This window comes from Thermobia domestica, chromosome 5, assembly GCF_964235325.1.
Source record: "Thermobia domestica chromosome 5, izTheDome1.hap1.1, whole genome shotgun sequence".
Lineage (NCBI taxonomy): Eukaryota > Metazoa > Arthropoda > Insecta > Zygentoma > Lepismatidae > Thermobia > Thermobia domestica.
Genome location: NC_137458.1, coordinates 256,363,126 through 256,507,304, shown reverse-complemented (window position 1 = coordinate 256,507,304; position 144,179 = coordinate 256,363,126). Strand labels below are relative to the sequence as shown.

At 35.5% G+C, this 144,179-nt stretch overlaps 1 protein-coding gene and 1 pseudogene across 3 annotated transcripts; both read left to right on the top strand.

Moving 5' to 3' along the window:
* Positions 1-4,720: 4,720 nt before the first annotated feature.
* Positions 4,721-5,398, top strand: LOC145685483 (histone-lysine N-methyltransferase SETMAR-like; annotated as a pseudogene).
* Positions 5,399-37,629: 32,231 nt separating this feature from the next.
* On the top strand, positions 37,630-119,385 carry LOC145686561 (uncharacterized). Of its 3 annotated transcripts, none has more exons than XM_081760001.1 (3): positions 37,630-38,060; positions 57,579-57,697; positions 90,535-92,149. In XM_081760001.1, exons 1-3 carry the CDS (start codon positions 38,049-38,051, stop codon positions 91,505-91,507), a joined length of 1,104 nt encoding a protein of 367 aa, XP_081616127.1. In that variant the 5' UTR covers positions 37,630-38,048; the 3' UTR covers positions 91,508-92,149. The 3 variants fall into 3 exon arrangements, with proteins under 3 accessions (XP_081616127.1, XP_081616126.1, XP_081616128.1); XM_081760000.1 differs by lacking the exon at positions 90,535-92,149 and adding an exon at positions 80,646-82,259 and having other exon boundaries at positions 37,741-38,060; XM_081760002.1 differs by lacking the exon at positions 90,535-92,149 and adding an exon at positions 116,977-119,385 and having other exon boundaries at positions 37,746-38,060.
* The last annotated feature ends 24,794 nt before the right edge of the window (positions 119,386-144,179 follow it).

The following is a 144,179-nucleotide window of genomic DNA, read 5'->3' as shown; positions in this document are numbered from 1 at the left end:
AATTCCATCGAGCTTTCTTTTAGAAAATTTCTCCAGCAGTGACAAAATCAAAATGTAAGTGGGCTTCACTAAGACCCTATTTTGGTGTATTCACAATAGCAATGAAGTTTATTCGTAGATCAGAGATAAGGGGCAATTTGCCAACTCCAAGGTAAGGGGAAAAACCCTGAAAAGTATATAGAAGATTCATCTAACGGATAAATCAAGTGTACTGTCCCAGCACATTTCTCTCTATCGTTGTGCAACGTGTACAATATTTCGTGTTTCGTCCATTTTTAAGGCATCTGTATTCCACGGAATTACATATTACGAGGAGGAAACCCTTTATTCCAGCTTACTTTTGCCCACTATGTATTCACGCAATATTTGGGAATCCCTGTTGCCATGCTGAGAATCCCTTTTACACAGGGGCGTCATTTCAGACTTCGCTTAGGGGGCAAGAGCACCCCCGACATAAGACTTTCACATTTTGTACTATTATATTAGTAGGCAATCTATTAAAGTATATGTAATCCTCAAACTCTTTGCCCCCTCCGGCCCCCCTAAATGACGCCTCTGCTTGTACACTCGTTCATCAAATATGAACTTTGCATTTTTGGATATTACTGTCCTATGGATAGTCGTTTTAAACCTAATCTGGATCAGTTATTTTTTCCATTTTCACACACTCGTAACTTTTACAGGAAAACGTTTATTTATCAACCGTCACCATTAGCCTAGAAGATATAACTGTGATACGTTAAATACTTGGTTTTATTTAAATTCTTCTTTCGAGAGTTTATTCTATACTGTGGCAAAATAGATTATAATGAGCCTGAGGGCCATAACCGTCTTTACTAGTAAGGTGGAGGGCAACAAGAACAACAACAACAACAACAACAACTAATAATAATAATAATAATAATAATTATTATTATTATTATTATTATTATTATTATTATTATTATTATTATTATTATTATTATTATTATTACACTACAAAAGAAAAATAAAAAAATGAATTTGAAATATTATATACCTATTCAGTGTGAGAAATGAGGATGACTAGCAGCTTTTACAAGTGCTGGGATATCTACATCCATTGCTGTTGTTGTGAGCCGCAGAAGATATAAAAGAGAAGGATCTCCAAGGTAGCTTCTCAAGCGATTCTTTACAATTTTCATGGTGGAAAATGCACTTTCGCTCAAGTATGTACTATCAAACATTGACACTCTTTTCCGACCAAACTCTACGATTTAGGGAAAGACTTTTGCTAAGGGTGCGCACGAGACGAGTCGAGACAGAATTTTTGTCACAAAATTCGAATCGAAACAAAGCTCTTCCAATAGGGAAATACACATTTTTCGAGTCGAGACATCGCTTTTACAGCACATTTTCGAGGCAAGACAGCCTCAAACCCTGTCTCATCCGCATCACAAGTTTTTTTTTCCGTGGATTCCCGAGCCTTTTTGTTGTACAAAATAGCTAAATAGATGCCTTATTTCGAAAGAAGAGTGGAAACATTAAACGAATGAATAAATATAAATGAAAATAGGATCAGTAATAACAATTGCAAATCGTGAGAGATTTGTGGGCCGCAGAAAATGGTTTGGCGGGCGCATGCGGCCCGCGGGCAGCCATTTGGGCAGCACTGTTCTGTACTTACCGTTTTATCTCGCTGTCTGGAATCACCTTCCGACGTTTATTATATTAATTAAGTTACACCCTGTATATATATGGGCGCCATTTTATGTATTAAAACCAACAAATTTATTTAGTAACATAAGTAGGAAAACGTCTTTACTAGAAAAACACTTTTTAATTTTTGTATTTTTTTCTTTTTGTCAAATAAAATGAAGCTAAATATATATACCAATAAATCAATATAGCTATATTTTAGAAATGCAATAGACAGTGTATTCCAACACTGCTCTAAAACACACAGGAACAATCAAGTTTCTAAATAATGAGTTTAAAGAAAAACTTGAATTGTTTAAACTGCGCTATATGGATTGGGCGTTGCTTCTAAAAGTTTTTTTTTTTTTCAACAAATGAGTAGTAGCACGAAAAGCTTTTATATTATCTTTCCAAACAGACCTGCTTGTTAATTGCTTTACTGGTTTATTACATATTTTTAAAAAGTGATTGTACTCCTTACCCGTTTTCTGTCAATAGCAATTGTATAGCGCGCCATAGACGCACGCACTTGCATTACCAACATGTATGAAAGGTTTCTTTCATCATGCATCTTGAAAGAATTTTTTGACCACACACGTACCAACGTGCTGTCCAACATACTGAAAGTAGTTTGAGAAATGTGGAGGACGAGGAAACGCGTGCTTTTTCTTTCTGCAACTGCACGACCTTGGCATGCGACGGAGGAGAGACTCACGTGATTTCTTCCGCTGTCGTGATTGGCGGACCTAAATATAAAACAACCACCTTGCATGAACGAGCCCATACACGGTAAACATGCACGCAGAACGGCAAAAACATCAAACATGTTTTCAGAAGATTTTGAAAACTTTTAACATGAATGAACGAGGCCATACACGATCAACTTGCCTGTGGTTTTATCATTTTTCATACAAGTCGGGCTGTTTCTTCAGGCATGTGTTTACGTGTATGGGCTGCTTTAGAATGTATAATACAAATCTGGTATACAGAAGATTTTTTTTTAAAAAATATGTGATGTTTCGCAGGGCACTTTATGTGCAGGGAGCACCGTACCCTTCACTGATTCTTTATCAATAATAACAGTATGTATTTATTGTACAGAATAATAAATAAATAAAACTATTTATCTTTGATGTGCTTTCGCAAGAGCGCCTTACGCAAAGGGCGCACTGCATCCTTCACGTGTACTCTACAAACACTAACGGTATGTATTCATTGTACAAACCTGTGCAAGGCAGAAGAATAAATAAAATAGTTTATTTTTAATGTGGTTTCGCAAGGGCGTCTTATGTAAAGAGCTGTTTTGTCTCTCTTTATTTATTTTTTTTTTTTTACTTGTCCTTCTGTTTTTCTTCAATTTAATTTGGTAACTTTTTCTTGAGTTGAAAAAATAAAGTTAATGTAAGGAGGAGACAAATTTTAAGGTAGCATAGCATAGTGTCCCAGATTGTCAAAACTGTATTTTATATCGCCTACTTTTACTTCTTTTTTCTTACGAATTCAGAGGAGCCGTTTATGAAAAGTATGATTTTCATAAACATTTTAAATACAGGATCACAACTGGTAAATATGTCCTACAAATGAAAATTGTACCTAATTAAAAAAAAATTCAATAAACTACACAATATCATTACAGAGCGCACTGTGCTTATCACGGGTTATTTACCAATAACAACTGCAAGAATTTATTATAAAAGAAACATGTATCTTTATTTATAATGTGATGTTTCGGAGGGCGCACCGGGACATGTCCCGGTGTCCCTGTGGGCCAGCAAGTACCTGGGTTAAATAAAGCCTAGAGTATATATGAAACAATGTGACCACCCAGCAAAAATATTTCGTACTAACCTATAAAGAAAAAAAAGTACTAGATCTGGGGAAAAAGTACTAAAATTTTATCTGCTCCCGTTTCACCCTATTCATGACATTTTACGACATTAATATCTTATTATAAAGTTTCCCACAGCTCCCCCTCTCCTGTGGGTGGGGGAGTAACCCCCACATTCCTGAAAGAACCTCCAACTTTAAATTTTTTTACAGTCAAAATTCGACACAAACTGTGCAAACCACTTACACCGTTCCAATTTTGATTTTACATCCCCACCAAAAACAATCCTGGCGGAATCCCTGCTTAATTGTCGTATTAGAATTCACTGTAAAATCAATAGAGTAACATATAACAAGTATGACAAATATAAAGGATGTCAGGAGAAAATAAGAACTATCATAAAATGGGCTTATTGAGAAAATCGAGTTTTAATTCCTTAATACCCTGCTGTTTAAACGGATCACCAAATATGTAATATTGTTTACTGTGGTCATTTATTAGTTGGAGGAGGCGACCGGAAGGCACCTATATCCCACTTGCGCTCTTGCAGATATCACTATTGAAAAAAAGCAGAAACAAGATTACCAGGAACAGTGAAATTTTCGTACAGTGCCAAATTTTCATAGGATTCTTTTTCTCTCTCCCAAATATATTTATGAGGAAAGAAGAGGACAAGAAAAGTACTAGATTTGTTGCTGAACGTACTAGAATACTAAAATATTATAAAAGATACTAGATCTAGTACGAAAGTACTAGCGGTGGTCACACTGATATAAAAGCTATAGGCACAAACGCTCTAACCATTGTAGTATGTTCAATGTGGAGATCTAATCGGAACCTAGTGCACGCGCGCTAAGGTACACAGTAGACTAGTGAAGATGTACATTTATTTCTCCCCTTCTCTCTTTCTTTCTTCATCTCTGTCACACTCTCTCTCTCTATCTGTCTCTCTCTCTCTCTCTCTCTCTCTCTCTCTCTCTCTCTATATATATATATATATATATATATATATATATATATATATATATATATATATATATATATATATATATATATATATACGAGGGCGGTTTGATAAATCCGTGCAAAGTCCGAGATAGGACAACACTGATGCGTACCGAGGTGATTGTCAGTTAGTAACATCTCTTGGTAAAACATACACCAAGTGGCAGCTCTGTTTAGTGCTCTGTGTTTGGCTTGCGGTTGAATTGAGTAAGTCGAGTGAGTTTCACAAATATGGATGAAAGAGAATTTCGTGTGGTGATAAAACATTATTTTATGAAAGGTATTTCGCCTCAAAAGACGAAGGAGAAGCTAGATAAACATTATGGTGAATCTGCACCTTTGATTAGAACAGTGTATAAGTGGTTTCAAAAGTTTCGAAGTGGCTATATGAGCACAAGTGACGGTGAACGTTCTGGACGCCCTATCGAGATCACTCCACCAAAAATCATTGAGAAAATCCATGATATGGTCATGGATGATAGACGAGTGAAGGTGCGTGAGATTTCTAGTGCTGTGGGCATCTCTAGTGAAAGGGTAAATAATATTTTGCACCAACACTTGGGCATGAAAAAGCTATCCGCACGATGGGTGCCGCGATTGCTCACAGTGGATCAAAAACGAAATCGTATGAGGTGTTCCCAGGACTGTTTGCGGCTGTTTCAACGGAATCCATAGGACTTTAAGTGGCGTTTCGTCACTTTGGACGAAACGTGGATACACCCCTACACACCTGAAACCAAGGCAGAGTCCAAACAATGGGTTGCTAGCGGGGAATCTGCACCAAAGAAGGCGAAGACCGTTCCTTCAGCCAGGAAAGTGATGGCGACTGTCTTTTGGGATTCTCAAAGCATAATCCTCATCGACTATTTAGCAAAGGGGAAAATTATTACAGGTGAATATTATGCATAGTTATTGGAGCGTTGAAAAACTGAGCTGGAAGAAAAACGTCCACAATTGGCCCACAAAAAGTTCTTTTTCAACACGACAATTCCCCAGTGCACTCATCTGTCATTGTAGCCGTAAAATTGATGGAATTAAAATTCCAACTCCTTTCGCATCCCCCTTGTTCGCCAGGTTTGCCCCCTCGGACTACTACTTGTTTCCCGATCTGAAGAAATGGTTGGCGGGACGCAGATTTTCGTCAAACGAGGGGATGGTTGCAGCAACTAGTGTCTATTTTGCAGAGTTGGACCAATCATATTATTTAGAGGGGTTTAACAAACTGGAGCAGCGTTGGACGAAGTGTATCAGCCTCAAAGGAGACTACGCTGAAAAATAAAATAATGTTATCCATGAAAATGCAGTAGTTTTCAATTTTGCACGGACTTATCAAACCGACCTCGTATATATATATATGAAGGATCTTACTCCTACCAAGCAAAACTTGAAATGATGCCCCTGATGCAGACATTCGTAGAGTATAAGACTTTTCATTTTTCAAAATACCACAAACGTAATTAGATTGGGAATTTAGTGATAAAGAAATTGCTTTCACCCACTGATTTGAATTTTTAAAAAAATCTTTGCCTGATGAATGAAAATCTTGAATTAGCACCCTTTTGTTCTAACTGAGTTAACAAATATGGACGCTGTAGTGGAGCTCGGAACTTCAACATTTCTTTCAATAAATACATAAATAGTAATTCTTCTTTTACGAAGATTCTTGCAAAAATTACAAAATTTCAATTAATACATTTAAAAATAGTCCTGTACGTACACCGCCATCTGTTCCTAGTTAGACGTAGTACTATTCTCATCTCGAGTTGTAGTCACTTTTTCAGCAAGGCACCTGAAGCTACACTAGGAGAAAAAAAAAAAGGAGGAAAGAAGCTTAACAAAGAGAATGGGCTAATAATTCAAGTGGAGTCGTAAAAGAAAGAAGAAAAAAGCAAAAGAGAAATGAGATCAACAACGACAAGAAAAGGAGGATGTAAACGACGGTAATAATAACAAGAAAAAAATCACGAAACATATTTTTCGGAAGAAAAAAAAATAGGGTGGTGAGAATTCAATGACCGAGTCAAGGACAGTTTGCCAATCAGTTTTGTTTTTATTTTTTTCACCTACAAGGTTACGACAAACACTCAGACAGAGAATAAACAGTAAAAAAGAGAGAGAGATACTAATACAAGTTGAATGTCAGTGATACAAAATTTATGGTATACATTTTACAGTAACATGTTATGCGTGAAATACATACATACATACACTGTGATAACTGTCCTCAGTTTCAATAGAGTGATGTAGCTTTTAAGAATAACAGCAAATAGACAACCAATCCTCTTTCAAGGCAGAATAAATGAATGTTGGTTTATCGTATTCAACGGAACATACGGTGTTTTTTATAGTATCTTCAAAATGTCCGTATGTGATGATCTCGCTAAATGGTTCTTCCACCTTTTCTTTCTCAAGCATTTATTTTTGGATTCAGCCAATAGGGTACCTAGAACGTATGATTGTTGGCGGGGATAAATGGTGGATGGGATCAAAAGAGAAGTCATTTTACAGCATCATTATAATCATCAATATTAATTACAAAGTTAGTAAATTCTTGTAGCAAACTGACGCCTTTCACGCCTTTACTGTCCTAAGCTAGTGCCGTATTTATTAAATACCCGTGCACAGTGGCGTATTTATGATTAAGTTTCGGGGAAGCAGGGGTCAATTGCCTACCTGAGTTTGAGAATTAAATATATTTTGATCGATCGTCTACCAATATACTAGGAAAAAATGTGAAACTCGTATGTCGGTGGAGGTACCACTAAAGGTAAATCTGAAATGACGCTTCCGCACACATTGAATTTTTGTAATCTCATTTCAAGTTAAGTCATTTCATTTTAGAAGAAAAATGAAAATATTCAGTTTTATTTGTGAATGATTTTACCTGAAAGAAAATGTTGAGACAAGTTGAAGCTGAAATACACTAATTGTAGTGTTAGTTGGTGTCGAACGTCAACCAATCAAGTTGGTGTGGAACACCAGTTTCGCTTATCGGGTCCTCTTAGTTTTGGTGATATTGACGATGGCCGACTTGAATCACAACAAACAACGGTTGAAAGTATGATAGGAGAAATGAAAGAAAGTAACAACTAAAAAAAGGAAAGAAAGAAACAAAAGAGCAGCTTGGATGAAAGAAAAAAGAACGCAGTTTTTACGTGGAATTAAATTTGAAAAATAGAGTATTATTTCTGAACAAAGAGCGTAATAGTCGGGAGGCAGAATCTGGAAAAGTCACCAAAATAGAAGTTGGATCAACCCGAGAGAATAAAAGCAACCGAAGGTCCTAAATCATCAAGTCACTATCCCTATCATTTCTAGACCACCGGTCGCTTGATGCGAGAGGAAGCTTCCCCCGTACACCCCTCCACTACTGAAGCTAAAAAATTGAGCATTTCAAATAAAAGGATATATCTCCGAAACTAATCAAGTTATTAATGAATTTCTTTTTCCGGTTTTATCTGTAAGGTATGCTTTACGATTTTGTCTATCCATGCTTAAGATAGGCAGAACGGATTTTCGGAAAATTTAACTTAAACATTAAAAATTGGCATATTTTGTCCTTAATATTTTCTTTTTTGCTCTGTATCTTCGCAATGAGTTAAGATATGGAAAGAATATCCCTAATTAAATTTGTAGAGTATTAAATTATCTCTCCAACGGTACCAATATTGTTAGGTTTACTTCCAAAAGTAGCTGTACGGCGAGGTAAGTTTGAAGGAAAGTGCAATTTCAGTCGAATGCTGATGCTAAGAATGGCACTACTGAATTTCAGCTCACGTCACTCAATAAAGGTTTTGTTTCCCAGATAAAAGCTTATTTTATTTCTATATTTGAAGAACGGTTTTCACCCTTCACCCTTGAGCTCTCCCGCTCTGTGATGATCATTCCTAGATCTCTAGTCTAGATACGACCATGCATTAAGGATCACAAAATTTTGAGACAAGCAGAGATGTCTTTCATAGCATTAAAATCCATTTACAGTTAATATTCAAGATGATTTCGAATTTTCAGCTCTATTTGTATGCAATAGATATCTTCATCGGGCGTTGAAAATAATTCCGTATTTCTTTAACTAAAATGTTTATCTTACCATAATGAAAAAGTAGAAAATATAAAGAATGTAAGAATATAAGTAAAGATGTCTTAAGTGAGAGAAAACATCATTTACAAGTGATATATAGGGTGATTGATAACATCGTTGTACACCCGAAGGGTATTTCTGAAATCAAGAATGGGCCCGTATTTTCTCAATGGTCACTTTAAAAAATATTTTTGCAGAAACCTCAACAACTCTATTTGTATGTAATTTATGAGAATATTACATCAAACAACATTAAATACTTACTTATTACTGGAAACAAGCAAAACTATAATATTCTAGATTATCATATCGAATCTGCACAAAGTATTTGCAAAATTACATATTTATTTAGTATTTTGAATCCTCATCAGATGAATCATTTTCTGGTACATAACTGTTTATAAGTAAGTTATAACACTTGTTACAGTGTTTTCACGCACTCCACTGAATCTCGCACACACTTGCAATTGTTTGTGTCGCACATATGTTTATATGTACTAGACTTTATTCTTGGGCAACTTTTACCCATAGACTCGTGAGTGGTCCATTTGGGTACCAATTTTCCATTTGTAGTTTGCCAACTAAAATGTTCGAGTTGAAGGAAGTCTATATTCGAGTCACTAGCATGCCGCCAAATGTGTGCTTAAAGGTGTGCTCGCTTGGTGTGGAGCATTAGAGCACATTTTATTGGTGGAAGTTGGTCTGAGCTTTTGTGACCGACCAAATGAGCGTAGACCGCACTGATCGAAGATTTTTGTGAGTCAGTGTGAAGATTCACCACAAAGTCTTCAGCACGTGCTATCGTCTCATCATTCATATTACCAGATCCTAAATTACTTACCAAGTATGATTTTTTAAAATATACATTCCATGCTTTCCGTTTTCCAATGTCTGCGAACTGACTATTGGTGATTTGGCGGAATTAATGATTTATTCCACAATTTTCTGTCCATGTTCTATTAAAGGAGATACAGGATTTAGGCGAACAGCAAGTATTTACTGACAGATTCGGAGAAATATTGAAGGTCGAGATTGTCCGCTTCCCCAGTTTTATTGATTTGCCTGAAAATAAATCTGACCTCTCAGCATTTCTTTCTTTAGAGCTGAATAGGTTCTGTAGGCAAACATTGAAGAACGAACAGTTAGTTATCACATCGGGTGGACTTACAGACTTACTTCAAGTGGAATCATCACAGGGAGAAGACCTGCCATTTCTGAAGTCTAATCATGAATAGGCTGATACAAGGATAATACTTCACGCATACCATGCTTTCAGGTACGGTTATAAGTAGCTGCTCATTGACTCCACAGACACAGGTGTTCTTGTTCATTTTATACATTTTTTTTAACAATTAAAGTAGAAGAATATGGATGTCTACTAGAACAGCAACAAAATTACAATTTATTCCAATCCATACAATTGTGAATGACCTCAACGATGAAATATGCCATTCCATGTACTTGCTGAAAACGATACTACCAGTCAGTTCGCAGAAATTGGAGAAAAGAATGAATAGAATGCATATTGTAATCATACTTGCTAAGTAATTTAGCATCTGGTAATGTGGATGATGAGACGTTAGCACGTGCAGAAGAATTTGTGATGAATCTCCACACTGACTCACAAAAATTCAGATCAACGCTGTCTGTGCTGATTTGGTCAGTCACAAAAGCTCAGACCAACTTCCACCAATGAAGTGTGCTCTAATGCTCCACATCAAGTGAGCACACCTTCAAACATACATTTGACGGCACGCCAGTGACTCAAAAATTGACTTCCTTCAAGTCGAACATTTTCGTTAGCAAACTACAAATAGAAAATTGGTGCCCAAATGGACCACTCAGGAGTCTATGGCTCAAAGTTGCCCAAGGATAAAGTCTAGTACATATAAACATATGTGCGACACAAACAATTGCAAGTGTGTACGGGCTTCAGTGGAATGCATGAAAACACTAACAAGAAATGCATGAAACAGAAACCTTGCTTATAAACACTTATGTACCAGAAATGATTCATCTGATGAGGACTCAAAAGACTAAAGAAATATGTAATTTTGCAAATACTTTGTGCAGATTCGATATGACAGTTTTGCTTGTTTCCAGTAATAAGTAAGTATTTAATGACGCTTGATGTAATATTCTCATAAATTACATACAACTAGAGTTATTGAGGTTTCTGCAAAAAATATTTTTTAAAGCCACCATTGAGAAAATACGGGTGCATTCTTGATTTCAGAAATACCCTTCGGGTGTACAACGATGTTATCAATCATCGTATAAATCACTTGTAAATGATATTTGCCCTCACTTAAGACATCTTTACATATATTCTTACATTATTTATGTTTTCTACTTTTTCATTATGGTGAGATAAATAGTTTTGTTAAAGAAATAAGGAATTATTTTCAACGACCAGTGAAAATACCTATTGCATACAAATAGAGCTGAAAATTCGGAATCATCCTGAATATCAACTGAAAATTGACTTAAACGCTATGAAAGACATCTCTGCTTGTCTCAAAATTTTGTGATCCTTAACGCACGGTCGTATCTAGACTAGAGATCTAGAAATGATCATCACAGTGCAGGAGAGCTCAAGGGAGAAGGGTGAGACCTGTTCTTTAAATATTGGGGGGGGGGGGGAATCAGCTTTTATCTCGGAAACAAAACCTTTATTGAGTGACGGAGCTGAAATTCAGTAGTGCCATTCGGAGCCTCAGCATTCGAATCGAAGTTCACTTTTCTTCAAACTTACCTCGTTGAACGGCTACGTTTGGACGTAAACCTAACAACATTGGTACCTTTGGAAAGACAATTTAATGCTCTACAAATTTAATTAGGGATGTTCTTTTCATAACTTAGCTCAGATGCAGAGCAAAACAGAAAATATTAAGAACAAAATGACAGTTTTTAATGTTTAAGTTAAATTTTTCGAAAATCCGTTGGGTCTATCTAAAGCATGGATAGACAAGATCGTAAAGCATACCTTACAGATAAAACCGAAAAAAGAAATTCATTAAATTCTTGATTATGTCCTTTTATTTGAAACGCTCAATTTTTAGCTTCAGTAGAGGGGGAAAGGGGTGTACTTGGAGAGCTTACGCTCCCATCAAGCGACCGGAGGTCTAGAAATGATCAGGATAGTAGACTTCTGATTTAGGACGACTGGTTGCTTTCACTCTCTCGGGTTGAACGAAACCTAATAATAATTTATTCTGCCTCCCGACTATAAGAAAATGGAAAGTCAATGACAATCTTAGAAATGGTGAGAAGAGTTATTGTTCTATGTGGAATGCGAAAAACTAACAAATTTGTTTCGGGAGGGGGTCTTTGATCCCGATAGCCCCCTAAATATACCACTGCCCATGCACAATGAGCGTTCTGTTTTCGATAGGGAAATTGAAAAAAGAGGGAGCACCCAAAATCCCCTGTAATATTTTTTTCCAATAGGGAACTGGACAAAAAAATGACACACATAAACGAAGTTGCAAACATACATACCTTGATGCACATAATGCTTCATAGGATGCAATTATTATTGATACTCATTGCATATTTTTTTAAACTACATTAAATATATTAAATGCTGTAGTGGGTGAGTACGCAAGTATTCCGAGGAACTGAATCTTTTTTAAAAGTCCAGAGGGGGCAATTTGCTTCCTCTTGCCTTCCACTGCGAACTCCCATGGACGTAGCATATTAATCCAACGGAAGAAAATCAGAGATAAAATATTTTAAAAAATCTGTAGAAATTCAAACTTACAGAAAAATTTAATCTAAATTGTCATTTTACTCACTATCGTATATACCGTCTTTACTCTAGACAATTTAGATTTAGAGGAACTCCCATTGTTGAAATACGATTAAATTAAGGTTTCTGAAATATTGTATACTTTCCTCATACTGAAAGCTTGGTATATACATAGTCATATAGGCCTATGTCAATGCTAATATAATGTTTCTAATATCGATGTCAATGGAGGAAAGGGAAACTTCTTCATCATTTAATATAGTATTTTGTCCTTCAACAATCTACATTAATATTAATTAATATTTCCTGGTCGATTGCATTGATCCTGAAGAAGTTTTATTGTGTAATCTAATTATCTCTTAACAGATTCTCATTTTTTTTCGAATTTCTATGACATCAATAGTGTGTCATACATGCGAGTAAATACGTTATAAACCTATAACTTAAATATCTATTGTTTCGTTGATCTGCCAAAAATATTGCTTGATGCACCGGCGTCGTTAGCGGGGTGTCCGAGATGATGTATCCCCCCCAGATTTTAGTCAAATATAATATAGAAACTATATTACTTTGTGTATATATAACTTTTGTCGGAAAGAGATTTTGATTTTGATTCATCCGACCCCCCAGATTTAAAAAGCTAACAACGGCAGTGCTTGGTGTATACTGTGCACTTACTTCTTAGGTTTATTTTTTGAGAGGTAGGAAAGTGCGCTTTATATACGTGTAAATACACTATATATTTTTCTTCTGATGTTAACAGTTTCAATACTGTCCACAATTATTTAAAAAAAAAAGAAAAGAAAAAAAGAAAAGTCTTCGTTTCCAACTTATCCGTTTCAATATCCCTCATTCTATTGTTGATATTAAAACTTTAGTTTTTATATTAGATGAAAAAATAAAAAGTAAACAATAGATCGATCATCTGGTTTTAATTTCAGGAAAACAGATTATTTTAAGCTGTGTCTAGAACTTTCAAAAGTAAAATAGAATTGCCTTTCATGTTTACGTCGTTTAAATATGTAAAAAAGCTGTAACAAAGTTTTATGAATTAATTGATGGCACATTTAAACAATGCATTCCAACTTAAAAGGATCACAGTAATAAAATTTTTCCTGTGTGGTTTAACTCAGAAATAATTCAAAAAATTAAGAGAAGTCTGGAACTGGAAGAATACAGTAGACAATAATTCATATTATCGCAATAAATTCTGTAATTTAAGGAGGGATGTAAAGCCGAAATTGCGACAGCATATAAGAATATTTACTTAACTCCAAGAATTGCATAGCAGATGATCCAACAAATTTGGAATTTTATCATAAATAAAACAAGGCATTTGACGAGCCCTCCTTCCCTCCAAATGTATAATGCGAAAGCTTAAAGTTTAACAAGGATATTGCAGAGGCTTTTACATATTATTTTAAGTCTGTTTACAATTATGATCCTTTGAGTTATAACACTGAAACTCTAATGTCATACGAATCTGCAAGTATATCACTCGACACTCCAAATTACCGAAATAACAATGCCTGAAATCGAAAATGTCATTTAAAGCTTGAAATCTGTGACAGGCAATGTGCTGATTTCTCTGTAACTTTGGGAGGGGGAACATTCAGGTGGGTGTTTTGTTGCAGACAAGAGTTTAAGAAGGCATATATAAGAATTTTAAGACAAATTGAATTCAAATTCTGCAGAATGTTGTATATGCGTAAAAAATACATATAACAATAAAAAATGCATATAAAAAGCATATATTTATAAAAATACATGAGGACTCACATGAGCATTGGGGGCCAACCAAACGGAGGATCGGCGCCCTTGAGAAAAATATGTGGCCCTGATGGTATCCCACCCTACATGATAAATGGAGTGCACCTTCTTACCTAAAGTATTGATATCATAAAATATCCAATACATATTCTTTCCGCAATTGGTAGATTTTGCTAGTATCATATAAAGTACTCTGTTAATGTTACAACGTAAATTTTGAGATACTCATATTGGTTATTTTTAACGATGATAAACCAATCGATAGATGTAAACAAGTTGAAGGAAATGATTTAGGACTAATTCTGACTAAATTCTAATGCGTAGCTTTCCAGAAAATTAGAGAAAGTTGAATTTTTGTGGTTTTAAAAAAGTGTGTCCCGTTGTCAATAATATTGGATAATTTTTATTCTCCCTGAAGAGAATATTTATTTCTTTATGAATTCTTTAGAAAATTATATCCTTTTAAAAACCAAATCGTATCCACTGTCAGTTACACACAGGCCCAAATCCAGGGGGCGTCTACGGGGAGGCCGATCCCCCTAAATTTTTGCTGGCCCCCCCAAAGCGTTCATGGTAGGCTTGCAAATGAACTGTAATAAAGTGATGAACTATAATATGGTTGGATCGCCCCCCCTAACTTCAGCCGCCCCCCTACATTTTTGGGCTGGCTACCGGCCTGGTTACACACATGCTTCTTCTACACATCAATGATTACTTATAAAAACACATCTTTTATTGAATACACTAAAAAGAAAATAATTTATTGTAAGGGTAAAATAAAAATAAGTGTGTTGTGTGAAACTATGATAGAATTTCAAACTATGGGAATTTAATACTCATACTTGTAGTAGTACATTTAACTACTGGCTGCAATAGATTAGTAATATCAAAGATAGAATCTGTTCCTCGGACGCTTAATCCATACCAAAAAGCCATTAGTCGCTATGGTTTAATGTTTTGGTTCTATAACGCTAAAGATTGAAACCGGAAATCCTTAATTTAAACCAATTCAGGATTCAGTAGATTGTTAAGGGAAAAGATAGAATCTACTTTCGAAAAGCTGAACCGATTACAGAGGACTGCATCTCGATACCACTTACGGCTTTTGCTCTATGGAAATCAGTATTAAAACCGGAAGTGGTAGTAAATTTCAAGTACTTCCGTTTTTGATACAATGTTGCGGATTGTGACGATCCGCAATCTTGAAACCCTGAATCGATACCAGAAAGTCATTTTCTTCTATGGAAATAAAGATTGAAATCAGAAATGGCTAATTTGAACCACTCCTGGCTTGAATAGAAGGTTAGAAAAGAAGGTGGAACCTCATTCTGACACAGTTAATCAAATGCAGAAAATCACATCTCGATATATCTGACCATTTTAGCTATATGAAAATCAGTATTGAAACCGAAGGTAATATTAAATTTGAACCACTTCCTGTTTTGGTAGAGTATTCATAATAGTAATGACAGGTTGCCTTGACACACTACATCGTTTGAAAAAGGAAAAAAACTCTTCTCGCTATCTGTTACCGTTTTCGTTCTTCCGCGATAAACGTTGAAAGTGAAAATGATTAATTTGAACCACTTACGGTTTGAATAAAGATTTAACGGAGGAGATTGAACCTGTTCTCAGGAAGCTGAATTTGCTGGGGGGAAAAAGCATCTCGATATCTCCTACCGTTTTTGCTCTGATACCTGTCGACAGACGATCGGGCGAGAAAAACGTTCTATAAGACTTCCGACACTTATGCATATCATAGTTTGTATGAAGTCTATAAGCAGGTCATCAGTACTCCTGATGGACAGTGGTGATATGCAAAACCGACCACCCCGACTGGTAGTATTGCACAGTCGAGGCTACATGTTTGCAGACAGCATACTGTTATAATAAGAGGTGGGCAGGTTTTATTTACATTTTCATGGGGCATGATTGTGTGTACCCGTACAACAGGTGCGTCAATAACCGAGACAGCAATATTGTCGGATGCGCCCATTCCTGTGTAGTGAAAGTGTACGAGGCTTAGGAAGAAAATGAGGTAACAGTCCTCAAAAGACGGAAATACAGGGGCGTACTAAAGTTCAAAACGTGAGACGAGCTTCGCGTCAAACAGCTCGTGACAGCCAAACGAACTATCAGTGTCTGGGAATTACGTGACCAACACAATGGTGGATGTACAACATCGATATCTCACGCAACTGTACGGCGTACACTGGCACGCATGCAGTTCCACAGTACTGCACCTACTCCTTACAACTCGTCACCGCCGACTTTGTCGCACTCGGGTACAGGAACGAGATAATTGGACCATAGATGATCAGAAAAGATTGTGTTGGTCCGAAAAGTCACGTTTTATGCTACTCCTCTCGGGCGGGCTTGTGTATGTATGGCACCAACAGCACGAAGCTATGAATCTCTCGTGCATGGTGCGTACTGTACAGGCAGATGGAGCAGCTGTAGGCCTATGTTTTGGAGATGCTTCAGTTTGCATGGACTGGGACAGTTGGTGTTCATGAACAACAGAGACATCAGTTGTGTGCATGTAGGTGTTAAAGAATCCCGTATATCCTACAATGCAACACTTCTACCCAAAGGTATTTTCCAGGACGACAACGCACAGTGCCACCAAGTCAGGACTCTACTTGCTTGGTTTAAGGAGCATTCTTCGGAGTTGCAGCGTGTGAATTGGTTCCCTAAGTTACCAGATCTTAATCCTATAGAGCATTTATGGGATGTTGCTGAACGAGCTCTTCGCAATATGACTATTGCACCGACATATGTGGACTCATTGTGTGATGCCATCAGGAATATGGTGTCGGATCCCCGTAGATACTTATCAGCAACTACCAAAATTTATGCCATGCCGTGTCCAGGCCGTCCTCTAAGCCAAAGGTGGACCAACAAAGTGTTAGGTAGGTGGTCGCAATTCAGTGAGCACTATATATATATATATATATAGGAAGTCCCGGAAGGAACAGCAATATTTTGGGAAATGGTAGTATGAGTGATTCTAAGCAAAAAAAAGTTCGTATGAATATAGGACGTAATCTCAATGGTTTGAGAGTTATAGATTGTGAGCCATTTTTGACTTTGCTCAGTATTGTTCACACTGTAACTATTTTACAGAGGTAAGATATGGCGAATTTGAAAGGTGATGGAATTGCCCTTAAAACGGTATGCAGCATGTGGCAGTGTTGTCTTTGGAAGGGAAACTATTCACGAAAATTTGAGAAAGTTAAGGATATTTAAAGATATTGGATGGCAACACTGGTAAAAAATATCCCTCAATTACTTCTCTTCCAAAGATACCACTGCAAAATATTGCATATCTTTGGAACGCTCATTCCATCACTTTTCAAATCAGCTATGTTGCACATCTGTAGAAGGTGAGCAATACGCAATATAAAGTAAAAAATTGTTCACAACCTATAGCTCTCAAACAGTTGAGATTAGGACCTATCTTCATATATACAGAGTAGTTCAGTAATGTTGGACAGCCCTGAATAAATCGGAAACCAGAAGAGATATTAGCAAGAGTGTGGTGGATCCAGATACTTGTGGAAGGGGGACGTCTTTTGAGGTACCACACAATGTTACCAGGTCAACTGTGTTGCCAGCTCAGTACAAAGTTGTATTTTTTTAAATGAAACATATAGAAGTTTATGCCATCAAAAGAATTAGTACAGAATGTGAATACCAACATGCGAAACCGTACCTGTCAGTGTTGCCAAATAAGGAAGTTATAAAGCTTCAAAGATCAAGAAATTAAAGTGTCCGTAGAGCAAAACTAGCAAAAAGGCAAGAAAAATAATACTACGGAATGAAAAGGAGTAACAGAAAGAGTAAACCAAAGAACGCACAGCATCCAGTGAGTAACAGGGTTGCCAAAGCAAAGGGGGAAAAAATTGAAAATTTTGCAGTTGCTATAGGAGGAAAAGTGCCCATATGACATAATGCTGGAAACACCATAGAAAGTCTATGTAAGAGTCAGGAATCCTAATCGCGTTTGTTCGAAAGCGATATCTCTAACCGTTTTCGAGATACACCAAAGGTGTGCGGGGTTTGCAACACTGCATAATTGATTTGACGATTAGACCCATGTAGTTCTTACATTTTGTTGGGCGTATCATTTTCATTACTCGTTCCTGTAGTTTGCAGGGCGAGTTAATTATTATGCAGTGTTGCAAACTCCGCACAGCTTTGGTGTATCTCGGAAACGGTTAGAGATATTGCTTTCCAACAAACGCTATTAGGATTCCTGAATCTTACATAGACTTTCTATGGTGTTTCCAGCATTATGTCATATGGGCACTTTTCCTCCTATAGCAACTGCAAAATTTTCAATTTTTTTCCCCTTTGCTGTGGCAACCCTGTTACTCACTGGATGCTGTGCGTTCTTTGGTTTACTCTTTCTGTTACTCCTTTTCATTCCGTAGTATTATTTTTCTTGCCTTTTTGCTAGTTTTGCTCTACGGACACTTTAATTTCTTGATCTTTGAAGCTTTATAACTTCCTTATTTGACAACACTGACAGGTGCGGTTTCGCTTGTTGGTATTCACATTCTGTACTAATTCTTTTGATGGCATAAACTTCTATATGTTCCATTTAAAAAAATACAACTTTGTACTGAGCTGGCAACACAGTTGACCTGGTAACATTGTGTGGTACCTCAAAGGACGTCCCCCTTCCACAAGTATCTGGATCCACCACACTCTTGCTAATATCTCTTCTGGTTTCCGATTTATTCAGGGCTGTCCAACATTACTGAACCACCCTGTATATACAGGGTTGCCCATTTTAATCTTTCCACGGAAATATTTCGAAAACGGTTGAACATAAATGAACCGAATAAAAACTCAAATAGGAAATACCATGGGGCAAATAAAATGGTAATACCACGGTGCTACCCAAGGCCGCTCTTCAAGGGGGCTCGGGGCCCAAATTTAAAATTTTAAATGGAAACATGGGGCGAGTGACAGTTCGCTTCATAAATCTTTAAGAACTAAAAAGCGATGTAGCAAAAGGTTTTTCATATCGGTCACCGTATTCAAAATGGCCGCCAAGATATGCTACCTGTATCAGATAAACTTCCAGTACCACTAATATGAAAACGGTTGAACATAGATGAACCAAACAAAAACTCAAATAAGAAAGCCATGAAGCAAATCGAATGATATTGTTGTGATACTCCAGGGCCGCGTTTCATGGGGGCTCAACTTAGAAATTTTAAACGAAAATGTGGGTCAAGCGATACCTCGTTCGATAGATCGTAATACACTAAACAGCGTTGTGGCAAAAGATTGTTCATGTGGGTTTCCGTTTTCAAAATGGCCGCCAAGACACAATGCCTGTGTTAGATAAAACGTCCAGTACCAATAATATGAAAACGGTTTAAGATAATAACGGATGAATAGAATAAAATTCCTATAGGAAATCACAGAGGATATTTATCATTATTTTCATTATCTTCAACCGTTTTCATGTAATTGGTTTTCATATTACTGGACGTTTAATTTTTAAGAAGTCTGCATATAACAGGTTTTGTGACTTTGTGCTCGGTCACCTAATATACCCCTTTTGAAAGGGAAACGAGTTCTTAATAATAATAATAATAATAATAATAATAATAATAATAATAATAATAATAATAATAATAATAATAATAATAATAATAATAATAAAACATTTGGGTTTACAACTAGGGTAACATCACTTTTTTGTATGGGAGGCTCATAAGTCTGCTACGCAACTGGTGTTCCTTGTTCTGTGTTTATCTCGCTTTCGGTTTCGTGTAGATGTTTGTTTATCTTTCTGCTGTTAGGCTTTTATATTAAAGCTTTACATTATATAACTTTTTTCTTTTTGTACGATTCTTTTAAAGGAGAAAAACTGCTTTCCTCAGTTATCTATTTCTTTCCATTCGTCTTGTTTGAACTGCATAAGTAAGATCATTTTGTAACTTTTTATGTCATCCAATGCCCTCACGGTAATAAAATCATGATTCTGCACAATTTATTTTATTCTCTTATTTGCAGTTTGCTACACTGATATATTTGTAACAAAAATTGAGGTTTGATCCAACGCCTTTTTAATTCTCAACCACTCCAACAACTCTATTTTGGGGGGGGGGGTTCTACTATTGCAGGAAAGGGAGAATTTGAGGTTATTGCATTTTTGGAGTTGTGTGTACATTTCGATCATACAGGGTTTGTCCCGAAAGTAATAGGACTGAGTAGATTTTAGAAAAAAATATTGAGCCAATCGTTACAATTCTTTAAAAACTTTCAAAATAGGCTCCTTCTGCGTCGATGCAGCGCTGCCAGCGCGATTTCCAAGCATTGAAGGCGTCATGGAAGTCATTCTCCGGAATATCCTTGAGAGCCGCGGTGCAAGCTGCTTGGATCCCCTCTGTCGTCTCAAAATGCTTGCTTTTCATCGGGCGTTTCAGGCGAGGAAACAAAAAGAAGTCCGGGGGGGCACATCTGGGCGGCTGCGGAAGCGTTGGGATGCCGGCCTTGGTCAGGTAGCTGTTCACAAGAAAGGTGGTGTGAGCCGGGGCGTTGTCGTGGGGCAGCTTCCAGTCGGCTCCGATGTCTGGTCGGACCCGATTGACCCTTCGTTTGAGTCTCTTGAGCACTTCCACGTAAAACTTGGCGTTGACGGTTTGTCCAGGAGGCCTTCATGGTGGGCGATGCCTTTGACTTCAAAAAAGACAATGAGCATCGTTTTCACTTTGGATTTGCTTATTCTTCCCTTTTTTGGGAGAGGAGACGCCGGTGTGTGCCACTCGGAAGATTGCCTCTTTGTCTCGGGACATACTCAAAGATCCATGATTCGTCACCTGTGATTACGTTATTCAAAAATTGGGGGTCACTTTCACACATGTTCAAATTTTCTTCGCACAATTCCACTCGCACTGGTTTCCTTTCTTCTCCTTCCAAACTGGAGAGATCAGCTACAACGTACTTGCGACTTCATCGCAACTACATGGGCAAAGCTATGGTTTCCGGTTTCAATTTGAACTTTGTGAAGGATATAATATCTACCGGAAGGAGAACAAGTGGCCTCCTTCCTCATTGGACTTCCAATAAAACATATTTTCAATGATGTGTACACCATGTTACCATTTTTGTATGAGGGAATTTCTAGAGGGATTTTGTTGGAAATTCCCTCCAAAAAGTAGTTTATAAGACTTTTTTGGTCTCAACTTGCTATTTGTATATAGTGATACAGAAACAGGAACTGCACTAAAACATAGTTTAATGTCTACTTAATAAATAATGTTAATTTCATGTGAATCTCATTATTCTGTCTAGTGATATGAACTATTGTGTCTATTTATAGGTAATAAAGAATATACTATGCAAGACTTTTACCAAACACAAAACCGTAACGTTGACGTATTATTGTCGGCACATAGATGGATACTCAAATAGAAACACAAATACAGGCATGCTTTCTGTGGAAAATAAGTCACTTTTAAATATTTTAATCTGGCAACAATGCATAAAAAAATTGATGACTCACGTAGCCTGATGACTGTTAGTAGCGTTGAGTGACGGTCCAAGCTGGATGTGTTTTAGATGTGGCCGCGTGTAAGTTGAAGTGTTTGTGCATTGTGGAGTTAGAATAGATTGTGTTGTGTGGTGATGCACTGAGTTAGATTACGTTTGTGCTGCTTCATGATTGATGGAGTGTAGATTCGTGTGTATGATACCTTAAGGATAAAAGATGCCGAGGAAGTGTGTAAATCACCCGGACAATTTCTGTCATGTATGTGGGGAGCTGACATTTACATCGTAACGTCGCTATTTTACTCCACTTGTAAGGAAGTGTTATCAGTTATATTTTGGTTGCTGTGTAGGAGACCAAGATAAGAATTGGGTTCCTTACTACATTTGTTGTATTTGCGTGAAACGTCTGACTGGGTGGGCAAATGGTGAACGAAACATGAACTTCGCAGTACCGATGATCTGGAGGGAACCAAAAGATCATTCTTCAGACTGCTACTTTTGTATTACACAGATTTTAGGAATAACCAGTAAATCTAAGCACAGAGTACAGTGCCCTAATTTTCTATCAGCAATTAGGCCAGTTCCACATAGTGCAGAATTACCTGTACCAGTACCTCCTGCTCATCTTACGGTAAATGGGGATTACGTACTTGAGGCAACTACTGAAGTTCCAAATGAAGAAGATGATCCTACTTATGTAGGAAGCACATCTACATTGGATCCCCATCTGATAACTCAGAGTGAACTAAGTGACCTCGTACGGGATTTAAAACTTTCCAAGATATAGGCAGAACTTTTTGCTTCTAGACTTAAAAGCTGGAATCTGCTCCATCGTGACACTAAAGTGTGTATTTTTCGAAACCGTCATAAAGAATTTCAAAACTACTATTCTCAAGAAAATAATTTAGTGTATTATAATAATGTCTGTACTGTGATGGATACACTCGGACATGCACATATAAGTACAGAGTGGAGATTGTTTATTGACTCTTCCAAAACTAGTTTGAAGGCTGTCCTTTTGCACAATGGCAACAAATTTCCTTCAGTGCCTTTGGCTTATGCAACTAATATGAAGGAAACCTATGAAAACATCAAAATAGTGTTAGAAAGAATTCAGTATGACAAATACAAGTGGACCGTTTGTTGTGATTTAAATTTTTTTTTTTTTTTTTTTTTGTTAATGGGTTTGCAGCTTAGTTATACGAAATATTGTTGTTTCCTCTGCGAATGGGACAGCAGGAACAAAGCGGAACATTACATCAAGAAGGAATGGCCAAAGCGTGCATTTACTAATGGACAGACGAATGTTGTTTATTCCTTACTGGTGAGCCCTGACAAGATAATTCTACTTCCTCTTCACATAAAGTTGGGTCTCCTCAAAAACTTTGTTAAGGCAATGCACAAAAGTAATGCAGGATTTTGTTACCTGAAGGGAAAATTTCCTCGGGTTAATGACGCTAAAATCAAGAAAGGGATTTTTATAGGCCCCCAAATAAGATGTTTGATTCGTGACCAAAAATTTGAGGATCTCTTAACTTCGGTTGAGAAAGCTACTTGGTGTTGATTTAAATGTTTAACAGAGATTTTTTTAGAAAACCAGAAAGCCCCAAATTACCGTGAAATTGTGAGTGATTTCCTGCAATCATTCAAAGAAATGGGTTGCAACATGTCCCTTAAAGTTGACTTTCTAGACTCCCACTTGGATTTCTTTCCTAAAAACCTTGGTGCTGTTAGTGATGAGCATGGGGAACGTTTTCATTAGGACATTTCCTCCATGGAGAAGAGATACCAGGGACAGTGGAGCCCACAAATGCAAGCTGATTACTGTTGGACACTCAAAAGAGATGTTCCAGAAGCCAAACACAGAAGAATGTCGACAACTAAAACATTTTAGTTAAGGTAAGTAAGTGTTCATTTGTTAAGAAGATACCACTCACTTCTTTTGTATTACTTATTAAGTAGACATAAAATGGTGACACGGTGTATACATAATTGAAAATATGTTTTATTTCAAATCCAATGAGATATAAACCGTGCTTATATTGTAATTTTCGTGGAAGTTATATGTGATTTTATCTGCACTAATGAATATGGTAAAATGAACAGTACATATAGCATATTTGTGTATAAATATGTTTATTTCTCTAGAAAGAATAATGCGATTCTTATGAAACTTAGAGGGCTTACTAAGTAAAAATCAAACTAACATACAAGATAATTTGTGTGTTTATATACCTAAGGGTACCCGAGCTACAGCTATGAAAATGGTAAACAAAAATGAGGGGAAATTTCCCGAAAATCCCTCTGTCACGGGAAAACTTAGGGTGATGCAGAAAAACTAATTGCAGATTCGAATTCTATGTGAAAAGTTCTATTAGAATCAGGTATTTTCTTCCGTGTGCCAGAGATTTTTTATTTTTATTTTTTTATTTTATTTTATTTTATTATTTTTTTTATTTTTTATTTATTTTTTTATTTTTTTATTTATTTTTTTTTTTTTGGTCTACTAGTGTATCAGGAATGGTGTCCAAACGTTTTGCTTTAAGCAAGGTTTTAATTTTGAGGAAGAACCAGAAGTCGCGTTATGTTATATCTGGAGATTACGGTGGATATCAACAGGTAGTAAGTAGTATTTTAAGGCCAAAGCGCTTGTTCGTCAATCAAAAGTCGGGGACTAATTTCTCACTCACTTTTCTTATTTTCAAATGGGTGGTTAAAATGATTTGTACGGACCTTTATGAGACACACAGTTTTTTTGGAAAGCTTTCGAATGATTATTCGATCGTTTCAGCGAACATTTCTTTCCACTTTTTGCACATTTTCTTCTGTTTCTAAGGTTAATGGACATCCCGAACGTTGCTCGTCTTCTACCGACTCATTTCCGCTTCTAAATCGTTCATACCATTTGTAAACAGTCTCAAAAGTTACATTATCGCCGTACACCAATTTCAATATTTCATGAGTTTTTTGGGCTCTTTTTTTGCAACTTGAAACAGAATTTAATGTTCACGCTGTGTTGATGCACGACAGACACGGTCAACACATCCTTACTCTAGGAACTCTGGACGCGGACTGACAAGTCAGAACGTGTTCCAACTTGCCGTTGCCTGTCTTAACGGATGAGGTTATCTGACAAATTACAACAAATGGTTGTAATGTCAGCAGTTGTTGCTAAAAAAAAAAAAAAATCATTCACCGTATTGTTTGATCAGACCTTGTATATGCAGTTTTCTGATTCGTCAAGCTCCCTTATTTTTTCAGATCTTTGCTTCTGAGTGTTGTTTTTTCTTAGGCTTATGAAAGAAAACTGATTTGATTTACAAGATTACGAGGAATTTTACTACTAAAATCTTGTACAGTTTGACAGAGGCCTTCAACATACATTTTCAATAGTGGTGGGACTTCTACAAGAACTGACTAATTTGTGTTTACGTCTTTTGTCATGGCCGAGACTATATTGCTCAAGATTTATAATTTAAAGCAAACTCCGAGCCATAGTAGTTGCTTCTATACTATCCCACTGAAAATCAAAGCTCAGACCTAGTTCAATAAAGGCACGAGCGCTAGATATTATACCAGCAAGGAATGTTATATGTGAGAACTGTGTGTAGTCTCAAGATACACTTTGGTTATTTTTATGATATTTGGACCTGGAAGCTATGAATTAATTTTTGCCCTATGGAAGCTCAGATACTTCTTCGATTTTGATGTAATAGAATGTGACTAACGCTTGATGCTTCCTTCTGTATTTGGAAATACGTTCGTGAAGTTAACGATTTTTTTACGGAAAAAGGCAAGCCACGACTTCTCCGCAGGGTTATCCAAATATAATTTGAGAAATCAATATAAAAGAGAATAGGTCTCTCATACCTATATTTCTTCCAATGTGTTTGGACAATCCTGCAGACAATCACGTAGGTAGAAATTTATTTTGGGAGGGGTCAAAGGTTTTCGGGAGGGTTTCAAGTTCACTATGAGGATACATTACATTAAAATGCATGGAAATTACCCCTAAAATTAGACTAAATTTACAAATAAGTTGAGATTTTGGGGAGGTCTGAAGCCCCAGGACCCACTCCTTGCCTACGTCCCTGCCTGTAGTGTAGTCGTGGCTGGCCTTCTTCGATTAACTTCTCGAACGTGTTTCTAAATACAAGAGTTAGCATCATGCGTTAGTCAGGAGCGACTCTGCATAGGCCCCAGTGTGCTTAAGGTTGGTGTAAAGGGACAAGTTTTGACAATAGATGTCACTACAGTCTTCGTATCTCTCTCATGTATTTTTTACCTTTCACGAAAATTTACAATTTCTCTTACAAATTTCAACCTACAGACTTGAAATTTTTAGAGAAGAAACTTCATAGCCTATCAAAGGCAACAATCCGTGCCGATTTCTTATTTAGAATTTTCTTCATTGTTGAAAGAGTTATATTGTTCAAGGTTTGGATATCTCTTTCAATAAACAAGCCATTTCAACAATGAAGAAAATTCTAAATTAAAAAATCTGCACGGATTGTTGCCTTCGATAGGTTATGAAGTTCCTTCTCGAAAAATTTTAAATCTCTAGTTTGAAATTTGTAAGAGAAATCGTGGATTTTCGTGAAAGGTAAAAAATACATGAGAGAGATAGTGACATCTATCGGCAAAACTTGTCCCTTTAAACTCACCTTAAAAAATGGCAGTAAAATAGTTTAGTTTTGTTAAATTAATTTGATTAAATTGTAACTAATAGTTATGAAGATATAAAGATTGAAGCTTATCTACTTAAATAAGTAAGGATATTCAGTAATATCATCCCCATTTTCTTGAATTTTGATGAATAAGTTGAAGACAATGAAGAGTGTAAAAAATATAGAAAGTAAGCCTGATGTTATATAAGTTGAATCGTCTGTTTTAAGAAGCGAATAAGTTCAACAACCAAAATGTTGGAAAATCGAAGAAAAGAAAACAGTATAAGAGAAAGAGGTTTTTATTTAATAATCGTCAAGTTTATACTGGAAACTTCAGTGCTATCCACTCTGTCACTCTCGTGTTAAGCGGTGCTTGGAAATAATGTACAGTACGAAGAGTCATTATGGCTTTTTTTTTTTTTTTTTTTTGTCTTCATTCCCTTCTTAAATCTCACGATTGGATTGAATTCCATACATAATTTCTTCCTTTCTCTTTCTTCTTGTAAGAATGGCTGTGATAGGTTGCAGTGAGAAATGAGGGAACGGCGATTGCAATTGCGCACATAAATTTCATCCCCGATGGCAGCAGCTGTTGACTTGGTTTCCACGCTTTCCTGCAATTATTCCGGAAGGAACGTGCAATTGTCGGTTAGCCCTATGTTAAATCCCAGATTGTAGCATTCCGACAAACTAACTACCAGGACTCTGGAAGCAAAAGATGAAGAAATGGCAATTAATAACGTTAATATGTTGGAAAGATGTAGATGGCTAATACCTAGCACACTGGAAAAACGATTCGAACGTCTGATAAAACTATGGATCCCAGCTGATGGAAGAAATCTGATGGTATTGCAAGTTGATCTCAGGGGCGGATCCAGGACTGACTTCAGGGGGGGGGGGACGGTGGATGGTCATACTGTTACTTTTAAGGGCTCCAAACTTTGGAATGGGTTTTATTTATATATATATATATATATATATATATATATAATAAGAAAGTTTTATCTTCTGGGGTAGCGATCGCCCCGATAGCCCCCTGCATCCGCCCCTGGTTGATCTAAGTTGATTTAATTATAGGGCAGGAATAGGGATATGATTCCAGAGCACTGGGAGCGTAATAGAGCCAGAGGCACGTAGTCTGAATTGTTTTTCTAATGGCCAGGATCAGATTAAGTGTTAGTAAAATCTACATCATGCGCGTGCAAGTTAATAAATTATTCGGGCGATCTTTGTCGATGAAGCAGCAGCCTGTACGTACATTTGCATGATATTTTATACCTGAACAGTGCCGCACTGGCTTCAAATGTTGAGGGAAAACCCACGTCCTACAATGAATGTGGGCACTTATGTGAACTAATATTCTCCTCACCCAACCATAAATGTCACAAATATTTAGAGCCTCAGCAGCTATCCATCATCACATTCTTACATCAGTTCAGCAGCACGAAATACCCTACATTTTAATATTTTTGAATGTTAGGTCACAGTTGTGATTTCAGAAGACTTTTCTCCGGGAATAATTTTAAATATGGGGGTGAAAGTAGTATTAAAAAATACTCGGAATCTACGTTGAGCACGATAAGATATATGGTTCCGGTTGCAAAATTCCTCTTTTCCCGGGCCACCCACTATAATAAATCGCTGTAGGTAACAATTACATACGTGGAAACGTGTATTCATTGTACTGTAATTATTGAAGACAGGCTCAATGATGCTTTTGCTATAGGCCCACAACAGATGGCGCGTCATGCAGACGGAAGTTTTGGTTTCGTCCTCTCTTTACATATATAAGAATTGAATATTAGGTCAAATATTTTATTTCCGTAACATATTGGTAATTGACATAAAATATATTGATAATTAATTGTAATTTCAGATTATCTACTCTTTTATAAAAATTCAACCTATCACAAACTGATGTTGAATGTTATATTCTATATATTTCTTTGTAAAATATAATAACTGTAAGTTGTAATCAGAGTTGCCAGATCTACTAGTTTTGCAGGAGATCTCCTGCTTTTTCTACATTCTACTGATCTACTGCGAAAAAATGAAAAATGAACAATCTTCTGCTTTTTCCTTGCAGCGTAAAATTCAGCTGCAAATACTCCTTTTTGCTGCGGAAAATTCATTCAGTATATGGCATTAGGGAGCATGGTCGGCAATTAGGTATTCTATAGCCATTAGGCGCAATTAGGGGAATGGGGGTCTTTCTACTTTCAAAAGATTCCTAATAATCGGAAAACATTTTCCTTATGAAACTTACTTTGAAGTAATTAATTAAAATTCAAATTTATGTTTTGTATGTATTGCTTTATTTTGAAATGAAAGTAGTAATGAATTGTGGACTGCTTGTTTTGACCAATACCCCTTAATAATGGCAATATTTTGCCCTCCCCTGGATTTACACTCAAATGCCGCCACTGTATGTGTCTGCTGCTTTCTCCTGTTTCTTATCTTCGAGTTTCCTGCTTTTCCAAGTGATTGGTCTGGCAACACTGCTTGTAATTCTGTTTTCAAAATTCAGTAACTTTAGCTGCAGATAATAATCTATTTTCCACTCATTGTACCATTTTTTATTTGACTCCTTGTATCCGGATATCAGTCTGAAGGCATTTGATTTATTTTATTGACAACACAATTGTAAACTTGACGAATAACTTTTGCTTAAGGTGCTCTATTCCATAATGTAATGTGAAATTGCTAATTTTATGCTTGCTAAAACGACATACACACACACACACACACACATATATATATATATATATATATATATATATATATATATATATATATAGGAAACTATACAGTCGTGGGCACCTTAAGGCATTTTTTTTAAATAATTAATTTATAACTTTTATACATTTGGCCATATGTATCTAATATTTGTTAAATAATATTGTTACAGTATGGGCTTTAAAATAAATATGATATCGGACTGAAATGTAATGTTAGGTACGTGTAATATATTTTTTTTAAAAAAAAGTACTATAACTTTATAGTGATGGGCCCTACAGAGACTGAGTTGGGCACTTTTGATTACAGTTATGGGCACCTGTGCAGAAATTTTTAAAACTATTTAATAATGTCAAGATACATTACTTTGTTACATAAATGCATAATACAGCATCTCGTTTTGATTTTTTGTAATTTTATAGTAACACTTTTAATAAAAAAATAAGAACTTATGAAATTAGGCACTCTGCCTAATCGCTGTCACTCTCACTTTCGTCTAAGATCTGCAAACATTGGATACAATAACATACATTATAATCGTAGGCTTCTCCACAGCAAGAAGGCAAGCTTTATGAAAAGTCTGTCCACAGCGTTTGCAGTTCATTCCTGGTAAACGAGATCCTACGCTCTCACCACACTGGTTACACAATCCAGAAAGTGAAAAAGGACGGTTTTCTAATTGTTTCGTACTGTTTTCCAACACTCTCACTTTCAATATGTTTGAATCTTCTTTGGATGCTGAAGAAGAATGAACTCCCTCATTTTTGTTCTCTTGCAGTTCGCCAAAAGGCATTCGTTTAGCCGGAGGGCCAGAAGGTAATTTCTCCACATCAGCTCCAGTTATACCTGTACGTTCAGAAGAAAATAGATTAACACTAGGAGTATTCACGTGTCTTTTTTCTACTTTCCCAACTGGACCTGACTGTTTAACTTCTCTTTTCCTCCTCTCCTCTTTCTCCCTGTCTTGTTTTTCTTCTGTAATTCTTTCCTCTTTGTGCAGTTCTTTCCATTTATCTGATGTTATTACAAATGAGAATCTTTGAATATTGCGACCTTTCCGCTTTGGCGTTTCTGGCCATACCAAACAGTCCTTAAAAAGCGGCATATCTGATTTCTTCATTGGATACATTTTAGCCGGTCAGTATTTCTGTTTTGCTCTTCTGGTGTCACCTCAACTTGTAGAGAAGTGTTTTACTTCCTCAAGTTGTTCTGCTAAAACACTTTCAGTCTGTTGTAATCTTGGTGAGTTTGAGGCTTTATCTGACGGCAACTCATCATTTATGTAGATTTTTATGAGCGTTTCATCTTTAGAAAATTCTTCAAATATCTTACAAAGGCAAAAATCTTCACATTTTCCTTCATGACCATTTGGAGCTTTATCTGTAAACTGTTTTATTTGGTTACAGTTCTCGGGCCCAAGTAATTCACAAAAGTTCTCATGAGTCAAATCACGAAAACTTGATTGCATTTAAATTGTATTTAAATAATCTTGGAAATAATTCAGTCCTCACTCAGCGCCGCAAACTAACTTGGGTAGCTACCTGAGTGAATAGTTTCTTAAAAGCCGGTATTAACAGCAGTGGCACATCAGCCACTATGACACACAGCAGCGGATATGATGTGCTGAGTAATCATATCCGAGGCATCAAAGCAAAAAACACAGATAGACACTGGCCATTACATCACAGAATTCAGCTTAAAAAGCAACTAGGCTTATTTCATACTCCATAACTTCAGGTGTAAGTACTGTACATGGCCACAACGTAAGTCACTGGCGTTTGTCCTAGCGCGAGGACTGTAGGCCTTGTTATTAATTTTCAAGGAAAAAACTGTACACTTAGCAATATGAAAAAAGAGGCTTCGGACTTCCAACGCGCACTGACGTTTGTGCAGTGCTTTCCCTTCTTGTTCTATTTTGGGATCATGATCTAGGTCTAGCTGAGTCGAAGCGTCGAAACCTTCCTTTCATATTGGTAATAGTGCAGATTTCCTCCTTTTCCCTAAAATTAAATGTAATCAGATACATGAGAAACTTAAATCTACTTAAGTAACCTGATTATAATGGGCCCTATACCGAGATCGTAGTTATACACTCCCTTGTACATGTTTTCCAGAAACGGTTCTCTATAAAATAAGCCTAGTTCTTTTGTTATGCTTAATCATGGCCGCCTTTATTGTTATACAGGCCAGTCTTGAAATGGCAACTGCGCCTTTTTGCCTTCCATAGACTATCCACCCAGCACAGCCGGCTGCCCAAATTCTCTGCATTAATGTCGAGAGAAAGGGAGGATCCTCGCTAAAATGGTAGAGAAATAGTCTGTGGACTGCCAACTGTTGAAGGTGGATAGTCTGTGGCAGGTCGATTTGCGCAGTTGCGACACTCAAGGTTCTGGCTTGTATAACAAAGGAGGCCTTGGCTAATCCAATATAAACATACAGTGATGGGCATAGTGAGTTTACAGTAATGGGCACTGGGCCCATCACTGTTAAATAACCTTTAAATTTCATGAAAGTTTCGAGCAAGAAACACAACAGTCTGAAATGCACTTTAAGCTTAAAATAACGACAACAAAGTTCGTATAGTAAAATATAGTTACGGGCACTAGGTGCCCATCACTGTCAAGATCCATTAAATTAAAATACAGTGGTGAGCACCTCATGATTTGAGAACAAAACTCATTTAGGCTGACATCTCATTAGCATGAAGTGCTCTTATCATTTAATAATCACTCCAAACACAAAATTTTAATTTCCAATTGATTTATAATGAAACGAAACCTTAATCAGTACACCTATCTGATTAAAAGAATTCTTTAGAAATGAACAACAACCATCACAACGTTTCACATCGCGCACCTTTCTACATCCTGCCGCACACACGAAAGAAGGAAGACAATTGAGAAACTGTGAGCGTAAAGAAGAAAAGCGTACCAACATTTGAAAGTCGTCAATAGCTCGTTACAGGCGCTCAGACTCTTATTATTTGAAAATAATTGGCATAGGTGCCCATCACTATCAGAGTGCCCACGACTGTATAGTTTCCCCTATATATATATATATATATATATATATATATATATATATATACTCGCAAGAGAAATTTACTTTGTTTACTTACCTGAAAACTGTTCAAACGTAGTTACTATCAACCTTCTTTCGCTGTCGATCACGCATCTATCAAAGAAGACAACGTTCGTTTTTCCCGCTAGTATTTCTAGTTAAACGCTGCAATCTACAAATTATAGATATCCAAAAACATATATCTATAATTATATTATCCAAAAACATAGTGGGCGATATTGTTGTAGTAACAGAATGACTAACACGTGAACCTAACTTCAGTATTTAGAAACAAGTTAATGAACTTAGCAACGGTTTATATAGAAAAAGACCAGCCACGACTTATTCACAGGGTTGTCCAAACACATTGGGAGAATTCAAGATAAGAGACAATTATTATCTTTTATCTTGTGTGTTTGGACATCACTCCGGAGAATTCGCGGCTAGCCGCTTTCGATATAAATTGTTGCTAAGTCCATTAATGTGTTCCTAAATACTGAAATTGGCATTACGCGTTAGTCATACTCTTAATGCAAAGCCGAAAATAACTCTGCATAGGCTCCTGTATGTTTCACTGTATCCTCTAAGCCCAAACATTGTCCGACACGAATGAAATCTTTACTAAAGAAAGCATGTCTGTAAAAGGCAAGCTACCCCATGCCGTAAACGTCGCCAACACCTAGTGGCCCACTTGCGGGTAAATGTCGATCGTCGATATAGCGACACGTCGAAGGATTGCCGCTAGTGTCCCACTAGCGGCAGGGTTTCGTCGAGTCGAAACAGATATTTCGGGTTGGGGTGTTGAAGTTACCACTGCGTAGCAGCGAGGACTTCTTTTTGATCGTCGCTCCTTCGATTAGTCTCGGAGAATCGCGAAGGGACCAACACGAACTATCGCCAGTCATGTGCATGCGGTTATTATTAGACCCTATATATATATTATTTTTTCCTGACGAATTGTTCCTAAAGTGAGCTCCGGGAATCAAGAATAACCTCTGCCTCAATATTATGAAGTGAAAAATCTTGAGATAAATGCGATAATTTTATGAATTTAGATGGCAACTGTCGTCGATCATTAGAAAGTGAGTATGGGAGAACTATGAGATAAAGTAAATAAACACGCTTCATTTTGTTATAAAATTACATGGCGAAAGCATTTTATCTTATCGCAAACGGTCATCGTCTAATATACACGGTTAAAGGAGCACTCTGATTGACCAAATTAAAAACATCTGAACGATTTATCTTTTTACAAGCGACTTTTCGTTCATCGCCTCCATAGCGAAGTCGGAAGAACACTCAACTAGTAATCATAAGGTTGGGGGTTTGAGCCCCCTCCGGGATACTTTTTAAAGTGCTTTTAGACTCACCTTAATGTAAAAAAATCACACATATAGATGATTTAACATATTTTGGGGGAGTAATTTTGTGCTTCATTGGCGTTTTGTCGCATCTCTGCCTCTGGTGGGCCACTGGTGGTATAATTTTCAAAACGGAAGAGGGGCCACCGTGGATCGTCGCTGCGGGGCCGCTAATTTTTGGCGAGATGTCGCTAGTTGCCCATCGGTGGTACACCGACGTTTACGGCATGTTGAACTTATGCAACATGCAACTCTCCCCTATAATCTGTCATATTGTGTCAAAATTAAATACTGTTTACTAAAGTTATAATAGAACATATATATTTGTTTACCCTATGGGGGAAGCATACTAGATTCTCGATTGATTTTAAATTCAAGTAGTGGAAATGATTGTGAACGGAAGGAGAAATCCGTGCAACATTAGGGGATAAATCCACAATCGTTTTTCACTGATTTTAAAGCCAAACACAGGGGTTTACGAAAAGGAGTCAAAGAATGAATTGCAACCCCAAACGATAGGGTTACTTTTGGAAATGGTAGGAAGGCACATAGCAAGTTTCATCAAAATGCGTTTTACAAGCATTATTGGACATATGGACAGACACACAAATGAAAATTAAGTCAAACAGTGGAAGTTTCGATAACGTTCGCTTCAATAAGATCTGCTAATACTTGAATAAACCAAGTAGAAAAGTAATGTAACATTAGGGGTAAAACTAGTAATACCAAAATAAGCAAAAAAGAAAAGAAACGAGAAGAAAAGAATAAAAAGATAATAATTCCCTTGTAAGTTGAGACTCCATTAATCTCTAGTTCTTTCCCTTCTAACATCAGTAGTTCCATTAGTTCATATAATGAACTGTCCGGTTATATCCATTATCCTTTGACCTTCTATAAAAACTTCTTTATTACAACTGTAACTAGAAAGTTCCTCTTACAAGAAGTTAATAATTTTCATCTTTGGGTATATAACGCACATTATCACCGTAACATAGGAATGAGTGTTTAACTAGGAAGGTATTTAGATGTTTATATGTACTTTTTTTTCGCAAAGTCTTCTCTGTTATTATCATGCAAAGAAAAACTAAATCAAAGAACTGTAATTTAATACTGACCTCTCTCATTCTCAAGGGTACATTGAAACAATAAAGGAAAATAATCATGTTGTATGGTAAATGTAGGTTAACTCGTAATTTTGCGCTTAGAGGAGCATGTCAAATTGTAACTCACTTCAATCTTCATTGCAGCATCTTACATTCATGTTTAGAAACATACAATGGTATATGGTATAAGAGAGCAAGGAACCTTGAATTTGTATATAGTTGCTGCAATAGAAATCTTTACATTATAGAAAAGATGCAAGACAACCCCACCCCCCCAAAAAAAAATCACGTTTCTATTTCTTGAAAATTTTATAACGAGTACTTTGTCATATCTTCGTATGTATTTCTATTTAGTTTCGGCATTACTGTTGGATCGCCGGACCAATTTGAAAATCGAGAAAAGTACCAAAATGCACTGCATTCGGTTATATTTGGTTGGATTACATTACGTTATGTTAGATTACGGATCCATAATATAAGTAGTAGTAGTAGTAGTAGTAGTAGTAGTAGTAGTAGTAGTAGTAAGAACGGGTTAGAAGCCCCGCAGGGGTTGGTTGGGTTCTGTTCTCGACATGAAATGGGCAAATTAAAGACTTGCCCCTTTTACAATCTATGCATCCGTATAGTAAAACAAGTGTAGGCCTACGGTACCTCTCCACGAAATAGACTATCCGCCTCCACATCAAAACCTACCAAAAAATAGAACCATTTTCTTACTTTTACTATTCCCACTACCTGACTTTCACTCATTCTCCCTCACAAACTTAAATATATGCTCCAATTGACCCGGTAAATTTCCTAAAATTTGTCCGGCGATACAGCAGTTAACCCTTATTTTATCTCATGTAATGGGCCTCAAAGTGGAAGTTATTGGTGATTGTCTTATAGAACACCTCTGTCCTTCGACCTGTCTATCTCAAGAATAGATTGAAAGTTTGTTTTTATCTCTACCACTTGTGGGTACGCATAGTTATGAGGTCTCGTCTATCGTCGGTGGATCACCACCCGGAAGTCAGTACATATTTTAGCTCATTGCCTTAACTACTGCGCAATGGAACGTTACATATTATAGATATTATACTATAAGATAGAGTAATGTTTCAGCTACAGCATAAGACACTGATTCATTTGGTTGTGTCTCTTCATATCGATAAATGTAAAAAATAAAAGAAAATATTTGATTCGTTTTACAATGAGCACACAAGATGGCACTTGCTGTAAGATCTTACTAGAAGTGCTCAGTTTTACGCAATGTTTATTTGTATATGTAAAGTATTTTAAAGTAACGATCTTATTATGAAATAGATATATTGTTTGACCTTTTTCGTGTTATGTTTCACATTTTATTTAAATATTAATTTACATTTAAGGAAACCGATTTTGAGACGAAAATTGCGCAGAAGGCCAATGTTGCCAAATTTGTACGTTTACTGTAGTAGTCACAATAAGAAAATTCCTGGATTCTAGCAGTTCGAGAAGCGGAATTACGGTAAGAGTCGAAAACTAATTTCTCCAGTCAGTATCCAAGCAGAATTCCATGATTACTTCCTTTATTATCTGGCATAAGTAAACACTCGACACTATCTGTCAACGCCACACTATTTAAGCAGCATTTAGCATAGCACTGGGAACACCTAGTGATCCACCTTAACTTTTCACTTCGTCCACGACTTTAGTATATTATCGACTGCTTTCTTGTAACTTCGGTCTAAATTGATCTGTTAGTTCCTTGGAACGACTTACTGTTATTTCGAGCATCATGTCGAGACATTACCTTAGATATAAAACTATTTCTCGGTTGTAGCTTTCTGTTTTGATCAACTTAAGATGTTTGAGTATCCTATGCACTATTTTATTGTTAAATTTTGTTGTCCACTCCTAAGAAATGAATTAATGTTATTTCTAGAATCATAGTGACATAACCTAGGAAACTGAGACTTTTGTTGATTTTAACTTTATACTTTATACAATCTTAACCAAAAGTAGACAGACGGCTTAAGTATTTTCTATTAGATCTTTTCATCTTGATTTAGTTCTAAATCGATCTCTCGGCTTCTGAAAAATTACCTGTGTTGTTTCTGGAGTCATATCAAGATATTACCTTAGTGAGAAAAGATATTTTTATTGGCCATCTACTATTTCCATTTTAAAGTCAGCTTGTGATGCTTTTTTAAATAACTTTTTTCAAACTGATTTTTGGACTCACCTTAATGTAAACAAATCACGCATATAGGCGATTTAATATTTCGGGGAAGTAATTTTGTGGTTCATTGGCGTTCCGTCGTGTCTCTGCCGCTGGTGGTATAATTTTCAAAACGGAATGGGGGCCACCGCTGCGGGGATGCCAATTTTTGATAAGATGTCGCTAGTTGCCCATCGGTGGTCTACCGACGCTTACAGCATGGAGAGGGTTTACTGTATTAAGTTTAAAGGGGTTTAGTATATTAAGTTTATTAAAATAAATAATTTTTTTGCATTTTTAAACTTGTTTCGTATTGTAAATTATTGTGAAGTCAAAATTCAATTTAAATCTATTTTAAATAGACCTCGAAAAACGCGCTTTTTCATTATGTGGACTTTCCTTCCAACGCGTTATGCAAAATATTCTTAAATATGTATGTATATTACCCCGACAAAATAGACTATGATGTAATTATTGTCAGTGAATAGCACTCATCTGTTCTTTGATAGATCAAGACCATAATAGACCAGAGCTCCTTCTTGGCTAAGCGGTTAGCGTAGCGCCTTTGGCGTGGGAGACCCGAGATCGATTCCAAGCTCACGTGGTTTGGATTCCACGTTAATCAGTAAATCCAGGTCCCATATAGGCTCGCTGCTGAAAGGGACGTTAAACTCAAAATGAACTCAACCATGATAGACTAGAATTTTGGTCTAGTCGTTGAGGGAGGCTACTAGAAAACACCATTAGCAACCAGGATTCGGTAGCGGAAGTTGCTTAAGCTTCTTGCTGTTCGTACATTTCACTGTAATAACAGCAATAACAACAACTTGCAATAAGAAGGAGTACAGAAACCAAACAAAAACAAAATAAAAAGGATAAACAACTCTATAACTTGGCAAGTATCGTGGGTCTGCTTGTGGAGACCAATGGAACGAAGATGAGTCTAAAAGGGAACGGGGCGAAGAGGTAGAAGTAAGCAAACCTGCATGCCATAGAAGGTCAATGACCTAATGTGAAGAATATGTACGGATGTTAGCACTGATGAAGTGTCTTCTCCGAAGTATTCCTCCCCCTTCACCAACCCGTAGGAGGTGCTCCTGCAATACTTAAGAAGAACAAGAGAGCCAAACACAGCTATACATACACACACTACAAGGAAATAAGTCTTACGAAAAGAAAAAAAAATCTTCAAGATCATATACAAAAAAAGTTTTAAAAAATAAAAGGGAGAGAAGAATTTCTATTTGGACATTTTTCAGAGGCAGAAGAACTGGTTTTAAGATGTGCCACAACCTTTACTAGATCATTCGTTCGTGCAGTGCAGAAAACGAACATGCTACGTAAGGTGAGTGCATATTGTTGTTTCTTGTCCATATTGTTTAATTTTTGGTACTTTACTTTGCTTTGCTTTTGTACTCTGTATTGGTTTTAAAAAAATGGTTGATTGTCTTCTATTGGCATGTCCTTACTTTCTTTCCTACTCCCTTCTTCCTTCCGTCTATTCTGTGTGGGACTTCCCCTCTCCTTTTTTGATCGGCCTTCGTTTTTGAATACTTGACATTGAAGTAGTGGGAGGGAATAGTAGCGATACATCTAATACTTCCTCAGTATTATTTTCTTTCTTTTAACGTAGGTGTTCTTTTATGCGGTAACCCTTCAATAATAGTGGTATACTATTGTTCTAATTTAACGCAACTAGATTTTAACAAAATTACAAAATTTCCTGTAGAATAAAGCCACTAGATTTTGTCCTGTGAATTATTTGGGAGCCTAGAGAACATATCATGTTTTTCTGAAACAGAAAATTACATTCCAGTTGGTTCACGTATATTGCTGTTAATATTATTATTACTATTATTCAAATATAGTGACTCTGTACTACGGTACTCACCTATGATACAAGGAGTCCTTGCTTCGATAATTGGCCATGTCAATTTGTGATGGACATTCTCCCCTTTAGCTTTCTTGAGGTTCTTCCGTTTCCTTCCTTATCATCCATCTTCTTTACCCTCAAGGATATAATTGTAGTACGTGAAATTAAATATTAATTTATCTAATATGGTTTCCACATCGTTACCTATTTGGTTGATATTTGAGATTAACCCCTTTTTTAGTATCAAGATAATATGAAGTGTAATGAAATCTTTAAGTTTTACGTTCCACGTTTATGCCGGCTAGGCTAAAGGAGATGGTGATAATGAGAAATGAATGCAAGTGAAATGAAGAAAGTTGGAGGAAACGGGAGAACCCTGATAAAGCCCCCCACACACGGTGTTTGTCCACCACAAAGCTCTATTGGCGTGAGCTGGGATCGAACACCAGATTATATGAGGTGAGAACTTACAGTGTAGAAGCCACAAGAGCTCCTACCAGAAAAGTGTTTCTGCTAACCATATAATAGGTTACTCATATACACAAAGAAACTTCCATGGTTTCAATCAGGGTGTGAAATCCTGCCAGAAAGGGAATAAATACCCATAGTAATTTGGAGTAACTTCCCTCCACTAATTAGTGGGCATTTAATAAGCGACACTATTGTCAAACGTGTGCAAATTAATCACATTAATTTTATGTAATTTGCATGTATTTTGTAGTAATTAATAGGTGAACTTAAGGTTAGAAAGTATCCTTAATCTCACGAAGTTTATTAATTATGGATTTTTTTTTTATGTGAACTCTTTATGTTGAAGCATTCAACTGCGAAGAGATTCTTTTTTCACAGTCCTCACCCACTCCATTTTGTCACTACTGATTTTGAGGCTTCATTCCAATACATTCAATAAACACCGATACTTTTTTTTTATTTCCTAAGAGCTACAAAATACAGAGGGTAGTTAGAAGCTAGTTAAAATGGAGCAGTATACTAAAAATAATAATAAAGAAAGATCGAACTAATATGAGATCATTGGGACTTCGTTTAACAATCACGGCTTCCAAAGAATCGATTTCCAGATTTTTAAGGAAAATTGTCTCTAAAAAAGTGCTAGCATATTTCTCAAATACCCAATATTGTGTATCAATTTAACGGTAAGAAGTAAGAAATTTATAAGTGTAGAATTCATTGTTAGCTGTGCCTTATAGCTATAAGAGGGTTGCATCATGATAGTGTTTTGTTCAAGAATGTTTCATTCAAGAATGACATAGGAATGAATTTTGATCATCGGTTAGGGTTTTCCAGGTGGGACATTTTGATTCGACTTAAAATGGCGAGTTAATTTGAAAGATGCTCTAAAAAAAAAATCTAGAAAAACCAACACATTGCACGCCTCATAACTTAAGAATTTCTTGCTGTTCAATATTTTTTCTTTGTACCAATATGTTTATCATGTGGTGTAATCAACGTGCGCCGTTTTGTATCAGCTCGGTATACCTAGAGGCACATTGCCCAGCTGATTAATATTTGAGTAACATTCTGACAACGATAAATTTTGTTTGTAGGGCTTTAAATTAAAAATATCAAACTTACTCCAGCAGTGGACGTCATCCAACAATTTAACTAGCAGTATAGATTATATAATATATCGTTAGAGTTTATCGACCCTTTTAGCAGCGAGGTTATATGAGACGTGGACCTACAGTTTAACATGGTATTCGCACCACATGAACTCCTACAGGGAATCGATATATCGTTTGGAGAAAGGGTTTCTAAATTTTACTAGCAATCGATTCCTCAAAATGTTCCCATCAAGTACCATTCATGTTATTTTATCTAGTGTAAATTCAAACATGAAGGGAGGGTTGGAGCCCTTTCAATCTGCGTCTGTATAGAGGGTATGTATAGTGTGTTCACTCAATAGGAGTGCAGTTCGGCAAATGTCCTTGAAGTTCCCATGCTGAATTTTACAACAGTATCTCTTCCTCCCTCCATCCCTCTTTTGACCTCATTTCCGAGCTTGCAATATCTTAACATCCACTATGTCTGTTTTCTCTTCCCAGTACTATAGTTAATATGAAGTAAATGTCAGGCAATGTACAGTGCTGGAAATTGGTATAAAGGCAGAGAGACATTTGAAAATAGAAGAAGACAAAAATGCCGAGGATGGATAAAGGTGATCTATTTACAAAGTAACATTGTATACTGTACAAAATCAAAGGCATATCGTTTGCTAATACGTCACTGGCACGTGTAATATACACAAAATGATAAATTAGACGATTTTCGGGTAGAAATTAGTATAAAGGCACCCAGTGTCTTTGACAAAAATGAAAGTATAATTTAACGTGTAGAATGGAAAATAAGTGTTCAGAACTTGATTGTCCCTCCCTTCTTCTGAATGAGCTGGAATATGCGCTTCGGCATTGTTTTTATGAGTTGTTGCTGTGGAATCGCTGACCACTCTTCTCGTATCGCGTTTTTCAACTCAGCAATGGACCAAATTGCCGTCCATTGCGATAAACATTGCGCGCAAGGATGCCCCATAGGTTTTCTGTCGGGTTAAGATCAGGGTTTCTCGCTGGTCACTCCATTACCTTAATGCCTTCGTCTTGAAACCACTGTAGAGTTGCTGCTTCCCTGTGGATAGCAGCGTTGTCCTGCTGGAAAATCAGGTTTTGATCGTCCAACTCCTCATACATCCGCAGCAATTCTATTTCTAACATCTCTGTGTACGTCGATGAATTCATCTTGGTGTTTAGCCGTGCAATGTTGGTTGTACCTTTAACACAAAACGCTGCCCAAATCATAACACTTCCTCCACTAAAATTTCTGCTCATTTGCACTTGCTCTTTTTCCCTAAGGTCATGCCAATAGTATTGAAAACCATCCGGACCATCTAAATTGAACTTCTTCTCATCACTAAACACAACGTGATTCCATTCGGATGTCCACGACATATGTGTTTGCGCAAACTGGAGTCGCGCCTGCTTGTGCATCACACTTAAGGGTGGTTTACACTTACGTTTCTTGAGTGTAAGATGTGGATCCTGATTCAAAATTTGACGCACTCTTCTGGATGTGACAGGTAACTTGGAAGCAGCAACAATTTGGGAAGATGACATATTTCCGGCCCTTGCCTTTCGCACAATTAATCGTTTCGTGGACTCCGAGAGTTTTTTCGTTCTACCATACTTCCCATTTTTTCCATATTGTGCACCCAACCGAACGTAATTATCAACTACACAACTTGAACGATTTAACCTTTTTGCAATTTGCCGATTTGACAGGCCCATGTCCTTGTACGCACAGACACATGCTTGTTCCTCATTCGACAACAATCTCTTCGCATCTCTTATCGCACTGTGTCAGCTGATTTTCAAAGGCGTATCAGGGGTAGTGCTGAACGTGTAGAGGGTGCCAATCGACAAGTAACCATGGGTGCCTTTATACCAATTTCCACCCGACGATCGTCTCATTTCTCTTTTTGTGTCAATTACGTGTGCCAGTGACGTATTAGCAAACGATATGCCTTTGATTTTGTACAGTATACAATATTACTTTGTAAATATATCACCTACATCCATCCTCGGCATTCTTGCCTCCTCCTATTTTAAAATTTCCCTCTGCCTTTATACCAATTTCCAGCACTGTAAGAATAAGGAAACTGATAATGGGAACCATGGTACGGAAACGGCCGTTTGGAACTGTGGCAGCTAAGACTCCATGTGCAGTTGACAAGCGGCTGTCAATTGTCTCAAATGAGGTTTCTGGTTGGCCAGTTAGTTATCAAGGTGTTTGCCGTAAGATTCCTTGTACGATGACTCATTTATGGCACATGTCACCATACGGCATCCTTTATATACGAACTGCACTTCGGTTGAAGAATCAAACTATATACTGATGTGGATCTGATATACAGGGTGTTAATGAATTTAGAAGAAAATTTCTTTATACCAAATGAAAGAAAAGAGTACGATAAACCAGGGTTTGGAATCGCCTGCTTTCAGAGTCATAAACCACTGGAAATGTGAAACGTCAGTATTAAAATACCTTGGTTTGAAAATCATGGGATCCATCACAAGTTATTCAAAGAATTACACACAAACTAATATGCGCTCTACATGTTTTAGAATCCTCTGATATCCATGCAACGAGAAATCCATTAGTACTTAAAAGCATATGTCTGTACCCATCTTACTCTATACAATTCATTATCACATTACCGAAAGATTGTGAAAATGGATATTTAAATAAAGCACATAGTAGTTCCTGTGTAATTCCTTGAACCAATTACGATAGTGTTGTAGGGAAATGATTAGTTGGAAGGGCGGAAAGTGCTATTTAAATTTATACAATACCAAAAGAAGAAGAAAATTCTGATTGTGTATATGAAAAATTAAGGTATGATTAGTTTGTTTAACTTCTTAATGCAGAAGTATCTACATATTAAAATGCTACTAGCTTTATATGTTGGTCCCCAATCCTTTCGACAATGAGATCTCGAAAACCACAAGTGTTAGAATCGTGCCGTTTCCGCTGGTCCATTCCAAATTTTGTGTACATTGTCCAGTTTTCATTCAAATATTCAAAAACCGTGTCGTTATTGATCTATTCAACGTTTTGAGCTCGTTAGATTAACATTCTTGCATGCCGAAACTATGGCGTTAGGCAACCAGTAGAGAAGTTACGTATGGTGAGTTAAAGGACATTGCAGGCGCTTTGCTTTAATCTAAATGGCAAAATATATTGCATGGTGGCAACTTCAAAGGCCTCAAGAGACGCAATGAGGCGTACTCGGACGGAATATGGATTTATTAGAAAAATATATTTCCACTTGATACCGTGTTACTTCTACAAATTTGCTACAAAGTCACTCCAACATCCATACTGTACATTGCGATTCACTTCCTTTGTGAATATCCTATCCTTTACTTGTGTGAGTAAGGAGACATGTACAGTGGGAAGGAGATTGATGGTCATGACAGAATGATACGCTGAATAAACAGCGCAGGTTCAGCTAGTCTTCTATGAATTAATTAGGAGGAAAGGGGATCTTACAAATCACATATGAATTATAAGTAATACAATGTAGACTACTGAACATTGTTTGGAACGTAGGTTATTATTTGTTCTAATACCGCTGAATTGATCCCAGTTACATTAGCAATTGTGTAATGCGAGGAACATTGTCTTGATTGTTTACATTCAATACAAATAAGCTGTTTGCTGAGCAAAACAATACATTCACGTTAAAACACTACATACGTGTGACAGTTTCGCCAACTAACACTTTGACTTCATCAGACACTCAGTAGCATCATTTCAGACTTTGATTGAGGGGAGCAAGAGCACCACCGACAAAAGACTTTCACGTTTTGTATTAGTATACAATCGATTGAAATATATGTATTTCCCAAACTCTTGAGGGGGACAATTGTCCCCTCCTGCCCTCCCTAAATGACGCCCCTGCAGACACTATCTCTATCTGATGAAGCCAAAGTGTTAGTTGGTGAAACTGTCATATGTATGTGAATATATTGTTTTAATGTGAATATATTGTTTTAATGTGAATATATTGTTTTGCTCAGTAAATAGTTTGTTCCTATTTAATTTTATACAAATCAAAGCTTCTACTTATGGAAAATACTTACATTCATATTGCCTGGATTAGTGTTGTGTAATGGAACTGAACGTTCAAACCCTGCTCCCGCCAAGTGAACTTTGTGGTGGACAAACACCGTGTGCGTGGGTTTCCTCGGGGTTCTCCCATTTCTTCCCACTTTCTTCATTCCACCATTTCATTCATTCCTCATCATCACCGTCTCCTTTAGCCTAGCCGGCAAAAACGTGGGACGTAAAACTCAAATATTTTATTTTTTTTTTTTTCATTTTGGAATTGAACCTCGTCGATTAAACCTATAATTCCTCATTGTGTTCTTATAATTCAATATTAATAATTTTCTGGTATTACGTTTCCAATATCTATTACTTGTAATGTATCATCAGATAGGTCCAATAATTTTCAAGCCGGAAAGTTCTAAAAACATGATGTTTCGCATTTTCGGCGGCATACAACTTTGAAAAAGGAAAAGTTTTCTTCTTTTTTTTTTTCCTAATCAACGTTTATTAGAGCTTCCCAGGCCTGTAGTCAGCCCAAAAATGTAGGTGGGGCGGCTGAAGTTATAGGGGGCCCGATCCAACCATTATTATAGATCATCACCATATTATAGTTCATTTGCAAGCCTACCGTGAAAATTTTAGGGGGCCAGCAAATCTTTAGGGGGTCCGCCCCCCTAGATCCCCTGGATACGAGGCCGGAGCTTTTCCACCCCTTTCATTTCATATAAAAATCCCTTCCTGAATTTATGCCGCAGTGTTCATTAAGACTCTGTATACAGACAAATTGTTCTGATATAAATATGGTTCTCCTTGAAACAATGAAGTCCTATAGGCCTACCTGTTTTTGAATGTTCTGTCTTATGTGGTAAACATGTGGTTGTTTGCTGATTCCATTGGTGCTGCATATCTTTGAGGATACCTAAAAAAGAAACTTTAGCAGTGCTTAGTGTGCACTGCTTCTTTATTTTTTCGGTAAATTGGTTTTTTTTTTTTTTTTTAACGAACCGGGATTTTAATGAGATGTGATTTTACGTATTCAAGTCAAGTCAAATGTCTCTTTCTTAATTGCTTTACTTTTCAAAATGAATTTGGTTTAAATAAGGTGTTTTATATTGCTTAAATTGAATTGGAGTTTTTCGTATTAAAATTTTGCATAACAAAATTTATTTTTACGAAGAAAATTTAAATGAATTTGAGGAACACACTAATAAAATCAAACACTTGAGAATATAAACAGGAAAACGCTTCGCCATTCGAATCGTTGGTCTATGAAGACATTACGGTTCCGCAAAATTTCCAACAGTAACATAAATTGAACTCTAATTTGAACAGTGATATTTCATAAAAACTCCTCTTGATGCCACCAGTGTAAAAACATTGTACTTCTCAAATACAATTATACAAGAGAACTTACAATTTTCGATCTTGTAAATATATGTTTCCAGACATATTTTAACAATTTAAGTTTTCCTAGAGAAAGAAGTTTTTCAGTTTGTACCCACAAGTAGTAATTATTGGTAATCTACGCACAACATTATGGTATGTCATCTGTTCGCAACATTTATGAAACAAATGAACATACCCAAGTGTAAAAACAGACGATTTTCTATCTGGATGGTTAACCTAATATTGTATAATTGTTTTCGGTCGTATCTTTTGTTTTTCCGTGAGAGAGACAAAAGCCATATCAATATAAAAAGGATTCTGATTGGAATCCAGTCAATCTTGAATATTTGCTGAACAACAACATATCAGTGATTTGTCTTAAAGTTTTCCCATTCCTTTCTCTTCTATTTATTGCACAAATGTTTCCTTGACTACGAGCTTGTGAAGCAATGAATCGAATGGTGGATGTAGGACGGGCCGGGCCTAGCACTCCCCCCCCCCCTAGTTTTTTGAGTGACAAAGATTATTTAAGCTATTATATATATATATATATATATATATATATATATAGTATATTCACGATATATCTTTGTCTATGTTCTGGCTCCCCGGCTCCCCCCATTTTTTACCTTCTGGATCCGCCACTGAATGAATCTAATAGGCAATGATGATTTCAAAAGATTTTTTTTCCCTCGGGACGGATTTTGAATAAACTAGCTTGAACATAGTATTGCGGAAATGCTGGTAACAAAGGTTGAGTTTCATCGGACAAATAACCCGGGGGATTACTTAGTTACGGGGAAATTTTACGTCCCTTGGGCAACCTCTGAAATCATCACTGATACCAGAGGCGGCTATTACCTTAAACTCTTCCATGATTGTGCAACCGTCTACTTTTTTAACTTAAAAGAATGAATTTAGAGTAGTGTTTAAGCAAATGCGAAACATTGCTTTTCAGCAAAAGAGAATATTGATACATTTCTAAAAAAATCGCATTAAAAAAAGTGAAAGAAAGAGATCAAATTACTTTCATGGTTGCATGAATGCTGCAACTACCTCCGGTAACATAGAACATACGGCGAGGAACTTGTATTATTTAACGTAGGAAAATACATTTGTACCTGCTTTGCTTCTACCCTGTTTGTATTTTCGACAGTTGATGGACAACCACCCATAATCTACTTCGGCAATAATTACAAATTTCTACACTTAGCAGCGCTAAATTTAACGTTTTGTTTTTAATCCGTCGGAAACGCGCTTCACAAAAATAACCAAAGGTAGATGTAGAAGTGGTATGCCCAGTTGAAATCAAGCTACTTTCACCAGTCAAAGAAATTATTTTAAAAAATCGAATCACAGGAAATAACTGAACAGTTTCAAATGAACTTTTCAATATAATTATCACCCACCTTGAACTTTCTTTTCTTTTTTTATCATTTCACTTTGATTAGTATGCGTATCTTAAAGGAGGCGAGAACAAAAATTAAAGGCCTTATGCAGAGTCATTTTGACGTATGATTAGCGTCATACTAAAGGCATGAGTACTGCAGGAAACTTATGTTAGTCGAACTCTTTAGTATGGCACTAATCACGCGTCAGAACGACTCTGAATAAGGCCCTAAGAGTTTAGTTAATAACAGTTCACAATTTTGGGCTACAGGTCGTTAATCATGATGTTAGTGCCATAATAAAAGGTTAGTGTATACTTTAGGATCAGTTTAAGCTTGCTTTACTTTACAAGGATTATATCGTACCTAATATTCGTACTTGTTATCACCTTTCTTCACTACCCTTTACCTTACTGGTATGTTGCTTGTATAAATTACACACTTAGGCACTAGTCTTTCTTTCACAGATTAAGAATATGGGATCGGAAGATGAAAAGTTGATACAATAATTTAAATTTCATTTCGTGTTTTTTTTTTTTTTTTTTTTTTTTTTTTTTTTTTTTTGCATGTCCATATTCTCCATTTCAAAAACGTAAATTTAAGGAGCGTTACCAGAAACAATTGTTCAAAATTTAAAGTTCTTTTACTGTTCGTGACGTCTACTCACCAACTGAGTACAGATTTATTATAAATACTTATTTGTGATAAATAATATTCAGTGCCCTCATAACTATAGGATTAGCGTACGAATCTTTGGCGCGGAGGCCGTGGTTTGATTCCTGGCGGGAGCTCATATGGTTTGGATCCTACGCTAAGTTGTAGGTTCATGACTCATATAGCCTCGCTACTGAAAGGGATGATAAAATCAAACCCAACCAACCAACCCAGAAATAATATGCCTGCAAAATTATTCTTATGCCATAAAAACGAAAGTGAGGAAAACATGCACAAACTTTCGTTAGGGCCATTACAAGCTAATCTTACATTACAATTGAATAGTATTCTAATAAATTCAGATAAGTAAGTAAGGCCAAATGAGGGATTAGTCTTCCCACAAACGACTTTTTGGCCCCCTCAAACGAGACTTATCTATTATATGGAATTTTTTAATACTTAGGGCAAATTAAGAATATTTATAATAGAATGTGAATGAGAAATTTAGGGGAAATAAATAAACCATGTGAACGCGTTGAAATAATTAGAACAAGTCAGCTTCGTTCCACAGTGTGAAACTACAATAACCTTCAAAACTATGTAAATTAAAATACTTAAACTTGAAGCAGTAAATCTATAACCCTGGTTGAGATAGAGTAGTGAGACCCAAAATAGATTTTATTCCTCGGACGGTGAATCCATATCAAAACTCCATTAATTGGTATATCTTACTGTTTTTACTCTATGGGACTTACACTAAAATTGAAAGCTGTAATTGGTATCTATATTTATGTTTGTAATAAAAAGAATAAAATCAGAGACGAAATATAGGGTATATTCTTGGTACTGAATCCATATAAAAAAATCTGGTTGTCGCTAACTATTTCCGTTTTACCATTATGCAATCAGTGTTGTAATCAGATAAATGTAGATTTCCACCGCTTCCGGTATCCACCGATAGATTAAAAGTCAAAACAAACCTTCGAACGGTGAATTTCTGTTAAAAAACATTTATATATATATATCCCTCATCATTTTTGCTCTATGGACTCGTGATAGTATGTTCTCTTGAGACGCATAACTGATTGCAAACAAACGCTTTTCCTTATCTATTACAGTTTCTGCTCTATGGCAAGAGACATTGAAACCGGAAATTGTTGATTTCTGCCACTTCCGGTTTGAATATAAGGTAGTCCAGGATATTAAATGTATTCCTGAGATTCTAAATCTATCACAAGAAACCTCTTTTCGACATCTTTTCTTCCCTATGTAAATCTTAATTGAAATCAGAAGAACAGTAAATTTCAATCACTTCCGGTTTCGGCAGTGTGTTGCAGATGGAACGATATTTCTCCTTGAGTTGTTTACTCGATTCCAAAATACCACTTGTAGCTGTTTATTACTGCTTTTGTTTTACAGCGAAAAGCATTGAAACCAAAATGGCTATTTTCAATCACTTCCGGTTTTGAATATCAGGATGACGCGTGAAATGAAACCTATTCTTGTGACGCTGAATCGAATGCCAAATAAACAAAAATCGCTTAATATCTCCAACCGGTTTTGCTTTCATATCTGAGTACAGATAGACAGACAAGCCGTCATGAAGGACTTCCGATACTTATGCATAGCATAGTTTGGAATTCTAATATCAATTGGAATTTTATATCTAATAATAATAATATGCATGTATGTGTATTTGTGAAGAATGTACGGGTGTATGGTGAGTTTCCTAGTCTAAAAGAAGACTTTAGTTTGTTTTTAATATGTAAAAACTTCAACCTCTTTAAAAAAAAAAAAAACATAGAATGACTTCCTGTCTACTCTCCTAAATGTATCCACACTTGTTAATGCTGTTGGTATGTTCACTTGTAATACACTTGTTTTTCACCTCACATAATCGAGTTCCATAAACATTATGGGCCTTATGCAGAGTCGTTTTTGACGTATGATTAACGTTATACTAAAGGACTACTGCAGGAAACATGTTAGTCGAACTCTTTAGTATGGCTCTAATCATGCGCCAGAACTACTCTCCATAGAGCCGTGTATGTTTTGAACAGAAGGCTTTGTATTCTCAATCTGCATTTCTATTCATCATTTCAAAAGTGCGAGAAAACGAGATTCAATATATCAATAACATCCGCTAAGATTATAAATATTATATTCTGTCTAAATTACCTGGGCTCACGGAGTTTGTAGCTATCCCTGACTAGTACTAGAATTGTATCAAGTTAAGTATAAAAAAACTTACTAAACAGAGATTATTACCTAAATATATATTTAATAATTATTAACCCTTGAATTGAACACTAAATGACGGAAGAGTAATTTTCTCGCAGGCACACCAACATGGCCTCTAATGGGAGCCAAAAGAATTCCACTTTTGTTCCATGACCATAATTCGTTCGAACACAGGACTTTCCTGTAATTAACCAATTGTGTTGAAATACTTGTTCTTTTTCGACGGTTTATCATAAATATCAAATTTACAAATTTCGAGCAACCTTGCATACCTATAATTGTGTCGTAATATTTCAGCTTCAGGATTCCTTGCGAATAGATCTCACGTAACATCTCAAACCAAATTGAATATGTAATCCTATGGCTTTCTTTAACTAAATTTTTTACTGAAACTATTATAGGGAACAAGTGTAGCACAATAAACATAATATATTTTAACGGTATGTATTATAGATTCGTATATACCAGATTCACTAATAAAGTATTGAGCCTTTTAGGCCAAAATTGAGAATACATTTATTGTGAATTGTAAACAGTGGCGTATTTACGATTTTGTTTCGGGGGTTGCTAACTTTATTCCTGGAAATGTGAAAATTCTACAAGGTATTTGATTTACTTTAATATAGTAAATAAAATTTCGAAGGGGCTTAAGCGCGGAAGTCTCCCCTTAAATACGCCACTGATTGTAAATATTATGAAACATTTTGTTTGATTACTTTCTGAATGTTTTCGGCAATGCCACAATCCTGTGACTATAAATTTCCTGTGGTTTCTGATCAACATGTTGTGACACTTGGTTTTAATAGGCTTCTTTCGAAACTAACGTAACATCATTCAAAGGACTTTGCAGAGACCGAAACAAATGACAGTCTGACTGCCAGATCTGAGCTATACGGTGGATGCATTAAAACCTCCCAGACAAGTTATCTCAATATTTATGGAGTCGTTAAACGTGTATGCGGTATGGCGTTATCAATGTATTATACGACACGCTTTCTGCTGACCAGTTGCGGACGCTTCTATTGAATTGTTATGTACACGCTCTAGTTGTCAACAGTATAGGTTCCGAATCTATCGCTCTACCCGACAGCAGCAGTTTGCTATACATGATCCCTTTCTAATGTCATCAAATGCACAACATAACCTTACTGGGTATCAGTTAGTGTTGACTTCGCCATAGACCGTAGAGCTTTTCCTCGCTTGGACCACAATCTTTTCACACATTGTTGCCGTAGGTTATCCACTTTTCATCACTCGTCATCAATCGCTTTAGAAGTGGCTCGAGGATCGGCGGATAAAAAATTGATCGGGTAAATGTTTTTGAGGTAGATCACATGTAGCACTCAAACGTCGAGCTTCATTTTGTAACTGTTTTTCTCCAAATGGTATATCACGTTTGATGATGGATGTTTAGGCCATTAGGATGTCACGACTGCTTACATGACAGTCTTGCTCGACTTTTGCCAAAATACATCCATTTTTGCTGTGATTGGTAACCCGCTGCGAGGACCGACTTGGACATCTAAATTTCCAAAACGAAAGCAACTGAACCATCTTTTAGCTGATCTTTTTGATAACATATCTTGACCACAAACAACATAAATTTCTTCACGGTCCTGCGCAACATTTACGCATTTATCGAAATAAAGTTTTAAAATGTAGCGCAGTTTCTTGGAATGTTCACACTCATCTTCACGGTGCAATGCCTTCCGTTTGATAACGAGAGATCCAACACTTTTTGCATGTTCACTACCTTCAACTGTCAGCTGTCAAATGACGTCAAATGAGACCCCCGCTGTGACTCATATACCCTGAGATTCGAGACACTAACGCCATTTCGTGTCCAAAAGGCTCAATATGTTTTAGACTACCTGATATGCGTCCCAAACAATAGTTTACATTCATTATTAAGGTTACGCAAGAGACGCGACCAGATAAAATTTTCCGAGACACTTTTTCCAATAGAAACATACATTTTCCGAGACGAGACAGTCTTAACTCTTTTCTCGTAGGCAACCCAATGTATATTTATCACAGAGAGTGATAGCTATATCACAGGAAGATTTCTTCCATTAATCCGCCGAGTAATACGTGCACTGGAAGTTAGGAACACAGCATATTCAAGAACTGAATAACTAACACTTCATTATTCACTTGCACACGTCAATATTAATGTTACTTCGCTATTTAGTTCGTGTATTTTATTAATCAAATCTGTAACGCACTTCACCCTAATTACCCTAATTTATGAAATTAATAATACTTTCAAATTTTGAAATAAAAACCTCATTGAACCTCCATATACTCAAATAATCATGTATAGTGATAATGGCATTTTTCAGGTGGATTATACAAATATCGACACAGTTTACCATGGCAAATGCAAAAAGTATCTGGTAAATATAAGGATTCCATAATTTATCATTCTCCCTACAGATTTACCATTCTTCAACCCAAAATTTACCATTCTACCTACAGATTTACCATCCTATAACCCATAATTTACCATTCTCCTTACACATTTACTATTCTTCAACCCACAATTTATCATTCTCCCTACAGATTTACCATTCTTCAACCCAAAATTTACCATTCTACCTACAGATTTACCATCCTATAACTCATAATTTACCATTCTCCTTACACATTTACTATTCTTCAACCCACAATTTATCATTCTCCCTACAGATTTATCCTTCCTTAATCCTAAATCTACCATTTCCCTTAAATCTAACATTGTGCTCGTCAAATCTACAATTTCAATAAACCCTTCTCCTTCCCCCAAAATTTAACATTCTCCAATTTAATTGTAGCATTTTCAATGAAAAATTGTGTTCCTTCAAAATATTCTCATGAGCCTGTGTCCTAAAACTCGCTTATAGACACCTCTGATAAGGACTATATCCATTCAAAGAAAGAAGACAAGCAGTAAACGAAAGTTTTAAGGAAAGTTCAATATAAAATCTTTAATTAATTAGTCTCACGTCTTGTACAGTACTCAATGACTTATTACTAAAAGTGAATCATTAGGGGAATGAGAATGTAAGGGGATACGATGAACCTCGAGAAAAAACACGAACACGATGGTAATCACCACAAATACTCATGGTCTGGCATCGAACCAAGGACCCCTCGCAGAAAAGGTCTATATGCTACCGCTGATCCACCATGTTTGCAAAAGTGTGATAGAATAACAATAATGACCAAATGGTGGACAAAGTTTTTCCGATTTAGTGCAATTTTAGAGAGGATACAAAAAAAAGCTATTATCATCATAAGTACGGTATTTTGCCATTATTGGAAGGTCACTTGTCGCAACTGAGAAGCTTCTATGCTCCACGGTCTTTCGCTAACCTCTTCGTCTTTAAGTACGATTTCTCTGTTTTGATATTGTCCTTTTATAATGTATTCTCCTTCGTCCTCTTCCTCTCTTTCCTGCCGCCACACCCTCTAGTACGTCGCTCATGAAACAGTTCCTTTTTAGATAATGTCCCAGCCACTTTCTCTTCCTCTTCTTAATAATAGACCCTATCTAAAATTGTTCTTTTTTCTCCCCCACCATTTCTAACATCGTTTCATTCGTTTTTCACTCAACCTAGCTAATTTTCTCCATTTTTCTCCACATCCACATTTCGAAAGCGCCCAGTCGTTTTTTTTTATCATGTTTGCGTAATGTCCAGGTTTCTGACCCACAGAGCACAAGACTCCACACGAAGCATTGTATGAGTCTTTTTCTCAACTCTTTGTTAAAGGTCCCACAAAATAGTACCGTAAAACGGGGCTACTTCGACATTTAGGGTTACTTTGACATAGAGTGGGGCTACCTTGACAGGGAGCAATTCGTGCTTCCTGTGAGAATTGTTGCATATACTTTCATAGATAAAGGCTGATATGGTGTCCACGGTGCGAATTGCCGGAGGGGATGAGGGATTTCTCCCATTGTATTTCTACCCTCTCTCAATATCCTTCCTGTCCCCCAATATATAATATAAGGACTTCTAGATCCACCACTGTTTATTCTCCCAAAAAATGAATAATCTAATTCGCACTCTGACGATATAGAGAGTGGATTCAATGTGTCCTGTGCAAAAAATGGGTGTACGGGTGTTGTAATGGTGGATCAAAAAATCCTCAACATGCTTGTTACGACTGTGGTGTTGACGACTAAGGTTTTTCTTTCCATTGTTACATGTAAAGATAACATACCGATACATATGTAATTATGTTAAAATAAAGTAAAAAAAATAAAGTAGAGTAAAAAATAAAGTAACAATGTAAGGTAAAGCACCGTGTGTGTTCAAAGTAAAAGATGTTAAAAGTAAAGCTTTAGAAAAACTTGTATAGTGGTGTATAATGATGTACCACAACAAAATAAAGATTTCGTGCTTATCAAGTATACAGCATACCGTACTTTACACATGAGCAAAACAGTGTTTTATACACTTTACATAAATTCCATGTCAAAATAACTCCATACGTTGAGTAACTTTGACCTTATCCAGCAAATACATAAGATGTCAAAGTAGCCCCAACCCCGGGGCTACTTTGACCGGTATTTCTTAATTTCTTCCCGCCAAAACTTACTTGTAGAAACTTAGGTTTAGTAGTGGATGTGATTGTCTAGATACCTATTGTTATGATGAGAATAGTATCATTCATTGGTTGCAGAAAGTGTCCCGTGTACACATCTAAACTAGTCCAAAACCTGAAAGGCTTCTTTCGCCATTCCTATCCTTGCTTTTATTTCACGTTCACATTTCATATCGTCACTAATAATACTATCTAAGTATCGAAAACTAGTCACCTGTTCTATTTTCTCCCCTTCTAGTTCTATATTTGACACCGATCCCTTCGTTCCAATTACCATGACTTTTGTCTTTCTAACATTTATTTTCATTCCATATTCTTCGCGCAAAAAAGCTAAATCATTCTAAATTTTCCTTTCTCTCTTTTTCTACAGACTTCGTAAGAGTACTCAAGCTTATAACCACGAGAAAGCTATTCTAAGTAGACGTACGTATGATAATTAGAATATTATGCACGATGACTGCTACATTATTCAAATTAGCTGTTCTGCACTATGCGGAAACTACGAACAAACAGTTGAAGATGCGCTTTTTGTTTGAAAGATGTCCGCTATGTAAACTTGATGTGAGTGGAATTTTTCATTAAAAAGTCAGCGACCTTGAATGACCGTCTAACAGAATATAAAAGGTGTGTTTTTCAATCCTCCGAACCAACAACTATTCTGGGTGGTTGACATGGAAATTATACGATACTGCAAACATTCGCTTTCTTCTCTCTCTTCCTTGGAAAAATGTAAAAGATTAGGAAAATACTTCCCCTTGTGCTTAACAGATGGCAGTACTCTTCACACACACAAAGTCTGAAGAGAGACACATTTTTTTCTTTCTGTTTTTCCCTTCCTTTTGAATATAAATTTAGAAGCTTCCAGTCCAACGTGAAAGTTTTCATACTGTATAATTTGAATAAATTAAGACTTTATAAAATAGCTCTGAATACCACAGTAACATTTTGAAATATATACTTTTATACATATAAGAATTTGCTTTTGTTTTGTTAAAACGATAAAATGTTTATTCTCGTTTTAGCCCTAATTCATAAATATGCAGTAACTCTAGATCAGAGATCAATAAGCTAAGATATTAAACGTACTAACTAACAATTACTGACCATAATTACTCCTTTTTGTCCCTTTTATTGTAAGTATCGTGCCTAGATACACTTGTTTATTCTTCTGTCCATACATACATTATATATCAACAACCATTTCTTCCATGACAACCTATTATTTACTTCTTTTCTCTTTTAGATGTATATCTGTTCAATTATTGCGCCTCTGATCATGTCGATAAAAACAGGTACAGATTGATAATACCATTATAACAATAATAATATATCGTTGTATTGTAAGATACACTTAAATAGTTCTGTTGTTCCGACTTTTTCTCATACACCAGTTAAATGAAATTTTACCGGCAAACGTTGGTTATACATGAAACGGCAAAAATGTGTAATACTGCCCTGCTTACACTGATTAGCATTATGATGATGCCTATCTCTGAAACAAAATCCAAGTGAGCTTTTCCATTTGTACATTTATAGTGATTGGACTGAACACCGTGAGTTTGAACTTAATGGCTACCCAACAGAATTTTCCGTTTCCGTAAGGATAGATTAATTTTTACAAGAATATTACTTCTTCATGTCTTGCGCTTTAGGCCTATTACTATTTAGGGAGATGGTAAGTATTTCACCCGGCTCTTTTACCTAATAAAATTGTGTTTCAAGTTGTGTGACTACTATTATGTATAAATTGCAGCTTTGTGACTATCGTTTTAGTTTGGAAAATGAACTGAAATGAAGTCTTTAAGATTCGCTTCCTACGATTATGCTGGCTATGCTAAAGGAGACAATGATTATGAAAAATGAAGTAAATGATGGAATGAAGAAAGTGGGAGGAAACGGGAGAACCCCGAGAAAACCCACGCACACGATGTTTGACCACCACAAAGTTCACTTGGCATGAGCTGGGATCGAACCAAGGACTCCATGCACCAGATGTGAACGCTCTACCACTGAGTCACAGCGGCTCTGTTTTAGTTTGGAGTCACGATACACATCCTTGATATTATCAAAGGAGATTTCTGAATGTATCATATGTTTAGGGGTTGCAGACGTCCTAGTTTAGCTGGAACAGTTCCGAATTTACATAATCTGTCCTTGAAAAATCTTTCAAAACGCCAATTGTCTCGGTTTCCTTTCAAAACAAACTAAATTATTCCATATTCGTGCCATACATAACACTGTTTTTATTAGTATTCGATATTTTAATCAAAATATCTGACGCTTTAATTAGTCATTGAAACTCAACTAACAAGAATAGTCTGACGCTTTTAACAGTCATTGATACTCAACTAATAAGAATAATCTGACGCTTTTATTAGTCATTGATACTCAACTAATAAGAACAATCTGACGGTTTTATTAGTCATTGAAACTCAACTAACAAGAATAGTCTGACGCTTTTATTAATCATTGATACTCAACTAATAACCTTAAGCTGACGCTTTTATTAGTAATTGAAACTCAACTAACAAGAATAGTCTGACGCTTTTAACAGTCATTGATACTCAACTAATAAGAATTACCTAATGGTGTTATCAGTCATTGATACTCAACTAATAAGAATAATTTGAAGCTTTTATCAGTCATTGATACTCAACTAATAAGAATAATCTGATGCTTTTATCAGTTATTGATACTAAACCAATAAGAATAATGTGATGCTTTTATTAGTCGTTGATACTTATCTAATAAGAAAAATATTCTAAAGTCTGCCCAAGATTGACATTGATCTATCAAGTAGTTAATCATTTTATTCTTCTGGGCAGACATCGTTGACAACTAGGTATTTAAAGGACCTTTGATGAACCAAATTCTTTAACTGTAGGTCTTAAAATTTTACGGTTTCTCACAAAGAGCTTTTCAAAAATAATTATATGGCCTGGGCGATCGAATGATCAATGAATAATTCTTGGTTATTATACAAACGTCTTAATTTTAAGAAATAATTTTAATAAATATTCTTACTAAATTATTATTATTATTCACATTGAATTTTCACCTATTATCCTAAATTTCCCTAATTATATTGTTTTCTTTTCTTGTTTCACAGATTGTGTTAATATCTTTCCTCATAGCACTAGCGACAGCAGTGCCATCTGGAGGAGGTCCATTAAGTACATTAATGGATGAACCGAAGGCCAAAGAAGCAGATGATGTAGCAAGCTACAAGTACGTTTACAAAATTATTAATTACATTATTTATTTTATTTTCCACTTTTTTCTTTTATTGAGCTGGTGAAGTTACAGCAAGGGTTCGAAAAAGAAGTTCATGACGCTAAATAGGTCACTGTAACTTCAGGGAGTAGATGGTAGAGAAAACTGAAATAATTAAACTAAATAGCAATTAGAAAACATCAGTATAAAAGCTGTGAAATTCAAACAAGTAAAACATGTAATAAATGTATACCTTCGAAGGTAAAATAGAAGGTAACAACTGTTAAGTAAATTTAGTGGGGGACATATTAATAGAATAAGTTTGAGGAGACGAGTCATGGTCCCTAAGAAATGGGCGCTCCTAATTACAGTTCTCGTATAACGAATCTACACAGTCCACTATTTTTATATTTCCAAACCAAAAGTGCATTTTTTAAATCTTTGGGACAGGGGGCTGAGAACTTGAGAAATCTAGATCTCAGAAACTCTTCATGACAATTGGCATTGTAAAATAAATAAATAAATAAATAAAGTTGAACTTAGATGCTATACAACTCGATCACAAGGGGGTATAGCATGCTACGGAGAAAGTTAGAATCAATGTTGAAAACTGCTAGAGTCACAACTGATATAATCTCTCGTTGATATTTCGAATGGTCATAATCTGGACCGTATTGAGGAAAATATTTCCAACAGGTACAATTTTTATTTATTTTTTAGACTTACAAAAGGGAATAAATAAGGACATTCTTCCGAAAACTGAGATGCACTCTGAACGACTTATAGTTGAAATTTTAAGAATTCAGACCTTACATTCCTTCCCTGCTTGTACAGTATTCCTAACAACAGACAAGAGGAGGGGGGGCTTTGGGTAGCAATTACGTACTTAGATCACGTTATTTTCTTTCTGTGGTGTTGAACATTTAGATTTTTCAGATCATATTGTAAGCTAGTTTATTTGAAAATAATATGTATATTTGCGTATAAGTCAGTGAGAATTATGATAATCATCCTTATAAGAACAAAAGATTTTCTTCAGTAAATTACATCGTACAAAAAAATATCTGTTTCTATGAATACAGTTCCTATAGCCCAGAAATAGGACGCAGGTTATCGACGTAGAGAAGAAAAGACAAATTTTGAATATCGCTTAGAATACCTCACAAGTTAATCTATCTTAGAAATACCTCACATGTTTGATCTATCTTAGAAATATCAAAAGGATTGAACAGGATTAATATTTTCTTGGATAACTATAAAGCATATTTGAAAAGAGCGTAATATGCAAATGGCCGTGTAATTTATTATTTATTTCAGAGCTGCTAGTAGCTAGCTAAATTAACTTTTTTATTTTTTTATTTCATTTTTGGAGACATGGATTTTGGTTTGACCTCCAGTGATAGTACGTGCGTAATCTTACGATTGTTCATGCCTATATTTTACATACTTAAAATACTCAATGCTGAAAGTCAAATTAGTTAACTAACTCTATGACCTATGGAACCCGGAGGTTCGATTGCCGCGTTCACAAAAGCTCTGCACTAACTTTTTCCCTTAGCCTGAGAAATCCAGTTTCTACTTTGTATCCCTAGTTCTTTTAGATCTATCTTAACATTGTCTTTCCATTTGTGTTTAAGTCTTTCTAATATTTGAAGGGGTGGATTCCAAAAGAGCCTAAGTCAAGTTTTGTCAATTTTGAGATATTGATCCTATTAAGTTTCATTTCAGTATCTTCGTATATTGAACAGGCTTTCATGCCAAAACTACTTAAATCAAATTAATTGTAGGCAAAAGAAAACTGCGTTGTTGTCCAAAATGTCTTGAGTAAACAGCATTCTCTGAAGTTATTTTCTGACTCATGGCTACAAGCACTTATAAAAGTCTTGCTATAGATGATAATTTCACCGTTATCTTACGAAACGTAGGCAATTACAATTTTTTTTGCGTAGATTACTTTTCTTTTACGGAAATAGAAAGATGGAAACGCACACAAAATGTCATCTCCTGAAAAGCTTACGTTTTGACTTAGGCTCTTTTGGAATTGAACTCTTCATTTGTTTTCCGATTGGATTTCCAGTTAAAAGTTTGAAAGCGTTCCTACTTTGTTTCATTCTGGCTATATGACCTGCCCACCTGAGCCTCCTAGACTTGACCACCATGAAGTCAAATTAATCTCAAATTAACCTAACTAGCTAATTATGGTTTACTTACGTATTAGTTTTACATAAAAGTATTGTATGAGAAAGGAATGTTTCATATTTTATCAGATATTCTTATTAAACATGCCGAAAACTACTGCTTTTATGCCGTAAAGCTATATAATTTATATATATACAGTGGCGTATTTACGATTTTGTTTCGGGAGGGGCTTTGCTAACTTTCGGGGGGGGCTTTGCCTGAAAATGTGAAAATTATGCAAGATACTTCATATACCGGTACTTTACTATAGTAAGTAAGATTTCGGGGGGCTTAAGCCCCCCCTAAATACGCCACTGCATATATATATATATATATATATATATATATATATATATATATATATATTTGAGTTATTTTTATTTACTTGTACGAAATAGTGAAAAGAAGAAAGTTAAAGGGAACTGGAGAACCTCAAGAAAACCCACGAACACGAGGTTTGCCCAATACAAAGCCCATTTGACGCATTTGCGTCATTTCAGATTTTGTCAAGAAAGGCGTAGGAACAAGACTGTCCACTTACTTAAGTTTCACCTCATGAGAGGGTAGCGGTGAGTTTAAGGTTTTAAATATTACAAAATTACATGCCTTAAAATCTAAAGTGTAAAATCAAGCACTTAGAACAAAATAACTAAATGAATAAGTTCCTACATTTCCCATCCGCTATCAAGTTAGAATATACAAAAGAGCCGCAGCCTATATAGTAGAACGTTACTAGCAATTAACTTTTTCGTCATGTTTGATTCGGATGTTCTAGGTGGTACGGTAAACTTAAATTATTCTGGGCTAGATTTTTTATGCCCTTTCAATTCATATATTAATTGTAGGACACTAGAATACTAACTTGAGTGTGATATTTGTAGAGAAATGAATACAAGAAAATTTTGGAAAATCACAATTTAAATTTTATTGATTTGATCTTAATTGTTATTCTCTCACACGATAGGTTAGCTTGGATGACTGCGGTAAATGAATGTATTCTACACAAAGCTACCAGAAATAGCAAAAGTCTAACATATCAAATCCCTTGTTCCCTTATATTCCCTTATTCGTCAAAGTAGATTCTTAATATAATACTTCGTAATCAAAGGTCTATCGTGCTTAACAATTTTACCTCCAACAGCAATACAATTACGGACCCTTGAAGACTCCTTCTCTTTACAATAACTTCCTTTGGCGTGGGAGATCCGGGTTCGATTCTCGGCGGGAACTCATGTGGTTTGGTTTTCACGTTAATCAGTAGGTCCATGTCTCATATAGCCTGGCTGCTGAACGGGACGTTAAACTCAAAATCAACTCAACTCTTTAGAATAACTTCAGGTTTCCATCGAAAAGTTAAAATAACAATACACACTTTCAAAGTCCAAAATAACATAGATACAATACGGCGACTCTTCTAAAAACAAGTACACTAGAGTTTCGTGTAGCCGCTCCGGTTGAACAAATTTAGTTAAACCAGAATATAGGGTCGGATTTAGGGGAAACATCGGTGCACGTGCCCCCCCCCCCCCTTCCCTCCTGTTCGTTGCAAAAATACACTATCTAAAGTGAGAAGCTAGCAGTGAAAATAGCAATACTTTCCGAAAAATTCTACTGTCATGTTTCCATTTGGGGCTTAAAAGAAAGCGGAGTTTTGCAAAAGCAGGAGTATTAAGTCAGGTTCCTGAAGGTTAAAGGAAAAGGATTTATCAAGAGCAGACACTTAGCATTTCCAGGACAATTTCTCACTCGCACCACAGATGCTTACTTAAAAAAATCAAATTTAATTCCCATATATTGGTAGTTATTGGTGCACAACTTGCCAGACAATTCTGGATCCGCCCTCTGTATACATATGCTCATATATATGTATATATGTGCATATGTGTATATATATATGGTGTACTGTATATTTGATAGTTTCAGTGAAAAGACGTTGTTGACAACAAACCATTAAAACTGAACATAATAGCTAGATATTGCTAAACTAAAGTTCTATGACTGAAACAATGAGGTCTAATTTAGTTTCTGGGAAACAGATGATATTTTTATTTTGTTTAAAATTAAGTGAACGCTTATTAATTTGACGATTCGGTTAACCTGGAAATTTTGGTTAATCGGGATTCGGTTAAACGTAATTGTAGTGTATGTTACATCCCTACTAAACACTTAGGACCTTATGCAGAGTTGTTCTAACTAGTGATTAGTGCCATACTAAAGAGTTCGACTAACATATGTTTCCTACAGTATTCGGGACTTTAGTACGACTCTAAACATACGTCAAAACGACTCTACATAAGATCCTTAGAGTCCAATAACACACTAACTTTTTTCTCAACACGTTTCCTTCAACAATAGTGCTCACACGCAGTTGTCCCTAATATGACCCTCCCCACTTGATGAATTGCACCTGGAAAATACAATGTAAGAATGTAATCTTATACTAAAGTTATTATGCAAAAATGGAGACAAATGAAATGTATTTTAAATTTCAGTCCAAAAGCTTTCTCTTCTGAACGAATCTATTTTCTTATATTCGAATTACAGGTTGAGAAACCAAATTTTTTAAGTATATTACCAGTACCTACACACTGTCTTTAGATCTAATAATTCGTAAAATAATAGATAGTCACTCTTCTTCATTTTTTGTACACTAATACTCTCTTCAAAATCCACACAGAATCTTATCTGATAGCAGCTTTACAACAAGTTAACTACTACATTGGCGCTAAAATAAGCCACATCTTTAAAGTTAGAAAAAAAAAATACTCAGCTGGACTCAGAGGAAAAAGTAAACATTATATATATTCTTTATTATAAATTAACTAGAAATGTTACAGTTTCGAAAGTATATCACATCCTTCGTCAGACGAATTCTGCAACTGAAATCATAAATAATATTACATCATTTTTTTCCTCCAACTGATGTAATATTATTTATGATTTCAGTTGGAGAATTAGTCTGAAGAAGGAAGTGATATACTTCCGAAACTGTAACATTTCTAGTTAATTTATAATAAAGATTATAGACAGCCTTGTAAGAAAGCGTGTGTAGTTTGTGTATACAAATTATATATATTCGTAAAATAATAAATAGTCACATTTATTCTTTTTTGTACATTTTTTGTATATATATATATGCACACTTAAGTGGGACGAGAGATCACAATAAGAAATCGGAAATCAACATCATTTTGAAAAGCATACAATGTAATAAACTGTCGAAATGTTGTGAAAGCCAATTTTTATAACTGCAAATTTAAAAGCAGTACCTTAACTTTTCACAGTTAATAGAAGAAAGGTGAGACTTATTTTAAGGCCAATGTGTTGCTTATCGAAGATGGATTTTTATCCATTGTCACTTTGCCTCGATTTATACATAATGACTAATAAATACTTACTGTAAAAATACACTGAACGGGAAAAATTCTATGTATTCTTCTTCCAGGAATTACACAAAGGTTATTTTCCGGAATATATTCCAAAGTTTTTTTTTTTTTTTTTTTTTTTTTGGCTAGAATGTTCAAAAAAAAATATGCAATCTGTGTTGCTCGTTTCTCTGTCGGATTATCCTCTATAAATCTTGGGACTGTCCTAGTGTAACTGGTATGGTAACCACTAAACAAGTTCGTATTTTTAAATATTAAGGGAAATATGTAGCCCCATTATTAATATGAAAGCAGCTTTATTTGATGATATGTGTTTGAGAATATACTTTTATTACCTTTTCCACTTCTCTGATTTTTTTATGTTAATAGAATGTAAAACTTAAGATTTTATTTTCTGGAACGTGAAATAAAAGAATAGATAAGAATGTTACTACTCAACTGTTCAATATGGAAAAGAAATTGCAAAATGACAGAAATTTCAGAAGAAAGTCAAGTTTTTAAATAAGTTTATTATTATTATTATTATTATTATTATTATTATTATTATTATTATTATTATTATTATTATTATTATTATTATTATTATTATTATTATTATTTCATTAACTAATCCGATACAGTCAAATGAGTTTAGCTATTACACTCTATCCTAACGGGGCGTTTCCTAACTGATCGTAGCAATTCAACTCCCTTGGATCTTGCTTAATTTGGTCAGAGACGTAGTGGCGTGCCATGTCCAATGTATTTTCTTTCTTCCTCAACGTCTTTCATGTACGAATCAGTTTTTAAATGTCAGTGGAAAATTACGACTGAAACCATTCAATGTAGAATGAGATTATCTGTCATCAGAAACAAACGTGAAGTTATATAAACAAAAAAAATAATAATAATAACAAAATAAACAAGAAATCTAGCTTGAAAGTTGCTTTTGAAATAAGTTTCTTCTTACTCAATTATGTAATTTCACTCTAAATGTGTATTTTTTATGTTTAAAGTCATACAAAGTAATACAAGTTTATCTTAAATGATAACTTTAATTTTAAAAATACCACCCCGGACCAGAGCATTATTGATTCTTGTGTAATTAATTTGGATAATACTGTACTATGTTGAACGGGAGATGAGATATCTGCCTATATGGTGAAATAAGTAATAATGATTATGCTGAAAAAACTTACTAACGCCCGATTTTCCAAGTAAGAAGAACATTTTGCATGATTTGTTAATCCCATTGCCAAATCGTTACATACCCCTATCCAAAATATTCTATTAACCTCATTATATCCAAGAGAATTAAGCAGACACTATGTGAAGAGCAACATTATATGAAGAACATTATGTGAATATTCCTTGTGTATCAACAAAATGACAGGGGCCACGGTGGCTCAGTGTTAGAACGCTCATTTCTGGTGCGAAGGGTCCCTGGTTCGATCCCATCTCCTTCCAAGTTTGTCTTGTTGTGGATAAATACCGTGTGTATTGGTTTTCTCAGTTCTCCCACTTCCTCTCATTTTCGTCATTTCACCATTATCATCATCTTATCATTACGTCTTCTTTAATCTCGATGCATAAAGAAAGCTAAAGCTAAAAAGAAATTAATAATAATAATATAGTGACAAATTTGCTAACACTTTATGTGTTATGCATTATATCCAATTAGGCGCATACATAAAAGATTTCCATGCTTAACTATTTCATCAGTTTACGTACAAGATAACAACTCCTTATATAATTTTCTAAGGTATGCGCGCACAGATTTCTGGATTACGAAACACAAAACTTATAGGCCTTCCCTTTGGTTTAGTGGATAGTTCAAGTGCAAGAGGTCCTAGGTTCGATTCTTGGTGTGAGAGCGTTGAAATTTGAAGCCCTTACGGTGGGTCGGATTACACCTTAAACAGTAGGTCCACAGCTCATACAGACTTGGTGTTGGAAAGGAACGATAAGCTTCAACAGAAGTTATAAAGTACACCAGAGTGAAAGAAAAGAAAAATATTAGTCTGTCTAAAATTGGGTGCTGGTTATTGGAGTATTTATAGAATACCAAAACATTTAAGGAAAAATCTTCACTATGCACCAGTGACTCAGTACTAAAGAGTTCATCCATGATGCGAGAGATTCCTAGTTGTGGCTGTCTGTGAAATAAATGATTCCGGTTTTACAAGAACGTTAGATGATGAGTTGGCCTGACAAACCCTAGAAATAACGCAACAAAATAATTAAATGAGAACAATGGTGTTGAATTTGAAATTTAAATTCCTTCTTCATCAGCAAAGCTATGTGAGGCATGGAATTACAAATTAAGTGGAATCTGAACAACATTACCCCAAGCAGAAATAGGACCCAGATCTTACGACGTATACGCTAACTATATATGAACGAGGTAACTCTAACAATGTATGATCTAACTATGTGTTAATCAATTTAATAAAACACTAACTGAACCTGCGCTACCTATACAGCGCACAGTTCTAATATGAACGTGAATCTCCTTCCCACTCCTCACTGTATCTGTGCAAGTCCCTTTACAGACGCAAGTAAAAGACAGAAAGACTCTCAAAGGGAGTGAATTGCTATACACAAATATATAAATATAGTACTTTAATATATAGAATTTTGGGGTGAGTTTGCGGCAAATTTGGATAAGTGATAGAGATACCAAACGCAAATATTTTTTCTTATAATTCCATATTCGAGTACGCCTCATTGTGGGTCCACAAACCTTTGAAGTTGCCAGCTTGCAATAAGTTTTTGTAATTTAGACTAAACTAAAGCGCCTGAAATATACATCAACCCGCTATACGTAGCTTCTCCACTGGTTGCCTTTCACAGGGGTATAAAACCTTAACGTCCTAGTGGCAATAATTCTGTATATTAAAATGCTAAGTTTATATGTTAGTCCCCAATCCTTTCGACAATAAAATCTCGTGCCAGAAACGTACCGTTTTCTCTAGTCGATTCGTGCAGATTGTTCAGCCATCATTCAAATTTTCAAAAACCTGTCGTTATTGTTCTATTTAACATTTTAGGGTCAGTTTTCAGCCCATAAGATCAAGATTGTTGCAGGCCAAAACTACGGTGTTAGTCAACCAGTAGAGAAGTTACATATGGCGGGTTGATGGACATTGCGGGCGCTTTGATTAAATCTGAATGGCAAAACCTATTGCATGCTGGCAACTTCAAAGGCCTCAAGAGATGCAATGAGACGTACTCGGACGGATATGGATTTATTAGAAAAAAATATTTCCACTTGATAGCGTGTTATTTCTACAAATTTGCTACAAACTCACTCCAACATCTATACATAGTAATTCACTTACTTTGTGAGTCTTCTATCCTTAACTTGTGTGAGTCAGGTGACATGCACAGTGGGAAGGAGATTCATGGTCATAACAACGATGCGCTTAGTAGACAGCGAAGGTTCCTATGTTCCAGGCTCCAGCGAAGGCTCCATGTTTTGATCCTATTAAAAGGATCAAAACGACGCCTAAAATGTGGAATAGAAAAATAAAGACAAGTCTTTTGAAAATTTGAATGAGAACAGGCAAATCTACACAAAATATGGAATCGAGCAGTGAAAACGGCAAGTTTCTAGCAGTTGTGGTTTTCGAGATCTCATTGTCGAAAGGATTGGCCACAAACTTATAAGCTTTTCTTGACCACAAGCATATGAACCTAGCATTTTAATATATAGATATTTTAACATAAATAACGTACACTACGAAAAATGGAGCAAAGTTTATTTTTATTTTAGCTTACGCTTGTTCAATCAAATTTCAAACGTCAGCGCTATCTAGCGGTTTTTAGATTAAACAAACTCAGAGACACGATAGAGGAAGCTTAACTCTTGATATTCCACCGCAAATTCCAGCTTTGTTTAAATTTGCGTTTAACCCGTTATCCAGAATCCTCATTTCTTTATTTACAATATCATTCGTACTGAAATATGTACATCACAACAGCCTGCTTCAGTTTCACACACTCTGAGAGTTTGAGCGTGTGTCAGGAGATTTCGATGGCGCTGTTCAGCATGTTTGACAGTTATTCGCGCTAGTTGCGTTAGATAGTGTGAAAATGCAATACATGCTATAGTAGCATCTCTTTCTTGTAAAGAAATACTAGACAGGAGCGTCATTTCAGATTTTGCTTGGGGGGGGCAAAACCCCTCGATATAAGTAAAATTTCGCGTTTTTCACTCATTTACTACTACTCTATTGATAAAATCTATATAAATCTCAAACTCAGAGGTGGCAAATGCCCCTCCCTGCCCCCCCTTAAATGACGCCCTTGATACTAGATTAAGAATTCAATTACATTTACGGAAAGCAAAGCTCATATCAGAGTAAACCCTCGAAAGGAAGATAATTTTGTCATTATGCAACCTGAAAATAACTGAACGTTCATCAGTTAAACTGACGAGCATTACTCAGTTATTTCCCCCCCCCCCCAAGAAAATCTTACAAAGATTTTATTATTCTGCATGTAGAACAATACACTGATTCTTTCATTCATACAGAAATGTATTTTTCGTGTCATTTATGTTGGAAATATGTAAGTAAATAAATACAAGTATTAGTATTATACAAATTATTCTGTATATTTTGTAAAACAATTTTAAGAACAGATTTAAAGATCGAAAAGCTTTTAAAAACAAGCAAATCTTTGAATATCGTTTCTTTCTGATCAACTTATTGAAAAAAATTGCCTCATTCAAACGAAAGCATAGGTTGAGATCCCTCTATAATTTCTTTGTTTAAAAATCTGTAAGCTTATAGTACAAAATGAATGTATTTAGTTACTTTAAATATTATCAGCCTCCGCGACCCCTAATTTAGATATGTGACCATTGAGGAAAATAAGTTTTTTTTTTTTTTTTTAATGGAGAGTACAGTGTTCACCTAACTCCACAAGGACAACTGAGAGCTAGCATATTCAAGTCAGAAAAACCAGTAGCAACAACGATGAGATTATCTCCAAATGTAAATCACCGACGGATTGGTTTAAGCCTCTCAGCAATATCGTGCAATGATGCTTCGTTTCTTTAGTATAAAGATTATATAAAAACAATTGTTAAAGGTGATTATTAGGGCAACCCAAAAGCATAAAAGGCATAATAGCAACCTACACATATGGTCGGCACCTTGAACATGGTTGTGGTTGTTTAAGGGCCCAGAAGAAACTAATTTTAAAAGCATAATTTTAGAAAATAAAGCATGAAGCTTAATTTAAAATTCTTGGAAAATTCTGTTTAACTGCATACTGTATTCATATTTTTTAAAACCAATTTTTTGGATCTGGTGTTGTACATAAGTTTGTCAACATCTTAAGTGAGTTACTTTCTTCGGTACAAAAATCATGTGTACAAGTGTATATATGATGTTTCGAAATGTACAAAATGTGCACAAGAACTCCACACTATGTTGTTATGTGTACCTCTAGAACTAGAGCACTTTTTTTTTTTTTTTTTTTTTGCATCCAAGGGCACCGATTTCTCTGTAAATTTGGGGGGCCCATTCAGATGCAGAAAGCATATATCATGATTTTAAGACAAATTGCATTCAAATTATGCCTAATATTGAAAATTTACAAATAAAATGAAGGGGCCCACATGAGCTTTGCCGGGCCCCCTCGGCCCCCCAGGATCGGTGCCCTTGGTGGCATCTTTTACTTTCCCTTTTTGTATATATGCGCCTCTAAGGCGCACATAAATGATAGAAAAACTGACTCGACTAAAGCATATCTCTTTACAGTGCATTAAGAAGGAAATTCATTAAATATGAAAGAACTGGTTGCATAAAATATTAATAAATAAATCAAAATATTTAGAATATTTAATGTATAGTAAATATTATACATTATACACGATTAATGTAAAACAATGACTGAAATTAACAATAAAGCATAATTTGGAAAAAATAAAGCATAATTAAACAAAATAATAAAGCATAATGTGGGTTGCTCTAGTGATTATTATATCTTGTTTTACTATATCCCACCTCAAATACAACCTCTTTTATTTACTACTATGAGGAATAACCTTCCTGTTACCTTGTTTCTTTTCTTTGTGTTCGTATAGGCGGCTGCAGATATGAAAAAAACCTACCTAACCCTCAAAAAATTCCTACAAAAGGTTTCTCAACGGTTTTTTGTAGTATCAAATGTGCTGAATAACATATTAAAAGTTTACCAAAATTTGACCACGGGAAAGGCCCAATTTTCAAGATGGCCTCCAAAATGGTTGTTAACTCTTTTACAATTTTAGGCTTTCATTCAAGTAGCTACTGAATCATCACTATTTATCCTAGGATTATGGTTCGTACATCATTCTCTTCAGAATAAAACAAACTTTCAAGTGGTGCCATCCAAATGTGTGCATGGCCTACGTGGAAAGGGAAATTGAGAAATTTCCCTCTTAAAAATCCCTTTTCTAAAGTTTTGCGCCCTCTGAAGCGGCTCCAGATAAGGATACATGACCCGAACCTTCCTAGAGAAGTACTATGAGATATAGACTATGTACGTGCCAAATTACATTGTGAAATCTTTAGTAGTTACGACAGAATAAAATATTTACCAATATCCTACTCTGTGAATATATCTAACCAGATATATAAGTAGACAATAAATAGGACAGAACATAAAAGTTTGTAATACAGTACTATTAATCTGGGTATTATCATTCGTGACTTATTGTTTTTAGAATGAAGCAAGCTTTCCTATTGGTATCATTCCCATGCGTCCATGATGCACGTGGAAAGGGAAATTGTGGATAATTCGGAAAAATTCCCCCTAAAATTCCCTTTTCTAAAGTTTTACGCCCTTTGAAGCGCCCCTGGATAAGATTACACTGCTACAGCAACACAAAAGACATTAAAAGTGAACAACAAAAAAGACAAACCACCAAAGAGAAGTGCTAGGATCTCTTAAGGTCCTTCTAACAGCCAAATAAATTGTCTCTTCTGCGGTATTACAGTCACACCAGGAAGTGCTGGTATTAGTTATGTGAAAACAGAAGTAATTGTGAACAGTATTATTGAGTGTTGTAATAGTCGTTCAGATAAAAGGGTGAGTATCGTGAAAGGAAGAATAGAATATTATGGACATTACCTGCACGCCGCTGGCTGTGTTTACCATCACTCTTGTAGCAGTAAATTTCGTTCTGAGCTTTGCATACTGCTACAGTTCCATAAATACAAAGAGGCAAAACGCAGTAGATCTGGCCGACCCAAAAACAAAGATTAAGAGCAAGCATTCTTCAAAGTTCGATCTTATCTAGAAAATAATGACGATGAACCCTTTCTTTCATACCTGATTTCCTGTAAAGATTGTTAAATGGTATTTTGTAGGTAAAATATAAAGTATGATGACCGGGAAACCAGTACAGAGGGCTTTACGTGGACATCTCTTGTTAGACAGATGTCTCAACTTTCTAATTGTCTCAGATCTAGAAAAAGCAGCGCACAATTTGTCACTAGTGAATGAAGCAGAAACGCTATATTCATCAATGATATTGAAACAGACTACAATCGAAAGTGACATAAAGTCGGATACGCTGATCGAAATAAAGAAAATTATGGTCACAAGAAACACAGAATTTGGCCACAGGTCAGAAACAGGTTTACTTTGGGCAAACTATCAGAAAATGTTGCAGGTTGCCCGATCACTCGTCAAAGCAGATCGCACACGGTCCTGGATGATGCGCCTGCAAGCGGTGTTAGACTGTCTGCCAATATTTGCTGCTGCTGGACACTATAACTACCTAAAATCTGCATATATATATGTGCAAGAAATGAGTCAACTGCAGAGCCGCATCTTGATGTATATACTGCATTTGCCAAGGGATTCCATGTGATTCGCCGCAGTAACCAGTTCTGGGCAGGCCTTAGTCCAGATCTAGTAATCGAGCAGACATTAATGAGATCCTTAAAGAGCAGTGACAGGTTGATCTACGGAAGTGGCATGACTGAAGAAATGCGTACTTTGTGGACAATGTCCACACCTATCTCATCTCAATATCACGATGCCATGCAGGAATTCAATGGTCTTGCATATACAACCAGTCATCAGCATCGAGAAACAACATTGTCAAGGATGAAAAGAGATCACTGAGACTTGGAGAAGATTAAAGAAAAACTTGTAATCTTTATGCCATTCTCACCAGACTCTTTGAGAAATACTGTTACGGGTGTAATTGCCAAAGAGGATGTCAATGTGCATAATTCACAGATGATCAGGAAAAATATTGTACAAAATATAATTGGAAAACCAATTTTAATGTATCATTTAAAACAAAAGACCAAGCAAAAACCCTTGCCAACGAGTCCAGCATTAAAATTGACAAAGACAGAACCATTGATCCTGCTCTTCTCTATCAACGATTTTTGGTTGTCAAAAACTTGAGAACTTTCTTTAGAACGTGTATTGAGCTATGAGCTCAGTCCATTTGCAGTAGCCATGTTTGACGCCAAATAAATTTCGTAAAAGTGACAAAGCTCAACTGGCTCATACGATTGAGGCGTATATTACTAAACAAGCTATTATGGATTCGGTTTCAGCAACTGAACATTATGTGTTAGATGGTAGTTCACTTTTTCATCGGCTGCCTTGGATAAAAAGCAAGAGTTATGGTGGCATTGCACGTTCATACGTAGAATTTACCATAAAACATAATGGTAAAGCAAATGTTATTTTTGACTTTTACGAAGCTGGTCCTTCCATCAAGGATAATACACATCATCGAGGAGGCCAAATCACCCATTTCACTATCAGCTTCAATGAAGCAACAGAGTTTCTAGGGGGAAAAAGATGATTTTTCTGCTACAACTAGCAACAAACAGGAACTTTTCACATGGTGACAGAAGAACTGCAGAAAAGTGGCTGCAGTGTTATCAATGCATCAGGAGATGCAGACGTAGACATCGTCAAAGCATCTGTCAAGTCATCAGAGCAACATTCAACAACATTGATTGGGAAGGATACAGATTTACTCATCCTCCTTCTTTATTGTGCTCAGTTTGATAATAAAGGCCTATATTTTCGTTCGGACAAGTCTACACTTCATAAGATATATGACATCAATGAAATGAAACGTGTTCTGGGTGGCAATGTATATTCGCAACTGTTGTTCATTATGCTTAAACAGGATGTGATTCAACTTCGCACATATTTGGTGTAGGCAAGAAGTCAGTATTCCAAAGATTCATAAGCAGTGAAAAAAATCAGAACTGTGGAAATGTGTTCCTGCTGCCACATCAAACAAAATCTGTTGTAGCATCGTTAGGGGTAAAGGTAATGGCTATCTTCTTTATACGCAGAAGTACTGACCTCTTTGCGCTACCAACTCTTTAGTAAAAGAGATACTGTTTCTTCCATGTCACTCATCACTCCAGAGTGCCTTCCTCCTACTGAGTCCTCTTACAAAATACCACAGCTTTAAAGTTTATTACCAAATCAAGGTTTAGATCAGAAATGTCAGTGATATGAATGCAGTTGGTTGGAGGTGGAAACTATGGCACAATCAGTATATACCTGTTATGACAGATACACCTGTTGCACCACAAAGTCTTCTTCATATGCTTCACTGTAATTGTTCAACTGCCTGCCTAACAAAACGGTGCAGTTGCAAGAGGTATGGACTACCATGCACATCTGTTTGGAGACCTTGCCAAACAGAAAACTGTAAAAATAATTTCAATGAATCTGTTTGGGATGAAGAATGTAACAAGGACTATTCGTAAATACGTTAATGTTTAAAAAAACATATATTAATTTTGTGTAAACTAAGGACAAAGAAACTATTCTTTACCATTTAGATGTAACAAATGTGTTTTAAGACTATAAAAAATACACTTCAAAAACATTAGAATGAAAACTGAGGAAACAAAATATTTTGAATGAAATAGTATGGGAAGAAAAAAATCTTACAATGATTGTTTGTAAATAGGTTAATGAAAAATAATGTTAATTTTTGCTAAAATAAGAATAAAGAAAGTACTGTTTAGAATTTCGGTGTAGCAGATGTGTGTTAAGTCCATAAAATTATGAGTAGACACTAGAATAACTTTTGTACGATGAAAACTGTAGGATGTGCTATTTATTGCCTACTTATAGGTTCGGTTAGGTATATTCACAGAGTAGGATATTGATAAATGCTTTGTTTTCTCGTAACTATTGAAGACTTCAGAATTTAATTTCTCTCATATATAGTCTACTCATCATAGTAATTTTCTAGAAACATTAAGGTAGTGTACTTTTAACTGGGGCCGCTACAGAAGACGCAAAACTTCTGAAAAGGGAATTTTTAGAGGAATTTTTTTCGAATTATCCACAATTTCCCTTTTCACTTGTATCATGGACGCATGGAGATAATACCATAGGAAAGCTTGCTTCATTCTAAAAATAATGAGTTATGAATGATAATATCCGGATTAATAGTACTGTGTTAGAATCTTTTATGTTCTGTCCTATTTATTGTCTACTTATATATTTGGTTAGATACATTCAAAGAGTAGGATATTGGTAAACTTTTTATTCTGTCGTAACTACTAAAGATTTCACAATGTAATTTGGCACATACATAGTCTATATCTCATAGTACTTCTCTAGGAAGGTTTGGGTCGTGTATTTTTTACGCGGGGCCGCTTCAGAGGGCGCAAAACTTTAGAAAAGGGATTTTTAAGAGGGAAATTTCTCAAATTATTCTCAATTTCCCTTTCCACGTAGGTCATGCACACATTTGGATGGCACCACCCGAAAGCTTGTTTTATTCCGAAGAGAATGATGCACGAACCATAATCCTAGGATAAATAGTGATGACCCAGTAGCTACTTGAATGAAAGTCTAAGATTGTAAAAGAGTTAACAACCATTTTGAACGTCATCTTGAAAATTGGGTCTTTCCGGTGGTCAAATTTTGGTAAACTTTTAATATGTTATTCAGCACATTTGATACAACAGAAAATCGTTGAGAAACCTTTTGTAGGAATTTTTTGAGGGTTAAACCGTATTTTCAGCCGCCTAGTAACCAGTTGAAAAATGAATCAAAGTAAATATATGCTCTGGAATAGACAACAGGATCACAACAGGATCATTTTTTTAAAAAAAATTAACCTCAAAAAATATGTTACTTATCGACTTCAAACATAATTATGATCTTAGAACGTATTTCTATTTATGGGATTTGAATAATCATAATCACCGTTAAATACCCCCTTACTCATGAAGATGAACGAACTCGGCCGACATAATTGCTCTGTCTATTGTAATAAATAAATAAATAAATAAATAAAATTAGATTTCGTTCAAGAGTTACCATGTAGAGTATAAGTTCCGTATAAGTGTGATTTAAAAAACTGACCACTTCCACACTCTAAAACCTATCAGTAAAAATAAAACGAACAATTAGCAATTGTAAAATCACGATAACATGTAAAAATGCAATTACAAAACGAGTAGGGCGTACGGTTGATTTCTTTTAAAGAATTACTAATTACACAGTATATTCCAGTGTTCTATTTGCTGGTTTTTCTCCTTTAATTGTACAAAGAAAATTCAATTATAGCTTATTTGATTTTTTTGTTTGGTTGGATTAGTTTACCGTTCTGTTTAGTATTGACGCTATATGAGACATGGACATACTGTTTAACGTAGAATCCAAACCACATAACCTCCAATCAGAAATCGAACACATGTTCCGCGCCCAAGGCGCCCAAACTACTGATATATCCACAAGAGAGTTTCTTATTTGGTTTGTTTTTAAGGTAAATCTTTTAGTACTGATACAAATGTAATAATAATTTTGGAATCGTTCCCAAAACATTGAGTACTCTTTCCTCATTCTTTCCATCTTGATTTTCAAATTTAGTGAAAAGCTTAGAAAGTGACCCATATACAGTAGTATGTATTACATCAAGTAATAACTGCTTGTCGGTTTTCATTTTAATAGATCTGAAATATGGGTGCTTAATATGTGACGTCGCCATTGTCAGCCAATCAAAGTTCTGCACTATATGAAAGATCTTGAAAAAGAAATAATGAGTTCATTTAATGGCGTTTTGTACGTATTATGTAACCCACATTCCAAACCTGTCATATTGTTGTCTATTCCTCACTTAGATTTTTTGGAATAAATAAAGCTACCAGAACATACGTTTTTCAGGCACGTTTCCTCCCATAAAACGAGTTTTTCATTTTTTGTAATAAATAAAAGAAATGATAATCTTGGTCACTTCTAAAATTTTTTAGTAAATTTAAGAAAGAAAAGAGAGGAATTTATTTCTCACGCACAATTAACAATCCACCAAAATGATGCAACTTAGTATTCAGAGAGAAAACGCAACAGGTTGCGTTTTCATCTCCTACCTAACCGGCAATCCAACCTTATGTTTGAGCATTTTACGCTTGGTCTGTTAACAACATTTCGATCATATCATAGTTTCAATTGATAGTAGGAACGGAAGTAACTGTGAACTAATAAAAGCAGAACTGCAAGTCGTTGTGAATTTCGATATGCTCTGTAATGATTTTTTGAACGTATAAAAATGATGTAGAATTGATAAGAGATACTAACAAGTAAACCTTACGTTTGGGTGAATCGAGTTGCTGGCTGAGACACATATGAGAAAGTAGTACTAAACGTGGTCAGTATTTCAGTGAAGTTATAGGTGCGAAGCTCCAGGGGTTTAGGAGATACAGCTACCAGAACATCACATGGAAGTACAGAATAGTCTTCATACAGTTGGAGGTAAAAGCTCTGTAAGACCTCTTGTAACGAAAAAGGTGAATAACAAATATATGGGTACATATTAGGACTAGAAGGAAGTCATATAGTAAGGGTATACCTGACGGCAGTCATCTTGAAATCCGCCATTTTGAATTAAGGTTAAGTTTTTAAAATAGGAATAGGGTCATGTGATACATGATTTAAGGCGCAAAATTAATCAAAAGAACAATGGTGACGTTAATTTTTATTTACGCGCAATTGGTAAAAAATTACAGGGAAATTAAATATTGTTGCAGTATATGTATTAGTCCTTTACCCCACCTTGTAAATTTTGTGTTAATGATAATAATTAAATAAAATGCAGGTGGATAAATATTAGGTCAATGGTAAGAGTTGCCTTGGTGGCGGCCATGTTCAAATCCGCCATTTTGAATCAGACAAAAGTTTTAAACAAATCGCATGACAGTGACACCTTATTAATAGCAAATTTTACCATAAATCCAACGGTATAACCTTTTTTGTTTTATCATTAACCAGCACAAAATTAAATGGGAATAGAGTAATGCAATAGATGACTCCGGGCTAGAAGTTAATCAAAAATACAATGGTGGCGTTACAATGTTAGTTGTTTGATGCTGTACTTGCACGCCATTTCGTTGTTTTTCTTGTATCCTGTTCACATCTATTTCTCGCTTGCTATTTAAAACTTCTGTCTGATTCAAAATGGTGGATTTTAACATGGCCGCCACCAAGGCAACTCTTACCATAGACCTAATATTTATCCACTTATTCTGCATTTTATTTAATTATTATCATTAACACAAAATTTACAAGGTGGGGTAAAGGACTAATACATATGCTGCAACAATATTTAATTTCCCTGTAACTTTTTACCAATTGCGCGTAAATAAAAATTAACGTCACCATTGTTCTTTTGATTAATTTTGCGCCTTAAATCATGTATCACATGACCCTATTCCTATTTTAAAAACTTAACCTTAATTCAAAATGGCGGATTTCAAGATGACTGCCGTCAGGTATACCCTTACTATATGACTTCCTTCTAGTCCTAATATGTACCCATATATTTGTTATTCACCTTTTTCGTTACAAGAGGTCTTACAGAGCTTTTACCTCCAACTGTATGAAGACTATTCTGTACTTCCATGTGATGTTCTGGTAGCTGTATCTCCTAAATCCCTGGAGCTTCGCACCTATAACTTCACTGAAATACTGACCACATTTAGTACTACTTTCTCATATGTGTCTCAATCAGCAACTCGATTCACCCAAACGTAAGGTTTACTTGTAAGTCTCCATTTAAATACAATGAAAAGAGAACAAAGATTTGTGGTTGGTTAGATTTGAGTTTAATTTCCCTTTTAGCACCAAGGCTGTATGAGAGGATGACCTATACTTTAATATGGGATCAGAAACACATGAGCTCCCACCTGGAATTGTAACATACAATTTTATGTTTTATGTGTTGCAATAAGTTTCAATGAAACCAATCTAGTTTCCAATTAAGATTATGCTATGTAAAACCATACGTATATGTGTACTTCTCATGTGTCAATTCTTAATATCATATTTCTTCCTTTTTGTCCCTACAAGTCGTAAAATTCTCTTTTCTTCCTTTTGAAAAATATAGTAGCCCTAGAGGTAATTCTGTAGTTAGGTCTTAAAATCTTCCCTTCTTCCTTTTAAAAAATATGGTAATCTCAGAAGTAATTCTGAAGTTATGTGATAAAGTATTCCTTTCTTCCTCCTGAAAAACATGGTAACTTCAGAGGTAATTCTGATGTTATTCATAAAATTTTCTTTTCTTCCTTCTGAAAAACATGGTAACCCGAAAGGTAATTCCGAAGTTATTCATAAAATCTTCTTTTCTTTCTTCTGAAACATTGGTAACTCCAGAGATAATTCTGAAGTTATGTCATAAAATTTTCCCTTCTTCCTTTTAAGAAATGTGGTAACCCCAGAAGTAATTATGAAGTTATGTCATAAAATCTTCCTTTCTTCCTTCTGAAAAATTGGTAACCCCAGAGGTAATTCTGAAGTCATGTCATTATATCTTCCTTTTAAAAAGTGTGATAACCCCAGAAGTCATTCTGAAGTTATTCATAAAATCTTCCTTTCTTTCTTCTGAAAAATTGGTAACTCCAGAGGTAATTCTGAAGTTATTCATAAAATCTTCCTTTCTTACTTCTGATAAACATGATAATCCCAGAGATAATTCTGAAGTTCTGTCATGAAATCCTCCTTTCTTCCTTTTAAAAAAAATTTTAACCCTAGAAGTAATTTTGAAGTTGCCATAAAATCTTCTTTTCTTCATTCTGAAAAACATGGTAACCCCAGAGATAATTCTGAAGTTATGGCATAAAATCCTGTTTTCTTCCTTTTAAAAATATTTTATCCCTAGAAGTAATTTTGAAGTTATGTCATAAAATCTTCCTTTCTTCCTTTTAAAATATATGATAACCTCCTAGAGATAATTCTGATGTTTTGTCATAAAATCTTCCTTTCTTCCTTCTGAAAAATATGGTGCCTCTAGAGATAATTCTAAAATCATTATCAAAGTTATTATCTGAAATTATTATTTTACCCTTTGATAAGGAACCTAATAAGTTAGATATATATATTTTTAGAATTCACAAGAGAAAAAGCAATCCTGGAAAATTGCTTCGGCTCGATGAATAAGAAATTTTTGTAATTAAGATCATGAATTTTGTTAATATTGTCCAAGAAGAATATTTTGTCACAAGAGAAAATACGTATATTTTTTAAAATTATGTTTGAATGTTGGAATGTTATTTCTTGTTTAATTCTTAGTAAATTTAATAATTCTTGAAACAAAAATATTTTTGCTAATAATTTGGTAATGAATTTCTTGTAAGTGAAAATCTTATATTGTTATTATACACACATGTGTGTATATTCAGTGATTCAGTTAATGGGGTTAAAACAAACCTATGTGTGTGAATTTGTACACTGTAAAATTATGAACAAGCGTCATCTATTAATATATAATAATTTGAATGTTCTTTTTCAGATTGAAAGTGTTTTTTTAAAAAAATATGATAAACACATTAATAACAAAAATTGAAAACAGTGATCTATGTATCTGTTATAGCAAAACATTTTGACACAAAAAGTATATAATTATATAATACCCGTCTTGTACACTTCGTTGATAATGGATGGAAATAAAAGGACTTATTTTTTAACAGTTGTTTATAACTTTATAACTAATACTTAAATTAAATCCATTAATTATTTCTTTTTTTCGGAATCCGCTCAAAGTAGTTTTATCTCGAAAGATGATCATTTATAGGGAAGTGGATATTGGAAATCAACAGAATCGGTGATCGATCGTCCGTGTTACCAGCCAAATATCAACAGGTGAGTGCACAAGAGGGTATTATTGTATTAGTGTTAACTAAAACTTATAAAATACACTAGATTGTACATTTAAACTTCTTCTTATTGAAGTTCAAATTAAAGTACACACAGTACATCATAAGCTAACTAAAAAGCAAAACACTATAGTATCTATTAAATATCTAATTATACTTCAACACTTCAATTTGCAAGCACTTTTAATTTTATATATAGATACTAATAATGTGGTATACATTAAATATTAATATGGCTTTTGCTTTAGATATATGATAACTTAGTTTAGCCATGCTTTTCAAACGTAAAATTATATTTAACTACTCTATCTGTTATTTTTTAACCAGGAAGGGATTCTAGGCGGTATTGATAGAGGTCTTCATGCCTTATTGAAAACTACTCATAATTTCACCCTGTTCGAAATGTTAATGTTCGAATAATTTTTGTAGCTGCCTAATTGTATCACTAGTAGAATATCAAAAATTAAAATTTAATTTGATTTCGTTATTAATATTAGTGAATAAAATTGTTCAGTATATTATTTTGTAGTTTCACTGATTTGATCGTAAGTTCATTACAAATTTTCAATTTATTTTGAGCTACTTTGGTTTCACTTTGTGCGCCAAATAATAGTGCATTCTTTGCGATATGTTGTCCAGTAATATGCCTTAATTTTGATGGGATATGGAAAATAGGGAAACCCAGATTAGATATAATTCAGGAATGAAATTGGATGGAGTAAAAACTAAAAACTAAGAGTAGTTCTAAGTAGACCATAATGAGCTCTATAGCACGATACTTAAAGCAGATTTCGTTGCCCTGGTTTTTCCAACTTTTCCTGTTCTATAATGGACCACAAATATACCACTCTTTTATTTTCCTCTAGTGATCCAAAATTATTCAGTAGTAATTATAGATCGCTGACCGGAGATTTTGACTTCAAATGTCCGTAATGTATTTTGTATTTATCAATTCATAGCAAGTTATTTTATATCTACGGTTTTAACTTCTTATCATGCATTACTATTGACCAATATTTACACTATTTTCATTGCTTAAGGTACTGATATTTGTTTTAAAACTAGCGTTGTTTACAATCGGTATTTTTACCAAAAGAAGTGTGTAATATTACTTAAAAAGCAAGTTTCTTTTGCTCTAATTATTTAATATTATTTTTCTATACTATTTTGTATTATCTTACTGGGTATTCGTACATTAATATCTTAAAACAACATTAATTTACAGTAGTTTGTAATATATTAAAACAAGAAACATCTTCTTTTCAGATTTGCATATGCATCAGAGCCACAACTAGATGTGGAATCTGAGGACAAATTACAACCAGAAAATTTGAAAACTGATGGTTCAAATCAACAGTCAACGGAAGACGTCAATGCAGATGAACCTAAGCAAGTTTCTAGTGATGGAGAACCAAAAACAAACCAAGAAGTAAAAGATCCTGGCAAACTAAACTCTGAGGAACTTTCGCAAATTTTTAATATTAGAAAAGTTCTTGAACAGGGACAAATAAATAAAGTTGATCGAAATAGTGAACTTGAGAAGGAAATACTATCACAACAGCCAGTTGAGGAATACAATATTCCTGTAGAGCAACCTACGTTGATTCAAGTGCCACTTCTACCACAGGGACCTCCCGATACAAGAAGAATTTACAGTTCATTAGCAAGGTATCCATCGTCTGTCGTACAGTCTCCCTTCTCTCACTATCAGGGTGTAAAGCCTTTGGTTGTACCAGGTCCACAGCATTATCAGCAGCATCTACCCTACCCAGCCTTTCGACAACCGATCCCGTCATACTACCTGAACTCAGTCTACCAGTATGGAGCAGCACCTGCGAAACCAGTTAATCACGTTCCAGTGGTTATGAATGATCCTCCAGTCAACACCTATGATGCAATTATGAAAATTCTTCAGGAAAACCCAAAGGCCGATATATGCATTGTGAATGGTCGTATCCAGAAGAGGAGCCATGGACCCTTTGATGAGAAACCAGAAGGTCGTCAAATGCCAGTTGATGAAGGTACTGAAGTTGTAATGGAAACGGATGCTGAAAACAAGCCCGGTGGTCCTCATATTATGAAACTAAATGTTAGAAAGGGTGGAGTCGCCATTGCTGGACCAGGCGGGATTGCAACTGCTGGTTCCGGAGGAACAGCAATTGTTGGTCCTGGTGGTGTTGCTTATACTAGTCCAGATGGATTGGCTGTGGTTGGACCCGGCGGAAAAGTTGTTAGCATTCCGGAAATCATTAAATCTACGCACCCTTCAGGCGAAACTTCTTCACCACGATTTAACCATGAAAATGCCATTTTAGCCAGAGGACCTGTAATATTCTACCATCCACCAGAAGCTCAGTAGAAACAGGTTAAGTTATTTTAATTTATAGTTGGAATGTACTTTTTTAAATGTTGGGAATGAATGTACATTAAGAGCAAACAAATCATAAACATTTCATTGTGTGCAGTCAGAAGTCTGAAATTTCTTCACATTTTTTTATTTAAGTTTCTATAAATTCTTTTTTATTTAGTACTAAACATTCGTGAGATATTGTATATTATTCTGTACAAATTGCTAGCTGGAATGTACAGAATACTTTATTATTATACACATACAAATAGATGTATTTAAAGTGATTGTGAATACTTACAAATTAAGACTGTTTTAAGCAGTATTACGCAAAGTAATGAGGACATTATGTACACAACATATCCTAACTAATGACGGTACAGGTTAACTTTGGACATGGTCTAACATTTTACAAAATACGCACCGTTTCTATTCATTTTTCCTATTTATTACAAACTTGGATGGTGCAATATCTTCATATAACATATATTTATACAAAACTATTTATGATTATTATTTAGTGTGCAACAAAACACTAAACTACGAACTGATTAGAGCATAAATTAAGAGTATGACTGTATTTTTAATGGTGCTGTGAAGTCAAATTGCAATTTGTTTAATGTTTTTTTACTATAGCACTTAAAGAAGTACCTGGTATTTTTTTTTAGTTTAGATCTCGTAGATTCAATAGTTTATCCTTTACATATTTATGTTTTATTTATTTATTTATTGATCTATTGTGAAATATTTGTTGGAATTTATACTATTATAAGCTATCGGATGAATAAAGATGTTACAAATAATTAGAAATTGGTATTATTTATATATTGACATTACTCTTAAGGAGTTTTTCTGAATAAAATAATTATGATTTAGGGTTTAGGATTTAGATTTCTGGGTTATCGGCTAAAATAAATATGATATCACATTCTTAACTTTGATCTAATATCTAATAAGTCTAAGTTTAATATCCTTGAACGGAAGAAGTTAAAAAGACGTAAGTTCAAGAGTAGCACAGGCTAAATAAGCATTCAATAAGAAAAGAGGGCCGCTAACATCAAGAAATGTGTCGTTGGACGTCCGTAAACGATTTATTAAAACCCTGGTATGGAGCGTGGCGCTTTACGATTCAGAGACGTGGACATTGAGAAAAGCTGAAATATCCAAGCTAGAAGAATTTGAAATGTGGTGTTGGCGTAGAATGCTGCGCATATCATCGACCGTACGGAAAAGAAATGAAGATGTACTAAAGGAAGATAATGAAGGACGACAGATCAAGAAGATAATAGGAAAAAGAAGAAACAATATGCTTGGCAATCTTATTCGGCATTCTGATTGGATCACCGTGCTGATGGAGGGAAAGGCAGAAGGAAAACCAGGAAGAGGAGGACAAAGGATAGAATATCTAGATCCAGTTATGAAGAAGATACCTTATCAAAGTATAAAACAGCTCACCAAGGGAGACAGAGGTTTTAAAATTTCCATGTTGCCCACCAACTACGGTTGAGGTGAGAAAGAAGAAAAGATCTTTGACTTCATGTCAGTTAAAATTATATCCCATTTTACACATTAAAATAGAAAATTCACAATTACAGTAAATTAGAAAGATTCAGAAGTAGAGTTCACTATCTATACTTTATGAAAACACCAAAATTGATATTCATGTTTTCTTCCATTTAGCGAAATCACAGTTCTCAAAGTGTTTTTCTGTTTCTTTTTAGTTTAACGTCACACATTTATGCTCTGAAGCTTAAGGGAGATGATGATGATGATACTTGAACAAAATAATAGAATTAACAAACTGAGAAAAAAGAGAGAAAATCCCGAGAAAACTCACTCACATATTATTTTGTCCAACACAAAACCCACTTCACTCGAGCTGGAATCGATCTAAGTAGAAATAATTTCAGACAATTTACTGTGAGAGGGTATTACAATACACAGGGAATTAAAGTACTGTTGCGAAAACTTTGGTAACCCTTACTGAGCACGATCGAAGTATTGCCCTAGGGGGAGTTAACTCATAGACACCACATAAAATCACCACTGAATCCAGGTATACGAAATACATCAGAATTGAGCGCTCCACCACTGAGCCTTCAAGTTTCACATACCTCATTATATCCACAGGAAAATTTTCAGATGATATTAACGTTTTACGTGATAAAGTTACAGCAATAAAGTCAACACAATTTCGGTCGCAGACTGACTTAGCTAACTCTGTATTTGAGTTTCTTACCTTTTTTTTTTTTTTTTAACAAAGATCAAAAGTAGCAAAGACACTTTGTTAGATATATAAATTTATTTCTGAAATATATTCCCGAGAGGCTAAAGAAGACGGGATATTAATGAAAGTACGTGTAAATGATTATTAAAGAATTTGCGAAATGAGAATGTGGAAGGAAATTGAAGAACTTCGAGAAAACCTGAGGGCACGGCAAACTTACATTGTCTGGAACCGAACCAAGAACTTATTGCTAAAGAGATAATTACTGCTCGACCATGTTTTTTTTTTTTTAATTCGCCTCGTTTGAAACATTTGTTTCCATAGTTTTCTTATATTCAATAATCTACTTGATCCGCTAAGACAAAGATACACACATAGAAACTTGAAGGATATTTAGAAATGTTCATGCTCTTCAATAGGATTCAAACCCAAGATGAATTGTGTTTTGTGACCAAAAGCCGAATATTCGTGACTGCTCGGCTTTCCCTGCCAGCTACTATTGAGCCAACATTCAAAAGTGAACATTTAAACAGTTGAAGCATCCCCGCGAATAACGCTGTACGTATGACACATTTAAGTAAAACTGACAAAAAATGAAGCAAACTGAAGCAATCTTCTATATACAGAAATGCTTTGCACAGAGTTCGCGAGAGTACTAATGCCATATTTTGACCAATGAAGAAAGGAGTCTTGCAGTATATGTCAGTCATGTTATGTACAGGATGATTTAACTTCTAACTCAGACAAGTCCAAAATATTTTCAGTGCTTTTAGCCCTAAAATTTTCACAGAGTGTACGGTGTTTTGTGAACATGCGTGATTGACATAAAAGACATATGTTAATAAAGAAAGGCATTTTTTAAAAGTTAATGCAAATTGCATGTATTAATTAGGATTAGGATTAGGATTAGGAATTAGATTTCTGGGCGTTCAGCATCTATGGTCATGTTAGCCATTCACGTATGAGGAATAACACTATCCGAGAAAATGGAAGGAAGAAAGGATTGGGGAAGAAAGGAAGCGTTCTGGGACCTAGTATATGTTAGGTATCATCCCGGCATTTGGCTGGTGTGAATGAGGGAAACCTCACTCATTATAACTATAGTGATAAGCTTTTACACTTTTTCGACCGAGTGTTCCCATCAGAACCCGGGACCACTCGCACCGCACGTATTAGTAATTCCACTAAAATATAATATAAAGGAGGCATAATAGCATATTATGCTATTTTCTTGATATCTCTTAGGTAAATCCCTCCATTATTAACATAAATGGATGTAGGTACATAGAAGGAGGCAACTCACCGCAAGAAAAACAGAAGTAATTTCACTCGATACACCAGAAGGAATTAAGAAAGTTCTGGTAGGAGTAGGGTGGAATATGACAGTTAAATAGAGATTTATTCGTATTGATATTCACTGATCGAAACAACACGAACTTGGGCAGAAATAGACCTCATGTACTCCTTCCATATGTCTTTCTGTGTGATTCTTCTTAATGGTTATATGGTTAGTGTGCGTCTGCGGTACGGGAGATCCGAATTCGATTCTCTGTAGGAGCTCGTGTGGCTCGAATTCCACATTAAGTTGTAGGTTCACGTCTTTTGTAACCTCGTTGCTGAAAGAGACACTAAATCTAATCTCTTTTATAATCGCAGAGTAGAGAGAAAAAGAAAGCTATTTCTTTTTGCACATGGTAGATATACTTCAACACTGGTTAGGAATAGGAGACTTACATAGCAATTTTACTACTGGAGTTATGACCGAATTAAATAAATAATATAAATACTAAGTACAAAGTAACAAATACAAAGTACAAAGTACAAAGTAATATAAATACAAAGTAACAAAAGTACAAAGTACTATAGTCTAGAAGCAGAAGGCATTCTCTAATGATTAAAATTAAGTCGAGGGCATATGGCGTATCCTCCCTATACCCCCTATTACAGCTTTGAATGTGCCATACAGTCTTAATCAAAGGAATGTTCAATTACTTCTTTTACAATAGAAATGAAAAAAAGAAACGAGGCGGATATGTTCCCTTTTGATTGAAACGAATAGCTTTACATTGTAATTTCTACCAAAAACGTTCACGTTTCAGAAACTCTGTTGCATAACACGATAGAGATCATCCCAATGATCAGAACCATTAGAAAGTGCATTTCGACAAAAAATGGAAATTCTCTCTTTTGAAAATAAGCTCCTCATTTTTAATCGTAAGCGAATATAGGTTATTCAAATAATGTTTCAGTGTAAGATGTACTATTATTACAAAGTGTTCTGCCTTTTTGCAGTTCCTAAGACTAATTAGGTGTTTTGTTTATTATTATTAGGTTTAGGCTTGGAAATGTTTCTCCCGCGGTTCTCAATCTTCAGCTTCCTCTTCCAAATATTTTCTTCTATTTTTCAAATTATCGATCATTTGTGTTCTTCTTCTTCCTATTCCTCGCTTTCCTTCTATGGCGGTGTGAAGACAATTTTCTTGGTTGTCTAAAGGCATCATCTTCTTTCCTATCCGTTTTAAAACATCTTCATTCGTTGCTCTCTCTCTCTGTCCATTTTATCCCCTCTATTTTCCTCCAACATCACATTTCAAAGCTCTCTAAATATATTTCTTCTCTAATTTTCGTAATGTCCAAGTATCCAAACCATACAGTCCAATGCTCCATATATATAGTATATGGCCACTTCTTTAAATAAGTCTGCAGATTAAGAATGATGTTTCCTTGTTGAATGCTTCCTTAGCTATGGCAATTCTTGACCTGAACTCTTTGGTGCTGTAAGCTCTCGTCAAAATAATTTCCAGATAGGCCTACTTTAGATATCATCGATCTCTTCGAGTTCTCTTTGTTCTACTCTGTCCCGTAAGGACGCGTTTCCACTCAATATTTGCACGGATTCGATTTTTAGTGTAAGATGCAGACAATTAAATTCTAAATTCAATAACGCAAAACTGAACGTAGTTGAACGAAGATTAAATTATTAACGAATTGTAAATTTAAAAAAAGAAGTATCCTTAAAAACCAACACACAAAGTTTTATCACTACTCGTATCAACTCTAGCAAGTCTATCCAAGAAAGTGATAAGAAGATGTAGGTTATAAGCCAAAACTATGTATATTATTCTGACTTGTGACAATAATTTTAAACTTACGTTTCGTTACTTACTTACTTACGTTTGATTTAAAGAAACGATTTTAAAATAATGAGGTTATCAAATCTTAGTATTTGCATTGACACATTAAAATGAATTGTGCGCAGTATTATAGTGGTACTGGGTCCTGACGAGATTAAATTTTCTCACGCGTTAACGTGTTCAAAATATAATAATAAACGAATTAAATTCCATGTACTTAAAACTAGATGTTCCGCTATAAGCCTTCGGCTCGCTTCTCACTATAGCCTAGGTGAAAAATCATGCTTAATTAAAAGTTATATTATTAATACTCAATCTAAATATATTTACGGCCCTTGTCTTCTTTTAGCAACAATTAAACTGAAACAATACAGTTTTTATGTTGCAATTAAATCGTAAATATATTTGGGATGTCTTTGTTGGGATGTGTGGCTCTGCTTTTCTGTGTCGTTAGTTTTTCTCATTACACTCACGACACTATTCTCCAATACAATCTTCTTTTTCACTCTCTCCTACAGTCTTTTGCTAAATCTACATAGTTACATACAATAGTAATAATTTCTATCACACGATTCGCTCAACACTAATCAGCCACAGACCCTACAGTTAATCGTTATGGCCAACACCAGTTTAGAAATGTTACGTAAGATAAAAATATTCTTATTGTATCTGTCGATCAGTGTAATTTTCGTCACTTGCTCTAAAACAAAGAAATATATTTACATTTAATACAAACATTTGAGCTCGATATCAAAATAAAATAAAATCGTAATATCCAGAAACATTGTATAGTGCAACTTATATATATCTATATATATATCTATATATCTATCTATCTATCTATATCTATATCTATATCTATCTATCTATCTATCTATCTATATCTATATCTATATATATATATATATATATATATATATATATATATATATATATATATATATATATATATATATATATATATATCGAACAGTCAACTCATATCCAACAGAATGAATACATTACTGCTTAGTGACTTATTTCTATCCGTTACAGAGATCATATAACTAGAACATCGCATAGACAACTGTGCTATTTGTATTTGCCTTCAATAAGATCATTGGTCTTTAATTACCACAAATAATAATATAGCTATTTGGATTTATTATGATTTTTGAAAACCAAATTATGAAAGTTTTTATGATTACTTTTGGGTGGGTTGTAATTTAATTTAAAGTTCACTTTGAGTGATGATACGTAATAGACAAATTCAATTATATATATATATTACCAGAAATTTTCAGAAAACTTAGGTATAGAGAAGACAACAACCTTTTAGGGCCCACTCATGGGTATAATCAAAAGAAAAGTTTCATAGTACTTAGGGATTATAATCTCAGAGTTTAAAATCAAACGGATAAGAACATAGTGATCTGATTCTAGATTGACAATAAAATAGTTTTACAATTTCAAGCTTTAACTGCTATGTATTTTGCCTTAAAACTTCGTTGAAGTTGTAGCAGAAGGGTATTCATTAGTCATTACGTGTAAATTTAAGTAACTAACAGAAATGAAAGAATTCAAACAAAAATTAATACATACATACATACATAATACAAAAATTAATACAGGGTGTCGCATATAAAAGTGGCCCGTATAAGAATAAAGGAAATGCAGTGAAATTACAGAAACAAAGAGCTGAAATGGACTTAGCATTGAAAAATAGAGAGCAAAATACAGTGGAAAACACATTTATAGAAGATGTTGAAAGTAATTCCCTGCGACATCAATAAACAGCTCTGCACGTATAAGCATATTCAGATACACCCACATAAAGTTCGGATATCGATGGCGGCGACTTCATGGCTAATGTCTATCAGTTTCTGTTTTGTGTGTGGATTAGTTTCATAGATCTTGCTCTTCAGGTGTCCCCACAGGAAGAAATCACATGTTAGATCCGGCGAACGTAGTGGACACAAAACTTTGCTGACAGTTAGTTCCTCAGAGAACACATCATGGACTCGTTCCAGGAGTACCTTAGAAGTGTGGCATGTTGCCCCATCTTACTGGAAGAAGCAGTATTGTCTTTCATATTCAGTGACTTGAGCACAAAATGCATAAAAGAATTCCATATATGCAACCGTGTTGACGGTAGCGTCAAAAAATATCGGTCCAATAATGCGCATTCCTGTTACATCGCACCAAACGCCGATTTTTTCATCATGGGGTGGTTGCTGAGAAACAATGTTAGGGTTCTCCGTTACTCAGTACCTCGTATTCTGTGAATTCACATGACCGGGAGAATGAAACCATGCTTCGTCACTCATGACGTAATGAAAAGGATCCAACAAACCATCCTTGATGTTATTCAAGGATGCTAACAATCGATAATTCTTGTATGTTGATTGTTGTATATTATCGATTGTTGAAGAAATAATCAATAAAGAAATATCGATAAGTAGAATATCGATAATTGCATAAACTGCCCATTGTTGTAGCTATTTACTCAATTTCAGAAGAAATATTGCATTCAAATTCAGACGGGATGCGGGCTACTTTTAACTGCGCCACCTGTATTTGCCAAAATCGCGAAGAATCAAAACGATATATAATCAACTTTCGCATATGTGTATATAATTATATTTTATTCTCTCAGAGATTAATTAAGCTTATATTCAAACATGAATTTTTAATTAAAATATAGAGGGTAGGCCGTAAGTCACTTAACAAAATTCCAACTAAAATTAATTTGGTCAACAACAAAACCAAGAAATTATCTCTATTTTTTTTTTTTTTTTTTTTGTAATATAAATTACTAGTATTAACGAACCTTGTGTAATTAAGAACCATACCATAATGTATTGCTTATATGACTTAAGTATAGTTACTCTATAGTAATCTGCTAGTGTAGAGTAATTTATAACCCAGGCTATCCTTTTTAATTCAGTTTTTGGAACAAATACAACACAGATATAACATCACTCTTTCTCCACATCAGTACCTCAATAAATATACAAATTCTTTGGCCACAGGAGTGTTGCCTTCTGCAACCAGCCCATCGTCAGATAGGAATAAAATTCAGGTTTTAAAAAAATCACTTCCAAATTTATTTATTTTTTATTAAACAAGAAGATCTAAGAGGATATTTGTGTTTCTGTTCTAACCTTTGCTATTTAGAGCTTACACATTTTTATGCTTAACTCTCGTGAATTTTAAGAAATTATGTCATGAAATGGATTTTATTACATATTGTAACTTTTTAGTAGATTTGTATAATATATCGTATGATATATATATATATATACATCTTCAGAAGAAATTTTTGGTATAGATGACATCATTTCGTAATAAATATAATTAGGTAACAAACGATAGACGAATAGGGTATTAAAAAGAATAGAGTAATTGAAATCAATAAACATACGAGTTGTGTACTGGCACTAAGAAGAATATGTCCTTGGTCCATAGGTTTCCCACGATGACCAGGACGCCGAGGTTAACCATCTTAACACCCACTGTTGGACACGGAACACCAAAACTTACACTCACAAGAACCATATATCCAGGATTCCCATTGGTTTACAACATCCAGCCTCTGAGAATTGACCTACCATCAGCATCTCAATTAAGATCTTCAAGTATTCAATTGGGAGACAGAAGACCAATCACAAGGCAGAATCCTCAAAAGCTACCTACACGTATCCAATCTAAAAATAATATAAATGGAGTCACTACAATAAACATTGGTGTCAGTAGCATTCAATCGTCGCGACCACTAATTACCAGCAGAGTTTCTGGATCTCACATACAAAGTAGCAATCCATCGAATTCTCCTGTAATTATTACTTCGTTACCAGAGAATGCACAAGTTATTCATACCTCTTCTCCAATAAACCCTAGTGACGCAAAGAAGGTAGCAACTCTTTTGTCAACTGCAGAACAACTTACCAGACAGCAACCAAACCATCATATTTCAGTGACCTCAGCTGTCAACCAAGGATTACGAAATGTCTTTCAACAAAGTGTCGCGAAACAATCCACCAATTCTTCTACAACGTCATTTACAAGAACAAGTCAGAAAATCCCAGACCATTTGGAACGTGAAAGAAGTAAAGTTGTATTAACCAATCAGAAACTTTTACATAATGCTAGTTTTCGGGTGATATCACAAAAAGTAGACCAAAATAAAAACAATTCGCGCCCAACAACTCTTATTTTAAAGCCTGTAGCTACCGCGATCGCTGGCCCTTATGGTACTGCAATAGCTAATACTACTTCAACTGCTATAGCAGGGCAAAACGATACTGTGATATACGAACCAATGGTGTTTGCTCAAGCTGGACCAGGAGGTGTTGCACATACTAATGAAAATGTTGATTTGAGACTTATATTACAACATGCTGCATATTTGAAGAGAAATAAACTACTTTCGCTTGTTTAGTATGAATTCTTTTAAATACTAGCCAAAATAGAGGAGAAAGAAGAAGATGAAGAAAATTTCGTGAATAAGACTTAGCATCATATCATTAAAAAAAAAGTGCCATATTTACCCTAGAATAAAGTATACGGCATTGTCCCACCGTTAAAATTCTCGTCATTTTTACTGTGGTTTTTCAAGCTATTTTTGTGGAATAGGTTATATAGAACTGCAAAAGAGTTTTCAAGATCCCTCTTAACTAACTGATTAACTCTGTTAAGACCATTATGATTTATGAAATAGTACCAATAATATGTAATAAAAAAAGTTGATGTTACCATACAGAAACAAAAATAGTATTTGCAATTGTTGAAATGCGTGATGGTTGCAGTGGATTAAAGTAATTCAATATACAAAAAGTATAAGAATAGTACAAGTATTCTCAAAAAGTAAATTTATGTAATTGAAAAGTAGTATACTACGCTTTTTAACAAAACACTGATGTTGTAATGTAAAAATATTGAGTTAACTTCAAGTTCTTCAGTCATGTCAAAGAAGTAGAGTCAATGAAAGTTGAAAGATTAAATTTTTATTAATTTTTTTTTTGCGTCTTTTGTCCTACGTGCATCTTTGCATCCATCTTAATGTATTCTATATAGGAATGAGAAAAATACATATTTGAATTTAAAATATATTCTGATTAAAATTATTTGCGTTACATACGAGGTAATATCAAAAAGTTTGGAGGTTAATTTTGTATAAAAGAAAGTACTTTATTTATCTACATTTACACACTATCACCTTCAAAATAATCACTTTGAAAAGCAATAGCAGCACTTCCAGCGTTTCTTCCACTGCTGGAATGTGTCCTGGAAGTCTTCGTTTCGAAGCGTGCCAAGCATCTTCTGCGATTCGCACTGGATCTCCGTAATGGTGTTCAAACGGCGACCGTTGAGCTGGATTTTTAGTTTCAACGGGATGGCGAAGTCCGCAGGAGTCAAATCTGGCGAGTGAGGTGGGTGCAGAAGTACGATAATCTTGTTTCTAATGAGAAACTCACGTGTGAAGAGAGAATAGTGTCAGGGAGTATTGTTATCGTGGAGTAGCAAGTTTTTCTCGTGCCATAGATCCAGACGCTCTCGCCGAATGTCCTTCTTCAGATGTCTTAAAACCTGGCAGTAGAACTCGCTATTAATGGTGTGGCTCCTGAGGACGAATTTGAGATGCACAATGCCACGAATGTCAGAAAAGACGACGAGCCTTGCCTTTTTCGGTTGTGGAGATGATGGGCTCTTCCACTGTGCAGAATATTGCTTTGTGTCAGGGTCAACCGTACACGCAACTTTCGTCACTGGTAATGATCCTAAACGTAAAGGATAAGTCATTCAGAGCAAGTTGTTGGAGCTCTTGGCAGATTTCGACGTGGTTTTCCTTCTGCTCCTGGGACAGCAACTTGGGAACGAACTTGGAAGCAATACGGCGCATGTTCAAATCACATGTGAGAATTGTCTGCACTGTACCATACGACAGATCAACAATTGCAGCAATGTTATCTACTGTTCTCCGTGGGTGTTGTGCTCGTTGAAGGTCGTTCTGACTCTCGTCATCTTTCAATTACGTTCTTCCACTCTCGAAGTGTGTGTATCTCTCAGAACATTTCGAACAATTCATTGCAGCCTTATACTTGCGGACTCATATCAAGCGTCTCCGTGGTAAATTTGATCAGTTTCTCACAGAATTTTATGTTCGCTTGTTGTTCTAACTTGCTGTCCATGATGAAATCGCAAACATGGTAACGTATGTGGTCAGAATAGCACCAGCTGTACAGCTTCCGATGTACACAGGACGATATCTCTTGGCACAATAGCTTATGGAGGTCGGTGCTCCCTGTGTTTGTGAATGCAGCCTTGAGCTGCCATCTGTTGGCATATTATAGAACTAGTCTCGAAATTTTTTATACCACTCGTATATGCAATAACTTATGTTGATCTATGAGTACCGTATAAGGTTTGAAATTCTTAAAACTAATTTCAGTAATTAGGGGAAAGGTGGGTAAAGCGGCCACCCTAAGGAATTTTAATTTTTTCAGTCTTATAGGAGAATGCTAGCTAGTAGGTAAAAGTTTTATACTGTACTTTTATCCTTAAGTTTTAAGATATATTTAAATGAACCTGTTTTGAAGAAACTTTACGGAGTAATTATTCATAATTTCAAGTCATACAAAATGTCATTTTTACCCGACCTAGTCGGGCAAACTGGACACGCTTTCTCGTAATGTTTGGCTTTAGGAAGTCAATGAAGAAAGAACTCATAGACCTATAACATACAGTTTTATTTGTAGAAAATATGAATAAAATTTACGTAAAAAGATTATATAAAAAAATGAAGACAATCAAAGAGGTCTACCACAAGCCTACAATTAGATCTATATTGAAATGTCTTTTTAGGACACATTCACCAAAAATTCGCATAAGAGATATGAGAATTATAGCCTAAAATAAAATAGGCCAGCTACAAGCCTACAATGAGAACTACTTTGTATCGTCCCTATTAGGCTAGTTATTTTAACATCAAGTTTACATTAACCTTCAAAGTTGGGGACGTTCATCGTAATGAAATGGATGGGTGAGATGCAAAACAAACAAACAAACAAAAAAAAAAAACAATAATTTGGATTTCCCTTCAAAGAGCCTAGACCCAAATTCAAAACGCTTTTCGCCACACTTTCCTACTCCATAGGCCTAATTAGTTTTTTTAATAGTTAGGCATATTAGTTTTCATTAATAGTTTACAAGCAGCAAAATCATTGTAAAGCAGAAGGCATATAGTTTATATATGAAATCGTTTTCCATGTAGTCCTTCAAAATTTGATTTCAGTGGATTTTTTTTTTTTTTTCGTTTACATCTCACCCATTCAAATAATCACATTCAGTTTTCAATTGAACTAATCACATAGTCCATTCGCTCTGGTCACTTTATCCGCCTCTGCCTCTGACACTTTACCCGATTGCACGCTATACTGTATATTTCATTTTTTTTTCTCTGAATAACAAAACCTAAACACTACTTAATAATAGAAAAATTATTAAGAAACATTATACTTGATAATAAAAATATTATATAGTCATCAAGTTTTATATAGTTGGGAGAAGAGTATTGTTAAACTAGTACTTACCTTTAAGTCAACAATAGATGAAAAAACCTTTTTCTTCATACAAGCAGAACAACAATTGCGTCTGGCTTCTTTGTGGTCTAGAACTACAATGGCAACTAACGCAACTGATTGGGTCTACTTGCGATAGATGTCAGGTATATACAGGCGAGAAAAGTGCCGATGACCACTTTACCCGCCCTGGCCACTTTATAGTCCCTTCCCCTAATACTTTTATATATATTAGAAGCAGTGTGAGTGTCAATGCTAGGAATATGTGAATCACTGTTTGAAGACAAAGAAGTCTGCTTCTTAACAGTGTATCTTTTATTTATAGTGAACATAAATAAATAAATAAATAAATAAATAGCCAATCTGCTCTAGCAGAACAAAAATTATTATTATTATTACCAAAGAACGACATTCTTTTTAGCGTCCCCAAAATTCGTTTTTCTCAGTTTCTCAAAAACTACTCATGAAAATTTACCCTCAAATATGTTATGTTTTGGATCTTGATGTGATCTATCTAATCGAATACATGTAATTGAATTTGGACAATGTTTTGATTAAAAACAGTAATTAGAATGCTAAAGAATAATAATCACCTCACTATTCCTCATTAACTATAAATAACCTTAATATTAAACCTCACTAACTAACTCAGTGATAGAGCGCTTACCTCTGATGTGTGGATCCTTGAATCGATCCCCGGCCAAGCAAGTTTGTGGTGGACAACATCCTGCCCGTGGGTTTTCTCGAGGGTACTCCCGTTCCTTGACACATTCTCATTCCACCAATTCTTTCATCATCATCATTCTTTAATCATTGTCTCTCTCTTCGCCTGAAGGCCATAATTGTGGGACGTTAAACTGAACGACTTCAAAGATTTAAAAAAACTGTGTATTTGCCACCTTCCTATTGTCATAAAGAAAACGTTAATGAGGATATATTTTAATATCAGTTTCACATCAACAAGTGGGATTTACAAAGAAATCCGTTTTTTCTCTATTTTATCAAAAACGACGCATGAGAATTTACCATGACCTTCATAATTTTATTCAGCTGAACATCTATGGGTTGGTGTATCTTCAATCTTTAGGCAATTTATTTTCCATTAAATGCTAATAACAGTCTTTATAATTTCTGATGTTATTACACGTTATTAATTTGTTTATATATATAAATACCCGGTTTTATGATTTTTATTAGACAACAGAATAGAACAACTACAAAGCTAAAACCAAAAATAATAAAAAAAAACGCAAAATATTTATTTAATAAGACTTAAATCATGAATCTACTGAATTCCAGCCAGCTGCACTCACTTCTAATTAATCAAGGTAGGGAGTACCCAATTTATCTATATGCAAGGGCATGTAGCTATAGTACACTCGCAGGTGCATTAAGGTTTTTTTTTTTTAATTCATTGATTAATAGCCTCCAATTTTTATATCTTCTACTTTATTCTGTTCGAATTTATAGAACAGGTTTCCTCTTTAGTAACTACTTCATCATTTTCTATTCGACGTTACATCTAATTTAAATGTAAATATAACAAATTTCCGATTGCGTAAAAAAAATTTGTCTTTCATTGGTTTTTTAAGCAAATTATTAAACTATGCCACTGGTAGGAGTATATAGTCACTGGTAGGAGCATATAATCATTGGATAGGAGTATGCACGTCACTGGTAGGAGTATATAGTCACTGGTAGGAGCATATAATCATTGGATAGGAGAATATAATCATTGGATAGGAGTATGCACGTTACTGGTAGCAGTATATAGTCACTGGTAGGAGTATATAATCATTGGATAGGAGTATGCACGTTACTGGTAGGAGTATATAGTCACTGTTAAAAGTGTATGTAATCATTAATGGAACGCAAACAACAATACAAGGCAGGTCAAAATGATGGGCTCCATTTTAGAAATTTATTTTGTAAAATCTAATAGGCATATGTTATTTAGAGACATGTGCTTCGAAAGGGTTTACTTTGAAAAATTAATTTAGATGCAACGCTTCCGCTTTCTACCGGTAAGAGTCAGCAGCGAGCAATTAAGGAAAATGGATGACATTGACCGCAACATGCGCTACAAAAGGTTTGGTAGGAGATAGACTATCAGCTTAATGTGTGCCGTGTTACGCGAGGTGCTCGCGTAGAACACTTGTGATATCTTTGAATAAAACTTTGACAGTTTACGTTACTTAGCACATATGTTTATTAGATTTTACGGAATACATTTCTGAAATCGGATCCATCCATATTCAGTTCTCTTTCTTCTTCTTGACTCATTTTTACTTAAACATATGAGTACGTAAGCAATATATTGCAGCAGAAGAGATATATTCTTATTGGTAATGAACGACAAGTTTTTTTAACGCCACAAAAACAGTTTCTATCAACATATTGATTTTACGACATATGCAATGCTACAAGTGAACAGAATTTACAAAAAAAAAAAAAAAAAGCTGCCCATAAGTGCCCTTCCAAAATGTAGGCCTATGCACGTGTTTCCCAGTAGATTTCTAGAGTACAAGTTTTCAACAATTATTAGCCCTACTAATTTGAAGCTATAGCAATAATAGAAATATATGCTACTTTATTATGTTGAAATTTACTTCATAACCATTTTGAATGTTGAATTTCTGACTGTATAATTGTTATCAGCGACATCAAGAATATGACGAATAGGATAGAGTTTTTAGCCTATTTGGAAAAAAAAATTTAAAATGTTTTGCTCGCCATATTGGATCCGCCATTTTAGATTTTTCATTTTTGGACCTCATAATCGTTATCAGCGACCTCGAATTCCAATAAATTCATAACATCATACAGATTGAACTATGTTTTCATATTTTGACCAGGTTTTGGGGATTTCAGCCTGTTCTGTAATGGTGGATAACGGTAAATCTAGTTGAACTGCCAATGGTTTGCCCAACTGTCGCAATTCGGCATTTGTCCAATGCAATAACATTACTAAAGAAGCTAAATTTACTATTTTGGAGAGCAAAGCCTTATCCTGTTGTTTGAATGACGACAAATTGTTTGTTGAAAAACACACACTTTAAACAACGATCAATTTTACTTTTTGCAATTATCAATTGAAAACAATTGCGATAATTAAGCTACGTAAGGACAAACAAGGTGCTGAGACAGTAGAAAACTAGCAGCGATTTGTAAAACAATAATTTTTCTTTCGTTTCTAAATTTTACTAACCAATCAAATTTGTTGCATTAACAAGTACGTTCATCAACAGTGATTTTTATTTGTACACAAAGATGTCTGTTGTTTTGTTTTACCACAGCACTCACGCCATCTACCCAACTAAGAGCGTAACACATATCCTGGTGGTGTCACGAGCAAATCCATCGTAGCTCATGTTTACAAACACAATTACTTTTATTGTCCGTTTACTGTAGCTTGGCGCTGTGTTTTGACACAAAACCTGGCCAGCGAATCTTAGCAATCCTTCCCCTTCTTTCCCCTTGTAGCAATGGTAACAGTAGCACTAACTCATCAATTTTAGCATTAGTAAGGTTTGGTGTTTGCAAGTTGCGTAAATTTCGAAACAGTTTACTTCTTCTCTAGGACCGTAACTTGTGTGGGATAGGGGAGGGGCGGCCCTAGAAATAACATTTATTCGTATGGCTTTGAGATTTGTCAACATTGTCCCCTTAATTAATTTGTCATGTATGGAACGGGTCCAGGGGCGTAACCTTGCCGTGAGGGAGGGCCCACAGGCTCCGGGGGTATAAATAGTAAGAGAAAGATAGAAAGAGGGGGGCCCAAGAATGAGAAAAACAACTTTTTCTAGGAGGCCCAAATACACGTATTAATGCTTGCCCCCCAGAAAAATCTAAGTTACGGCGCTGTCTCTAATGTGAATTTATCGGTACAGTTCTGCTAATAGTTAACTATATCAGGTTGGTCTCTTTAAACCCTGGGCCGTGGAGAGAAACAATCTTACAGGAGGATAGTATTCAAATTTTAAGAAGGTGGGAAAAGAGAGTGAGAATGAGAAAGATGACAAGGAAAGAAAGCGAATGAAAGAAACACTTCTACATTTACTTCATAATGAATTTAAGCACACATAAACAACAACAACAACAACAACAACAACAACAACAAAAAAGGATATCGGAACCCACCACCATAATATTTGTGGAAGTGTTGGCAACATAATATTCTGAAGGAATATATTTCCCGTCAATTCTGGGACCTCAGTGTTTGGCCCAATTCTGGCCTTACAGCAGTGGCGGATCCAGGGGGGCGATCGTGGCGATTGCTCCCCAGGAAAGGAAACTTTCTTATTTTATATACTTAAATAAAACCCATCCCAGAGTTTGGAGCTCTTAAAAGTATCTCTAAATAGTAGTATTAAAACCCACCGCCCCCTCCAGAAGTCCGTCCTGGATCCGCCCCTGCCTTACAGAAGCTACCATCGTGGGACTGAGGAAAACCTTAATAAGAAATACCGGCCAGAGCCGGGTTCATGCCCACCCTCGATCTACCTATTTTAATGCCTTTTTTTTTGTGTGTGTGTGTGTGTTGGAGAGTGAATGGTAAGGGCACCCAAACAGGGTAAATGTGTACAGCTTTAAAATGTTTACATGTTAACATTGGCTTTATACTATACTTTGAACACGTAATTCAATGTGTATTATATTCTTCTTACAGCAGCATGCTTTATTTCCTAATACTTTAAGTCTATGGTTGTTAGTATTTATAATTATTGCATCATACTAATCCTTCTCAAAGCTCGTTCAATTAGTATGAAATTCTAGACTTAGCAGTTTGCAACATTGCAAATCTTCACCAACAGGCAATATGTGGCGAAAATATTTCCACCTATACTCGCATCGAAATTCCCAGCCCTTGTTTACAATCAGGACAATATGTTTCTGTCGCCTTATCATGAAAACAACACTGTCCAGCGAACCTAACGTTCTTCTCTCTCTCTGTTTATTGTTTACAACACAAACTGCTATCTTCCAATGTTGCCAGGCGTACAAGGTTTTCGCACACTTTCGAACAAGAACACTTGTACAAAATTGAGTGTGCATGTAAGATTGTATTACATAATAACCAACTTGATTTGCCATAACGTTAATATCTCAGTCATCTCAAAAGTAGCAATTTATGTAATAATAGCACTTGGTCCATGACTGTGCAGAAGTAGGTACATTCGGTTCGGCGATTTATGTGCCTGGCAACCATGAATTAAGAATGTAGGGGTGAGAAGCAAGGTTTTGACACTCGCACTACAATTGTTGTTTGTAAACAATTTTCCATCCTAGAGTGAACGGACAATATTACGATCACGCTAGTAATACGTATAACTGGTTCCCAACCGGTGTGTCCAGACATACTGATGTGCCATGCCGTTCAATAGGATGTGTAGTGAAATTTTACAACTTAAAAGTCATGAAATATTTAATAATTAATTGAAAAACAATTTTGAGACCTGTCAACGTCTGCAGTGGTAGCAACAATGCTCACTATAACTCACTACATAGACACTACTTTACCGTAACTTGTAGGCGTAAATTATTATTATTTATTTAAAAAAATAAACAAGTGTTCCCAATGTCGTTGGTGTTCAATGAAGTGTTTCTTCTGTTAGAAAAAGAGAAAAGAGAAAAGAAAACAGAAGTTGGGAACCACTGTAGAAATGTTAATACGAACGTTCGTTACTCCACACGACAAGTCTTGAACGGAAGCAATAGATAATTATCTCGGCTGAGTTTGTTAATGAAACCAATCCGTTAATATTTTCACATATAACGGTGACTTTAACCATGGCTATCCATAGCCCGCATTTAGTACAGTTAGCGACAAAAGTTTTTTTTTCGTTTGATAAAATTAGTTTCGTAAATAACTTCAGAATGGACGGACAATTTGAGTATAGTTTTCACTAAATTATAAATAATGTAATTTTCTGTACGTTCTCCGTGAAACGGTGTATGTTCCATCGTAATTCCCAAGATAAATTTTTACCAAACGGAAATATCTTTTGTAGCTGACTGTATACGAAAATATGTTCTGAGGCTATTTTTTTGTGTTAAAAGGTGAAATATTTTCTGAGATTAGAAGTACTTTTATTTCTGATGTCCAAAGTAATTTTGAGGTTAACAAGGTTAACAAATGTTTTGTTAAATCTAAATATATATATATATATATATATATATATATATATATATATATATATATATATATATATATATATATATTGGTAAGCTTAAATCTTTACATAGGTCTATTTGTGGCATGAGAGGGTATATGCCACAGGGTATCAATTTAACTTCAAATATAAAATATTTTGGGCTAAACCTCAAAAACTATTGATGAGTTGTTGGAGTATGAGAGAGTATCAATACTAACTGCATAAACTACCACCATAGATCCATTTCATAAATGTGATGAATCGCGTTATCCTCTTTACTCCGTTTACTAAAGTTTATTATTCCATTAAGTGTACCTCAGCGCTGCCTCTCGTTATAGAATCTTAGTTTCATATCGCTGTTTATAGTAAAATTATACGTCTACTAATAACTAACCACTGACATGACCGTCTTTATGAGCCTGAGCCGTCGCTCCAACGCCATCTGTTAGCGAACCGGCTGAACTATATCCAACCTAGCGACGAACACGGTGGTCAGTGCGCTGCGTCTTGCTGTCTCTAATAGGTGTATGACGGAGCTTCGTAGACCTAATGGCCATGATATCTTTTATTACTGTGATTCTCCAGTTTGACTCACAACGCTGAGTGGACGCCGAAAATTGGGAAGCAGCGGAAGGCAATCGAATCCGGGACCACGCGGATGTGAGTCCAGCGCTCTAATCACTAAACTAAGTTGTTCACCATCATACTTGCAGGGTGAAACTTTTATTGAATAAGATCAGACACGTACACAGGAATTTATTTTTGAGGTCCAAATTAAATTCGGTGGCAATTTATAAAAATCGCCCCTAAAATTAGATTAAATTTAGAGAAAACTCGAGATTTCTAGGAGAAGGAGAGAGATTCCGGACCTCCAGGATCCCATTCTTTCATACATCCCTGAATAAGAATACATGTGTTAATCACTCAACGTTAAATCACAGGTCTTTTAATATCACGTTGCTTTATTTACGGTCGTTTGGAAGTTAGGCAGAACGGACAAGGTATTCCGTCTGTTTACATTACAGAAAGTGCTAGTGGTTACCAATTTTTAGGAAACAAAAATACTGTAATATGAAATAAAACAGAATTCCGTTTATCGTTACGACAATGTGACTAAGATTTGAATTGTCTCTCTCAACAATGAGAAATCTCGTTTTAGTTAATTTGTTAGATTATATCTAATTTATATTTTTCTTTTATTTATTTATTTCCAATATAAGTCTGTCATCTCTAAAATGAGACAACGATTCAACTTTAGGAAAACTTTTTTTTAGATAACCGTTTTTATAAAAATTGGACGAATCTGTACGTTTTGGGTACATAATAGGGAATAATGGAAATACTTCTATTCATGGCGCATGTTGTGGTGGCCTGTAGATGGACTGTAATCGAGTTAATAAGGATTTTGTAAACTTCGTAACTACTGTATCATACACTTGTGCTTGAGAATAAACATTAAAAAAAAAAAAAAAAATCAAGAGTGAGTCTCAGGCGGTTTGCCTATGTAAAGGCCGTTCGTGGTGATCCTTGTTAATTTATAGGTATTGTGTTTTTTGAGTTTTCAATTTTTTGCTATATATATATTTACTCTGTTTATTTGAGAATAAAATAGTGTCTTGTTCTTCCAAAGTCTTGATTTTCCGAATGATACCACATTTGCAAGAAATCATGGCATTAGCCCCACACATCCTTTGTAGGAATGATTATAAAGGACGCACATGGAAATGTATATATATATATATATATATATATATATATATATATATATATATATATATATATATATATTAGTAGGTGCACGTCTCATATAGCCTCGCTGCTGAAAAGAGACGTTAAACTCAAAATCAAATCAAGTGTGTGTGTGTGTGTGTGTCTACTCAATTTTTTTCATGGCACGCTTCACTATTTGACAACCAAGTGCTAGATAGCTATCAAAGTGAATAATGCAAGTCTCTTTAAGTGAATAATGCAAGTCTCCAACCTAGTGCCACACATGCCTCAATATTTATGTATGAATTAGACACCTTAAATCTTATAATAATGATGAAAACCTCACTTCCCGCCGTCAAGCAAAGTATATATATATATATATATAAGCCCAACATTCGTACAAAACACATGTCTATATTTTGAGGCTAAACTTCAATTACGTCATCGTCACCTATTTTCGTCTCCCATTTACAACGATGCTTGTCTTTTGTTGTTTACTGATATCACCAATAAGAGAAAAAGCTTCCCTTCCAAGGAAGCACTTTTCGAGACCATTTTAATAGATAATATATGTGCATTTATCAGTATATGGTACATACTCGTTAAAAGGGTTAATGAGGGATATCCTCGAATTGTGAGTTGAGCACCCTCGTGGTTATGTAGTATAAACGTGCACATCTTAAGCGTAGAAGATCTAGGTTAGAGCTCACGTGGTTCATGTTGACGAATATAATTAGTGTTTCAGAGGGGGAAAGTGTTATAATAGTACGCATACTGTTTGTAAGAAAGAAGACAACTATATATATATAGGGTGGACAATTTATCTTGATCATCCGCTATAACGGAGAAACCAAAAGAGGGAGAAAACCGAAACCTTTGCACGAAAAACTATAAGGAGGGGGACCTCTTTGCATGTATTAACTAGAAACACCCAACAAAGAGTGTTGCCAACCCAATATTTTTTTCAAATGACATTACGTCAGATTATTACATATTTCAAATCAACATGTTAAACGAAAACATAAAATACCATATTTATTGTTTAGTGTTGCAAACTAAGGATGTTATAATATCACAAACATCAGAAATTTGGAAGCTTTATCACACATACAGCACAACGGAGGTGGACAAGACAATGCACAACGGAAGTACCTTGGTGTTGTATACTATGGTCATTTTATGACTTGTTTTGAATGAATAACAACGAAATTACAAGTTCTTGAAAATCCATTTTTTTTTTCGAAAGGTTTTATTTCGAAAATATGCTTAGATAAGTATCATATCTAATAACTTGTGTGGTTAGCAATTGGGAAACAAATCATTTTGTCGTTTACAGCACTTCAATATCTCTAACAATTCCGGAGATATGATAAACATTGATAAAAGTCGCAACGCAACACTGCTGAAAATGGTGTATTTCTGGAAAATATTTGAAATGATCGTTGTTTCCCTGCTCTTTGCATTGCAGGAATAACTTTTACTAGCTGTAATTACAAGTTCTCACAATTACATGATTTAAGCAGTGTTACAAATTTCAGCAATGCTTTGCATATCTACGGAACGGTTTGAGATATCGAAGTGCTGTAAACAGCAAAATGATTTGTTTACCAATTGCTAACCATGCTAGTAACTAGTTATGATACTTATCTAGGCATGTTCTCGAAATAAAATCTTTCGAAAAAATTTACGGTTTCAAGCCCTTGCAACTTCGTTGCTATTCATTCAAAACAAGTGGTACTTTAATTATGGTATCCAACGCTAAGGTACTTTCGATATGCATTATCTTGTCCAGCTCGGTTGTGTTGTATGTGTGATAGAAGGTTCCAAACTTTGGATATTTGTGATACTATAACGTAGTTAATTTGTAAACTATTATTGTCATTATTATTAAATTCATATACATCATCATCATCATCATAGGTATTCTGCATTATTGGTGGGACACTTGCCACAAATGAGAAGCTTCCATGTTACACGGTCTTCTGCTAACCTCTTCGTTTTCATGTACGATTTTCCTGTTTTGATATCGTCCATTAATTGTAGTCTCCTTCGTCCCTTGCCTCTCTTTCCCACTACAATACCCTCTAAAACGTCCCTCATGATACGATTCCTTCTTATTCCATGTCCCAACCAGTATCTCTTCCTCTTCTTAATAATATCTAACATTGTTCTTTTTTTTCCCATCCTTTCTAATACAGTTCCATTCGTTTTCACATCGACCCCAGCTAATTTTCTCCGTTCTTCTCCACACCCATATTTCTGAAAACTTCCAGTCGTTTTCCATATTTTTTGGGTAATATCCATGATTCTGACCCACACAAAACAATACTTTACACGATGCATTTTATGAGTCTTTTTCTTAACTCTTTATCCAAGGTTACACAGAATAGTCTTTTCTTTCTCCTGAAAGCTTCTTTCGCCATTCCTATCGTTGCTTTTATTTCACGTTCACACTTCATATCATCACTAATAATACTACCCAGGTATCAAAAACTAGCCACCCTCCTCCTATATTTGACACTGATCCCTTCGTTCCAATCATCATGGCTTTTCTCTTTCTAACATTTATTTTCATTCCATATTCTTCACAGATCTTCCTTAAGTTTTCTAACATCTTATAGATTTTCTCTTTAGATTCTGCAACAAGCATCATGTCATTTGTAAACCATATACATCTAATCACTCTACCTCCTCCTAGCCGTCTTCATTTTGTAGACTTTTTCACTATATCTTCTAGATAGATATTAAATAATGTAGGCAAGAGACAGCATCCCTGTCGATCTTCCCTTTCAATTGCACTCTCCTCTATCATTTCCTTCCTTATTCTAACACTTACTTGTAGGTTCGTATATGTTTCTTATGAGTCTTCCATCTTTCCATTCTTACCAAACTTTCTTTACAACTTACAACAGTAATTCCCAATTCAAGCCTTTTCTAGATCAATAAATACCACATACACCTCTTTCCCTTTTTCTATAAACCTTTCCCCGATCATTCTTGATAATCCAATTACATCTCTTGTACCCTTACCTCTCCTGAACTCAAACTGTTTCTCCTCAAAATTTTAATTTGTTCTTCCATATAACCTGCAGTTCAGAATTCGAAGCTTTTTTTTTTTTTTTTTTTTTTTTTGCTGCATGAGATATGAGACTAATAGTTCAATAATCCTCACATCTCTTGGGTTCGATTTTTTAGCCATCGGTATCATAATGGTCTTCAGTAAGTCTTTCGGCCACTCTCCTGTTTCATATATTTCATTGGAGAGTCGGAACAATTCTTTCCTATACTTGTCTCCCATATTCTTAATGATTTCGATTGGTATATTATCTATCCCGGAGTTCATATACAAACCTTGTAGAATATTTAAATATTCGTTTCTTTTAAGTGCGATTTGATTCCCATCCGAAGATGAGCGGGCCGGAGAAGGTAACGCCTTCTCTGCAGCCATGAGCATTTATTTATTGGTAGCTTCATTGGGAGATAGGTATCAGGATTTATTTACTTATTGGCATATTTATCTGAAATATTCGTTATTGAGTACTAAGTCTATAGTAATAAATATTCCGGGCTGGTCTGGCAATAATGACAATATTAGTCTGAGTTCCAGGTTCATAGAACCTTAACCTCTCATATGAATTACGAGTATATCAGTTGGCGTGGCATTTGGATAAGAGGAGGGAGTGCGACTGTCGCAATGCCCTGTTTGGAGAGGAGATGTTTTTATTATAAATGATGTATTTCACTTTTTTATTTGTAGGTGTTGAGTTTACAGTGTATTTTTTTTTTTTGTAGAGGACTTGATAGTTCCATCTGAGTTTCGTACAACTTTCAATTAGAATATAGATAAGGTTTCTTCCCTTAGTTTGTAGGAATAAAATTTAAATTTTATCTCTATATACTAAGGGAAGAAAGTTTTGTACAGCTAAGGGAAGCAAGATTAGATAGATAGGTATGCTGAAGGAAGAAAGTTTGGTACAGCTTTCAATTAGAACATTGGATAAGGTTTCTTCCCTTAGCTTGTAGCGATAAAATTTAAATTTTATCTCTATATACTAAGGGAAGAAAACTTGATACAGCTTTCAATTAGAACATTAGATAAGGTTTCTTCCCACAGCTTGTAGCGATAAAATTTAAATTTTATCTCTATGGTAAGGGAAGAAATCTTGATACAGCTTTCAATTAGAACATTAGATAAGGTTTCTTCCCACAGCTTGTAGCGATAAAATTTAAATTTTATCTCTATATGCTAAGAGAAAAATCTTGGTACAGCTTTCAATTAGAACATTAGATAAGGTTTCTTCGCTTAGCTTGTAGCGATAAAATTTAAATTTTATCTCTATATGCTAAGGGAAAAAATCTTGGTACAGCTTTCAGTTAGAACATTAGATAAAGTTTCTTCCCTTAGCTTGTAGCGATAAAATTTAAATTTTATCTCTATTTGCTAAGGGAAGAAATCTTGATACAGCTTTCAATTAGAACATTAGATAAGGTTTCTTCCCACAGCTTGTAGCGATAAAATTTAAATTTTATCCCTATATGCTAAGGAAAGAAATCTTGACACAGCTTTCAATTAGAACATTGGATAAGGTTTCTTCCCTTAGCTTGTAGCGATAAAATTTAAATTTTATCTCTGTATACTAAGGAAAGAAATCTTGATACAGCTTTCAATTAGAACATTAGATAAGGTTTCTTCCCACAGCTTGTAGCGATAAAATTTAAATTTTATCTCTATATGCTAAGAGAAAAAATCTTGGTACAGCTTTCAATTAGAACATTAGATAAGGTTTCTTCCCTTAGCTTGTAGCGATAAAATTTAAATTTTATCTCTATATGCTAAGGGAGAAAATCTTGGTACAGCTTTCAGTTAGAACATTAGATAAAGTTTCTTCCCTTAGCTTGTAGCGATAAAATTTAAATTTTATCTCTATATGCTAAGGAAAGAAATCTTGATACAGCTTTCAATTAGAACATTAGATAAGGTTTCTTCCCTTAGCTTGTAGCGATAAAATTTAAATTTTATCTCTATATGCTAAGGGGAAAAATCTTGGTACAGCTTTCAATTAGAACATTAGATAAGGTTTCTTCCCTTAGCTTGTAGCGATAAAATTTAAATTTTATCTCTATATGCTAAGGGAAGAAATCTTGATACAGCTTTCAATTAGAACATTAGATAAGGTTTCTTCCCTTAGCTTGTAGCTATAAAATTTAAATTTTATCTCTATATGCTAATTGAAGAAATCTTGATACTGCTTTCAATTAGAACATTAGATAAGGTTTCTTCCCGTAGCTTGTAGCGATAAAATTTAAATTTTATCTCTATATGCTAATTGAAGAAATCTTGGTACAGCTTTCAATTAGAACATTAGATAAGGTTTCTTCCCTTAGCTTGTAGCGATAAAATTTAAATTTTATCCTTATATGTTAAGGGAAGAAATCTTGGTACAGCTTTCAATTAGAACATTAGGTAAGTTTTCTTCCCACAGCTTGTAGCGATAAAATTTAAATGACTTACCTCAGGGCTGACAGCTGATTGATTCCAGGAATTGCAATATGTATCTAAATTCGAAAAATTTAATAAAGGAGAAGAAGAGAAATTAGGCTTTGGGAAGAAATTGAAGTCTAACTAACTGCGAAGCTACATAATGTATTCCTTCATATTTCTTGGAATCGGAGAAATTATTTCCTATAATCAAAACAATATACAAAAATAAGAAATTCACCGCATATACTATGTTGATAAAAGTCATAAACGTTGAAAACGGTTCAAAGTTCCCATATAACATTAAGAGAAAGTGAAAAAGATTATTATTTTTTCTTTCTTTTGGCAGCCTCTTAAAGGAGACAGATGATGTAATTATAGTGTAACACAAAAGACGTGACTTGGCGTGTGCTGAACCTACCACTCCCTTATTCCATGTAGGAGGATGAATAAGTTAACGTTTTTTTTTTTTTTTCCTTTAACGGTATATTTACAGCTTTGTCTTATCAAGCACATAAATTCAAATGACGAAATATGAACGCGTCTTGAAATATAGGAAGAGGATGTTTGAGCTATATGAATAGAATCTATAATCTACCTTACGCTTATTCTTTAAAATCATTCTTCATCAGCTGGGGACTTACCGCCAGTTTCACAACTATAATCAAATGTACTTTATAAATTGTATAACTAACAATCGTACAAAATGTAAATACCACGCAACTTAAATGAGTTATCCATTCGTAATGAGTGATAACAAATATTGGTGAAAAAAAATCTCTGAGCGTTATGTTAAACATGGTTTAATGGTATGATCATTTTATCGTACGTTAATGAAATCCATAGCTACCTCACTTGATTAATGTAATATTCGGTTGGAAATATGCACGTGATTATGCAGAGTGTATCATTTAACTTGAAAATCCCTTATAACTTTTATACTTACATCATAGATAAAAATCACTGAAATGCATACACCCGTATCATTACGTTCAGCTAAATGGATCTTATATGTACTTGTTGGTATATGTCTCAATTTGAACAATTTTGTTTTCCGATAATTATATATATATATACAGGAAACCCCGTTAACACGAATTTCAAGGGACTCAAAAATCAGGAGTTCGTGTTAAAAGAATTCGTGCTAACCGGGGACCCAGATTTTATTATTCGAATACAATTTCTCCATACATACACACTACAGTATACAGACTATACATATCACTACAGTATATTATGTATGTCATAGAAAACGCTAGAGATGGTATCGAGACGAGACTGAGTAGTCTCGGTCTCGTCTTGGTTCCAAATTCGAGACGAGACCAAACTATTCTCTGTCTTGATACCATCCACAGAATTGTATCGAGACGAGACTGAGAGTTTCGGTTTCGTCTCGATTTCGAAAAGCACTCCTCGATCTCAAATTCGAATTAAGATCGAGATCGAGACTAGTTTCGGTCTCGGTACCATCCTCTGAAAAGTGAAAAAACTTCACTTTTTATCCTATTATCCTATCTTCGAAGCTTAAAAAAGAAAGTTTCCACGCAGAAAATCCAGGTCAAGTTATAAAATTGATAACTCCGCTAGCAGGGTGAGTACCGCTAATAACGGAAAGGTATTTATGACTGCTGTCACCAATTTGGAGTTACAGGGGAGAGATGTTTTGTCTCGAGCTGTCGCCAGCTCGTCTACCAAGCACCTGCATGTTCAGCACTTGACGGAGGACAGAATCAACACCTCATAAGAGAGGAAAGATACCTGTTTCTGGTTTTCCTCTTATTTACAAGGCAATTTTCGTCTGTATAAATACTGTATGTCAAAACTGTTCTGGAGTGAAATCTGAAATAAGAAAAATGATCTAAAAAAAACCAAAGAATTGAAAGTTCGTGTTAAATCAAAACATTTACTGACTCAAGGGACTAAAAATTAGTTCGTAATTCGTGCTAACCGATAAAACTTCCTATAAGATAACGTACAGCGATGCCGGGACCGAAATTTTGTTCGTCCTAACCGAGTGTTCGGCTTAAGCGAGTTCGTGTTAACGAGGTTATACTGTATATATATATATATGATGAACCTGACAGATATGCACAAACTGCGGGAAGCGATTCGCGACATCAAAATTAGTTAAATGTAGCTATGAACTTCAGCAAAATGGCACATTAGATAGTTGTGCAGACAGAGATAGTTTGTGCACATCTTTCTGTTCCATTCTAAATTGTCAGGATTCGATTGCCGATTTCAAGTTGGCATCCATGTCACTCGTACACGACGCGAAATTCGACAACATGCAAAATGACTTATGCATGAAGTAGGTCTATATATATTAACAATGATCTACTGAATCATTCGCGGTAACTTCTAAACAACCTTCAAACAGGATCTAGTTTACCTTTTATGTTGGCCTTACAATTCATATAATTTTACCAAGCACGTATGTCTTATCAACCAGACAATGCGTAAAATACTCCATAGCCATTAAACTGAGAAAGAATCCAACTAAAAGAAGAAAATAATCAATTAGAAAGTACCTCAACTTCTCAGCCTATAAACACAGTTCCTTGCTATTATCAACTTTAATCGGTTTAACAATTCACATTTATAAATCGGTTTAACAATCGATTTAATAGTTTACGGTTAAAGTTGATACTGACGACCTTAGTCGATTTAATAAATTCAAATTCACATTTAAAATCGGCAAGTTCAACTTTAATGAATTCGATAACACGTAAAATCGATAGTGTTACTAGAAATCAGCAGGCTCAACCTTAGTCAAGCTACTTTTTATATTGTTCCCACTACGCTCTTTCAGCTAAAATTAGCTATTTTTCTAATACAATCAAGAAAGAAAGAGTCTTTTATAAATTCAGCATTTAGAATAGGTAGCACATAGTGAGTTAAAATGTCTTATTGGTTAAAATGTCTTTTGGAGCCCCTTGGAGATCCGAAAAAGTGTACATACTTAAGCATAAGATATTTATCGAGAGTGTTTTGACCTATTAATCATACAGCATACATCTTTAAAACAGATACTTTCAAAAAATCCTGATGCTATTTGTGAGACATGCTTTAAGAATAGTCTATCATATATTTACCTTTCCCTGTACACCTACAATATTATTGCATAGATATTCTCGGTATCCTTTGCTACTTTAAAAGAAAGTATATTGTAAATGCATAAATGTACACAATTATTTGATCATCATTTTATACTGTTAAGGACAATAAATCTTGATAAACTGTATGTGTATGATACACCATCTACATACTATAATATACCAGTACTTTTACATGATATGTCTTTTAACTAGATATTCACTCCCACTACCACAATCTAATATAGATACATTCCAGAGGGACCTTACCAACTCATAGGATTCTTCTCGCGCGACCTCAATAATTTTGTGCAGCAAAAAATTGCAAAAACGAGCTCATCAGGTACAGTTGCGGCGAACCCCAAACAGCACTGTCCAAGATCCCAAGCAGCACAAACTTTTCTACAATACGTGGAACTAAGGAGCACGGAAACAGTTCATGCCTGCAGAGACCGTTTTACAACAAAAATAGCCAATCTTACAGACAGCTACTTTTCAGTCATTCCTGAAGGTGATATCTACACACTCAGCACGAAACACGATAGTCCCATACTGGTCAACACTGGTCCCTTGATGAACCATATTAGAGAAGAATAAGAAAACTCAAACAGAAACACACGTACCCTAACCGTATGCTACATAGGGTATGAAGACACTTATAAGGAACTCGACACATATCACAAGCTGAAAAACTCAACACAAAACACGATAAAGAACGTTATCTCCCGCAAAGAGAAAACGCAGATCAAGGAGGAAGTCGTCATAAGCAAGTCAATCCAAAATACTGTATCATCATGCAAGTAATAAAAACAGTCGCCAAACCAATCAATAAATATATTCTCTCTACAGTGTTGAACACTGCAATACGAAAACAGCGTATATGTCTCAGAAACAGCATTACCATAGCAACCAATACAATTTCACAACACACTATACTATACTCCTGATGCTTGTCTCTACTTCAATACGATACTATAAGTCACAACAACATTCTGTCCTTACATTATATCAAAATTTTAATGTTCAAACAAATATACTTCCATAAATATATACATATTAATTCGTACATACTGTGCATATTAATTGCACAGAAAAAGAAGAAATCACCTTGGAATGCACAACCAAGGTAATGGGGCGTTTACACTTGGTCGATTTAGTCGCACGGCTAAATCGACTCGTTGCATTTGCGACTAAATCGAAGCAACTAGGCCGAATCAGATCGATGGATGTGTTCAATTGTTTCAACCGAAATTGAATGCTGCTTATCGACTCTCTCTCCTCTGGATGATTTGAAATCGACTGGCAATTTTAAAGATGTCCAATCAAAAAGTAATTGGTACAATTTGCGGTGTTATAGCAGAAGAATTAAGGGACGAAATTGAATAGCAGTGTCAAGGAAAAAGAAAAGAAAATGGTGTTGGATAAGGGAATTTATATTAATAAAACAGTATTTAGAAGCATAGTATATGTGTACTTTGATGAAAGAGTTTTCAGTAGAGAATCTTTGTGTAGGTTTAAGCACTTGTCATGATTCTACAGTAATAACTAAAAACTTGTAAACATAAATATACTTTCCTATATTATAGAGAAAGACTCCGCTGGTTAAATTAATATATTAGACAGTCGTCTTTCATATGGAGTCACTCATCATAACCGCAGTATACCACTTGTTAATATAAAATATTGCTTACCTTCATTTTGCAAAAATGTTCCACCAGTGGAAATCAATATCATATTAATCTACTTTCATCTATAGTCAACTCTTTTTACCATAAAATTGCCATTTTTATGACGGTCTATTATAAACTTGCATTCTACAATGTATTAAAAAATCATTAAATAATGAAAAAAAATGATATGATTTTTTAATTAACATTATCTCGTAAAATTGACAAGTTCTTTAGTAGGATAATCATTAGTAAGAGGAAACCGTGCAGTCCCAGTTTAGGTACGCATACTTAGAATCATAATGTAACCATTATCTATATTATCTAAGTATCCATTATAATGAGGAAGGCTATGTTACATAGCCGAAACTATAACACAAACATACAATTTTAAAACACAAACATACAATACAATTTTAAAATACATATGCTGTTTTGGTCAGTTGGAGTCGTATTAGTAATGTATCCGTCTTTCAACGACAGTTTTACTCTTGCAGAAAGGCGGACTTGCATTACTGGATGCAGATTTACTTTAAAATGGCTTAGCTGTTATTGATACAAGTATAGAGAAGTGCCATAAAAGCTAACAGTAAATAGCTACAAAAAGCACTAACCAACTTGTGTTAAAGCTACTAAAAGCGAGAATTTAGATTTAGGATTTAGATTTCTTGGCTTTCGGCATCAAAGGGCATGTTAGCCCGTCACGTTTTTGAGGGATGACGTCCCTCGGCGAACACACTGAAACGGTAGAAAGAAAGAATTGAGGAAGGAAGGAAGATGCCTAGAATCTATGTTAGGTACCACCCCGGCGTTTGCCTAATGTGAATAAAGAAACTTCATTCAGAATGGTTCGCATTAAAAAGCTTTTTATAGTTTTTCGATCGAGTGCCCCCACCGGGAATCGAACCCGAGACCGCTCACACTGAAGGTAAAGCAAGAATTGTATTTAAAGCGCACAGACTAGGAGCAGCAAAACCTTTGCTTAGCACAAAATAATAGATTATTTTTAACAGGTCAAATCACAACACTTACCACGTAACTAACGGGTCGAGGTTTTGTTTTGGTGCATTCTATTTTGGAAGATTTACAGACAAAATTCAATACTTTGCATGAAAAAACATGTTTATAAGGAGTAAATTTCTGCAGGCATCAGAATTAAATACAAAGTAATACACCTATATTTTAGGTTTACAAGTGTAAGGTTTCTAATGTAAAATAATTACAAGTGCTTTACGATGGATAAAATAAGTGAGTGCGTATAAAAGATGGCTCTATTAGATGCTATTTCCCACCTGTGGATATTTCTGCACAGTGTACAGGACCTTTATTTTATGTTTACAAGTGCAGCCTTACTAGTATGAAACCATAACAAGTGCTATTGAAACTCCTATCATTGCCAAAATAAACTTTTTTCCACTACCTTCGATTGCGCGTACACCTACCATCGCTGGCGCTACTGGTCTCTTCGGACTTCCCCTTCCGCGCTACTACGCGGACCCACTAGCTTCGTCCTGTCTGACTCCGTTAAATACTATTTTTCTTTCAATTGCCACCTAGCAAAGGTTGGTTTGCGTTTCTTAACTAGGTTTTATTCTACGCACCCGGAAGCCGTATTTATACGCAAATCGTAAAAGGATTGTAATTTTTCAGCAATTACTTCTTGTGACCCCTTTGGATTTTATCTATGAAAAGTGAGGTAATTTCATGGTGCCCAGTGGAAACTTTTTAGGTTATAATAAGAAGGATATTAGTGAAAGTGTTATAATTTTTCAACAATTCTTTCTAGTGGTGCGGCAAAAGTAGACCTGTACATTCTAATGGAGCTTATATAATCTAGCGTAAAAAGCGATCGGCTTCATGAACCAAGCTATCTTTTGTTGAGGTGTATCTTCCACACCTGCACCTGACCCTTTCGAAATATTTTAATATTTTTAATTTTATTACGTAGATCAGCAGTTGTGATTTTTAAATTCATTTGATGAATAAATCTAATGCTGTTCCTCTAGTAGCAATATTTCTATAAAGAGTATTTTTTGTATTCCATAAACATTCATTTTTTTTCATATAATTATAAAAGTAATTTAATGTAAAATAAGCACAACCGCATGCCGGACACTTTTCCTTTCCCCTGAAAATGTTTTGGAATCAGGTGTTTTCACTAGGCAATCTAGTCGTATTTGCTAGGCAATCTGATCGAATCGACCACAGAAAATAGAACGTCTTTCATTTCAGTTGCAAGCAGGGGCGGATCCAGGGAGGCGATCGGGGCGATCGCTCCCCCCAGAAGAGGAAACTTTCTTATTTTATATATATAAATAAAACCCATCCCAAAGTTTGGAGCTCTTAAAAGTAGCAGTATCACAACCCACCGCCCCCCCCCCCCAGAAGTCGGTCCTGGATCCGCCCCTGGTTGCAAGTCGATTAGTCACCTTCGATCAACAAGCGATTAAGTTGAAGTCTCGTTTACACGGTCGATTAAGTTGAAAGTGACGTCAATTCAACTGAATCGAACGCAAATCGACTAAATGTAAACGCCCCATAAGACACATGCGACTAATCAACATCACTCATCAGGAAAAGCGCGAACTTAGCTACAACAATCAGCGAAGAATAAGGAGAAAGGGAATCAGAAGATCATCACAACATCAAGTAATATGTAATCGAAACAATGGCAGCTAAGAAAACTATGCAATAGTGCCACCGAAAAGTAGCATTCCCACACAGCAATATTTCCCTCAAAAAAGATCTTCTTCCCAAGATCCTGCCAAATTAAATGAAGGTAATACACAGGAACAGCCTTTTCTAATCATCAATTCCAAGACCAAAAACTATCTTTCAACTTAATAACAGCTTGATACCTGAATGTCTTTACAACACCTTCTAGTGTGGTAAATCAGTTTTAATTTTACTTCTCTACGAACTCACTGTTGAAGAAGGTAAAGTTAGTAGTAATATTTTCTGCTATCAGTGTGTTGGTATGCGGAAAATAAATTTGACTTGTGTCGGTGTCTGTATTTGACTTTTCTGCTATCAGTGTGTCGGTGTCTGTATTTGATTTGATTTTCACTTTAGCGTCCCTTTCAGCAGCGAGGATATATGAAACGTGGATCGGAATCAGAACGTGGAATCGGTACGCTTTACGTGGAATCGGAACCACAAGAGGTCTACTACGGTAAAGGTGCGTACACTGAGCACTCAACCAAGGATCTCTGGTGCTTATATTAACGAAAGGTATGGCGATAGTTGCACTCTACTATTTCCGTAGCGGATACTATTTGCATTGTCACATTGGCGAAAGAAATTTGTCACCAATGACTTTGACCGTTACGGCTGTATAAGAGACCAAATAAAGTTACGGACCCCTTGGTCGTTAGTCCTCAGCATGGTAGTGTGTGATAACCTATGTGTACATAAGATCGATATTTCATGCTACTCGCTCTTCAAAACCCCATTTAACGGCGAGAGAATTCATTTTTTATATCAAATTTTACAAGTACCAGATACATCTGATTCTACAAACCACCCTTAATAAGAGCTCTATTGTAGGGGGGTGATGTACTTGGAGATTTCTCTTTGTAACTCCAGAATGTACTGTAAATAGTTGGCCTGAAATATAGTTGGCCTTAAAATTTCCTGATTAGAATGTAGTACTTCGAGAAACCGTAGATTGGCTGTCCATATCAGTGTAAATGAACCCATATATACGCAATCGAAAAATGAATTTCATCAACGTGTAATATGTGTGAAAGGGATTCTCTACAGGATAAAATTCTCATACATACTCTCAATAGAATTCTTAGATATACTCTGATTTCAAGGAGGATTCAAGTAGACAAAAGGCAAGGCAAGCCTTGGCAACAGTGGACCCGGAATACTTCCCTCACGTTCAGAATCAAGTGTGCTATGACGTTTTGTTTCAAGCTTATATATGAAAGAATCGTTACAAAATATATCATACCACGTGTTAATCCGAATACGAGGACCGGTCCCTAACTCTTTGTACTTCTCGCTAAACCATTCCCTGACATATATATATGTAACATTAAGTCACCACTAACATTATGTAAAGTACTAGTTACAGTTAACTTTAATAAAATGCGAAACATTTCTTCAGCACTGTTAAACCTATTGTCTATGTTAAATATTTTAATGCAATCTTGTACATTGTTTTGTAATAACATTCTCGAATGAAATGACTTCAAAGACTCTTGTTTTTCTTAACAGTAACGATGCAGAGCTCAAGGATGCTCAACAACGCTCACTGGACATGGTGGAAGAAAAGGATGCTGAGCATCGCTCACTGGACATGGCGGAAGAAAAGGATGCTGAGCATCGCTCACTGGACACAGTGGAACACAAGGATGCTGAGCACCGCTCACTGGACATGGCAGAACGTAAACTTGGCAATTCTGTAGTAAAGAAGGACCAAGCCCTTGGAAGTACTGTGAGGACAATAGTCAACTTGGATAATAGAGTGGACGCTTTACGACCAGAAAGAACTAACCCTCTTCTCTGGTATTACGTACCAAACAACTATTATTATTCTTCTCAACCTTTGGCACCATTTCAATCTCCATTCTACAACCCTTACAGCGCAATCCCAAACTATCCGCCAATATACAGACAGCAGCCAAGTGACGAAAACCGTGAGAGCGAACCAAACGGCAGTGATGATGAAGACAGTGGAGAAAGTGTTGACACTGTGTACGTTCCTCCCCCAGGCACTTCCATTGCTCAAGCACGACCTGTTGGTGTAGCTCTTGCTGGTCCTGGAGGTGTAGCCGCTTCCAAACCACATGCCACTGCTGTGGTAGGACCTGGTGGGCTTGCAATAGCCCAACCAATAGGCACGGCTATTGCTGGTGCTAACCCATCTTTGTTTGTCTCAGGAGAAGGTCAACAATCAGCAAGTACTCGATTTGGTGGCTACGGTAGATATCCTGGTTATAATGCATTACCATTTGACTTAAACAATTACGGATCCGTAGCATATGCGTATAGTGGCTATAACGGATATGGTGGATATGGAGGTTATGGTGGATATAATGGTTTAGGTTACAATGGTTATAATGCTCCAATGGATCCATATGGAATGTACAATCCACCAATACGCACAATTATATACAGACCACCAACATATCTAATATATCCAGCTCTACAAGAATAACCAAATGTAGGATTATAAGTTGGAAATGTTGTTAACAAGGTCTACTTGGTTTGTTCAATACCATCGATTATTTTTAAGTGGCAATTAGGTCTACAGGCATCCCCGATTTGTCGAATCATGTTCGTTTGTTTAACAGTTTTTGGAGTATAATGTCTTCGAAGAGGTAATACATTTTTAATGCAAGGTTTTTAATGCGGGTTTGGGTTAGATAAGTTACAGTTTTTGAATTGTACACTAGTTAATGAAGGAATTGTTTATTTATTTAACCACTTAATTAATAGCATGTTAATACATAACGTGTAAAACAAGTTTTGGTAAGTGATACTGCTATACGAGTAAAACTAATTAAATAGTTAATGAATATATATATATCATTCAAGTGTATCTAGATGGTAAGCAAAGATTTGTTCGTTGCTTTTGTAAATTAATAACTCTGAACAACATGTATAATCAACTTATCAGGATTTAATCGTAAGTAAAAGCAAACATAGGGTAGATATGTAGGGTGGGAGTATATACAGTAGGCAAAACTTAGGGCAAAATTGAGTTTTGATTTTGATTTGGTAATTAAGCATTTTATTTATATTTTTATTCGTCATTAGGGTATGGTATTATTGAGGTAATAATTATTAGTAGTAGATGTGGGCTATAGTTTCCCACTTTTTTTTATTAAGTATAAATATGCGGATAAAGATATGGTAATGGTGTCTAAAATTTTATGATTCAGCTAGTGCCATATTATCCTGTAACTTTGTCTTTATGGACATAATTACTAAATTGGGCCAGTATTCACAAATCGGGAAGTGCCTCTGATCTAATAGATCATTTTTATTTAAAAACAAAACATGCCATTTCTTACTCCCTACGAAATGTACACTATAGAGTCATTATCCGTTCTTATTATCAATATTGGACAAATTAGACCTATTATATATATTTGTAAATTATCGTATATATTTCTGTATAAACTTTCTGAATTTTCAGAGCGATCTTTCTAAAAGGAAAATACTGCTTAGGCGCCTTTCTAAACAAAAAGTCTCTGATTTAAATATAAATACCACGTTATAATGATGGTTAAATTTTTATTTAGTATACTGCTGGTACTACACAAGTACCTAATGTTATTCTAAAGATGTATCACTAGTATTTTAATGTCAAAAACTATGCATAACATAATTCCTGTAACCAGTGGTATTGTGATAATGTAAAATTCAGTACGTTTTCAGAAACGAACAAAGACACTTGTCAGTTCTATTAAGGATATCCAACAGTATCATACAAATTAAGTTCCAAATAGGTTATGGTCAATAAACCGATACAAATTTTAATCGAAATCCTATTTAGCTTAAGCACAACTATTATGTGTGAGTGACATGACTCCTTAGTATTTTCCATAAATGTTAAAACTTTTGTTACAATTTCAAACAACCAAACATATCTCATTGTACTTACATATATATATATATATATATATATATATATATATATATATATATATATATATATATATATATATATATATATATATATATATATATATATATGATAATTTTAATTCATTACGAATATCGTATAAAATGCACAATAAAACAAACATATGCCTCGCAAAAAAATTGGTCTGTCTTACAAACAACAGCATTCCTTGTTACAATAATATTTGTGCGATTCACAAGTATTGTATAACATTTAGAAGTAACAAAATATTTTATTCTTTAAATGATATTTAATTGTTATTTATCAGTATTAATTTATCCTAAATTATATTGTATTATCCATATGGTTGAGTAGGAGCAAATAAATGACAGTTATCTTTTTTTGCTTGATGTTACCTGTGATACTTATTCCAATAGGTGTGTTTCTGTCAGATAGCTATATTTTTGTTTTCTGATAGAATGCAAAAATAATATCTTGTTTGTATTTTCTTGAAAGTACGATATTTAAAAATAAAATTACTTTATATGTATAATATATCTATTTTATTTTTCTCCAGTAAAATACAGTTTCGGTAAATTTTACAAGATAAATTGCCAATCAGCAGATCCAGCTCTACCATATCTGCAACATATGCAAGGGAAGTTTCGAAGGGCGGTAGAATATGTCTTAACTACAATACGTAAAATACATATTCCTTGTTGGAAACAGACTCCATGATGATGGTAATTAAGTATACGAAGCTGACCTATTTGACTACTACATTCATAAATCATGTTTAAGTCACATTAGTTTAAGGTCACATGAGCAGTGCTAAAGCAAATGATCAAACAAATCTCAGCATTAATTGTTTAATTGTTGTCAAATACAAGAATTCAATTCTCAAACAGAAGCGAATAACTGTTCCATTTAGTTAGTTATCACTGTTTTGATATGAAAACTAGTCTTCTCTTTATCAAAAACAAGTTCCTTATCACTGAAGGTGGAAACAAATTTTTTAATAATTTTAACAAATGTGGAAGGAAAATCAAGAAATAAATTGAAAAGAGCTAGTTGCACTGGAATTGTAAACTGATATATTGAAATTGAAGCTCAATATTGAATTCTATAAAAAGGAACCCCTTCTTTCCTCTGCAGGTGTATTTGCTTTAACTTTCACTAACATAATATATTACTATTTAAAGACAAAAGCAATAAACACGATATTGGATTTGTAGTGTTTAGGTCTTTCTGAGTGCGAGTGCATCTTCCCTCTCCTTCGCTGTTCATGATGAGGTAGCATGCTTAAAATCGTGGCTTTTAAGATTTATTCTTTCTGGAGAAAGGGGGCGACAAATTATGTCATTGCACGGGGCGACAAATTGCCTAGGACCGACCCTGCCCATCAACGACACAGAAATGTCCCTTTTAATTAAATTTTCTCTAGTTTAGAAGTTTCTTTCTGTGCTTATGATAATAGTGTACCTTACGAATGCTAGTCTACAAACATTAATTTGGTTTAATATTCCCCACTAGATTAAAGACCGTCTCGTCTCGAAAAGACACGGAGAACGTGTTGTCGTGTTTCGCAAAATACCTATGTATGTTCCTATTTCTATGAGTTTTGTCTCGTCTCGTATCTTGGTAAGAAAATTCTGTCACTTTTCGTCTCGTCTCATGGGTAATTTCGTTACTTGTCAAAAATACGTACCGAATAGAATGGTTATAAATATAATCAAGCTTCAGTCATAGCTTCCAATCCTTATTGTAACCCAAGAAAGTCTGAGTCTGGGTGTAATCCTCCTAATGATTCACAGCAGTGATGCCAACTCGTGGGAGAGATCCCATTTTGTAGGATCTTTTGACATTAATTTATCGAATAGGGATAAAGGGAATTTTCGCCAAAATTGACAGCATAATACGGGAATTTCCATGTTTTTATTTCATCGACGCCAACAAAATTCTCTATGAGCGGGAAATAGGCTTAGGACGCTTGAATAAACGTGAAATCTATGGTAATTCTCAAATTTTATTGTTGGAAAGTGCACCTTAGTATGAAAATGATTTATGCAGAAGCTTGTAAATCTCAAAAAAAAGAAAAGAAAAGAAAAAAGAAAAAACTAGCACCAAGAAACGTAAATTTTACTCCGAAGTTTAAAAAAATCGTAAACGGACGAAAGAAAATTACCAAACAAAAAAAACGAAAAACGAAAAACAGCCTATTTCTAAAATGCCCCTTGTAGAAGGCCGAGTTCCTTCTCCTTCATCTGCATATCAAAATGCAGATGAGGGGCACATTTGCATATCATTACTTAAATATATTAATTTGTGGTAAAATTAATTACTTCCTAATTAGCATGCATATTAAATATTATTTTGTTATTATGAATATTAATGGGTAAACACCGAGCGTAATACGGAAGTATTAATACAATATTGCTGTATATTGTATTTATTTATGTATGTTATTTTCCTTATAGGCTATGAATGATTTATTTCTTGCGTGCATCTCATTACTGGGGCATTATGTTGTATATATTACATATGTTAATGAAGTGAGATAGTTATTATACTATTCTACATTCGATTAATTAAAGAAATTAAAGCATATTCTATGGATTCTTGTATAGAAGTTTGAACTTTGGGGCTACAAAGCTACATGGACAGAGATTTTTTTTCTGGCGACACTTGTCTGCATCGAGAACTGCATGTGAGGTCTAAGACAACTCACGAGTGAAGAAATCACTGAATGAGCAAGAGAAGATGACTCATTAAGTATAGGAAGTATCTTGTTCACTTCCTCTTGTAAAGCCATACTGGTATGGATACATTGCTGACTGACGCTCAACATGCTTTGTTGAAAAAGTCGTAAAAATTTTAGCGTCAACATGATAGATTTTGAATTTGTAAAGGTGCGATTTTTACACCTTTTAAAAGAATTTCTCGAGTAGCTAGCTCATAGCGTCATTCCACCCCTCTTCACCAAAGTTCGTTACCTCGTCAGCGAGCGGACCTAGGAAATTTGCCCAGGATGCACAGCAGTTTTGAAAATATTGTATTTTATTTTGATTCATTTTATATGTAAAATATTAATATTAACGTATTACGCTCACTAGTTCTTGGAAAGACCGTTAAAAATTCATGACTATATTTGTCAACGTGTTTCCCTGTGTTCAAGACATTTGGCTCTTGTATATTTTCAAAATTAACAGTAACCTAAGATGTTTTCTTTCTCTCTCTCTTGCAAACATGGCTACTGGGGTTGGTAGCAGACAGTTTTGAGGGAAGCCATAGGAAAAGAGACTTCCTTCTAATACCCAGAGAGATGACAGTTTTGTATATATGTACCAATGTATTCTATATATTTTTTTCTTTATTTTTGTACCTTTTATCATGTGAAACTATAATGCAAAGTGTTGTTTTTAAGTGAAATAGTAAATGTTTACATGCTAGTGTGATGGACTTCTGTTTTGTTCAGAAACTTTTTAAAATGACCGCCTTCGCAGGTGAGGGCAGCACCTCTCATAGGTGTCTGGGGAAAATGTGCAGGCAGAAGCTATTTTCTGTGGTCTGTACGTAGGAGACCACCCACGATATCTTGCTTGGGGCATCAAACCCTTTGTGGGAAAATTCTGAGAAGAGCGAGTCGGCTATTTTCCTGGAATAGTCGAGTTTAATAACCTTGTTCGTTGCTGAGAAAGAGTAGTTGTTGTATAGTCTCGGAAGAGAACACTTCAAGCTATCGTGTGTGAAGTTTTAAAATTGACCCAGGAAGGTGAGAGAATCGTTCCCCAGGAATTCCTGTGATTATTATACATGTACCGACATGTATCGGGCACGGATTCGTACTAGTGAACAGTGCTGATAAATATCTATTTGATTGTGAATTACGTCAAGTGTTTTGAACAGTGTTAACCTTCAAAATTTGAAAACTACATTATGATCAATTATTACATCTGAACATGATCGTTTCGACCATTAACTTAAATATGGCTATTTCGCTATATTTTGGTCATCAGTACTAAGTAGCAGTTATTCTGTCTACAAACTTTCTTAGCAGTGCAGTGGCACTTTTCACTAATTCCTAGTATGGAATTGGAATTTATTTTTCAAATCTCTATCTGAGAGATTCCTGGCCTGTCACGCTATTACGGCAGTGCCATCCTTGGACTTTAGAACAAGGAGACAAGCAGTTGCTTGGTTTTACTATTATGCTGACGTATCTTATGTCAGTTCCAGCAACGTTGTGACCATCCAGCGAGTCAGAATCGTCATGAACATTTCCAGTTTAGTGGAATGAGAATGTGGAAACTATATTTGTGATTTCCGTCAGGAACTGTGCGTCACCCTTTTTCGGATGAACAGTGCGTCGTATATATATATATATATATATATATATATATATATATATATATATATATATATATATATATATATATATATATATATATTGATAATTTATAATCTCACGTATAAGTTGTGTACTACCATTTTATCTGCTATTATTATCCTCCTCTCTGAAAGACGGTCAGAGACAGTGAACTTGAAATTATGAGGAGTGCGTGTAAAATGTGGTGTGTCTGTTTATCAGATCTTTGAGAAGTCAGACAGACCTCTATTGTTCAAATAATTTTTGTTATATAATTTTTTTAAGTGAAATTGTGTGTATATTTCACTTAAAGTGTGGTGCACCAAAGTATGAAGAAAATGTGTTTGATAATCAGTGTGTATATAAAAATGGAAGTGTTAAGTGCTTCTACTTTCGTAAATGGTTTGCTTAACCACGAATAAATCTTCATCTATCCAAAGTATTTCCAGGGTGTCTGTTTTCCTGTACGGTGAGAACCTGATTACTAATTCCTATGTTTTGTTTTCAGGAGTGAGAGTCAAGGAAGCATTTCTCCTTGTATTTGTACATCTGACCATCTTCCTGTATGGGGCCCAGGGAGAATTACGCCCAAAGAACTAAAAAGGGACACAGTCATGAGTATAGAGAGGAATTAACAGGCTGCTACCTGTTTGTTTTGAAACTATTAATTTTTTTTTTAACCTTTTGTTTATTTTAAAACTCTCTATAAGTAGCTTCAAGACCATGACTGTAGTCCGAGAAAACCCTGAGATCTTTGTTCATTTTTATTCATGTATTTCATGCTCTACCGACTATTAAACGTGGCAGTGGCGGCTTCCACAGGAGATCACCTTTATCTCCAAGCAGGGAAAAACATATGCTAATGCTATTTATTTGGATTTTATTTAGATTTCTGTATTAATTTGAATATCTCTAGCCACTCCACCGTATATTATCATCTTTATTGTGGTGGTGTACCAGGGTATGCATAGATTTCTTCTCGAGCTACCTGCACCTCACACCCTCACGAAATAACTGGAGAACGAAGTTTGTCTAGTTTTAATGTATTCAGAAGAAGATTATGGCACATAAGCGTGTTAAAAATATTTAATTCTAATAACAAAATAAACAATTGTATTCATCAGCAATTTCAATAGTCTTTTTTAGCTAAAGACAATACTTATTAGGAGTTTACAAGGTCGAAATTTACAAATACTGAACTCAAATATTGAAGAAAGTAGGTCTAAGTGGCATACGGTAGTGTCAATTTTCATATTTTAAAAATTTATTAGTGTTGCTCTTGGGAAATTTAAGGGCAAAATGGGAATTTCTGCCTAGCAAGATGGGATTTTATAAGGTTCGAAATTGGCATCACTGGTTCACAGGTGCTATAATAGGTGTCTCTAACTGCGTTACCTACCTGCCTGACGCCAATAAATGGTGCGAGAGTGCAGGCAATTTGCGTATTTAATTACAATTTAACAACTCCATTGTTTAAATTTAATTAGTTCACAACTAATAAAGCTATTTTCAACAAAAATCTTAGCTGACTTCAACGCAGCATAAGTTGAGAGGATTCATGGTTTAGTGGTTAGGGGTTTAGATTAGTGCACCAAATTGAGGGTACACTCTCTCGTATGGGAGACATGAAGAGTGGTCAAAGATGACGTGAGCCACTGGCGGAAATATGAATAAAACAGTACTTGCCATTTAAATATTTCTTTCTGCAAACTTTATGGATGCTACGTGTTTTAGTACTAAATACTTAATACTCCTCTGTTTCTTCATTACCCATTGTTTAGGGAATTTTTGGGTCAGTTTTGGGGATGATCTCAGACTGAATCTATTTGAGAACAAGATCCTAAGACGAATATTCAGACCCAAGAGGAACGGGAATGGTAAATGGCGGAAGTTTCATAACGAGGAACTATATAATCTATATCGTTTACCACACATTGTTAAGAGTCATCAAATCTAGGAGGCTTAGGTGGGCAGGTCATGTAGACAGAACGGAAGAAAGTAAGAACGCGTTCAAAATTTTAACAAGAAGACCAATCGGAAAACAACCATTAGGAACCATTAGGCGCAGATGAGTGGACAACATTAGAATGGATCTCGCAGAAATAGGAATACAAAGTAGAAACTGGATCCAGTTGACTAAGAACACAAGTCAAAGGAGAGCATTTGTAAACGCGGCATTGAACCTCCGGTCTCCATAGGCTATAGAGTTAGTTAGTGTTAGTTAGTTGTGTCAGATCTGGATCGTAATGCACACAAAGTTCACATGAATTAATATTACATAAAATGCCAACAGAAGCATTTATCATGTATAAACAGTACAAGAAAAATGCCTGAAACTGATATGAAATACTCTCTAAGATTAGTAAAAGCCATTTAATATTGCTTAACAAAGCGAGTAAGAGTGACATATATGCAACAGGAAATTAAACTATGTATTACCAACACGTGCAATAGAAATTAGTTTTCTCTCGTCTCGAATATAATATCTAAAATATATAGCTTTCTATTAAAAATATAATAGGTATAATCTTTCTTCTATTACGAAACATCGGTGTTTCAGTTAAAGGTCAGGAAAAAATAAATTATAACGTCTTTATGTTGTTTTTGTTTCTGATCCAGATAGAGCCAAAGATTTCTTTACTTTTAGACTGTGACTTGTAACTTTATGGAACAGCCACAAATGAAAAATAACGAAGAGTGAAATCTAAGATCAGCAAAATCCACGTAATGCTCTCATTTGTTTTATGACAACTGTACTTCATCGTCATATGAATGCAGCCATAAACCTTTGTTGACTTCTGATGTGTGACGTGGCATAATGGGATTAGAGGAAATATCTTCGATGTAATTCCAGAGGAAATATAAATGATAATTAAGTGTTTTTTTATTTAAAAAAGTGGATTAAGAGTAGTTTATTCTTAGTTTGAGCTTTTGCAGACAATATTATCTCACAAACGACTCCAGAGATTCTATTCACATTCATAAATAATTATTTCGTAACCCAGTAACCACGCCACAGAACGTCACGTAAGTAATTATGAAAATGTGTAGAAGAGCTGTTTTGTTCATATTTATTAAATTAATACAATATTTTTGGCAATAACTGAATTATTATATTGCATAATTTAAGAAATAGGAGCGAAAAAATTAAGTATGATAGCAAGGATTGCCAAGTGGCCGGTGACATACCAGCTGACTTTTCTTTCTTTCTTGGCCAGGTTCAAGTACATACATCAGAGTTTAAAATATAATTATTCTTTACCTCTTTTGTGGATTATGAGCGAATACGGGTAATTTTATTTTTTCAAAGTTGGCAATCCTAACAATGTTTGTAGTCATAATTGTAACCAACAGAGGTTGTTCGCTATATATCCGACCATTTTTGACGGATTCTCACCTTGAAAGATACCACACTGCTCATGTTCTATTGTACCTCCAGCCTTGCAGAACATCACACGGAATCTCAGTTTTCATTGCAGCAAGTACAGGTGGAGGGTAGACATGGGAATTTTGCCCCACTCCTTCTTGCAAGCTTTCCAGAGACCATCTAGAATACGCGGGCGGTGATGTTGAAGACGTCAATTCAACAGTCCGAATTCGTAAAAATCTATTGGACTGGCATCTGGGCTTTTTCACATGAATGTCTGCAAAGAGAATGCCACGAATTCCTACTTCATCTGCCATTTCCTGATAAAAACGTAGTGATGTTCTGTCGGTATGATTCATCATAGTCTTGTCCGTATGGATCATCACCTGGTTCGCGTCCATTCCATACAATTGTGGGATGTCTCTCTAATAGGCAGGTGTCAGAATGGATTCTTGGAAGTATCTTGCATTCACCTACATGTTATTTTCCACCTTGAAAACAGCAACTTATCCTTATATTCGAATCCCGTAACAACCAAAAGTCACGAGTCTCTGCATTGATGAACGAAGATCCTGTGCTCCTTGCCGTCAATGTCACAGTATGTAATCGCCCGAATGTGACCACCCAGCAGTGAGATGGATATACGATGCATCCATTGTGACAACTTTCTTACATTTGGAACCCGCCATGTACTTTTTATATAACTTTCTGCAGTTCGTCTGATATTTGGCAATGTGATGCGGTAGCAGGTGGTGTACACGGGCTTTCTGCACACACTTCAAATTGATTCTCTTGCGAATTGCATTTTACACAGTTGATGGTGCGAAATGGAAACTGTGGCCCATATCACGTAGCGTCGGAGGACTTTCTTGGCATGTCAATGACAGATCCCCCTTAGTACTACCGGTGTCACTCCGCTTACAGCCCTTCTCCGTGTGGTTTCCATGGGTGAATGTTTCGCAAGGAGAGCCTGTTATATGTAACGGGCCGCAATAGCTTTCCTAGTCGCCACCCCAAGTGTTAACACATTCTTCCGACACTGTGTCACAATGCGTACGGACGAAAACAGCATGGAAAAAGTCCATTACGCAATCTCCCAATACCGATTCATTTTCGGCGTCGTTTGATAACATTCACGCACCTAAACGGTCAGACACAACACTGCTGTCGCCAGCAACCCCGTAGTTCCAGCATGATACGCCAGATGGCACCATCAAATCGAAAATGGTCGGATATACAGCGAACAATCTTCTGTAATGACACCAGATGAGGCAGTATGTAGATGCCCTCGGAAGTTAATCCTGTCACCCAGACACGTTACATTATAATGTAGATTAGGTAATATCAAAATATTTTTCGGTATACAAAAAGGTGCCCTCTCTAAAATAGATTCTGCACTTCCGCTTCCTCAAAAATAAACCTGGCGTAGTCACTATGACACTTCTTCTCCATAGCGGTTCTAATGAACGGCTATAAAACCAAAAAAGGGGGAAAGAATACAGGTATATAAAATTTATTAGCTGTGCTCTCTTTATACGAAACTTTGCTATTAATAGTACGTTTCTTTCTGTTGTTTATCTTCTTTGTTTCCAGTGAGTTCGGAAACCCCGGAGGATCTTATGTGTGTGTGTGTGTGTGTGTGAGAGAGAGAGAGAGAGAGAGAGAGAGAAAGAAAGAAAGAAAGAGTTTTTTAACGTAGTGAAGCAAGTATGAGTAATTAATGGTTAGTCGAGTATTAGATTGCTTTTTTTTAAAAAAAAAAAAAAAGTTTCATCAAATCGAAACTTCTTACTTTAAAATTTAGAAGTTACTAGAACGTTCTAATTTTCAGAGATCTACTCTGCATGTAGATGCACTGGATGAACAGCGTTCAGTTTATTTTTTCTCTTAAATGCGCTCAGAGTGTTGGAATGAAAACTGTTCTTTTAAAATCATCATAAATAATTTAGTCAGTCCTTCTACCATCGAAATAATCACTCCTCTCCGCAAATTATTATAGTTACAGATTTGTACTCTCATTTTCTTTACGGAAAACAATGAAGGAGAAAGAATATTTGGAGAAAAGGGAAATATAAAGATTGTGTCAAAACATTAGGAATTATAATTTATGACAAGCAGAGTGACGTTTCAGGAAATCAATAGCTCTTAACATTGTGTTTCTTTTATTCTTAAAACGAGATTTGTTTTATGCTAGAAGAACGGTTCGTATTCTTGATTTGGTTAATTAATTGCAATTCAACCCGTTGACTGGAGCGAAGCTATTTCAGATGAAATCTGGTGGTTAAATTTTAATTTCAATTAATATACAGATTTGTGTTCGGGAGAAACATTTCTTCCGGAAATCGAGTCTGGGATCACAAAAAACTAGCTCGTTACCCGTTTGCCGCCAAAAAGCATTGAGTTCCTCGAGTGATAGGCCAGTAAAAATGGGTCAAAAATAGGTCAACCTGGGCAAAATTTCAATATAAGGTTTCTATCCTGTCTTGAAGACTAGATCGCCCCTGAGTACTATATCCAAAATCCGACACTACCGGAGCAGAAGAACATGGGAAATTACACTGAGCTAAATACGCCAGAATAATTCAATTTAATAAGCCAAGATAAATGTTACATTTTCTTTAAGCGTTCTGTAATGTTGGTTTACTATGTTAACAAAGGCGAATGAATGCTAACATTGTAAACTTGTGTCAATTTTCATAATTCTTGAATTCCTTCCACACTTCTGTGCTGTATTTTTCAATGGCGCGTAAGTGGTAAAGATGTTTTGACGATGGCGATTTTGTGTTTTGAAGGAATACGCTATTAGTCTTGCATGAGCCTACGCACTAAAGAACCACGGCTGATTCCCTTACACCTTGAGCTGAAGGAGTTATCAATGCCAACAATGCTCGCGGTTGTAACGTTGTCGCCGCTCTAGGTTTGGTGGTTCATGTCTCTTCTCGCAAACGTTACACTGATAAAAGATATTGCGATTGACCTAAAAAAAAAAAAAAAAAGAAAAGAAAAGAAAAGAAAACGTCACCGCCAATTAAAAACGAGTTACTCGCTCGTCATATGGATCCTCAAACAGATAGATGGATGGTATGGGAATATTGGTGGCCATTACTTCATCCATTGCTACTAGTCTCATTCTTTGGAAGTCCGTTTCTGATGCTGATGTTAAGTCCCTTGCCAGTGTTTACACTCATAAATACACTGAAGCCAGGGCTACTCTCGGAAACGTCAATTGTGAAGTGGTAAAAGCACAAGCACAGAACGAAAGCTCCCTGGATATTTTGTGGACACTTTCCTGGCATTTTCCATCACGCACGCCAAACTGGTAGGGATAATGCAGGCCATTCATGCAGATCCATCTCTTCATCATCCCTGCTTACCGGTTATTGTCTTCTACTCATCTGATATGCCATGCATCTATTCCACTTTAGTGTACCTGAATAATCTTGCAACAAAATATGAAGTCACACCAATCTCATCTTTGACCAACCACTGTTTTCGAAAGCTTCACAGATCCTGCATAACACAGCACATAACACCAGCATTAAGGGCACAGTTCTTCTGTTGGGCTCATTTCGTACTCTGATGAACCTTCTAGAAGCAATTATTTCCCTGATGGGTGGTTCAGGCTCACGTGAAATCTTGCATGGAGAAAATGCAGTAGTACATACGTTAAATTGCAAGTCCGTAGCGAGAACCTTCTGTGTGCACATGATGGCTGACCTCGAATAAAGTGCATTGCTAGTGAATAATGTTTCCTTCTCCGAGACCGATAACGGAACACACAGAACTATAAATGATGCTTACTCTCTCTACCAGAGTCTGATGTCGGGTAAGATTACTGTAGCTTAAGGTAGTTCTTCACCCCTTCTTCAATAAGCTCGAAAAAATAGAACGAAAATCAGAACTTGTTAACACATGAAAAAACAAGTCAGCTGTGGCTTGCATTCCAGCGCTTGTGTTGACTACAGCAAGGAAACTTTTGGCGGCTGACCGAACAGGGAGCTGTAATGAGTACCTTGATGTTTTAGCTGAATGTATTCCCATCTTCACAGAGTAGGACACTTCAATCATTTGAAGTCGACATGCTTGTACCTGCAAACAATGTTAACACTGCCATCGGTTCAACCAACAGTTCATGAAAGCTTTCAAAAAGGCTTCGGGGTTATTAGAACAAGCTACCGTTATTGGGCTGTGTTGTGCACTGATCTAGCCACAGAGCAAGTTATAATGAGTTCGCTCAAATCCACTGAAGGTCTAACCGATGGAAGTGGAATGTCGGAGATGCAACAATCTTTGTGGAGGCTGTCAAAGCCAGCAAGTTCCGAGTACAATGTGACAATGCAAACTTACTCACACAGCATATTTCACTTGCGAACAACATAAAGAAGCTGAAACGTCTAGAATAACACGTGGTATCAGTGACACAAGCCGCATTCCAGCATGACTTCAAATCATCTTACCACTTGACGAAGACAAATCGCTGAGAAACATTGCCACTGGCGTCACAGCTAATACCTATATCAATATCTATAACTTACTTTCAGTTGGGGAAGAGCTTGCGAAGAACTGGCAAAGACCTGTTCACTATGGAATGGAAATGTGCTGATAAAATCAAAACTCTAACATCCCCGAGAACTGTTAAAATCAGCAGCGATATCTCCATCGATTCGATTCTTTTGTTTCAAAGACTGTTAGTTGCCGCTACTGCAGGCAACATATCTTTAGAGCAGACCTTAGCGCGTGAATTATGTGCCTATCCACCAGCTTTATTAGAGTCACCCAGAATGATGCGAAAGGTAGACAAAGCACCAGAAGCAAGCAAGCAGCAGACCGCACAGTTTCAGGAAAAAGAGGCAGGAAACATTCTGTATGCCTTAGGCGGAGGATCTCTGTTATATAGACTACCATGATGTAAAGACAGTTGGTACAATATCACTGCATCGTTTGCTGATTATACGGTTCGTAAATATGGCACATCAACCATCGTGATTGATGAGTATGGCTCACCATCTTCGAAAGATGTCGCACACTGCTGGATCTTGTGCTGGGTCAACAGTGCATTTTATACCACCGATGGAATTCGTAGGGGAAAAGGGCACTTTCTTGTCCAGCAAAAGTAATAAGGAACGAATGATCGATCTCTTAACAGTCCACCTAGAGAAAGTAGGTTGCACAGTGCTTCGCGCTGACGGAGATGCTGATGTTCTGACAGCCACAACAGTAGCCACGGCTTTCAAAACACGTCACGTTTTCCTGATTGGAGAAGACACAGACGTACTACTTTTGCTTCTATATTACTCAAAACTTACTTCTTTCCGCTTCATCTACCGCAGTGACATACAGCCAAGGAAAACTGATAAGTCCGAGTATGACATACACCTAATTCGTGAAAATCTCAGACCCAGCTTGTATGAACATCTGCTGTTTTTCATGCCTTTACCGGCTGTGACAGCACGTCACGAGTATATGGGCTTGTAAAGCATAAGGCATTTCTAAAATTGCAGAAAGACTCTAGAGTACGAGAAATAGCTTCTGTATTTTGTTTCCCTGCCCATCCAACGAGCGCAATAATCGAATTTGGGCATAAAGCAATGGTTCTGTTATTTGAGGCTAATGAGCACATTGACCTCAGTCGTCTTAGATATCGCATGTTCAGTGCAAAAGTCACAGCAGCCAAATGTTTCGTAGCTCTTGAAAGACTGCCATCAATTGCAACTTCCACCAAATTCCATTCTCTTGGTATCAACCACCAGATCCAGGTGCGGAAGTCGAAACCGGCAAACGCTACGTAACGGGGTTGGCAAGAAACGAATGAAGAGTTCCGTTCAATCTTATGTGATCTACCACCAGGTCCAGCGAATTTGCTCGCCATTGTTCATTGTAACTGTGCTACCGGGTTTGCAACAACGCATTGCACTTGCAGAAAGCGTGGTCTTCCATGCACTATTGTTTATGGTGTGTGCGAAGTAACTGAATATTTTAATAGTTTAAATCAAAGGAAAAAGTGGATCAGAAAAGGTAGGGGAACGGTAGGTAGCGGCATGATGTCACGCCGTTCCCCTTGCATATCTTTGCCCATTGTATTTTTTAGGAACTGGGGGGGACGCCATACATGTTCTCTGGAGATGATGGGACGGCATCGCCCCGCTTTCCCCTTAACTTTTACCCCTGGTTTAAATGAATATGGCAAAGACAGTGTTAGTGTAAGCGATTACGATTTAGATGTGTAATTTGCCTCCCGAAGTTTTTTTGTCTTCCCTTTCTTTTGCTTAAACATTTTTTATATGTAGGCAAAATGTTTCTGAAAACCGTATTGTCTTGTGCACTGTGTTATGGCAATGCATTCTTCAGCTAATGGATTGCATTTCGTTTTACTTATTGAAATACATGAGCGTGAATTTTCAATTACCGCTTCTTAATAATTTGCTTTTACTTCACTTTTACTTGGTAAGGGCAAAACAACTAAAAATGTCAAACTGTTTGAAAAAAAAAAGGTTCTGGATGGCAGTATATGAGGGATTGTTGCCAAAATGATTTTAAAATGTCGAATTTTCGCTCAAAAAAGCAAAAGCGTGAAAATTTGGTGTTTCCCTGTTGGGATTTTGTCGGATTTTGGACATTTTCATCAGGTGAGGTACCTAAACAAAAAACTGTAGGTTCTAAAACTGAAGTTTTAAATTTTGCCCAGGTGAAACCATATTTTGACTGACCTATGAGTTGATTTAATTCGGGGAGATTCTTAAGTTAAGCTGTTGGTGTCTAGGCTTCCATAATGTGAGCTATGAGCTGAGGAAGGAGGTTAAAATACATTCTGTAAATATATAAAGGTCAATTTAGTTCTGAAAGAATGTAAGCCATTTGTTTGCGTTACCTTCTATATTATATCACAATGAATAAGAATCTATGTGGCTACCCGTCCCCCATAATTAGACATGTTAAACCATAGAACTTTATTAACAATATCTTAATAAATAAAACATTTCTAATTTTACCATATTAATTTGTTAACGAAAATGCAGTTAGTACGTAAAAACACTCAATAACGAAAAGGTTCTCTGTGTTCAACATGTCTGATTATGTATTACCTACTCGATGGTAGGGGTTTCACGCTTGCCAAAGGCGCTCTTTGTGGCGGGCTTTGGGAAAGCGATGATACAGGTGCCCCACTCGAAGGATTTTTTTTTTAAGTGAACACACAAGAGGAAATGAAAAAATATATATGTCAAATCTGTAGACATAAGATATGAAGCTGTCACAGGAGGTTGGTAATGTCCTCCCGGAGCGTCCAGATATAAGTAAAAACGACGTTAAGAATTTCTGAAACTGACTGCCAGAACGTTTAGTTTCGCCTCCTGGATCTCGCGTCGAATGCCACCCCGTGGCCTCATTTTGTTGATCACCCAGTATGAGTTCCTGATCACTCAACTATTTCACAAACTCCGTAAAATGTGAACACAATCTTTTAAATATTTACAAGAGCAAATTATTATTATCGTGGTACCTTCGAATGGGGCACCCATTACTTTCTAAACAAATATTACTACTTGAACATATACAAGTATGTATCTATTAGTCATATTAGATAAGTTATAATAAGATAAGCATATAAAATAGAGTTGGAAATACTGTAAGTTGAGGGATATACTTTTTAGCAAAATATTTTACAATTTTCGGTTTCCTAAAGGAAATTATTATTACCTGGAACAAAAGTATCCAATCTTTTGTTACCGGATTACAATAAAGTTTTCTGCTACATGTAGATGTCTACTTAGTCTACAATCGAGACGATTTAAAATTCACATGCTACATATGTATTATTGCATTAGAAAAAGTTATGCCTCGTCCAACTCGTCGTTAGATAGGATTTTAATTGAATATGAAGGTAAACGTTTATACGTACATCCTACAAATATATGAACCTGGGACCTTAAACCTCTTAATGAAATTCTGTGTACTCCACTGATATAATCTTATGACAAATATTCTAACTATAAATACATACAACAACGTAACAACACCCGTTCCGATGATGTTTGGGTTGCCACCACACGTTTCGAAACATTATGCCTCTGTCCAACTGGCGCCCCATCTATAGCTAGGCGACAATGAATTAAGTTCTTTTGTCACTTGTACGTATATGGTCTTTTTACCTCAAACGGGAATGTGTTCCTAATGAGGCTTTGAAAAGCTACTATGCTGTGGAATAAATCTTATCGAGAAATTTTAGTACAACCGCACAAAAATTTCTACTCCACATTCTTTTGGGTAATGAGATACTTTAAGTAAGGATTCGGCTATATTTGCCGTGTAAAAAGCTATTTGGGAATAGCGGTTTTAGAGACTCTATTGTAAAGTCTTGTAGTCCGTTCCTCACCTCTGGGACTCGGGTTGCTTGAATCTAAAATCAGAATTCGTGTATAATAATTTTAGGATTATCATGTTACAGGTAAATTGACATACTGACAAGACGCATCTGGTAAAGTAGCATCATTTCTAGATACACTATTCATCACTAAAACTGCAAAATGTCAAGAAGAGATAGCAGCTACAAATATAGTAGACAGTTCTCGGTCCGTGTGTCTCGGGGGCATGGGTGCTTCACGTGGTACGTCGTGTGGTAGCATTGCTAAGCATTTTATTAACCTTCCATCCTCTACACGTTCTTCCAATGGGGAGTCAATTCGTGAGGTTTGCATTATTAATGTCCAGTATTGTACGAGTACTATGTAATGAACTATCTTTGAATCAAGGTTAGTTGCAGCTACTAGATGTCAGCTAAAGTTTTGAAAAACATTCATCATCATTTTCATTTAATTTTGCTCTGAAATTAAAAGTAGCTTGATCGAATTATACCTTCTAACACATTGATTTAAATTAAAGCTATAAAAATGTAAATGAGATCTTATATTATCACATAGTTCATATATTGATATAAAATCCTTTTTATAGAGTTATAATCTTAACAGATTAAGTGACAAATCTGAATGTTGGTCTGATGATATCGCTGCTCTGACATTGTTATATTTATTTCTTTTTGGAAGGCAGTCAGGGTGATTTATGCCCTGCCTGTAGACTAGTACATAAAACCTTTCTTGTGTGCTGACTAAATATGGATGTGATTATACTACAAATATTTGTTTATTTTATAATTGGCAGATAAAGATCACTCCCGGCATATTTCCACTCGGCTATTCCAACTTCTGTGATCCTATCATCATTTTTTTTTTCTTTTAAATACTGAAATAAATACAGTGTATCGACACAATTATTTGCAGAGCCAAGCAAGAAGAGGACTTTTGGGAGGGATACAGTGCATGGTGGAGATAAATTCGTGACATTGGCATTCCAATTTTAAATAAACAAGTCATCGTTTGAAGAATCATATGTCTCCTTTCGATTGTTTATCTGCCATAATTATGTTAGTGTGTTTCAAGAAATTTACTGTACAGTATTTAAAAGAGGGGGAAACATGAATGTTGAACTCAATAAGCTTATTTTCAGGAATAGTCTATGTTCTAGTGAAAATAGCAATGAATAACAGTTAGTGACTACGATACTACATGTAAAAAAATATATAAGTAACAGGGGCGCACGCGATCTTCGTACCTCAACAGACATTTCTAGTTTCTTAAGAAAACAGTGTTGCTCTAAAAGTTAAATGGTTGATTCACCTCAAAAAGGTCTGTAATAAGAATAATTTCGCTGAATATATAGTGTTCCTCACATGTCTATTACTAATTTAACGGCAATATTATTTTTAAGCTTTTAGCAAAGCTAACAGTTTAACCATCTCAATGAACCCATATCGTAGAGTATCATAATCTAAGAAATGATAGATGCATCCCTTGTATAGAAAATACTAGTACATATTGAATGGATAACAATGAACAGATCGAAAGGAGGATCGATGAACAGATTGATGTAGATTAGAAATTATATTTCAGGGATTTGGTCATTTATGGCTATGTGAGCCCATCACAGTATGAAGGATGACGTCCAATGACCGGGAAATTGGAGAGGAAGAAAGGAAAGATTGTTAGTTAGGCACCATCCCGACATTACACTTTTCGATCGAGTGTCCTCACCGGGAGTTGAACCAAAAGCAAAAGCGTTAGCACCTACGCTACGCATGGACCGTGAGTGTATTGTACAGGTAGTTACTTAGAAAGGTAATAAGAATAATTGGCTAGCACAGATAGAATAAGATAGAAAGATAATGTTTCCGTGGTAGCAAGCTTTGGAACTCGTAAATAATAGAACTAATTACGATAAAGGTACCAGTTTCTCAGTGAGGATATCCCAATGGCCCTCGAACAGTTTGTAACTAAAGCTTCATATTTTTTGCACTTTGATACAAACTATAGTAATGCAGTCAGTACCAAGCTCTGGTGAACCTGGCACTAAGATTCCCCAGATAAGGCAGTAGTTGAAACCCTGAGTACAACAATGGTAAAATAATGATTAAAAATGCCCCCAATATAGAACCCAGGCCGTTGTGCCACCTAAGCCACAATGGGTCTTTAGGATCTTTAAAACACTGCTTGAAAATAAATTTCTCAATTCTACACAGGCAGGTAATAATCATTCCTTCATGCCTTCCAACATGAAGGGTTGATAGCCAAAGTTGACCATCTCTTTTATGATAACGGAGAAAGCGAACACTGAAAAATCTACACATGTAATGGCGTTTAATACGTATATCAACAGGAAATTCTCATTACTGTGTAAAATATTTGAAAATAATAAACATGTCAGAATACACCAGCAAAATAAAATTATCTTAGTTTCCGTCGCGAGTTGAGATGGTCTTTCCATACGGCCACTCAAACCTTCATATAACGTAGCACATTTCTGTGCTAATGTTTTGCTTAACACTAATAAGGCAGTCAGGGATTTTTCTTAAACCTATCAGAAAGTAAATCTACAAGGCAGTCAGGGATTTTTCTTAAACTTATCAGAAAGTAAATCTATAAGGCAGTCAGGGATTTTTCTTAAACCTATCAGAAAGTAAATCTACAAGGCAGTCAGAGATTTTTCTTAAACCTATCAGAAAGTAAATCTACAAGGCAGTCAGGGATTTTTCTTAAACCTATCAGAAAGTAAATCTATAAGGCAGTCAGGGATTTCTGTTAAACCTATCAGAAAGTAAATCTATAAGGCAGTCAGGGATTTCTGTTAAACCTATCAGAAAGTAAATCTATAAGGCAGTCAGGACTTTCTGTTAAACCTATCAGAAAGTAAATCTATAAGGCAGTCAGGACTTTCTGTTAAACCTATCAGAAAGTAAATCTATAAGGCAGTCAGGGATTTCTGTTAAACCTATCAGAAAGTAAATCTATAAGGCAGTCAGGGATTTCTGTTAAACCTATCAGAAAGTAAATCTATAAGGCAGTCAGGACTTTCTGTTAAACCTATCAGAAAGTAAATCTACAAGGCAGTCAGGGATTTCTGTTAAACCTATCAGAAAGTAAATCTATAAGGCAGTCAGGACTTTCTGTTAAACCTATCAGAAAGTAAATCTATAAGGCAGTCAGGGCTTTCTGTTAAACCTATCAGAAAGTAAATCTATAAGGCAGTCAGGGCTTTCTGTTAAACCTATCAGAAAGTAAATCTATAAGGCAGTCAGGGCTTTCTGTTAAACCTATCAGAAAGTAAATCTATAAGGCAATCAGGGCTTTCTGTTAAACCTATCAGAAAGTAAATCTATAAGGCATCCCGGGTTTTTTTCATAAATCTATCAGAAAATAAATCTACGAGGCACTCATGTGTATCTTAAAATTAAATTTCGGCTCATGAAGCCCCGAAGGACTTTAGTCTACTAATCGGTGATTTGAATGTGTGGACTTGTCACTGACAATGCCATCTACGTTTTCACCAACAGTCTGCTATCCAAGTATTCGACAGAACCATAATGTTGGGTATTGACATCTCACTGGATTCTCTTACACGGTGGCTGCAGCGTTGATAAGAGCACATCTTTAACCTAGCGAAAAATGCACACGTATGGTAGTATTAACATGTGAGATTGCTCTCCGTGGTAAAAAAAAAAAAAAAAAAGAAAAAAAAGAAAAAAGAAAACAATGACAGAATTCTATAGAAAATGAATTGCGGAAATGTTTCGCTCAACTTTCAATTAAATTATTATATAACAAAACATTTGATCATGGAAATGATTAACTAAAGGTTTACATACAAATAGGTATTTAACCAACAAACCATTTGGTAAACAAAACGTTTTTAAGTTGTCGTGAAAAACTTGACGCTAAATGTGTTGTAAGTCCACAATAGGTCTATAAATATATTCTATTCCTCTTCTATCTCTCAATACTTTTTATTAACTCCTTATGATTGTTCCTATAATTCCTATAATGTTTTAATCCATTTTAAATAATAATATCATGAAACTAGTTACTGAATTCTGAAAGCTCGATCAGAAAATAGAATTTTCTTCATTTGTTAGATCGAAATAGACATCAATAAGAACAAACATTTTCAAATGCGTTTGGTATACATATACTTCAATTTTACTATTTTTAGATGATGCAGAGTGTATTAAATTGGCACTGCAGAACTCGTGGTTCGCGAAACCAATGCATCATCGAGCAACCACTGATAATCACATTTTTGTCTTCCATCGTCTACACATTGTGCATATGTGGGGTCAATCTGATGTCTCGTTCTTGAAGATTCATTGTTAATGTCCGGGTGTGTGTTTTGTGAGGTACTTAGTAGATTCTTACGGAAAAGAGCCATAAAATGATTCATGTGGAGACAGGAAATAAATGTATTGTACTATACAGAAAAAAACGTAGAAACGTTAAGAAAGATATTAAAAACAACTGGTGTTCATGAAATGTTGATAGGGAGAAGAACGAGAAAATATACCTAGATTTAGCGAAAAACCAATGAGAAAATATTAACGAGAGTTTGATAAGTAAACGTAACACTCAGGGGTGTAAATAAGGTCCCCGCAGACTCCACATTGCAGGGAGCCTCAAGCTATCAGAGGGCCCCCAAATCGTGAAGTGGGACGTAGAGAAGAGGCCTCGCTCTACGCTGTCTGCGGGGAGAGCCCCCCAGCCTTTAGTTACGCCACTGGTAACGCTGGAAGTAGTAGTTGAAAAGAGGAAATAAACTATTGCAGTTGTTTGAATAAAATGGTTGTATTGTTAGGCATGGTGATTAGGTGTGAGTAGGGTTCCCATATTTTTCGACTAAAAATTTGAGCATCTTGTGAAAAAGTACAGCGTATTCCTAGTTTCTTTTTCTTTTCTGTTTTATTGAAATTAGCTAAATAACACAATCATGCATGAAAGTTAGTACTCATATATAAAAACTGTTTCTGATGCCATTTTTCCACTTGAATTCAAATACGTAATCCGTTTTCCCCTAGCAATCAGGTTTCTCTACAATTTGAAAATAAATGTAGACGAATAAAAAAATGTTTGGTGCATACATCGAGACGTTTAGTAAAAAAAAAAATAATGTTTGGTAAAATGTGGCATCGTCGAGACGTCAGTGAAAAAAATGTAGCACTTAATTATACTGTAAGTCGAGTGAGGAAGTGTTCTTGTCTGTTCTGCTGCGGTTAGGGCCAAGGACGCCCATCAGGAGGGCAAGATGGTGCGCTTGCCCCCCTAGAGGAAATTGTACTTCAGAATATCGAAAATCCAATAGAATTTTTACATTAGTTACAGCAAAATTTGAAACTATTTTTGAAACGTCGGTTATACTTGCCCCCTTTGGAAATCACATGGGTGCCCTTGATTGTGGCAGGTTTGTTCTTCAAAAACAGTGACAGAAGATGAGTAAGAGTAGCATACCGGAGGTATATATATCGGTGACCAAGACAAGAGTTTCGCGCCTCACACTGTGTGTCGATCTTGTATTGAAGGATTACGAGTTTGATGATCGGTGTTAAGAAATCTATGCCGTTCGCTACATCTATGGCTTGGAGACATCAGAGGGGCCACAGCACGGACTGTTACTTTTGTCTGGTGAAAATTAAAGCACACAGCACAAAAACTAAAAGGAACATTGTGTGTCCCATCCTTCCGTCAGCAATTAGACCTGATCCACATCACGAATATGTACCCATCCCTGTTCTACCTGATAAATGTGACAGTATCTCCGATATGGAAGATGAAGGTCAAACATCATCCGATGTGTATCTACTGGTAGGAACCACTGAAAACAGTCATCAGTTTACCCAGAGTGAACTCAACAATCTTGTCAGGAATCTTAATTTAACGAAAGGAAAGGCACCATTTCTTGGCTCTACTCTGAAGACAAAGAATTTACTCGCGCCGGGAACAAATTTTGCGTGGTATAGGAATTGTGAAAGGATCTCTTGTCTTTCTTTTCAGAGTCAGAGTGTATGGTATACTGTGTCAAACGTAAATGGTTTAATGCATCGCCTTGGAATAGAATACAACGCTGGTGAATAGAGATTGTTTATAGATTACAATAAAACAAGTCTAAGAGGAGCTCTTCTCAACTGAAACACATTTCTATCTACCTATGCCTGTGGTAGTAATGGACGGAAAACTATGAGGGTATTCAGTGTTTGTTGGAGAATGTGAAGTATGATGAACACAAATGGCTTTTTATGTGGTGATTTCAATGTTATTGTTCTATTTCTCGGGCTAAAGACTGGTTACAGAAAAATACCTTGCCTCCTATGTGAATGGGGACAGCAAGGAAAAATGCCTTCACTGGCGGTGAGAAAAATGTTCTCCATGTACCGTTAGTGGAACTGTCTAGTTTCCTACTTCCGCCTTTACACATAATTTGGAATAATGAAACAATTCGTGAAGGCTTTGGGAAAAAAAAAATGGTACATGCTTCATATACATTAGTGACAAGTTTCCAAAACTAACCCAAAAGAAACTGAAGGAAGGAGTATTTAGAGGACCGCAGTTGCGGAAGTTGATGATGGATCCAGGTTTTAAGAATACGATGGGTGAAGTTGAACTGCTTGCTTGGACAAGGTTTAGAAATGTAGTCAATAACTTCTTGGGTAATAACAAGGCTGAGAACTACAAATAGCTGATCAGTGGTACTGATTACTACACTTCCGACGATTGGGATATAACCTGAGTGTGAAGCTACACTTTCTGCATAGTCACTTAGGGCCTTATGCAGAGTCGTTCTGACGCGTGATTAAGGTAAGTGAATGATTAAGGCAAGTGAATGATTAAGCCAAATGAGTGATTAAGGCAAGTGAGTGATTAAGTTAAGTGAATGATTAAGGCAAGTGAGGGATTAAGGGAAGTGAATGATTAAGGCAAGTGAGTGATTAAGGCAAGTAAATGATTAAGGCAAGTGAGGGATTAAGGCAAGTGAATGATTAAGGCAAGTAAATGATTAAGGCAAGTGAGTGGTTAAGGCAAGTGAATGATTAAGGCAAGTGAATGACTAAGGCAAGTGACTGATTACGGCAAGTGAATGATTAAGGCAAGTGAATGATTAAGGTAAGTGAATGATTAAGGCAAGTGAGTGATTAAGGCAAGTAAGTGATTAAGGCAAGTGAATGATTAAGGCAAGTGAATGATTAAGACAAGTGAATGATTAAGGCAAGTGAATGACTAAGGCAAGTGACTGATTACGGCAAGTGAATGATTAAGGCAAGTGAGTGATTAAGGCAAGTGAATGATTAAGGCAAGTAAGTGATTAAGGCAAGTGAATGATTAAGGCAAGTGAGTGATTAAGGCAAGTGAGTGATTAAGGCAAGTGAGTGATTAAGGTAAGTGAGTGATTAAGGCAAGTGAATGATTAAGGTAAGTGAATGATTAAGGCAAGTAAGTGATTAAGGCAAGTGAATGATTAAGGCAAGTGAGTGATTAAGGCAAGTGAGTGATTAAGGTAAGTGAGTGATTAAGGCAAGTACCCCGAGAAAACCTAGAGACACGATGTTGTTCACCATAAACTTACTTGGCTGTGGATCGAACCGGGGACCCCACACACCAGAGGAAAACGCTCTAACACCGAGCTACCACCCCTCCCCCCGCCACATTTTGTATTGAAATTATCTTATAACTTTAGACAAAAGCAAACAGCAAAATTACGCAATAGGAAAAGCTATTATATTATTCCATAACTTTCCAAGCTTAAATAAATACTGTATAATTAACAGACAAATAAATATTACTTCAAAACAAAATGTAAAGAGTTGTTAGAAAAAATAAACCATGTTTACAATTCTTGCACTCTAATACATAAGAGAAACTTAATACCGAAAATAAAAATTTCTTTGCTTCTTTAAGATATGTATTTCAAGCGAAAACCCTGAGTTATCCCTTGAATACAGGGGCGTCATTTAGGGGGGGCAGGAGGGGGCAATTTCCCCCCCCCCCAAGAGTTTGAGGAACATATATACTTTAATCAATTGTATACTAATATACTAGCACAAAACATGAAAGTCTTATGTTGGTGGTGCTCTTGACCCCCCCAAGCGAAGTCTGAAATGACGCCCCTGCTTGAATAATTGTGGGAGTATAGTCTTTTAAAATAAGGTAATATAGTCTCTTTTTTTTTTTTTAAAAAAAAAGAACGTAATTGTACATTACAATACTGGTCGCTTTAGATATCTACAGTGTGTCTCAGAAGTCCTCCGACATAGGGTAATTCTGTTATTAGCAGAGCTACAACAAAATGTAAGGGGGAAAACTGTCTCTAAATATGTTTTCAATCTAAAGTGAGGGAATTTTTTAAAAGCGGACAAGCCGTTTGGGCTGTACACTCTTTGTGCGCACAATGTAAAATAAAAATGCAACTTTTCCATTTATCTGGACCCACAACATAAATGAATTAAGTTACTTCTTTTACGCTAACGTGTCGATGGCTAGCCTCCATTTCAAACATGCCCCCATTCACTTTACGTTTTGAGTCCAGGTAAATGGCAACGTTGAATTTTCATTTAACGTTAGGCGCATAAAGAGTGTACAGCCCAAACGGCTAGTCCCATTAAAAAAAAAAAATCCTTCATTTTAGATTGAAAACATCATATTTGGAGACTGTTTTCCCTCTTACATTTTGTTCTAACTCTAATAATAACAGATACCCTATGTTAGGGGACTTTTGAAACACCCTATATAAGCAGGCAATCAGCAATTATA

Bases quoted from the DNA above. Each gene is read 5' to 3' on its own strand.
- LOC145686561 (XM_081760000.1), top strand. The intron at 57,698-80,645 runs GTACGTTTACAA...TCTTCTTTTCAG, and splicing joins GATGATGTAGCAAGCTACAA to ATTTGCATATGCATCAGAGC.